At 43.1% G+C, this 142,270-nt stretch overlaps 7 protein-coding genes and 1 long non-coding RNA gene across 12 annotated transcripts in view; 3 read left to right on the top strand and 5 right to left on the bottom strand.

Annotated features, from left to right (window-relative positions):
- The window catches only part of RAB4A (RAB4A, member RAS oncogene family), a 14,980-nt gene extending 12,794 nt beyond the window's left edge, over positions 1 to 2,186 (top strand). The window contains exon 8 of the mRNA XM_081855903.1: positions 1 to 2,186. This exon is cut by the window's left edge and continues 1,794 nt beyond it. The gene's annotated coding sequence lies outside the window, so the exon portion shown is untranslated.
- Positions 2,187 to 5,807: 3,621 nt separating this feature from the next.
- On the bottom strand, positions 5,808 to 18,454 carry CCSAP (centriole, cilia and spindle associated protein). Of its 2 annotated transcripts, XR_014154962.1 has the most exons (4): positions 17,278 to 18,454; positions 12,807 to 13,093; positions 10,176 to 10,307; positions 8,941 to 9,069 (listed from the first exon to the last, which is right to left on the bottom strand). XR_014154962.1 is itself a non-coding variant. In XM_081855894.1 (3 exons), exons 1-3 carry the CDS (start codon positions 17,618 to 17,620, stop codon positions 8,896 to 8,898), a joined length of 804 nt encoding a protein of 267 aa, XP_081712020.1. In that variant the 5' UTR covers positions 17,621 to 18,402; the 3' UTR covers positions 5,808 to 8,895. The 2 variants fall into 2 exon arrangements, 1 of the variants encoding a protein (XP_081712020.1); XM_081855894.1 differs by lacking the exon at positions 10,176 to 10,307 and having other exon boundaries at positions 5,808 to 9,069; positions 17,278 to 18,402.
- A 12,375-nt stretch (positions 18,455 to 30,829) lies between these two features.
- Positions 30,830 to 36,788, bottom strand: ACTA1 (actin alpha 1, skeletal muscle). Its single transcript, XM_081855871.1, has 7 exons — positions 36,629 to 36,788; positions 34,595 to 34,735; positions 33,552 to 33,876; positions 32,757 to 32,918; positions 32,102 to 32,293; positions 31,797 to 31,978; positions 30,830 to 31,274 (listed from the first exon to the last, which is right to left on the bottom strand). Exons 2-7 carry the CDS (start codon positions 34,721 to 34,723, stop codon positions 31,131 to 31,133), a joined length of 1,134 nt encoding a protein of 377 aa, XP_081711997.1. The 5' UTR covers positions 34,724 to 34,735; positions 36,629 to 36,788; the 3' UTR covers positions 30,830 to 31,130.
- Positions 36,789 to 47,772: 10,984 nt separating this feature from the next.
- Positions 47,773 to 76,807, bottom strand: NUP133 (nucleoporin 133). Of its 2 annotated transcripts, none has more exons than XM_081855808.1 (26): positions 76,560 to 76,807; positions 75,505 to 75,623; positions 73,997 to 74,100; positions 72,864 to 72,971; positions 69,935 to 70,066; positions 69,506 to 69,676; positions 68,966 to 69,121; positions 68,817 to 68,887; positions 67,915 to 68,062; positions 67,363 to 67,507; positions 66,675 to 66,832; positions 66,405 to 66,496; positions 64,052 to 64,215; positions 63,846 to 63,937; positions 63,537 to 63,761; positions 62,838 to 62,960; positions 62,238 to 62,337; positions 60,683 to 60,925; positions 59,512 to 59,645; positions 58,822 to 58,980; positions 57,246 to 57,381; positions 56,211 to 56,329; positions 53,660 to 53,740; positions 52,459 to 52,523; positions 48,312 to 48,400; positions 47,773 to 48,005 (listed from the first exon to the last, which is right to left on the bottom strand). In XM_081855808.1, the coding sequence occupies exons 1-26, from the start codon at positions 76,730 to 76,732 to the stop codon at positions 47,869 to 47,871; spliced, it is 3,444 nt and encodes a 1,147-aa protein (XP_081711934.1). In that variant the 5' UTR covers positions 76,733 to 76,807; the 3' UTR covers positions 47,773 to 47,868. The 2 variants fall into 2 exon arrangements, with proteins under 2 accessions (XP_081711934.1, XP_081711935.1); XM_081855809.1 differs by having other exon boundaries at positions 63,846 to 63,934.
- Positions 76,808 to 81,556: 4,749 nt separating this feature from the next.
- ABCB10 (ATP binding cassette subfamily B member 10) lies at positions 81,557 to 95,472 on the bottom strand. Its single transcript, XM_081855842.1, has 13 exons — positions 94,844 to 95,472; positions 92,630 to 92,830; positions 91,575 to 91,777; positions 90,879 to 91,013; positions 89,487 to 89,633; positions 88,105 to 88,240; positions 87,173 to 87,268; positions 85,757 to 85,966; positions 85,299 to 85,378; positions 84,692 to 84,872; positions 83,549 to 83,592; positions 82,567 to 82,601; positions 81,557 to 81,925 (listed from the first exon to the last, which is right to left on the bottom strand). The coding sequence occupies exons 1-13, from the start codon at positions 95,199 to 95,201 to the stop codon at positions 81,664 to 81,666; spliced, it is 2,088 nt and encodes a 695-aa protein (XP_081711968.1). The 5' UTR covers positions 95,202 to 95,472; the 3' UTR covers positions 81,557 to 81,663.
- A 417-nt stretch (positions 95,473 to 95,889) lies between these two features.
- Positions 95,890 to 103,789, top strand: LOC309338577. The gene is made up of 3 exons (XR_014154967.1): positions 95,890 to 96,006; positions 102,332 to 102,446; positions 103,670 to 103,789. It is a non-coding gene; the product is annotated as an uncharacterized lncRNA (long non-coding RNA).
- TAF5L (TATA-box binding protein associated factor 5 like) lies at positions 102,515 to 114,881 on the bottom strand. 2 transcript variants are annotated; one of them, XM_081855858.1, is made up of 6 exons: positions 114,730 to 114,845; positions 113,258 to 113,365; positions 112,381 to 112,525; positions 109,102 to 109,206; positions 107,618 to 108,342; positions 102,515 to 104,471 (listed from the first exon to the last, which is right to left on the bottom strand). In XM_081855858.1, exons 3-6 carry the CDS (start codon positions 112,520 to 112,522, stop codon positions 103,671 to 103,673), a joined length of 1,773 nt encoding a protein of 590 aa, XP_081711984.1. In that variant the 5' UTR covers positions 112,523 to 112,525; positions 113,258 to 113,365; positions 114,730 to 114,845; the 3' UTR covers positions 102,515 to 103,670. The 2 variants fall into 2 exon arrangements, with proteins under 2 accessions (XP_081711984.1, XP_081711983.1); XM_081855857.1 differs by lacking the exon at positions 113,258 to 113,365 and having other exon boundaries at positions 114,730 to 114,881.
- Positions 114,882 to 115,133: 252 nt separating this feature from the next.
- On the top strand, positions 115,134 to 134,802 carry URB2 (URB2 ribosome biogenesis homolog). Of its 2 annotated transcripts, none has more exons than XM_081855803.1 (10): positions 115,134 to 115,240; positions 117,913 to 118,049; positions 119,361 to 119,537; positions 121,181 to 124,544; positions 125,566 to 125,726; positions 126,725 to 126,835; positions 128,207 to 128,440; positions 128,932 to 129,022; positions 129,781 to 129,920; positions 133,627 to 134,802. In XM_081855803.1, the coding sequence occupies exons 2-10, from the start codon at positions 117,924 to 117,926 to the stop codon at positions 133,822 to 133,824; spliced, it is 4,602 nt and encodes a 1,533-aa protein (XP_081711929.1). In that variant the 5' UTR covers positions 115,134 to 115,240; positions 117,913 to 117,923; the 3' UTR covers positions 133,825 to 134,802. The 2 variants fall into 2 exon arrangements, with proteins under 2 accessions (XP_081711929.1, XP_081711928.1); XM_081855802.1 differs by lacking the exon at positions 115,134 to 115,240 and adding an exon at positions 115,270 to 115,383.
- Positions 134,803 to 142,270: the final 7,468 nt, after the last annotated feature.

Here is a 142,270-nt window from a genome sequence, read left to right as displayed (position 1 = left end):
GCTCATCACACTGAATGACAAAAACTGAACAGGTCAGCAAAGTAAACTGAATGCCATAAGCCTAGATAAAAAGGTCAGCCTCCAGTGGCAGGGGTGCCAAGAGCAGGGCCCATGACTACAACTCTTAACTGATGGGCAAGTTCATCCAGGAACTGGCGGTCCTCCAGCTCTGCAGGCCTGTTGCTGCATTTCAGTAAATAAATAATGGTTGGGAGACAGCTCATGCATTTTAATCCAAGATGAAAAACACATTTTAATGTTGGCATTTGAGTACATTTTTCATTCTCCCCTCCCCTCTCCCCCCCACCATTCAGGGAAAGTAAAATGACACAGATTGCAAGCACGTTACTCATTAGCATACAAAATGGGCACTGTAATCCTTTGAGGTAAATGAGAACCTTTAACTTGAAGGGGTTGATTCATCAAAAAGTTAATTCCCAAAAATAAAGTAGACTGATGTAAACAAAATAACATGCTTCCATGCATTGTACTGGGGAAAAAGTTGATTTGAAGTCTAGTTAAACATCCACTCAAAGTAAAGAAAGTGATTAGCATGCAGTATCTATTAACGTATTTGGTTCACAGCATGGGTATAAGAGGTGCACTGCATGGATGTCTTATGGATGTTCAGACGTACTTTCAAAGAATATTATTTGGTGTGTGAGTGTTTTTTATTATGTACTTTTTCTAATGTTACATATATTAATGTCAACAATTCCAAAGAAGTTTAGTCAGTAAGTCCTAAAGTCCAACTTGTAACTTGTTCCTAGTCTTCTACATAATACTTGAAGCTCCCCTTTCTCCTCCCTCCCACCCACTACCCAGTAACTACTGTACTGCTGCCCTCTCTCAAACTGGAGGGAATAGCAGAAAAAAGGAGGTGCCATGCTACTATTAATTGTGAACCAATTAATGATGTAGTGAAAACTCAGGTATTTACTCCATAGGTTTTTGTACATCTTCCTGTTGCATTTAGTTCTTTCCCACAATCCCTTTTCATCTCCCACACATCTTTCATTTACATGGATCACCCTGGGCCAACCTGGTGCCTGACTGACATTTTGGACTAGGCCTTCCTAGGCCATCAGCCTCAACCAGCGGGACTTGTAGTCCAAAATATGTGTAAGGTGCCAAGTTAGCGTAGATGGATGTAAATGGTTGGTAGTTAGTACTACAGCACAAAAACTGGTCTCCCCCTATCGCTAGCCTCCTTTATAGTTGGTTGGGGAACTCAAGGCCTTGTGCCTTACTGTTTGTGTTTAGGTGTTTTGGGTTGTGTGTGTTCTGAGGGAGTTCTGTTTCCTCTACTTCCCTCCAGTGATCTGTTTTTTTGTTTTGTTTTTAACATCAATGCAAATGCAGGCACGATAAACTCTCTGTCTTGCTGTTTGTTTCCAGATTTAGCTAATAAATGTCACTTCACAAACTTGCTTATCTTTGATAAAGGGAAAAACAATTGGAACTTAAAATTTCTATGGGGCTAAAATTACCTTAGGCAGAACTGTACTGTGGCTTCAGTTCTAAATTAATATTTGTAAGCTCCTTTCTAAATTTTGTGTCTGCAAATTAGCATGAATGAGTTTTTGTTTTTGCAGAACATTTCATGAGAGTTCATACCTCCTGTGCCCACAGATTGCCCCCAACACTTCTTCCTGGTTGTTTCCCAAAACTGGGTTTATTTAAATATTAGAGCTAGGCTTTGCGAGGAGGAAAGTTGGTTCAGGAAATGATTAGAGACACCCAGGTCATTGATTGTTGTTTATAAAGGCTTGCCTCCACTATATTACTGTTTCTAAGGGATACATGGAGTTTGGAACCCCGTGTTTCCCTTGCAGTGTGTAGTGTCACACTTCAAGACTCTGAAAATTATAGCTGTACTCTTGTACACCCTTGTTAACATGAGTTGGAGGAACTGTAGTTCATGCAGTTGAAATGTGCTAGATTGCTACCTGTATTGGCTTGGTTCCACAAGTTGGAACTGCAGGAGCTTAAGGAGTATTATTACAGTTGAGCCTCAAGACAAATGCTCTTGGCATTTAATTGCTTCTAAAAATAAAAGTGCTTTTACACAGTGTTAGTATACATTAAACTTTAAATGCATGACTTCTATACTGTATAAAGAATTTACTATGCTGCTTAATGTCACCAGAGAAATGTTACTAAATAAAAGGTTTTATTTAAATGTATTTACTGTAGGTTTCTTTTCAATCATGGCAGGCTTGGGGAGGGTGTGGGTGGAAGGGGTGGAAAGCTGTGCTCCCTGGCTGATCAGCCTTTTCATGCATCCACCATTTCCTGCATTGTTAACATCTCCAATGTGCACTGTTGCATCTCTATGAAATCTCAATCCTGCCAAGGGTAGATGTTCAGAATTTTAACAGTATCAATAATCTTATTTATCTACATGCATTCAACACCCCCATACATTAAATGCTCAGAATCTTAATCATGACTTGCTAAAACAAAGTGGCATGATTGCCGTGGAAACAAGCACACAATTTTTAATGGATGGATAGATGTATGCTAGGTAGCTTATGTGATTTTAAATGGTTTCATGTGCAATGCCTGATTTTAAGCTTTGGTCTTACTTAGGTTATTTCTGGACAGTAATAATTGGATTTTCTATGTTTCTTACTGAATAATCCAGCAACCAACTGTCCAGTGCATGTTTCCTGTTAATATTACAAAGCTGACCCAGCTATATTCTATGGAGAACTGAAAAAATATCACCAGTTTCCCAAATTTTAATGTGTTCTTACCCGGCTTTTAGGTAATGAATACATTATGAGACGCCCGTTTATCATCTTGGGGAGAGAAGTAACATTAAAAATAAAATATTTATCTATTTTTTAGGAAACTTGAGTAGTTAAGGTGGGAAGGAAATTGTAACAATTGTGTACTGTAACCCAGGTCTTGTTATTTTTTCAAAGAAGTGTTGCCTCTCTCATAAAGTGCAGACCAAAAATCCATACCACCTCAAGTTTAGGACTCATCCACACACTTCCCTTTGACTTGTGATTTCTTCTGTTTAGCCCATGACATCCAGGCATGGATCAGAGAGGTCTTTCTTTTGTCCTGCCACTTTCCCAGAGAAAACCTGCTGTTTACTGCTCAATCGGAACAAACGCCAAGCCACAGAAAACCCAAATGGCGTTTGCTCTGCAGCAGTAAACATCAGGTTTTGCCTGGGAAAGCAGTGGAAGAAAAGAAAACTCTCTCGGACCAATGCCTAGAAGTCACAGACCAAACAGAAGGGTGAATAAGCCCTTAGTGTAAATGGTGTTCAAAGCTATTGTATCTACTTAGTAATAAGTTAGGATGCTAGACTTGGTGATTAATATATGGTCAGATCTTTCCACAGTGTTACATCAAGGCTACAGTTCTCTGCTCACTTAGGGGACAAAGCCTTGGTAACCACAAGGTGGGGGGCTTAACAGCCCCTATTGGGCATGTTTATTCAGACAGCTGGTATTCTATGCCAAAACAGAAAGTAAGAGTCTACTAACTTGATCACTTGTTTGAAGCAGTACTTGGATCATTCCCCTTAGTCCAATTTATCCTTAAGCTTTTCAAAACCCATAGACACGCTAAAAACCTCTTATTTACATGTAGTAATCATTTAAGCATTTCCCAGTATGTTTGGAGTTTCTTAGCCCATCCAATCTTTTACTGTTTTGCTGACTGGAAAGGGGCCTACCACTAAAGATAAAGGGTATGAGGGAGGTGTCTAGATTTCTAGTGTCACTCAGTTGTGTTTGAAAGCAGCTTAAAATTAGTGTCCATTAGTGGGGAATATTTTTCAACCCAATGGCCACATTCCAGTTTGCGCAACCTTTAAAGCCCATGCTGCAGTGGTAGATGGAGCCAGAGGCAAAAGTGGCCAGAGTCAATGTAACATTTGCCTTTGTACAGCAGGCTAGTTTCAACACACACAAAACCCGTATCACCCATCCAGACAAAACAAGAGAAATTAGTGGAATTTAAAAATACATTTCAGCCACACAAAATGACTTGTGGTTCCAGTGAGGGGTCTGGCCTGAGAAGAATTCTGAATGCCAGAGGGAGAGAGGCCTGGAGGGCCACATTCAACCCACAGGCCTGAGGTAAAACATAGCCTTATTCACCACAAATTTGACTAATCTTTTAAAGCCATCCAAGGTGGTGCATTTTGTGGGAATAAATACTATAGTTTTCTAAACCTATGGTGGAAGGTTCAGGAAAGGGCAGCCAAAGTGATCAAGGAAGGGTGCAACAATTCCCTTATGAAGAAAAGTTTTTGTGTTCCAAAAAGCCAATTGGGAGTTTTTAGCTTGCGAAAAGGGAAAGAGGAGACATGATGAATAAAATTATGCATGGTGCAGAGAGAAAAAAGATTGAGAGGCGGTTAATTTCTACACATTCTTATGCATCCCTCTCTATCTTACAGGCAACCAAGAGGGATTGTCAAAGTGGAAGGACACATTACAACCAGCCAAAAACTACTCAAGGAGGGTGCAAGCAGGTCTGGTCAGAGGCCAAATAGTGTCCTTGGGGGCTGTATTTGGGCTGTAGGTCAGAGGTTCCCTATTCCTGCTATGGTCTTTTGCAGTTACTAGCCTTAAGGTGGCAACCCACTGAGAGGACTCAGAGGCACGAGGCCCCTAAAACTTACATAAGAGTCATAAGACTTATTTCACCATTATCAAGAAAGCGCAACAACTGCTTTTTCAAAATGTTTTTCCCCCAAATTGATTTTATTCACATGTACAAAGTCATGGCAGGTACAATTAAATATAAATAACACAATAACATTAGAAAAAAACCACACTATTTAAAAACACATTCTAAGTCACATATTGCTTCGAGCTTATTTTTCCCCAAGCTTTTATCTAAAGTGATTTCAGTGCTCACAAAAGCTAAGTGTGGCAGCTTCCCTGTACCTTTAACTTTACATTATAGGAACTACATACAGGAACAGAGTCAAGAGTTTATAGCCCCGACCTGTTCAAGTATCTGGGCCTTAAACAGTCGCGCTCAAAACACTGCCATGCTTGGTCTGGTTACTCGCACTTTATGGCTTTAGGCTATATGTTGCTCTTTGTATTACACCAGCATTTTGGTACTCCTAGCCTGTCACAAACCAACATATTTCAAAGAGGCAGGAGTATGCAAACATAAACTAGTAGATAGTTTATGCTTCAGGTGATGCTGCCTCCCACATCAAGAAGGTAACTTTCTCATCTAGAAGCCATATTTAATGCCAATCTGGTATAGATAGTTTTCAGTAGGCTAAAATGCGAGTGGTCTCAATTGCTTATATTCCCGTCTGCCCTGGCAGCTCAAGCAGGGGAGACACATTTCAAAGGTGGGAGAAGACCCTGAGGGAAGTTGAGCCAGAGCCATTTTCCCATCAAGCAACAGGTCTAGCACTACAGCTACCATTGTGCCAACCACAGAAGCTTCAAAAGGCAGGGAGGATGTGGGACCCTCACCAAATTTGGTCAATTCTAGGGAAAGTCTAATCCCAGGGCTGAATAAGCATTCTGCTCCATGCTTACAGAAGACATAGCTGCCAGTAATAGTGAAGGAGGGCTCAGCACAAGATGCCTGAGGGTAAACAGTAAAAAAGAAAAGAAAAAGCATAACCATGATATTTAAAAATAGAGAAGTTGCTAACAATATCTTGTTGAAGTTACTGGATAGTGATGCAAGAAACGTGGTGGTACAAATATACACAAAAGCATACCTTTTTTTGCACAATGTCACACCATAAACATGTTTCACAAAAGTAGATGTCTAATTGGAACAGTAGATACTTTCCCCTCCCCCTGTGCTGGAACAATGAGTGTCATTTGTGCATTTCAGTTTCATGCATTTGGTAGTGATACTATGCCAGTTTTGTGAAGACAGATGGACCATAAATAGGACTTTTCTCAAGTTCTAACAAGGAAAGAGAGGTCTTTCTCGTGACAATGTCCCTATTTTAAAATTAAAAGCAAAACCATTATTTATACCCAGAATACTGGAACAGCTCAGAATTTGTCGTCCCACCACCACCAATTCCAGCTTTAGTAAACACATCTGTAAATAAGCTTCTTTATTTACTAGTGCGGATGGTAGTTTTGCCATTTCCTGCCAACTTTAGCCCTCTTCAGGTAGGACTATCTGAAAATATAATCAAGAAAGGGGGGGACCTGCATGGAGGCTCCTTGAGTGATGCAGAATCTTGTTAAACCTGGATTCTAAAATGCACAGGAAATATTCACCCGTAGAAGCAGGCTCCTCGCTTTGCACACCTGCCCTTCAATTTACAGAGGGAGACAGAGACAGGGCGGCACTCACATGCTATATTTATGGATTTTTATCACAGCTGACCAGGGCTTTTGTCAGGAAATGCACCTGCAATCCTTTGCTCATTTGCCTGGAAGTGTCATTGAACTCTATGAGACTTCTGAGTAGACACATTTAGGATTGCAATCCAAGAGACTCCATGTCTAACACCACATTAATGCCCAGTTGAGGGGGGGGGAGGGGATTGCTTAAAGTTAAGATAAAAACCACTCTACACAGAGAAGCAAGCAGATGCTCCATGTTCAACAGCGATATGCACACACCCCATTTGCAAATTACCAGAATTAAAAGTGACCTAAGCCACCCAACACATCCTTGTGGAAGACTGAAAACCCAGACTTTTAGTATCCTTGTTTCAACAGTGTCTTCAAAATTTCCAACGTCCATCCATGTGTCAGTTAGCTTACAAGAAGTTTAGCTGAACACATTCTGGGAAGTTAAAAGATGGCAACATTAACAGCCCTTTAAAAAAAGAATCCAAAATATTTTCAAAAAGCTGCCAGTTGTTTAAGAAAAGTGGTCTTTAGGACACAAGAAAAAAAGTCCTTCATGTATCCCTTGGAAGCAGGACAGGAGTCAATATTGTATAACAAAGATAGAGAAATGTATTATGTTAAAGCCATGTACAATTGAAGTCCTTTAATTTTGTAAAGTGAAGATAAGGGATTAAATTAAAAAAAGACTGAAGGAAACACAGTTCCAACCACAGGCCTACAGATGGAAAGAAAGCAGAACTCAAAAGAGCCAAAAGCCACCTGCAGCAACCATGGAAGAGGGAACTCAACACTGAGTAACCACAGAGTTTCTGGGGAGAGTACCTGATGTAGCCTTTGGAATGAAAGGCTACCAATAACTGTTTCCCAAAATTTGAGTTATTTAAGTCTTAATGATTGAGACTAATGCCAGCTGCATAAAACCACCCCTACATGAATGGAGCCAACATAATTTGAAATACAATCAAATCTTGGTTGTCAAATGTAATCCATTCCGGAAGCCCATTTCACTTCCGAAATGTTCGACAAACAAGGCGCAGCTTCCGATTTGTTGCAACAGCTTCTTGCACTCAAGCGGAAGCCACATCAGACATTTGGCTTCCGAAAAACATTCGAAAACCGGAGCATTTACTTCCGGGTTTTTGGCGTTTGGTAGCCGAAACATTAAAAAACATGGCCGTTTGAGAACCAAGGTTTCACTATATAAGGAGATTATTTTAAGCAGCTTATTAGCCACCAGTTTGGTGTTTGATACACACACAAAAATGGAAGGTAGTCTCACAATATGCGATACAAACTTTAAACTGTAACAGATTTGTTACATTCTCATAATTGCCAATGGCTTCATCCTCTGAATTACACAAATCAACTTTTTTTGGTGGTCGGATGGGATAAGGGGCATGTCATACACTTGAGAAGTATAGCAAAATTTGCCTGAGTCCTAAACATGCCTCTGGAATGTACACTAACTTGGTCTGGTAGGTTCAATTCAAGAGTGAAATAGTCGTAACATTTCACTTATGCAGAAGCTCACCTAACAAAACTCTTTACAAAGCATATTTAATCCACCCAAATAAAGCATTAAAAAAAATATACATCCCAGTTCACTGTCACCAAGTCCATGTTACTTACTGCAAAGTACTGATAACTAATAGTTAATGATTGTCTACACCTGCCATTTGGTATCACAGGCTCATGATAGCAAATTTAAAAAGCTAAAAACATAAACACATCGCATTACTAATCAATTGCACCAAAATTTCCAGTTCCAGATGGTCACAAAACCTAAAACTGGAATGTAAACCTGAACAAGTCACTATATATTTACCAAAAGTTGGGAAGAGCTTTCAGAATTCTAAAAATGGAGCATTTCCAATTATACAATCTTCTACACATCTGGCTGCAAGAGCCTGCACATCTGGCCTGCACAGCAAGATAGGTAGATAACAGTCCCCTGTTTTTGTAGTCACTGGATTGAATCCACAGAGGGCAGAAAGTCTGCATTTGGCTCACTAGGTCTCAAGTTGTACAGGTCTGAGGAAAATCATAGCAACTTAACTAGAATCACATGAAAATACAATGGCACCTACAAATAATTTTTAGAGACCTGATTTGTAAAGCCTTATGGCTCCCCTATAGGGAAAGGTTTTGAGTTCTATGCAACATCAGGGCAAGAAATTTCCCATGGATTACGGTCCATATGTTTTAATGATTAAGGAGGGACTAAATAATTGTCAAAATAACCCTTCTGGGTCTTTCATTTTAAAAAGTTCATTCTACAACATTCCATACCTTTTCTGCTCAAGGTCAACAGAAAGATCTCTTAATATTGTTCTTTTTTAAAAAAAAATCTGTAAAGAAGCTATACTGCTAAGCATAGTTCCCACCAGTATGGAATCAATTATTCCCTCTCCTGCAGGGATAAGTAGCCAAAATATAAACAAGTATATCAAACTGCTGGAAAATCCTTTTGTTAAAAATCTTGCATAAGTAGTTTGGAATTATTCACCCGTTGCTTTCGTACACTATTTCTGAATTTTTTTTAAAAAAACAGGTCCAGGCAAATGTTGAATCACCGTGCTCGTGCTGAGTAGCACCTCATGTATTCCGTCATCCAGGGGTTGTCTGGTGCAGCAGATTTTGCTCTCCAGCCTTGTTCTACTTCCACTGAATGAATCCGCCTCTGAGACAGCTTCTTTTTTTCCACTTGCCTTCTGTTCTTTGCTCTCAGTGCAGACTCGTGGATCTAACAAGAGATATTTAAGTGTTAGATGATTCTTGGTGGCCATCTATGCCTGTGAGAAACTTACAAGCAGGATTTGAGCTCAAGAGCAGTCTCCCCTCCTGCAGTTTCAAGCAACTAGCATCCAGAATCCCAAAACTTTGTCTAGTTACCCTATTTGATATGCCAGTTATTATCTTGCTACAGTCATACTTTGGTTCTCAAATTTAATCCGTTATGGGAGTCCGTGTGACTCCCAAAACGGTTTGAAAACCAAGGCACGGCCAGGTTTTGGCACCAGGCAAAAACCATTTAAATTTTAACTAAACGGAGACTGATATTTACTGCGGCTTTTAAGGTTTATTGTGGCTTTCCATATGCTACCACTGTTCTGCTATTTACCATTTCCATTTTTAAACTATTGGATAGTATCTATTCTTGCTTTCATTTGTAAGCCACTTGGGAAAAGTTCATCAAACTGAAAAGTCATGTGCACACTAAGTAAAATAAAAAACAAGCTAATTAGCTGTGCACATCCAATACTGAATCACCAACTTTTCAAAGGTGAGTGAATATGCATGGCATTGGGTTAGGGTTATGAAGCACAAATGCAATAAGCTCAGCTGCTAACCTGAGAGGCTGAAGGATTTAGCCATCCACTAACCTGCAGACGTTGTACAAAGGCATGTTAGGCTGTGTACAGATATGTTAGCCATCCAATCATAAATATGTGTAGGCTCTACTATAAACACCATTTTTTTTCTATTCAGTAGCAAATGCCAGTATCTGTTGGGACTTTAGTAATTCACTCTTAATGACAAACGTCCATTTAAAACAAGCTTAGATTTATTGATTTCAATGCACTAAGCTAGACTAAATCGAGATATGCAAATTTAACCAGTACGTGCTGTATTATTTTACACACACACACACACACACACAAAAAAAATAGCTCCCTTTCTTGTATTTCTTCCATACTGCTGTCAGAAGTACATTAATATGCTTTATGCTGAATCTTAACATTTCACAGATCAGCAACACTTTTGCAAGAACTTACAGCTTCCCAAAGTCATTCAAGTACCAGGAGCCTATGATGGTGTCATCAGTACTTTCAACCTTTTATGCCATACCTAAACTTGAGCTCACTCTGCCTTGAGACACTTGATGCTAACTGCCTGCTGTTTTACAAAGATTATTCTCTCTCATATCCTGACAGGGGGTAGGCAACCGTTCTAGCATCGGGAATTCCCTCCACAGCAGCACTGAAACGGCAGCCAGAAACAAACAAAAGCTTTGCATTAAATTAGAGTTAGCAAATATTGTTCCAATATAATCTGTAAACAAGGCGGAAGAAGATTCCGCTTCATAACTACAGCGTAGGATGTCAGTGACAATGTCACGGCCCATTACCATCAACCAAGGAATATAATTGCAGAAGATCCATGGCCGACATTCCATTCACAAGGTCCAGTAGGTGTCTCAGTACAATAGGGCAACTTACTATGGGGGAATATGAAGGTGCCTGTATGTGGCAAATGGATTCCTACAGGCTCTTCCCCCACTCATTTATTCCAAGCTTTGAACATGTTGACATCAGATACTACCCCTTTCCCTTCCATTTTCACACACCCACACTAGTCAATTGAAGCTGAAGCCATGAAAACACATAGGTTGTTTTCAGTTCTTGAGTCTGGGGAGATTGTTTCTTCTGGATAGGGCTGCACTCCCCTGAAAGGAGTAGGTCCATAGCTTAGGGATGCTCCTGGACCCAACATTGTCACTGGAGGATCAGGCAGCCTTGGTGACTATTTTTGAAAGACTGCCTCCTTCCCTGCAGACCCCCTCAGGTGTTAGGATCAGCAGAGGGGGCTCTCTGGGGATCACCACGCTGGAAGTTTAAGGTGGTGGCAGCCTAGGAGAGTGCCTTCTCTGGGGCAGCCCCTAAGCTGTGGAATTCCCTCCCCACAGAGGTGGGCCTGACACCTTCATTGTGTAATTTTTGTCATATGCTGAAGACACATCTCTTCATCGTGGCTTTTGATACCTGATATATAGAAGGACCCACCCTATACTCTTGCTTGTACAGTGGTACCTCGGGTTACATACGCTTCAGGTTACATACACTTCAGGTTACAGACTCCGCTAACCCAGAAATAGTACCTCGGGTTAAGAACTTTGCTACAGGATGAGAACAGAAATTGTGCTCTGGCGGCGCGGCAGCAGCAGGAGGCCCCATTAACTAAAGTGGTGCTTCAGGTTAAGAACAGTTTCAGGTTAAGAATGGACCTCCGGAACGAATTAAGTACTTAACCTGAGGTACCACTGTAGTGTGCTTAAACTATTTTTAATATTCTGTTTTTTCATTGTTGTAATCCCCCCCCCCCCGGGACCTCATAGTGAAGGGCAGGTAAGAAATCGAAGATGGGGTTGTAGCCAACTAATTCACTGTACATGCGGAATAGCTTCTGTGAGCACAGCTGAGCATTCCTCTCCTTTCTGCCCTCAAATCTGCTCTGAATGGTTAGAGAAAAACCCAGAGCAGATTTGGAGAACACACAGAGGGAGGGAAAGTTCCACTCTGCTCGCAGAAGTCATTCCACGCATATAATAACTTAGCTGGATACAATCCAAACAGCAATACATCCACTGGAAAACACCCAAAGCAACTGCTTCATGGCAAGGCCACTCCCATATCCAGTTCAGAGTATTGCTACTGACCATGGAAGAAACGGCCTTGGATCCAGCTATGGAAAACAACACAAAATACACAAGGAGGGCAGGCAACTAACAAAAACAAAAAAGGATGCTGCACTACTGCCTACTCTCAAGCAAGTACCTCGGGTTACATATGCTTCAGGTTACATGTGCTTCAGGTTACACACTCCGCTAACCCAGAAATAGTGCTTCAGGTTAAGAACTTTGCTTCAGGGTGAGAACAGAAATCGGGCTCCGGCAGCAGGAGGAGGCCCCATTAGCTAAAGTGGTGCTTCAGGTTAAGAACAGTTTCAGGTTAAGAACGGACCTCCGGAACGAATTAAGTACTTAACCCGAGGTACCACTGTAAGTGCATAGGCATAATAAATGGGTCTAAAAACCAGGCAAGGCCAGCCGAGCCACACAGGCAAACTGGGCACCCCTAAGAGTTGTTCATTTCAGCTGTGTAAGTTACAGAGAGAGAAATCCCGCACTTTTGGAGGAGTTGGCAAAGGGGCCGCTTTGCAGCTGATGGGTTCAACAATATTCCCTGCCTTTGGGGATGCACAGTCAAAAGTCTGCTGGTATCTGTTGGCTGCCCATAGCACAGGCACAGTAGCAGAAGGGCAGGAAGTTAAGACAACATTAGCCCACTTAACTACAGTTGTATATCTAGTTACGAACTTAATTTGTTCCGGAGGTCCGTTCTTAACCTGAAACTGTTCTTAGCTAGAGGCATGCTTTCGCTGATGGGGCCTCTTGCTGCCGGCACACGATTTCCATTCTCATCCTGGGGCAAAGTTCTTAACTCAAGGTAACTCTTCCAGGTTAGTGGAGTTTGTAACCTGAGACGTTTGTAACTCGAGGTACCACTGTATAGCATATTAAATGTCAGTAGTTATTTTGCCCAGCATAGGATGACAAAGAATGAGGAAACAGCAACATCCTAATTCACCGTGGGCAGCACACAAACCTGGGCTGACCTTACAAGTGTGAAGGAAGGAGTCAGGCAGGAGGGCAAGGACTTAGACAAACAACCCATAAGTATATATTTCAAGTTGCCTTACTTCATTCACAGAAGCGGATGCACAGACATTGTGTGTTTTCTGGCTCCCAGTATCAGTCTGTTTTTCTCCCCAGCCATACAAGGCAAAGGGGTGTTTCAACCCCTTTGCCGCATGTATCCTTTGAGGACTCTTCACCCGTCTTCTGTCACCCCGGCTGCCCAAAGCACCACGACTCGAAGGCTGCCCTTGGGGGCAACTTGCTGACCCGCCAGCTCCTTTGGGGGCAGCCTTTTTGCCTCCACTCTCAGCTTCGGTTTTCTCCTCGGTTTTCTCTTGGTCTTCATCCTCTGGGAGAAAAGAAGGAGGGTTAGGTTTAGCCTGCCCACCTCCCAGGGCCGGCTCACCCGAGAGGCACGCTAAAGCAGCTGCCATGGGTGCCCCACCCACTGCCACCGGACACGACAAATTAACGGAGGCAAAGGCTGTTCATGTCTACCAGTCATGACAGCTAAGTTCTACCTCCACTGCTGGGAGGCAGAACGCCTATGCATGCTAGTTGCTGGGGAATACAAGCTGGGAGACCATTGTTGCACTGATTGGACACTGTGAGAGGAAGATGCTGGACTAGATGAGCCACTGGCCTAATCTAGCAGGGCTCATCTTATGCAAACCAATGCAGACTGGTAGTGCACCATAACTCCTTTGATTTGTCCACGCTGTAGGTAAAACTTCCCTACAAGGAAGTTTGCCTGACACCTTCATTATACACCTTTAGGCGCCAGGCAAAAACATTCCTTTTTAACCAGGCCTTTGGTTGATCTGATTTACATCCTATGCCCTTTTAAAATGTGTTCTTTTGGGGAGGGGCTATGGGGTTGTTGCTTTTATTTTTATTATGTATTTTGTGGTTTTATATCTTGATTTTATTCTGTGAACCGCCATGAGACCCCCAGGTATAGGGTGGCATATAAATTAAATAGATAAATAAATAAATAACTCTTGCTTGGTGCACACAAGAGTCAGCAATGCAAAGTAGGAAAAAGAGCCCTCCATTACTAAGGTTTCCAATCAGACAGTAGATACAGCAACAGTGGACAGGTGTCAGTGATCAGAGCTGCATAGTATTACCAGAAGGTGCAATGCCTTCTCCTATACAAGAGGCCAGATCAAAGGCATCTATGGAGCCTGTGCTGTTAAAAAGCACAACTCCCATCACCTAGCATGTAATAGTCCCTGCTCTTGTTAGTTCCTTATTTTTAGCTGGAGAACGAAAGCTTATGCAATTTTAAAGATGCAAGACGCCATGGCAACAACTTACATAAGCAGCTATGAATCCGTGTGAGAATCACTGACAACTAAAGAACTCTCTGCAAATGCTGAACACACTGTGCGTGCACACACACACACACACACACACACACACAGTGTTCTTGCACATCATTACTCTTGCTTGTCAAGGCATGATACCAATTTTCGTCATATAATGGGAAGTAACGGAGGAAAAGAGATCAGTGTCAAAAATAAAAACCAACCTTCTATAGAGGAAATGTCTTTGCCTCCAAGGTACCAGTGTGTCATTAGAAGACTAGGTTATCTACGCTAGTGTCACATTTGTGACAATGCTTTTAAGTTCCAGATAAATACTGTCCAGGAAGCACAGCACAGAGAAAACTCCATGCTGTCATTCGTATTAAGGTTTGATTATCTTAGCAAACCTGAAGTATTGCAAATTTGTATAGGGGTACTTGCATGGAGTTATCCTGCCAACCATTGCTGTATCTGCTGATAGTATATTCCACATATAAGTCATGCACATTTGTTTCAGTTTGCAGGTGGTATCTGCCCACATTTGATATCATGAGCATTCGAAAATCCATTTAAAAAATTTGATCCCAGCTGTCAGCAAGGTAACATTCCTAGGCTCAACCAATGTCATAGGACACTTCACAAATTTATGTTTTTAAAAGGTTTAGTGGAGAGGGGGAAAAAGACTATGTGTGACACACCAAACTTCCATTTGTGTATACATAAATTGTGCAGGTACAATCAAGCAGACTGCATGAGTTGCTGTTCCCCTGTTATGAATGCACTTAATGGCCAATCTGAGTTTGCTGCTGTGTAGTGTGTAAAACATCTCCTAATTAAGCGTATTCTGAGAACTAGGGCACAGTCTATATAGAGAAGCACATTAATTTCCCTGGAGGACCCTGAATGCGGTTTGTGGCAGCTGGTAAGGAGGACAGAGTTGGGGGAGGCCAACAAATTCACCTGCATATTCCTCCCTAGTAGCCTTACCGACTTGGAGACCCAGGAGTTTTGACAGGACTGGGAGAGAAACACTAGCAGGGCCTTATTGCCAACCTCTTTTTCTTTTGTGCTTTTTTTTCCCAACCACTGTTGCTTCCATGGTCAAGTAGGAGGGGTTTCTTGGTGTAGATCCTTGTGAGCAACAATTTATACCACTCAGGCCCATGGGTGTAGCCAGGATTTATGTTGGGTGGGGGCAGAACCTCAATTACTTAACTACTGTATTCTTATTGATTTCCTTGATGGGGGGCACCTGCCCCCCTGGCTACACCCATGCTCAGGGTGAGAGCCTGGATGAGATGGAAGCTGTTCAAAATCTACGAAGTGAGTCTGTTGGCACAGAGTGGAGCCTTCTTTGTATGAGAGATAGTGGGAAGCAAGTGGATTACCTCAGCATCTCCACCAGAAATGAAAAATAGGGTGGGAATTGTTGGTTTGAATGTCTTTTTTTTTACCTAGGGATTTGGTTAAACTGGAAAGTTTAATGTTTGTCATTATAGCATTGTTGCTTCCCTTACGAAAGAATTGTTAATTTGTTGTTTGTTGGACCTGTTTATATTAGTTTGTAATGGTTTTATTACTTTGATCCTTATTATGGGATTGAAAATATTCAGTGATGAGTAGGCTATAAATACTGTAACTAAATAAAGAAGCTACTTTTACTTTCTGTTAAATCAGAAAAAAACCAAAGGAATTTCAGAGTGTTTTTTAGGGTTATTCTATTCAGAATACTACTGAGTTGAGTGTATTCTCAGTACTGTGCTGGTATTTCAGTTTGGGCCTTTGGTGAGGTCATTCCAAAAAGCTTATAAGAGATCAAGACACTTTGGGGATGAAATCAAAGCTGCATTCACCAAAGCTGGCTCCACTGATGCCAACAGCAGCACTCAAGAAGTGTTGTCAGGTATGCAGATCTAACCCTTCACTCGTAGTAAGATCTTTAAGCTTTGTCTCAGTTTTTCGGAAAACAGATTCTAGAGTCTGCAAGTAAACCCAGAGGAAACAGGTTCATTTTTATCTGTGTGCCTAAGATTTCCATGGTCTTAAAGCAATCCTAATTCTGTGCAGAACAGGGCATCATGCTATTACCACCCAAGAGCGGCTGGAAGAATGGCATCATCCTTACGGCAAGTGTGGAGAACCTTTGGTCCTCCAGGTGTTGCTGAACTACAACTCCCACCAACCCCAGCAAGCATAGTCAATGCCAGGGGATGAAGGAGCTGTAGTTCAGGAACACCTGGAGGGCCAAAAGTTCCCCACACCTGCCTTATGGGGTAGCATAATTTCTGCACTGCTCTCTAGATGTTGTTGGCATCCATCTGCTCTCTAGATAGATATTATTTATCATAAGGCTGTGAATTTAAGTCACAAAGCAGGAGTCGCACCATCCTTAGTAAGTCCGAGATGGGGAACCTGTAGCCCCATCCTGATTTCTGTCCTACAACTCACATCATCCCTGTTCGAGCTGGTCCTCCATTGGCCAAAAAGCCCCAGGCCTATCTCTGACCCTACACGAATAAATTTCAAAAGAAAGCCTTAATGCAAGTGGGCATGGCCTATTTTCCTGCCAGCAAAGCGCAAAGCTGGAGAGAAATAATCGTCCCTTTCCATTTGGTCAAAGATGGGTTTCCAAAATGCCGCTGTTACGTCAGCGGAGGCTCCGGTAGCAAGCGAGGAAAGTGCCTCCCGAGGGCGAAAGCGCTTCTCGGCGGGGACGATCCAGCCGGAGATCTCTCGCCCCCGGAAGGACCCGGGTGGGCGCCGGAGGGGCCGAGTATTGGCAGCAACCACGTCCGTGCCCCTCGATGGCGCCGCCTTCGCCCGTTCCCCAACAGACGCGTAAGGAGGAGCCGCGAAGCCACTCGGCGGCAAGAGGCCGCAGCGCCTGCACGGTCCTGGCACCCTCCATTTCCCGATGCGTGCGGAGGGGAGGGCGGCTTCAAGAGCCAAGCCGGACGCGGAGCCCCAGCTGTTAAGATTTATTTCAAACCCAGGAAAGCCGCTCTCTCCTCCGCGCGCCCCCCGCTCCGCATTTACATCCAGCGGCAGCTCCATTGCAGAGCAGGGACATCCGGCCACTGCAGCTCCCTCCCTCCTTCCCCAGCGACTCATCTCTGCAGCCGCGGCTCCCAGCGCCCCCCTCCGCCCGCCTTCCCGGAGAATGGCTCAAGGTCATTCCGGCAGGCCGTCCTCTTCCTCTCCCCTCGGCGGCGGAGGAACATACCCGACCCGCGCAAGGGCTCCTCGGGGCAGGATCTGTCGGCGTCCCCCGCTGCTGCCGCCGCCCCGCCCAGGCCAGATTCGCCAGGCGCCGCTGCTTCTTCTCCTTGCTGGCCACCCGGCGGGCTGGACGTGCCCGGGGGCGACGGGGAGCCGCCGCTGCCGCCGCCGCTCTGGCTGCTGTCCTGCTCCCAGCCGTCCCAAAACCAGGGCCGGTGCGCCTGCTCCAAAAGGCGCCGGCTCAGGCGGTAGCGCAGCAGCTCCTGGTAGCAGGGGCCGCACGCCTCCCACTTGGGCTCCTTGAAGCGCTTCATGTACTCGCTCTTCACGCACCGAGAAGGCACCATCGCGCCGCGCCGTCCAGCCGGGGGGGCGGAGGGTCGCCCTGCTCAAGCAGCGAATCGGCCGCCTGCCCGACGGAGCCCTCCTCGCCCCACCCTCCCGCTGGAACGTTCAAACACAAACAGCGACGTTCCGCAACCGCCTCCGCGCGCTTCAGCCAATCGGCGCGCGAGGAGGAGGGCGTCCTGCGCGACGTCACGAGCGAGCCTTCGAGGCTCCGGGTAAACATTCGAAGGAGGTCCCTCGCCGGCGAGCCCGAGGGGACGTCTTGATCCTAACGGGTGGGGAGGCTGGGGAGAAGCGCCAGGAAGCCTCGGGCTCCGGCTGTCCTTGTCCCTGGAGGCGGGAGTGGACTCGGGATTTTCTCTGAACCTGCCCGGTTGTTGGTTTTCGTCTCTGCAGTGGTGTTAGTCACCAAGTTTTAGTCACCCACCAACGCAGCTGCTGCTATAAAAAAAAAAGTACCCCAGGTGGGCATCGCACGTGATCGCAGACGCTGCGGACCACCTAAGGCTTGCTCGCCTGTGCCTGACGCTTTGCTGGAGAGCTGTGGTTGAATCGGTCAATTTAACCAAATTCAGGGTTACGTTGCGCAAACCTTTGAAATCTAGCTTCTTGAGAGTTACACGGCCCGAGAAAGTGTCGCTTTGAGGAGTTAAAGGGGGCACTCAGTGTAGGTTCATTTAAGGAAGTCCGATCGGTGGGGAGGAGACGAGCCTTTTCTGTGGTGACCCCCAACGCTGCGCCCCTTGGGGAGCTAAATAATTGGGGAGCTAATTAATTACGGTAATTAAATCTTGTGCCCTTCGAATCTGTCTTCCTAGATTTCTTAAAACAAATCAACACCCTGAGGCATGATCCAACCAGAACGGAGCAAGTCTACAGTCAATTTTTCACATTTTAGTTAACAATTTGCATTCTGCTTAATCACAGTCATATCTTAGCAGTGTGCATGAAAGCAATTAAGCACATTTCCAGCTAAGATTTAAAAAATACTTAATTTTGGTGCTCCTCAGTGTTCTCAAGGGTAACGTGAAAAGATTGTATCTTTTTAAAGGGGGAGAGCACTGTTGTGCTCAGGTGCCGAATTTAGGATTTTAAAGGGCATTTGGTAGGCAACCCCTGCCAATGCAGCCAGAAGTGGCAGCAGCTTCCAACAAGATCTCAGCAGCTTCCAACGAGATCTCACTAGATTTTTGTTTCTTTGTTTTCTTTCTTTCTATTATGTTTGCACATTTTTTGTTACCAAATCAGGGTTGGCATACATCCGGATTTTTCCAGACATATACGGAATACCACAGTTGGTAGCACTGTCCGGGCAGAAATCAGGAAAATGTCCTGGAAAATCTGGATGTATGGCAATCAAAAAAAGGCATTTTTCCCCTTCAATTTGGACCAACAAGCTGAACAGTTTTGGGCAAAATTAAAAAAAGTTCAACCCTAAATAAATCAATAACAAATTTAAAATTTAAATAAACAAACAAAAGAGCAAAGGAAAGGCAATAAAGGACAAATAGAGGCAAATGCAGTTCCACCTACTTAGATCTGCCTGCAACTGAGAATGAAGATAAGGACCTATGACTAGCAACTAAAATGAATGAAATACACTAACATACTAGCAATCCAGGTGAACTTCATCAACCACAAATGAACATAAACATAACTTAAATTTGAGCATTTCATTTAGCTCAATTGGAGGCGGGTTACATTCAGGGTTTTTTTAAAAAATAAACACAGAATAAATAAAAATAAATAACAACCAAAATTATTATTAACCACCATCAGTATAAGGACAGACATTTGAAAAGATTAGGACACAACCATTTTTTCCTCCGGGGATACTGCAAAAGAGATGAATGGAAAATCATGTCTTCATGAAACGTGACTTCTTTACCGATGGGAGGTGGTGAAATCTTGTCATGTATTATTATAGGCTCTCTGGCTTTCTGTAGGCAAAAAGACCCCAGGAATTTTTGTGCGGCGTTCAAGGACAGGTTTCCCAGACAGAAGTGTTTTTGCATCATCTCCATCTCCCAGGGCGAATAGAGTAGCTGTAGCCAAGTTCATTTCCAAATCTGCCCACTTGAGGTCTCCTTGAGACTTTAGTATTTATTTCCTTCCCATAATGACTTCTCCATTAAAGACAGTATAGTGTTGCCTGGTGGTTGGCATTACAAAACAACCGTGAGCTGGAGGTATCTGTTTTTTCTCTCCGCAGTTTATGAACTGACTCACTTAGCCAAAGTCAACAGTTACTCAGTTACTCAAAACATTAACTGTGCCAAGATACTTCTGCGTGAATGGCATTATGAAGCAATTAGAATATAATAAAAAACCGTGTTTGCTGAAGCAGACATTTCAGTTGTTCGTTTACCAAGGGGTGCACTGTGCCACTCAACTCATTTTAAGCAGGGCTGGCCCAACTGTTACGCAGAGTGAAGCAGCCACTTCACTGTCTTGAAAGGGCAACAAACTATTTGCTATTTAGTTTATTGCTGTTGTATTTTGATGGCCAGGGGCAGTGTGTGTGTGTGTGTGTGTGTGTGGAGGGAGAAGAGCTTCTCTGTCTCAGGTGCCAAAATACATAGGAACATAGGAAGATGTCTTCTACTGAATCAGACTGTTGGTCCATCTTGTTCAGTATTGTTTACACTGACTGGCAGTGACTCTCCAGGGTTGGAGGCAGGAGTCTCTCCCAGTGCTACCTGGAGATGTCTGGGATTGAACCTGGGACCTTCTGCATGCAAGACAGATGCTCTGCCACTGAGCTGTGGCCCTTCCCTGTCAAGAATAACTCAACTGGCCTTGAGAGCTATGCAGCTGAAATTGGAGTGGGCGAGGTCTCTGATTCTTGCTGTACTGTACTTTAGACAGTCAAATGGAGACTGTTCCTGGGGAACCTGCGGCCCTCCAGAATAAAACCTTGTCAGTGTTTCAATACCAGGAAAATATGTTTTGTTTCCCCAGGAAATTGTGCAGCATCAGTGATATTGTTAAATCTGGTACAGTGGTACCTCGGTTCTTGAACGGCTTAGTTGTCAAACAAATTGGCTCTCGAACGCCGCAAAACTGGAAGTGAGTGTTCCAGTTTGCGAAAGTTTTTTGGAAGCTGAACGTCTGACACGGCTTCCACAGCTTCTGATTGAGTGCTGGAAGCTCCTGCAGCCTATCAGAAGCCACACCTTGGTTTTTGAACAGGTTTTGGGAGTCGAACGGACTCACTGAATGGATTAAGTTCAAGAACCAAAGTACCACTGTGTGTGTGTGTGTGTGTGTGTGTGTGTGTGTGTGTGTGTAGTGACTTAGGAGCCCTGCTGGATGAGGCCAGAGGCCCATCTAGGCCAGCACTCTGCTGTAACAGCAGCCAACCAGATGCTGGTGGGAAATCTTCAAGCAGGACCTGAGCCCAACAGCACTCTCCCCACTTGTGATTTGCAGGATACTGCTTCTGACAGTGGAGACAGAACACAACCATCATGGTCAGTAGCCATTAATATCATCATCCTTCATGAATTTGCCTCATCCTGTTTTAAGGTGCAGTGGGATTTAAGTTAGTGGCAGCAAAGCTGTGCCATTAACTCAAATGGGATATAGTTCTGATTAGCTTTAGCTGAATAACAACTAATGTTTCGGCACTTTTCTTAAAATCTTCACTCCCCCCAACTCCCACCTAGTAACCCAGTTATGAATAAGTGTTGAATTATATGAGTTTTTACAACTTATTTACCGTAAATACTCCTAAAGTTGAACAGCATCCATAACCAGACTTGTTGGGGCAAAATCACATCAGGGTAATATTATAGCTCGTATTAGAATAATATGCTTGAGTATGTGTCAAGGATGAGCCCAAGATAGCTGTTAGAGGTGAACCTAGGAATTGACCAGAACCTGGGAGACTTGGTTGCTCAGGCAAAGTTGCGGACCAATTAGAAAGCCTTTTATAGCCCTTTCTATGCAGGAAGACCCAGTGGAATTCCTGGTCAACACCAATAACAGAATGAAATAATGCACTCCTGAGGTGATGCAATGGATGTTACCACTTCAGGCTGGAGGTGAGTCCCACATTTCTGAAGGCTCCTTTATCTGTTTGCTTGTTTGTTTTTAAAAATTGTTCCCTACAAATGGAAGACTTTCAAAGTTCAGATCAGGCTTTTCCCCTGCTAGGCTGCTTTTGTTTCTGTTTTACAGCACCCCCCCCCCAGTCCACTCTGTTTTGAATCATGTGCAAAGTAATTGTAAGAATGATCATAGCCTCGCAAAGAAGCAACAGCAAAAAGTGGAAGGCAAAGAACTCTTAGAGACACAAGTTAAGGTCCATTCCTTCCCCTCCCCAACTATGGCAGTTTGTTAGACCCCTAGAGCCAAACACCCCACCTCCTAGGGGAAATCATTCTGCAGGAGAAAATAAGCTCAGAGATCGTATTTCTCAGAGTCACACATTTCTTGGAAGGCTCAGTTAGCCATGTTAAGATTATATATTTGCCTGTGCTACCTTGCAGTCATTACCCACACTGCCTGTTTGCAATCCTCCGGGATAGGAGATGACAACAGCTGGGCGGTGTGCTGCGTCACGTGGGAGGGAGGGAGGGAGGCGTGCAAATTTATGTGTCAGTGTGATTTTGCCAGCCGTAGGCTATGTCTCTGCCAGCGTCAGAAAGGGAAGGATGGTTGGCCTAAAATAGGGACTGCTGAACGACCTGTTTGAAATATGTCCCAAGAGGGACAACAGATTGGCTTTATTTAGGCAATGGGGGGGGGTAGCATCCAAAGGATGTTTGGTACACCCAAGTACCTTGGTTTACGAATTTAATCCGTTCCTGAAGTCCACTCTTAAACCAAATCCGTTCTTAAACAGAGGCACGCTTTCCCTAATGAGGCCTCCCCGCTGCCAGTGCCCTTCCACCATTCAGCTTCCATTCATAGACTGAGGTAAAGTTTGCTGACCGGAACACTACTTCCGGTTTTGCGGAGTTCGTAAACCGAATAGTTCGTAAACAGGACTGTTCGTAAACCGAGGTACCACTGCACTATTAAACTTGAATGTTCAATTGATTTCAAAGGAAATATAATGTGCCACCTGTCTAAACCAGTGCTGTTCTAAGAACAGTCCTACGCAAAACCTTGAGTTCTGTCTGGATCATCTGCAGATGACCAACTGTTAGGCCCTGAAATTGTGTCCAACCCCTCTGGTGAAAATTGGAGCCCCCTCCCCTTGTATTTTTACCCTATCTACTTTGGATATCTTTTCCACAAGCAGATGATTGGGGACAGAATGCTCAATGGGCATAGAATGCTGATGGTCTGTTGCAGGGTATGTGAAGGGTTAAAAACTGGGAGGGAAGAGGTGGAATGGAAGGGGTGGAACCTTGAACAGAAGAGTTCAACACTGCAAAACATTGTTGCAGCTCCCACTTGTACTATGACAACTAGGAATAAAAGTGTTAGCGGGGTTCATAGTTTCTGTAGCAGGCCACTCTGCATTACTGTTGTCCCTGAATTGCCCCTTGTCTCTGAATTTCTCCACTGAAATGGAGTTCAAACAATATGGATCATTTTCTCCCTGTCTATTGTTGTTTCATCATAGTGCCCTTTTGGTCAGTATCAAGAACAGCTTATTTACTAGGGATCCTTCCAAATGAATATGTATTGTGGGTTCAGTACTGCTTCTGTTTTCTCCAGCATCTATGGGACTTTATTTGCATCAAAATGCCAGTATATATATATTTTCATCAGTTAATCAGGATGTGCACAGTCTGTGGAAAAGCTGGTAAGTTTTTATTTTTGTTTTTGTTTTTAAAGGCTGTTGCCAATGACCTGAGTATGATATCTGAATGACCTGTTGGCAGTTTTGGGCATCAGTCTGAAAGCACCCTGTCTAACGTGAATGAACTCAATAAAAACAGAGTATGGTTTCTAAATATAGCAACCATTTGTGTGTATTCTTTGCTCCGAAGGAAAGAGTAATCTCCTCTTTCAAGTAAATTCCTGGAATGGATTATAAAAAGGCATAGAATACCTTGGTATAACAATAGCATGCAGCCTGCCAGTTGAGATTTTACCCGGCCTCTGGTGGAGATCTGCGCTTACGGATGCTTGAGATAGAAATACCAGAAGTAAACATTTCATTCCCCTCCTAGGGCAACATTTAATGAGTAACAAAGAGTAACAAAGACCTCTGTCCAGCTCAGAAGGTGACACTCAATCATAACAGGGTTTATAAACGGAATAAATGGATTTACATACTTTGTTTTGTTCACCCTTGTCCTGAGTTCCATAACAACATTCCATAAGATAATTGTTTGTAATTTCCTCAAGTTATCTGGAATTTAGGGAACTTGATTGCCCTTCAACTTGTAACAGGGGACTCCTTTAAAAAAACAACAACATTTATATCCCATATTTCCTCCAGGGAGGCATACTTAATTCTCTCACTATCCATTTTTTTTATCCTCACAACAACTGTTTGAGGTAGCTTAGGCTGAAAGACAGTGACTACCCCAAAATCACCCAGCAAGCTCCAGGGCCAAGTGCAGACCTGAACCCGAGTCTCCCAACCTAGTCCAATGACTACACCCAATTAGCATCACATCCAAGCCCTGGCCGGACAATACAAGCATTCCCCAAGTGGCCATGTTTGTAGGTGTGCCAGTGAAGAAGCATGCAGTCCAGCAGGTGCAACTGAGGATCACTCAAATGGTCGCAAAGAACGCTGGAGCATAATTCTGGGATTGCATAGCACACTGTTGTGGCCTAGCAAAAGGGCCTTAGGGTACCTTTATGGGCAGTCCCAATCCCAGCTTCATGGCTTCACTCCACTTGTCCTCCAACATTCTGATCACCATACCCATTTCCTTTCTGGTGACCGTGATGTCAGTTGAACCCAAGGATCCTACCACCAGCACCTGCTTTCCTCTCCATTCCGGTACAACTTGAAAGCAGAGGTTCTTATTTATTTAAGAAGGCTGGACCAGGTGGGCCATTGGCCTGATGCAGCAAGCTCTTCTTATTAATGTGACTATGGCCCGTAAGGTCTTCTGCCATAAGCCAAAACTTCAAACCCTCGGAAGTGTAGAGTCAGAAAAAGCAGGTGCTGCCGCAGTTAAAAGGAACATGGATCACTCTTTGGAGTTAGGTCATCCCTGCCCTTTTCCAGCATAGGCAACCTCGCAGTCTGGTTCTTTTTGGTCTGTATAACATGCAGCCATTCATCAGCGATGACCACAAATGTGGCACATCTGTTCCCTTCTGGGCTTGCGGCCTCAGTGCTCTGTAATGCTAAATGGCATCCCCCACTCAGCGTCTCTGTCTGATCAGCTGTCACGTATGGGACACCCCCCTATGAAGCTCACTCTGTATTCCCAAAATAGAAAAGCGCTAATGGTAGCTCACAGTGAAGACAGATTCCCAGTAAATGTTCCCATTGTATTCCTTCACCTGGTGTCCAGCCCCCTTCTAGCTATGGCCACCACCCCAATTTATCTTGGAGGTGGGGCTTGATGATGATAAAAACAACCTTTGCTGTTGTTAATCCAAGTGGAGTGGCTGAAATGTTGTTTTGTTACTGGGAAGAGTGCAAACCTTTCAGCTTCATGGGTTAGGCACCTCAAACAGCAATGTACACTCTTCTGATATAACTCCGCCAGGGCTAAAACTGGCAACTGAATCAAACAAGTATACATCATCAGGCATTAGCAATGGCACATACCTGCTTTCTTCCTTGCCTTGCATGAACATGTACACAGACTCTTTGGTTCGGCCAATACATTTTTCTGCCCCAAGTAGCTGCATCAGATGAACTAACATATTGTTATAAATGTGGGTGGTTGGGCTGTATGCCTGAACCCCCTACAAATTCCTGGATCCAGCACAGATTCAATTCTTGGAATAGCCCGGTTAGCTTCCTGATGAGTTAATGGCCTTAGCATGGTTAACAAAGGTACCTAAGAAACAAAGGATGTAGCCAGAAGACAAATGCTCCCCTCCTCCCCCAAAACTTGCTGGTACTTAGAAAGACAAAGGGCAGAGTTAAGGTGTGTGAGCTAGAAGCTAGAAGCAAAGGTGCAGGCTGGGAAGCCAGAGCGAGAGACAGAGCCATGCCTGATTTCTGCTTGAATCCAAGGTTGTAGCTATGGGAGAAGCAAGGCCATCTTGGGGTGTTAATGCCGTGAGCCCCTCCATTGTAGGCTCAAGTTGTATATGTGTGTAAATAAACCATATATCATAAAGACACCACAGTCTCCGCTGCCCCTCATTCCAAAAGAAACACAAATTCTTGATAAGCGCCTGGAACCCTTGAAATAGTGCCCCAGTTGGAAACAGGGGTGGTGTACAAAATTATCATCTAGTTTGGCCCTGAAAGAGCAATCTACTATGAAGGCTAATGTCCTAGCATAAGGCAAATATCTTGGCTACTATATTTAAACTACTCTGAAATAAAAGTTTTGAGGCTGCCTCTATAACCTACAGAGCCTTATGGTAATCCAGTATGGACTGCAATGTTGCCAAAGGTCTTCATGTAACGGAGAACTTCTGGTAATCCTCAGGTATCTTTTTTTGTTGTTGAAAGGTTTCAAGCCACAGAAACGTTCTCAACACTTAGATTCTCATCAACACAGTAACAGCTTGGTGGTCGCCCCAGGAGGGGGAAGTGATTTTCATATAGAATTCCCTTGTGCAAAGAAGACTTGAGACCTCCAGCTAAACAGTGGCCCAGCAGAAAGTTCAGGAGCTTAGAGCCTTTGTATGTGGTAAATTCCTTTTTATTCAAGCTAATATCCCAGAAGAGCCTTAGATTTCAACTTACGGCCTATTGGTTTCCATAGAGGCTGTTTCCCTATCCTGGAGACTCAGGCTGCATATACGCACTATAACTTTAAAGCACATTCAAGAAACATTCCTCCCCTGCAAAGAATTCTGGGCACTGTAGCTTATTCCCCGTAGAGCTACAATTCCCAGCAACCCTTAACAAACTGCCTTGGCAAACAAGAGAGGAGTGTGCCCAGTGCCCAGAATTCTCTGAGGTGGGCAGTGTGTTTCAACTAGACTTTAAAGGTATAGGGCCAGATTCGGCTACTCAGTTCCGTTAGTGAATGTTAGCCCAAGGACTGTTCCTAGCACAATGGAGCTTCCCCTTACTCTCCTCTCCCAGTGCAGCCACACGCACGCCCCCCCATCTGCTCTGGAAGGTTGTGGGAACCCCCAGAACAGCGTGGAAGAGAGAGGAAAGGGGAGATCGTTTTGCCAGTCAAGCAGAATTCTTATGTTGACAGAACGATCTCCTTAGTGCTATGCTGAATTCATCCGTAGTGCGTACACTTGCTCAGCGTGGGCGCTGGTTTGTTTCTAAATGGATCTTGTAACAGGCGATGCGATTTGCTCCTCCTGGTCCTGATGAAGCCAACTCTGATCATTTCAATTGGAGGTGTCAGAAGCTGAACTCAGGGCCTTCTGAATGCAAGTAGGTCCTTCTGCCACTGACCTGTGCACCCTCCATAAATGTTGCACGCAGTGGAAGCTGATCCGTTCAGCCTCAGGCAACCCCAAACCGCCTGCCTTCTTACACACAACCGGTCCAAGGGGTGGCTCCTTCTTAGTCTCCAGATTTTCCTTGCAGAACACAGCAGGGAGGAGCATGGGGACAAAAAACCCCCACCAAGAACTACTTTGCTTGCCTGTCCTTGGCTCTGGCTCCAGCCACTGTTAGCCTTCCATGCTACCATCCCAATAACCACCACCAGTGCTTTTTTCTGGGGGATGCAGTACTGGCACCTCCCCCCCCCCCCAGAAGCAAAGCGCTGGTTAAAAGTCTGGCACTCACTGTAACAACTTCATGGTGAGTACCAGCACCGTTTTTTTTTCCAAGAAGAAAGGCACTGGGCTGAAGGCACCTTCCATCCTTTCCATATATATATCCCTTCAACCAGCAATGCCCTCCAGACTCAGGAAGGGTGATAGGAATAGCAGGGAGATTATGAAGTTCTATGGTCCACCAATAAGCACAGGTTGACTTCAAGGAAGTCTGGGGCCACAAGAAAGGGGTAAGCCAAACTGAGAGGGGCAAGCAGGGTCTGATTCTGAAGACATTGCTCCCTGAAATAGGATGGATTTACACGTGCGCTGGATGTACGGCAACTATCCGGATAATGTGAAGATTTGCACAATGAAATTTTGAAAGCAGGCGGCAGGCAAGCAAGAACCTCCTGGGCAGCTTTCCTTGGGAGCTGCATTTTATGGTCTGCAAGCCAGGCCTCTCTATTTTTAAAAGCCCTGCCGCCTTGCTATATCTGACTTGTGAAATAAGCATTCCGCATGTTGACGGGAAGCCGGTGGCATATATTTGCAAAGCACTCTTGGAATACTTTAGAGAAGAGCCCTGTGGTCTGCAGGAGGGTTTCTCCTGCGTGTTCCAAAGATCCCAGAAGCAGGGCTGCCCCTGTTCTGTGGAATAGCAGGCCTGTCAACATACAACAGGTGCCCACTCTCTGCACATCCCCAGAAACAAATGAAAACATTTCTGTTTTTTGTTCCAAGCTGGATAAATAGGTCTTCACCAAGTTCAGCCTGTAAATTCTCTGAAGCCTAGGAAGAGACATTTGGCGCTCATATCAGCCCTGTGATATAGGAGAATGGGACACCCTAGTAAAACTCAGAAATAGTAGGAATAGTAACAGCAGTCATTATCGTTATATTTGTATAGAGCTTTCAAGTGTTCAAAGCACTTCCCATGCATTTTCTTCTTGCAATCCTTACAATTGCCCTGTATTATTGTGAAGCACCAAATTCCTCAGTTCTGTTCCCTTCCAGTTTGCCAAGGTCAGCTTGTCTGACGTACGTGTTGCCCGGTTAATAGAATCACATTCCATTATCTGTCACCGGCATCGGTTTACACTGTATGTTGCTTCCCAAGAATGCACAAACTTTTCCCCCAGCTGTGACCCTCCCCCTCCCAAATGTTCCCCTCTGACGCAACTGGGCTTGAAAACAGCCTCCCGTTGAAGCCACCAGGAGTTTTTCTTTTTTCATTCTATTTTCAGCACTGGAGGGTTCCTCTTGAGCTCCACTCCCCCATTAAAATTCCTGCTGGCTCCAATGGGAAGCTGTTGTTTAAGCTAAATTGCCACGGGTTGGGGAAAGTAGGTCAGATGAGGAGGACCCATGGGCTAGATCTACTTATTTCACACCCACCCCAAGAATAAAGGACGCAAGTCACTGGGAACATCTCCTGCATGGGTTTCAATGGAGGGGCTTTGCAGGGGTTTGGAACAGATGACACTTTGGGTCCCTTCCAACTCTCTACAATTCTATGAACTGCAGAAGAGGTCGGCTTTTGTTCTTGTTTCTTGCTCCCGAGGTTCTGTGTGGGGCTTGTACGGGAGGAATCCCGTCCAGCTTCTGCAACTGCTCCCACTGTTGCTGAAAAGAGAGCAAAAGGCGCACAGCCTTGCGAAAGTATCACCTTTCCCACCCTGTGTCATCGAGACATCTGTCGTTTGCAGCATTTCCAGCAAGGCATCTGAGAAAGCTGGCTTGATTCATTACCAAGCCTGATGATCTGAGCTTGTTTTACTGAATGTGTCCTTGTGTTAGTCTCCTCTGGCAAGGGGCCTCTGGTCTGCACCTGCTCTCTGCTTTTGACATACAGTGGGGCTAAGCTGCCAGGGATCCCATCACCATGCAAGGACTGCCCACTTGCCCTGGAAGGAAGATGGGAGCGGGATTTCTGCGAAGGCTCCGCAAGTCTGGTTGCTGCCACCTGGGCTCAGTCCATCTTTGTGCTTCCCTGTGGATGCTTCAAAGCCTGTTTTACCTGCTTGGAAGATGTTGAAGGTAGTGGTGGGCCCCAGCCATCTATGGATGGTCAGTCACAGATCCATGTGTGGGATGTGATTTGGGAAGCCAAGACAGGTTTAGATTATACCAGGCTTTGCCAAGAGGGGTGTGTGTGCAAGAGCGAGGTAGGTGGATGGGTGAGATGAAAAGGTACAAAGGACAGGCAAGTTTGCGCTGCCTCGGGGAGGATGGAAATGCTTCTAAGAATCCAGAGAATGGGAATGATGGAAATGGAGGGCTGGGCTGTCAGGTCAGGAAGGAGTTTCCCTTTAGTAAAGCCCAAAGTGCAAGTGATTTCTGTTTTAAACTCCTTTAGACTGCAGGTCTTCCAAACAGGAAATGGTTTTATGATACCACACTGTAACCTGCTCTGAGCCCTTGGGATGTGGCAGGCTTTTGGCTGAAGTAAAATGGACCAGATGACCTTCAGACTCTTTCCAACTGAGTGGTAGCCCAGAAAACATTAGTGAGAATCTAATGCAATTCCTTTAGAGGGAATGGTAAAGAAAAGAACAGCTGGGAGCTGCAAGTCCCTTTGCACACCAAGTGTGCTGTGCTAATCTGTCCTGCCCTCCGAGGTATTTTAGGTCCTTGGCTCAGTTAGGTTTGACACCCAGTAATTGAAGGAGCCATAGCTGAGTGGCACAGCACATGTTTTGCATATGTAATATCTCAGGTTTAATTCCAGGCATCTCTAGCTAAAGGATCTCGCATAGCAGGACTCTTGGACAGATCTTTGGTGGAAACTCTCCAGCAATACAGATAGGCAAGAATATGGGCCATTAGTCTGAATTAGTAATAAGGCAGTTGTGGATATCCTTAAACAGTGCCTCTGAATTCTGCAGGAAAACAACTTTTATCTTGTTATGGAGTTCGTACAATGCAAGGAAACAACTGGGTCTGTTATGAATGTTATGCATCTTTGTAAAACTTGATTGTGAGGACAGAAACTAGGTTTCTTTAGAAACACAAGAATGCAACTGAAATTATTTTTCTTATTTAGAAAGAATTTCCTCTTTCCATCAACACTCCCGAGAGCCAGTGTGGTACAGACTGAGAGCATGAGATTTGAATATTAATTAAAATCCCTGCTTAGCTATCACTGGGTGACCTGGGGTTAATCACTCAGTCTGACCAAGCCATCTGTAATAGTAGCTCTGTGTATATTTTAAGCATACCCTCTTCACAGAAACTGTGTGTGTGGATTTCTGGAAATCAAAGTCTCTTTATAGAATCCCAAATCATTATCATATGGGTTCCCTTTTTAAAGCACCTCCCCATCCCATTTATGTATTGCAACTACTTGAAAGAAAAAAAAGCCAGAAGGCTTGAAATAGCACAACCCACAGCATTTGAGAGCAATAAATCACACAAAGCCAGCTGCATTGGGGCATGACAGAATGACTGATGATTTAATGCTTCTTGAAGTATTTTTTTGTTTTTGGTTTCCTTCCACAGGGCTTGGTTTGAAAAATAACAAAATGAGGTAAAATAAATTAATTTTATGTACACTTTACATACACTCAGTGTCACATGGCGTCTGCAGCAACAGCAACAAAGACATTGTTACAAAATAGAACGTTGAGGTGGCTGTTGCAGGTGTTCAACAGCCTGCAACTCACAATGTCGTCATCCTGAGAGTAGTAACCAAGTAATAATAATGATCCTTTTTTTTTGTAAACATGTTTAGAAGCATTTACGGTGGACAATGGATGGGCCGGCTTCATCGTATTCCTGTTTTGTGATCCACATCTGTTGGAAGGTGGACAGGGAAGCCAGGATGGAGCCACCGATCCAGACGGAGTACTTACGCTCAGGTGGGGCAATGATCTGCAAGAAGAAAAGGAATGATTCAGTTGGCAAGTGGGGGGAGGGCGGGGGAGATACAGGAGTCCCTAGATAATGACAGAAGAACTCTGCAAAAGGTGTCCTAGACAGCAGCATCCTTTATAAGCAGTGGCACCACCTCCCACCATTTGGGTACTGGGAAAAGGTCTACACCTGAAGTTATACAGGAATACTAATCCAGTCCTCATACAATAAGGCATGGCCCTCCACATTCCCAGATGTAGCTCCTAGCAACACCTCTAATACTGTGTTAAAAACCCAGTTACTTAGGTGGCATTGTTTGTATTGTAATGATTGTACAAGCAGAGAACAGGGTGAGCCATGTAAGAGTGGCCCTCTCAAGGTGATTAAATTCTGTTCTCCTATTTCTCATGTTCTTGCATGGAGATGCCTTCGAAAGCACTATGATCAAAAGCATGCAATTGCCCTAAGCATTAGGTCTCCCTCTCCTGTATGCCTAATGCATACGAGTTGTGATTCAGTAATGCATGGAATTAAGCCCACCTTGATCTTCATTGTGCTGGGAGCCAGAGCGGTGATTTCCTTCTGCATGCGGTCAGCAATACCGGGATACATGGTGGTACCACCAGACATGACATTGTTGGCGTACAGGTCCTTTCTGATGTCAATATCGCACTTCATGATGCTGTTGTAGGTTGTCTCATGAATACCAGCAGATTCCATACCTGGTGGCATAGGGAAGGTGAAGGAACAGAAAAGTGAAGGAAGCCACTCGCACCACAGGCACACAAAGAATTCTTCATAGAAGAGAGGTCAGTGGCGAGGACACTCAACAGAGAGATACATACCAATGAAAGATGGCTGGAAAAGGGTTTCTGGGCAACGGAAACGTTCATTGCCAATGGTGATGACCTGCCCATCAGGCAATTCATAGCTCTTTTCCAGGGAGGAGGAGGAGGCAGCGGTAGCCATCTCATTCTCAAAGTCCAGAGCCACGTAGCACAGCTTTTCCTTGATGTCACGGACAATCTCACGCTCAGCTAGCAAGAGAGAAGAGAAAGAATTTAGCAGCCTGCCAAAGGAGAATCCCGCCCAGGAGGGGAGAACAGCCAATAGGCACATAATAAAATTACGGGCACAGCACCTTGTACATCAAACTGAAGCTCAGTTTTCAAACATTTAAAAATCTGCCACAAGAGGGAGAACGTGGGCTAGAAAGTCTAGCCTACACTTTTTATGAATGAGGCCAATAACATGAGATGGGCTGGCTGTGGATTTTAAAGCCTGGCATCAGAGCCTGGCATCAGCCTCCATGCTCATCCTCTACTTGATGACCAGAAGCAAAGCTCGGCTTCCTAGAAATTACTCAAAGGCCTCTGCTAGTGTATTAAGGAGCCGAGGGCCTGTCGGAGCAAAGGGCATTGATGGTTCTAAATCAGGGTGAGGAGGTGTAAGTCAAACGCTGGCGCAAAGGCTGAGGGCTGGAGAGGCTGCGCTCCTTACCGGTGGTGACAAAAGAGTAGCCTCTCTCAGTCAGGATCTTCATCAGGTAGTCAGTGAGGTCCCGGCCAGCCAGGTCCAAACGCATGATGGCATGGGGCAGAGCATAACCCTCATAGATGGGCACGTTGTGGGTGACACCATCGCCGGAGTCCAGCACAATACCTATGGAAACAAGAAATGGGTGTGAAAGTTAGCAAAGGAGGCTGTAACACCTGCTTGCTGCGTCAGGTTGATACGGGACACACAGGCAAGGGAGGAATGGGACCTTGCTGACATCTAGATGAGAGATTGCCAGGCATCACAGGCAGTGCTAGCAGACAAGTGTTCTCCCTCCTTAGTGGGCATCCTAGCTAATGGCTAGGTGTGTAGGGGGCCTCCATCACTGAACTGTTCATGCCAGTGGCTAGTTTCTTCCTTTTCTTGACGGTCTTAGTGCCAGTAAAGGCATGTAGGAGACTCAGCAGCAGACTACTGTAGCAGCAGACTACTGTACAATGACTGTTATCCTGATGCCAGTCTATGTAAGAACATCAAGAGAGCTCTGCTGGATGAGGCCAAAGGCCCATCTGGTCCAGCATCTTGTTCTCACAGATGATACTAACCGAGAAGAGCCAGTGGCCTGATTCAGCACAAGGCAGTCTCCTGTGTACCTAAACCCACATCAGTGACTGGGCACTCCCTATCGTAGTTGGACTACAAGTAGCTGTCTCTCTCTCTCTCGTCCTCTGCTTGCACTAGCAGTGTTCCCTGGACACCCTTCCTTTTCTCTTCTCCATTTCTGGTCCTGTCACTCACCAGTGGTACGGCCAGAAGCGTAGAGGGACAGCACAGCCTGGATAGCCACATACATGGCAGGGACGTTGAAGGTCTCAAACATGATTTGGGTCATCTTTTCACGGTTGGCCTTGGGGTTGAGGGGGGCCTCAGTGAGCAGGGTGGGGTGCTCCTCAGGGGCCACACGGAGCTCATTGTAGAAGGTGTGATGCCAGATCTTCTCCATGTCATCCCAGTTGGTGATGATGCCATGCTCAATGGGGTACTTCAGGGTCAGGATACCTCTCTTGCTCTGAGCTTCATCCCCTACGTAGGAGTCTTTTTGACCCATACCCACCATGACACCCTAGGAAGGAAGTGGGAAAAGCTCTCAGCATCTTCTTAGGGCTGAGGAAGTGGATCATGACAACCTAATTGCTGTCCTCTACACTAAGCAAAGAGCTATAAGCTATTCCTACCAAGGCCCTAAGACCTTTCCTTCACAACAGAGAATAAAGTACAAGGTGCAGGAAGGAAACACCCAGCAGCAGCTGTATAGAATATATTTAGGGGACCAACAAACAAAACTCTATCCTTTTCTTAGGAAAATAGGGAACATTGTAACAGACTGCTAAGAACAGCTGATTTCCCCTTAATGTATTCCTATTCTGTTTCAGAGATAGTATAAGCTCATAGGCTATGATGGACACACCCCACATTTCAAATAAAAAATGCTTACTAGGGCAATCATTTTGTTGATATCCCTATTTCAAAAGACTTATGCCCCTGGGAAGTCCATAAACTGAATGCCACAGCTCTATTGACGTTTGTATTCTGTAGAATTCTGTGGTACATACACCCAAGTAAGAATTAACAGAATTGTAGACTTAATCTTTCTAATCCTAGGAAGTCCAATTGGGAGTGGGGGAAAGAAAAGAGAAATGCTGTGGCCCATCTCACATATATATTATTTCCTCAGTCCCACTCAGGGTCCAGGAGAATGGGAATTTTTCTAACAGTTGTCGCCATGTCTCAACCTGCCTATAGCTGGAGAGGGGCATGGCTGGCAGAAGAGGCTAAGATACCTGATGACGTGGGCGGCCAACAATGGAGGGGAACACAGCCCTGGGGGCATCATCCCCGGCGAAGCCAGCCTTCACCAGGCCGGAGCCGTTGTCGCATACGAGCGCGGTGGTCTCATCCTCATCACACATGGTGTCGGCTTTCTAGAGATGAAGCAGAAGCAAGAAGAGTTCACAAGAGGCAACCAGGCAGCAGGCATCCACTCACAAAAGCTTAGCGGCTACAGGCAGAATTCTTATCTATGGAAGTCTGACAGGGGGGTTTCCCCCATGGTGGGGGAGTATAGGCCATCAATCTGGAGAAAGCAGTTCTTACGCTGGCCACAAAGTAGATTATTTTCTGTTCCCCTTACTTTATTGTTACCTGCTTACTTTATTGTTAATAAAGATCTGCAAACTAAAACACCAAGTAACAGCTGAATCTTCAGCACAGTTAGATGAACTTATTGGGGTCGAGATACTGAATCACATTTACCTAGGATGAAGTCCCATTTGTCTCCAGTGACTTCCAGAGTAATAGGTTAGGCTTTACAATGCAACCCAACACATTTTGAAGAAGGAAGCTCTACTGAATTCAGTGGTACTTGGTCTATAGTAAATGTGGTTAGGGTTGGAGCTGTACACTTTGAAAAATCAAATTTAAATCAAACTCCCTCTTAAAACATGTGCAGGCCACCCACTTCTAGATCCCCATATTAAGATGCTAATATACAAGGTATTATGCTCTTGTACCTGGAATTAGAAGTATGCTGAAGAGCTTTAGCAAAGGCATCACCCCCAAACTTTTGACACATGTCTAAAGTGACTAGCACTTTCAGAGAGTGACAAAGTTGAATAAGGTTGGTCCATTTTACATCTCAATGGAGATAACCCAAACCTTGTCACACAATCTGAACAGCACGACACAGCGTGCAACAGCTCACAAAATAGGGGATATTTTCCCTTGTGGAATATACGGTTTGCAAGGAAAAGCTTGAAGGCTTGCTTCCTTGAGAAACCTTCTGGGCATACCTGTACTTCCAGGCAGCACTAACCACTCTGAGCTATAGTGCTGCAAATGATGGATTGTCCTTTGTCCTGGGGACAAGGGGACCCCTGACTTTCTTCAGGACTAGCTACACCCTACAGAATGCGGGTTGGTGTAACAGAGGCTTCCAACTGGGTGAGCCCTTTCTCTGTGTATGAAACCTTCAGGAATTAGGGAAGCAAAGGATTAAAAAAGAATAACCCAGAATCATCCTTCAAATAAAACGGTTCCTGTCCTTTGTAGCTCAACACCCTGTGCCTAACACTCAGTAAAATTACCATTCATTCAGTAATATAAAACACGGTAATAAAAGGGCTGGATCCTTCAAAGCCAAGGCAATGCCTTCTAATTTAATGATAAATACCAATGGAACCAGTTATGTTCCAAGTGAGAAGTGGATTTGTTCATCCCAGGCAATTTATAACTTGGCAGCTGTCAGTTCTAGCCTCCCCTCTCCTTCAGAGTGCCCTCCAAGTGCCAGCAGCGACTTGTTGAAAGTCACAAGAGTTCCGTGGGTGGCAGAGTCAAACCCTGAGCCCGCATCTCAGAGATCCTTGCCGTGGGACTCTGCAGACTACGGATAATTCCATTTTACAATATGAGCGTGTGTGTCAGAATCTTCACAAGTCTCAGTAGCAGCCTAAGCCAAGTGAGAGATTATGCATAAATTGAAAGCTTGCTCCCGGGTTGGTTTAAACTAAGGCTGGATGCAGGCAGGATCTCTTTTATAATTTAATGTAAAAAAACTTTTTTTTTTTTTAAATAGCAGTGGCAATTGAAGAACGCCAGGCGGAGAAGGCTGGATGCAGCTGTTTTCTGCTCCCTGTTGCCCATTTCTGCTTTGCACCGGAGAGGAGCTGGAAGGCTTCCTCCTTTCCGGGCTGGCTTTGCGATGTCTCCACCTTCCCTCTCCCGGGTATCCCCGGGGCCGCGTGGCTGGGAGTTCCCCCCGCATCATGTGGTCCTGCCCGGATCCATCCCCCTTGCCCGCCCGCCCGCCCGCTCCTCACCTTCGGGTTGGTTCCTGGCTCTTAGCTCCGGTTGCTGCTTCTCCCAGCTCTTACAGCTCGGTGGGCTTGCGAGGAAGCCCGGTGGGTTTTATATAGGCTCCCGGCCGGGCTCTTCCCTCCCTTGCCGCCGACCCACAGGAATGTCTCCATATTTGGGTGTCGGGCACCGAGCGAGCCCGGGCGGCCTGGCCGGAGCCCCCCAGGCCCCTTGCGCTGCCGCGGGGCTGCCCAAAGAAGGAGCGCCTGGCCCGCGCCCAGGTAACACGGGCCGGGCCGTATAAGGAGTGTCTGCCGGCCGGGACCTCCTCCGCCCCCCGGGCCAGGAGGGCTCCTGTCCCAAATAGTCCCCCGAGCCGCCATGCCCTGAAAGGAGAAAGAAGCCCCCGGCTCGGGGAGGGGGGTGCCCGGGCAGGCAGGCCCCGGGACGGAGGGGAGGAAGGAAGGAAAATGGGGAGGAAGGAAGCGGCCCGGGGCTGAGGGCGGGAGGGGAGGCGAGGCTGCGGCCTACGCGCCTGCCCAGCCCGCCGCGTTTCCCTCTCGGCCGCGCCGGGAAGGAGCTGGCCAGCAGCGGCTCTGGGACCCCCCTCGCTCAGCCTCGTCCCGCCTGCGGAGCGGGAAGGGGAATTGGCCAGCAAACAGGCCTCCTTTGTTCAATAGGCTTTACTCCCAGGTAAGTCAGGGCGGGCCAGGACTCGGAGCAGGGCCGCCTTAGCTGTTCAGGGAGCCCAAGATAGGTTTGGACCCGTGCTAAACTCAAGTACTTTTTACTGTAAGGGTGTTCGCAGTTGCATTCAATGAGTGTGTAACCTGCATACAGAAACAGTTGTACCGACTTCTTCACGTGTACATTCTTTCACATACGCTTGTACCTGTGTTTGGTGCAAGGTGTGAACAAGGTTGGCGTCAACCTGTGCATGCTTACTGGGAAGGAACTCATTCCCTGGTTAGTGTGGTAGGATTACAGCCTTAAGGAGCGTAACTTTGGTTTTTTCGTTTTCTTAAATCCGGGCGCTAACACATCTCTCCTGTCTGAAACCACATAAACAAGCACACCCTTTTTTCTCAGACTAATGCTACTTTTTAGAGCTCTTGTATCATATCCCTTCATTCAGGATCAATTATTGTGGTCTAGGGCTCATTCATAAGATCACACGCTTTTGTTGTGGGTTAATTTTAATCCGATGTAGGGCACATTTCATGAACTCGCATTCTTCCAGTATAGGATTCTAAGATCACATTGGGAACAGGAATGGAAACAAATGGGTTTATTTTACAGGAAAGTGTTTAAAATTGGATTAGGACACATACAGAAAATCTCTTTTGATCTGTCCTGTCTACCCCAGAATTACTGTACCTCTTGTGTTTGCAGTGGCAAACAATGCCACGTTACTAACAAAGACATCAGATGGATGTTTTTTACTGAAATCAGTGATTTGCTTCTAAGTATTAGGATCAGGGAGGTATCACAGGAAAAGCATATTAATTAGCAGGCTGGTTCAAGGTGTTAATCAGTTGCTAAAGCTCAGCATAGTTGGACCACATTCACAAAATACAATATACAGTATACATTGAAGGGAACAAGTTTAAAACCATTTTATAACTCTATCCTCACTGGACTGTGTGGATATTGAAATGTGATCTTTCACTGCAAGTTTTGTATAGATTGCCATGTCTAATCTGTACTAATTAACAGTTTATTAAACTCCAGCTGTATGAACTAAATCAATATTTACCAATGTTTACATATGAAGAACAGTTTTACATGAGGAATTAGGATGTGCCCTAGACAATCATGGCTGAACTGGGCTGATAACCTAGGCCTCTCCCTTCTGGCTGGCAACACCAGTTCTCAAGATATATGCCAGTTAAATGGGGCTGTCAGGTAGACTGGAGCGCAGTGAAGTCTATTTCCATGCAAGATTGTATGAGAAAGGCTTATTGAAAGCCTTGTACAAGATCAGCTCTGAAACATATCAGGAGAGACGTCAAAGGAATTTGTTATTGGGGTAGGGGAGCTTCTAACCTTTTTCTCTACAATTCAAGATGCTGTGCAAAATCAGTTTTATATATAGAGGATGATAAATATCTAAGGGTCTGGCTAGCTGCCAGACTACACTGAACAGTTACCATACACCATGGGCCCTGCCGCACTTTAGGCTATTTATACCGCTTGGGTACACTGACTTAAAAAAAAAATCTAAAGAGATTCATATCTAGTTATGGTCATGGAGGTGGTTAATGGCAGTTTTGGGATTGGAGAAAGGGTGGAAGTCCAGTCCCCTTTAGGATGAGCCAGGGCACCAGCCAGTTATGGAGAGGACTGGACTGAACAGATACCTTAGGAGGACAGTACAAACACCCTGCCAGAAGTAAGAGGAAGTAACAGCTATACTTGCAGCCCTTCGAATAGACGCTGATTATTTTCAAGAACTTTGCAGGCAGGATTGAACCAACTCAATACTGTAACTTTAAATTATGTAAAAATAAATGTATTTGTCTAATTTATCCAGGTCTTGCTAACCATGGGGATATTACAATCATCACCAGCATTTATTTGTCACTTTCTACACAAAGAGTGACTCAAAGCAACAGGATTAACAAACTTTTTAAAAAACAAATACATCAAGAAATTGCAACAAAAGTGCACATTTTATGTAAAAAGTATTCATTCAACAATACTGCTGGGACAAAGCCTACCCTGCCAAATAAAACCCCTAAATTAGACTCTAGTATGATCCTATTTAACAACTTAAAAGCCTAGGTGAACAACAATGCTTTGCCTAGCTTCTGAAAATTGACAATGACAGTGCCAGACATGTTTCCCTGGAAAACACATTCTACAAATGGCGACAACACTGGACAAGCCCATTCTTTTTAAATAATTTTAATTGAGTTTTGCTTTACATACATACACAGAAAAATTCTTGCCTTGCCACCTACCACACCTCTTGTGGTAGGGGAGAGGTTGGGCACACAGAGAGGGACCTCTGATGGTATTAGCAGGATCTGGGTAGGTTCCGATGGAGAGATGCAGTCCTTAAGATATTGGGGTCCCAAACTGACAGCCAATGCAGTTGGACTAGAACTGTGTTGTATGCTTTGACCACCTGGTTCCAGTCAACAATTGGCTGCTGAATTCTGCACTAGCTGTAGTTTCTGAACGCTTTTCAAAGGAAGCCCCAAGTGTAACGTGTTGCAGCAATCAGAGGTTTGCTGAGAGTGTAAGAGCATCTGTATAGCAGAGGTTGGCAGGTTGTAGGCAACAAGTGAAATGCAATAAGGAACACTGAAGCCTAGTCCCCTGCCTCCATTGCAACTACTAAGCTCCCCCTGCAGCACATCCAGTTGGAGATTTCACCAGCCGTTGTGCAGGTGCCTGTTTAAACTTGTTTTCACAATCATAAAGACTCACTAGGAAAATGGTATGGAATCATAGGCTTTTAGAGTTGTAAGGCACCTTAGAGATCTTATAGTCCTACTGCCTGCTCAATGCAATCTTGCAACTGCAGTATCCCTACACACCACAGTAGGCTAGTCTACACACAAACAAACAAACAAACAAACAAACAAACAAACAAACAAACACACACACCTCTGTTCTCCATGCAGGCAAGTAAAAGGTGTTATTGGAGTTCAAGGCAAAAACACTTGAGGGTGCCAAACAGGGACAGAGTCTTAGTGGGGAGGGCATTGGGGGGGGGAGACCAGATAGAGAAACTTGGAGGGCTGTATTGGGACCCTGTCCCTGCAGTCCCCCACCCCAATATGTTTTTTTTAATAAAAAAAATAATATTTATTGGCAGTTTATAAAGATTACAAAAGAGAAGGAAAAAAAATTTAAACAATACAATACAATATAAAAACAATAACACCGCACAACCCAAACCCTAAAACCCAATATGAAAGATTTAAAGACACCATAATTTCACATTGAAATTATGCCATGGCCTAATTTCATATGTGCACATTGCATAGTTAGTTGTGCTTGTGTTAGTAGTAATTCAGGATTTCCCATGTGTCTTTTAGAACAGAAATGCACATATATATACTTTTGCATTTTCAAAGTGAAGGACGTACGGGACTTTGGACCTTCATCCCCTTCAACCTTACTGAAGACATTCATTCTCTATAAAAAACCCAACACTTTATTTGTAGTTCCGGTTAGAAAGTGAGGCCATCTGTGTCCCATATAATACCCCAAACTGCTTTAAACAACAATATACACTAATTAGGTTGGATTATGTATCTGAATTGCATTCCACTGTGATGCTATGATCCACTGCACTTCAGTTGTGTTAATCTGTATGTAAAATAGACACTTATTTCTAAATGTTCACATCTGGAAACGTTTAAATAGGGTTGTATCCTACAAAGTCTTTTTGCTGGTGCTGGAACTTCCACTTGTGTAACAGACTTCCTCCCTCCAATCCCCGTGTGCTTCCCAAATCTGTTTTGGGGAGTTCCCTTGATCCTATGGAGCATATTAGAGTGCACAGTGAGAGAAGAGGGAGGGAAATCGGGGGACTTCCGGGTTGGCGCCATCGCCGAATGGTGGACTCCCTCCTGGAGGGAGCCTGCTCGGCAGGGGCTGGGTCCTACCGCGCCGGCGACGCAGGGACCCTCAAAAACCATGGGCGCTGAAACCCATGGACATGGTGACTCGGCTGGCACCTTTTGCGCCCCCCCGACCCGCGAAGGAGCCTTTTTAAAGGCTGCGGAACGGGTGACAGGGGGGGTGGTGGTGCTTTGAGTCCTCCGCTTCCCCTGCCAAGCGAAGCCGCATGCCATTCGACGGAGAGCGCTGACTTCTTCTATTGAAAATTTGGACTTAAAAGAATAACCCGTGAGTAATTGGAACCTGGACTAAAAAGGGGGATAATTTTTTTTAAAAAAAATTCGGAGCGAACGGGGGAGGCGCAAAAAGGAAGTCAGCCCCCCCCCCCCGTCGTAGAGGAGTTAAAGTAAAGGATTTGACAACTAAGATCGAGCGCAACCCTATTTTGACAAAGTTACTAACTTCGCGATGGAAAATTATAAGACTGAGCTGGAGGAGAAAAGTGGAATTGAATTAAAAAGCAACCCCCCCCCCCCCCGGAATCCAGGGAGCGATTTGTGAGAGCACCGGGAGAAGAGAAAGAGAGGTTTTGACAGCTGTCAAAGAGCTGTCAAAGCGGAAGAACAAAAAAGAGAACTTTGTTACGAGGACTTTGCCGGTTACATTTGTTATAAATTGGATATAAATTGTTTAAAACAAGGAATAACAAGTTATTTTGACTGGTGGGCGTGATTTGGAAGGGAATTCAGTTATTGCAATCCACCTAGAGGAGCTGAGGGATATTACAAGTATTGTTGGCTTGGAACTTGAATAGAATTTTTTATCTCCTGGGAAACTGCAGAAATGGAACACTATTTTGTCTACAGAGGTCTACACACTAAAGGAGACAATAGATTTATCTATTGAAGAATGGAAGGGACTTGGCATAATGTTTTGTTCCTGGATAACAGAGCCTCTGCAGAGGAATTAGAAGCTTTTGGAATTAGAACATTTGTGCAGGAGAGCAGGAAAAACAAAAAGAAAAAAAAAAGGAGGAGAGAGACCAACAAGAACAACAAGAACAACAAGAATTGGACAAAGTTGGAAGTGGGAACATTTGGGACATCCAGATTTGAAAGGTCTAAAGAAATAAAATTGGAGCTTTTACTCCTAAATATAAAAATCTGGATGGAAGAAATGGGCCTTTTTGAGATAGACTCCTTCCAAGATTGGACATTCGAAATTAAAGATGACTGGTAAAGGACTATGGCCTAGATAGATGTGGGAGCTCCAGGAAGACATCAGACGTTGAAGAACATTGGGAACGCAACCGGGAAAGGGGGGAGGGAAATTTGGAATCCAAAGGGCGTAAAATTATATTTGATTATCTTAATTATATTTTATAATTTTATTTTAATTAATTATATCTGATTATTTTAATCTGTATTGTATATTAAAGGAGGGAACGCACGGAAGGGAACAGGTCGATTTTAGGGGATGGGAAAATATCATTCCAGAACATGATTTTTGGAAGCATCTATATCTCGAGAGTAGGGAATAGGTGATAAGACCTGCAGCAATCACATAGTCTGTGTGTCATCCAATATATATATCTACAGTGCCATCCAATATATATATCTACTCAGAATATGCAGGTTTTGGTGTCCTCGGGTGTCTTCCCGTGTAAAAGTTGGGGTGTCTAGGCGACGTTTCGACGAGGTCTCACTCGTCATCTTCAGGCTGGTGCTTTCGGCTTCTTGTTACTGGAACAGAGCAGGATCTCAGTGTTTGAGTTCCTATAAATACTGTAGAGGGGGTGTGGTGTATAGCCTCCAATGTTCTGGGCAGAGAGGAAGTTCCCAGGCTAGTGTGCCTTTTCTTCTTTTGTTCCTTAATTACTTGAGAGATATCTTGAGTGATTTCTTGAGTGATATCCTGAGTACCACTTAGGTGGGTCATTAGGTGTGGATTAGTTGTTAAAGTCTTTGTGTCTTGACCTCTTGAACTTTGTGAAGAGTTTTCCTGAGAAGATGGCTGTACTGTACTTAGTTGTGCTCTGGCTTGGCTTCGTGTATAGGGGCGAGCTGTGGTTTTGTGGCTTGTGTCAGCCAGATCTGTGTAGGGATTGCAGGGGGGTGCAGCATCCGGAGGTGCCACCATGGATTGGCTACTGGATGGTGTCTGTAATTCATCTGTGGAGAGGGTCTGGGTTTGGGTCTGGTGTGGTTGATTGGTGTTGGCGTTCTGTGTGCCTCTGGATCTGTTGTCAGTTTTTGTGGGGAGGGCTAATTTCCAGATGTCTGGCAAGCGGGATGTGTCGTCACGCTTGTTCATGTTGTGAGGGTGTTTCTCTATCTCGATGGCTTCCATGATTATTCTCTTGTGGTGATGTTCCGTGTTAAAGAGCAATTTCTACTCAGAATATTTTTATACCCACTGAATTAAATGGGATCTATTCTCTAGAGAGTGGGTATAAAACTGCAGCCTGGTGGAACTCTTTACTGTATGTTTTGATATAGTTATTTGAAACATCCCAACCAGCATTCTGTGCAAACTTACTTTATATTAACAGCATTAATGCGAATCTCACAAGAAACCTCTAAATTTCAGTTGTTAAGTGATTATAGTTACCTTGTTCTGAGCGTATCTAGTCTTACAAGTTTGTCATAATACATGTCAGTGCATGCATGCTCAAACTTCAAGCAGACACATTTGGGCAGCTCAAACTGGTGCATTATTAATTTCTACAGAACTATGCTTGAGAGCGGCTTGTGCATTGGTTCATATGCTGCCTCCTCTTCTACTCTGCTGGACATGTGGATGTATGGTGCAGGGGTGACCGAAAGCTAAGTTTGGGGTGCACAATGCCAATTTTGTTCATTTATGCATGTTTTGGGTGTTCTTGGCAACACCTGCAAGTGTCTTGCACCCAGAGCACACTGCTGAGGTGTCTTACAGATGCAACTCCCCTGGAGTTTTGGATTTATGATGTGGGATGGCCCAAGTTTATCATGAGGCATAAATCCCCTGTTTTGTATTGAATTCTAATCTTAAGATTGTAAACTTGCAGGGAGGTTCTCAGTTCTATATTCTATACAGCCTCTTATTACGCCCCCCCCCCCAGCACTTAAGAATGAATGAACATGTGGAGCCTGCAACAAGTGGAATCTGTTGCAGTGGAAAGTGTTGCTGTCTAGGGTTCCAGCCGTGCCTTCTTCTCAGACACCCCATTCCCTGTCCCATTCATTTCCCACAAGTCAGCCAGCATCCTGTGGCTACTGTCCATGCTCAGAGCTGTATTGAGTCCCATTTTTATATTTTGGCAAGCCATGGGATTTCCCCAAGCTGGCTGATGCCTTTCTTCAGCATGGGTGATGACAAACTTGACATGAGCCAACAGTGTGACGCGGCAGCTATAAAAGCCAATGCAATTCTGGGCTGCATCAGTAGGAGTATAGCATCTAGATCAAGGGAAGTAATAGTGCCACTGTATTCTGCTCTGGTCAGACCTCACCTGGAGTACTGTGTCCAGTTCTGGGCACCACAGTTCAAGAAGGACACTGACAAACTGGAACATGTCCAGAGGAGGGCAACCAAAATGGTCAAAGGCCTGGAAACGATGCCTTATGAGGAACGGCTAAGGGAGCTGGGCATGTTTAGCCTGGAGAAGAGGAGGTTACGGGGTGATATGATAGCCATGTTCAAATATATAAAAGGATGTCACATAGAGGAGGGAGAAAGGTTGTTTTCTGCTGCTCCAGAGAAGCGGACATGGAGCAATGGTTCCAAACTACAAGAAAAAAGATTCCACCTAAACATTAGGAGGAACTTCCTGACAGTGAGAGCTGTTCGACAGTGGAATTTGCTGCCAAGAAGTGTGGTGGAGTCTCCTTCTTTGGAGGTCTTTAAGCAGAGGCTTGACGACCATATGTCAGGAGTACTCTGATGGCGTTTCCTGCTTGGCAGGGGGTTGGACTCGATGGCCCTTGTGGTCTCTTCCAACTCTATGATTCTATGATTCTATGATTTTACTGGACAGGGATCCACACTCAGAAAATGAGGTTGCTATTAACATACAGGATTACAGGCAACCTCCCATTTACACACCTTCAATATGTGCACAGCTGTGCATGTGTGTATTGGACTGAACCTGGAAGTGACCATAAAAATCACAAAAAGGGATGGGGGCAGAATGGGGTGTTTGCAGGCTTTTCTGATGGCATTTCAAATATACACTATTTCACTTAAACGTGTGGTGCCTTGGAACATAACCCTTGTATAAATGGGGAGTTGCCTGTATTATAATTTGTTACCTGCACTCATATTGTTAACGTTGATCATACCAACCAAGCTACAGAACATAAAAGCAGACTTTGTGATCTTCAGAGTTATGCAAACTTCTGACACAATGTTGCCTTATGATGCATGTCCTTTTACAAATATCCATGCCAACAGTATATAAACTAAATGCAAAAAATGACTAAACATCAGTTTTTCTGCTCTCTCCAAGCAAGTGGTCATTTCCGTTGTAAACATTCTTAGGGATTAGGATGTAGGAAGGTAGGCATGAAGGATTAAACTAATATTTTGTTAGTACTCAGCTATAACAGAGACAAGGCAGGTCAAATTCCAGCAACGAGAGCTGGTGTAAGAGTAAAGCCGATCTCCATAGGAGAAATTGCTGTATGTTCTCAAGTCTATCTAGATGAAAGTAACAACTTTACACCCTTGCCTCTTGCTTTAAATCATAGGATGTTTTCAGAAGAGTCATTTGTAAGGTGCAGCATTAAAACAAACCGCCACGTTTGATAGTTATCTCACATACTAATCCAACTTTTCCACTCCGCTAAAGAACTTATCGATTGAAACATCCTGTAGAAATGAATTTCCCCAATTCAGTAGAGCTAATCAGTAATAATGTGCTGCAAATGTTGCCCTTTTTTGTAATATCAGTGGATTGACATTGAAGAAATACATATAATCTCCAGTAAAAGGAATTCATATTATTGTTAAATCTTCCAAAGGTATTCTGTGGGTATATTCAGATGACCCATTTTATCATCACATAGTGACTTCTTGCAATTGCCATTCACTAGATTCATGCTTACAGAGGCCAAACTCTCAAACAAAATCCACTCCCTAGCCCTGCGGTCTTTAAGCAAGGTGACTCCCCCCTGAGTATCAACATCAACAGGTCATTGTACAGTGATGCACTAAAACATAATGGAATTACTCTTCCTGATTTCACACTTGTGAAGACTGTAACCCTATGCACACCTTCATGGGAGTAAGCTCATGTGAGACTTGCTTTTGAGTAAATTTGCAGAGGATGGGGCTGTATATCTCTTACGAAAACTCTATGAACAACATACTCTCACCAAATGTATTTTGGTCAACAAACAGTGACATGGGATGGGGGAACCTCCAATTGACTCCGAGGTCTTCAGACAGCAGTAACAGAATTTCCAGCAGATGAGGGTTAAGCAGCACTCGCCAGTGTTAAATACAACAAAGCAAGCTAAGTGGATTTTAGAGACAACAGGAGGGAAATTCTAGCAGAACCTTCAGTCCATATTACTAGACACAAAGCCAAGCAGTAAAGTCTAGGCAGAGAAATGGCTTCATTTTATCACTATCCATTTTAAGTCATATTTTTAACTCCATTATTCTCTAGATAATACCCAAGATACGCTGCTTAATTCTTGCTATCAAGTACAGTGAGCCCCTCTTTGCTATGCAGAACTTTGGATCTATTTCCAGTGGTGCTAATGCATATCTTTTCTACATTGGTTTGAACATGTCCAGATAAGTCTATTTTTCCGAACACATTCAGCTCCTCCACTCTTAGCGCCGTATTAGCACAGCAAGAAGGGAAGCCATGGAATGATAGCAGGGCTTTTAAAACTAGAAATTGGACTCTCTTCAACTGATTTAACTTATGACCTTCTCAGCTGTTGGATCAAGTTCTTCTAATAGGCATTTAGCCAAGGCATAAAGTAAAATGTGTGGGGAGGCAAGTTGCTTTGCAGTCAATCTGTGCATGCTTAGCAGTCTGTAAGAAAGATTCTCCGTGACATTTGTCAGATTAAAGCCACTAAGACTAATAAAGTTAGCTATCTACTCTTTTAAGCATTAGAATGTATAAATTCTGTGGATTGTACAGCAACCCAGCAACTCAAAACAGCCTGGTATAAAACAGAGAAGAGACACTTCCAAGAGAGGCAGGCAGAGAACAGCTTTCTAGTCTTCATGCCATTACCTAGATGGTAGTAGACCGTGATACCGCAATGTGGTGAGCACCAAAACTTTCATTCTTTATGTATAAAATATCTGTGGACCTGCAGTGTGTTTGTAACTGAATAAAAAGCATTCTTCAGGATAAGATTGAAAATGGGATGGATTATATTCATTTACTTACAGAAGCAGAGCACAAGTCAAAAGCTGGATTACTGAAGCAAGAGGATATGTCTGTTCCAAACCATGTTTTAAAGCTTGAGAGTGCACAGAACAGTATTCTTAAGCTTTGTAAGTTTTTGTCTTTGTCAGATGGAAAGGCTACCAAACCTTCTAGATACTCAATGAATTCTTTACCATTTTAAAGACGGACATGTTCTTAGTTAACATAAAGATTTTATTGCAAAAAAATTTAAAAAGTGTACAAAAAGTTCATTCTTTAGAAATGGTCTTTCTAAAATTCAGAATTCTCTCAGGTCTGCCTATAGACATAAAGTTCGTAATTTGCTTTAAGTACAAATTCTAAGTATGGTTTGCATGTTAAGTGTTCAAGTTCATCTGCTTGCATTAAGTCTTTTACCCCAGGTAGATATTCGCTGAGCTGAATTCCTAAAACAGAAAGAAGTTATTAGCTACTGTAAACTGCAAACGTTGAGTGATCATTGAAATGCGTACCTACATTTCAGAATAACTTGTCTAGGCCCGGGGTACAGTGATAATTTTTCAAAGCACTATCATTAATGGGTAAGTTTTATTTTCAAACGACATTTGGCAAATCCCTTCTGCCCTTAGCAAACCATGCCTTATTTTCAATTTTGCCTACTAATGATATTAACGCCATTTGATGTAAATATATGTAAAGCAGAGAACTCACAAAAACCTATTTCTGAGCATATTTCACACAATAATATCTACCTTCTTTGAACAGCTTTTGTAGAATTTTCACAAATATGCTGTCTTTAGATGCTTCAATTGGATCATCTTTGCCTTCTGAACTACACCAACTGTAACCAAAAAATAAAAGTTAGTACAAATAGAATATATATTTTAAAAAACAAATATATACAGTATTAAATCAGAATCCCCAGTGTCACTTTGTGTGTATTTTGATTATTTGTGTATCCTTTACTCAATTTCACATCTTTCAAGGCCGTACAGTATTAAGAATGCTAAAATGTATACGCTACTTGACAAAGATTAAAGTAAAAAATAATTATATGTGCCTCACTATGGATATATATATATATTTTTACAACTAATAAGCTACACTTCCAAACACTGCAGGATATATACATAGAAGTGTTAATACTGGGCTGTCCCCTGTAGTGGGATTAGCAAACAATTTTTCAGAGTGACCTATGCCACAGAAAGAGACTTATCAAGTATTAGAAATGGTGTGCAACCAGCTTTTTATTTCAATATACCTTCCGATTCGGTGTTGTTGCATTATGCAAACAGCATCCATGCTCCAAAACATTGTCAACGGAGGAAATGTCCTATTAGCACATTAACTCAACTATCAGCCTTAATTTGCCCTATAAGCAGGTTTTCAGAAGTGTCTCATTTGCTGGATGCTGGACCAAGAGAACTCTGAAATCATGTTTAGAGTTCCATTTCAATACAATCAATAAATCCATTTCGTATGTCTTTCAGTAATGCATTTTTTAAAGCATTGTCAAAACCTTTGCATAAAGAAGACCTTCCTTAATTTCCCTTGCCACTACCATTTACTTTAAGAATTTCCTAGGAAGGTGAAAATGGATGCGTTAAACAACTATGCATGCTGGGAAAAGGATCTATTTCCCTACAACTTCCTTTGCATTTCTATTCGCTACTTCACCTTCGTCAGGAGGGCACAAAATGTAAGAGAGAAACACAGTCCACTACCATATAAGGAAGTCACCAAGTGTTCCCCACAAGCCTCAGGGTACTACCCAAGAATTCAGTTGCCATATATAGCTATGAAGCAGGGATGCATAAAGGATTATGCACAATTATGCACATTCCTGAAGAACAGGTAGTTCAAAGTGTCCAATGCAATGATTTGAAGATGCATCAAAACTCAAGATGACATATTCTCATGAATAAGGATTATTCTTGCATAGCTATTTTATCTAAAGCTCAATCAATTGGGCATATCTATTGAAATGCTAAACATGCTATTCAAATGAAGATCAGTTTCCAACAAATGTTTCGGCTGCCAACTTGGATATCAAACCTTGACAGATTTATATTTAACTTTGTTCGCTCAGAGTTTATATACTATTTGTGCATAGTGATCCCTGTTCAGTGAATCCTTAAATTGTTCTTAGTATAGTAGGAGAAATAATTAACTCCAAAATCCTAAACATTCCATGAAGCTAGAGAGGGCTGACTTCTGAGTAAACCTGCACAGAAACCCGCTGGGCTTCAAAGGGGTTCACAGATTTCTTTAGTGTTCAGAATAAGTGTACCTCAGATATTCACTCAAATGTCTGAAGGTAGAAACAGCAGCTCAGTCTTGCAAGGACTTAGGGATTTAGCCCTAAGCAAGTTTGAAACACAGTGTTGATTTATTCCATCATTATGCTTTAAAGACTGAGTATTGTTTTAGAAGCTGACTAGGTTTTTGAAAATTAAAAGGTGGGATATGGGGGTTTTCATTTGTCATAGGGGCTGTCTGGAACAACCTGCAAACAGGCATGTTCTAAACACCACCTGACACAAATACAAAAAAACACACCTTCAACTATCTCTTGATTTAGAGCCAATAACATTTGGTTCAAATGCTATTGTAACTGCAGGCAATTCCTTAAATGGAACATGTAGAATAGGCCACACACAGCCTCCTGGGGCACACTCTTTGGTCCACTGGCCTCTCCTCCCATGCCCTGCCCACATTGCAGCGCCATTTCCCCACTACTTGGTTGTTTCTGCCAACCAGCTAAGTAGTGAGGTGTGACAGGTCATGAAACCCAAGTTCTCACCCCTGGTGCCCAAGTGATCAGTGACGGCTGAGTTGCAGGAAAGGGGGGGAACTGCTGCAGAGGCCTGCTGCTGAGGGAGAAATAAATCTCTCTCTCTACCGGAAGCCTGCTGTATTTCCATGTTGTGCCCTTAGAGAAAGACGCCTATTTTGAAGCATGTAGTATGGAACACAAGCAAGCTGTCAATGGAGAAAGATATTTGGCCCCGCCCACTACTGGCCTGTGGTTCCTCCAGATTCCCCCATGATTATCATCAATCATCTGAAGTGTAAAAGAAATGTACCACTGCTGTGCCGTTGGCCAGAGAACAAAAAAAAAGCTGGCTTGGCATAATAGTTAAGAGATTCTAGTTGCCCACAGTTCAAGTCTCATCCCTGCCAAAACCTGTTGGGTATCCTTAGGTAATCTTAATTTAGCCCCCCATCTGTAACAGGAGGGGAATTATTAGCTTCTCTGAGGGCTACCGAGGATGACCAGGTTCACACATCATATTAAACTATGGTTTACTGTGAATGTGTAGTGTGCACTTGCATACTACTGAAGTTGCAGTCTTTCTGCTTCCTGCTAGGAAACAAACTATGGCCTGGCTTGTCACCTTGTCCAAACCCAGGCTGATGGTTTGTTCACCCCAACCAACCAGGAGTAGTAAAACGTAAGGACAAAATTTGTTTGGAGAGACACAAATCATGAGCCTACGCAGACAACCTATTATGGATGTGTTTTCAATAGAGAACAGTTCTGTCTAAAGTGCATCTTCCCCATAGCTTATACAACCTACTACAGTGGTACCTCAGGTTAAGTACTTAATTCATTCTGGAGGTCCGTTCTTAACCTGAAACTGTTCTTAACCTGAAGCACCACATTAGTTAATGGGGCTTCCTGCTGCTGCCGCACCACCGGAGCACGATTTCTGTTCTCATCCTGAAGCAAAGTTCTTAACCTGAAGCACGATTTCTGGGTTAGCGGAGTCTGTAACCTGAAGCATATGTAACCCGAGGTACCACTGTAGTATAATTTGAGAGGCACCACACCCCATATTAACTTGCCAGTTCTTTATCATCATTTGCCAAGACCCTTTGACATGCACCTCCTCAATTAGACATCAGATCATCATCAAGGGACAGTCTCAAAATTCTTTGCAGTGATGCCCTGGTTGTGGAATGCTCTCCCTTAAGAATTTTGCCTGGCACCCACACTGCTATGATTTACTGATTTAACCAATAATATTGTAGTCACTTAAAAGTTTTATCTGCTATCTTGTTTTTGCACTTTAAAAAATATTTTATACTGTACACCAGGGGTGGGCAGAAGGTAGACCAGAATTTTCTGGTAGATCTCTGGGTGATCTGCAATAGATCAGCAAGGATTTTTGACTCCAACCTGTTTAACAATAACACAACAAAATAACCCCCCCCCGGGGGGGGGAGACTTGGTAACTAGGAATAGATTTTTGTATGGAAAGATTGTGAGCTCAGCCTCACTTCTAATACTCAAATCCCTGTCCTCAACAGCTGCTTAGAGGCAATGTGTTCTTCAATTCTAAGCTCATGTCTTTTACACCTTGTTCCGGTCGGTGGATCTCAGGGTTCCAGTAACACACAAAGTAGATCCTGCAAGCCTCAAGTCTGCCCTCCCCTGCTGTACAACACCCTGAAATCTGATATGATGAAGTGTGACATAAATATGTTTCGAAGAAAATATTCAATCTGGTACAAGCAGCTGGGAAAACTACAAATTTTAACAGAATATTAAGTGTACTAACAAGTTTTTATACAATGGCTACAGAAAAAAGGGAGAGATAGGAAGAAGGACCACTTAATCAGCTCTTCTATTTGAGTTCTATTTTTCTCCTCTCCCTAATTGTTTCCATTCAAGCTGGTTTGATTGTTATAAAATAGTTGTTGTAAATTAAAGACCTGAGTTTGCTTATTTTCCCCTTCCTCTGTCATCACATTTTCCTTTTGTGTTATGTCTTTTAGACTGTAAGCCTACATGTAGGACCTGTCTTTGTTATTGAGTTTATGTGAGCTGCATTCTTTACAGCCAAAAAGTGGGGACAAAAATGCTTTAAACAAACAAATAAATAGCTTGCTTACCTATCTCTTAAAAGAGCTTTGCAAAGTATTTTAAGTTTAAGATCATTTATGTCCACTTCCTCATCCTTCATTGAAAGGAAAAAAAGAAAGAAAATAAATATTAAATTGCATTGGAGATTTTAGAGAAACACACATTATGCATTGTGATTATATCCAAATTCAATAGTTCACAAGCTAAAAACATGACCAGAAGTAAGAAAGAGGGACAATTTTCAAGGGTATGGGCCAGAAAATAGCTTTTTGAAGTATGTCTGAAAATGGATTATGAGTTGATGGGGAAAGAAGGGGAATCTACATTAAAAAGACTTCATTTATGCCTTTTATTTATTAAAATATGCATTTTATTCCAGCATAGCCAAGCATATAGAGACTTTGCACAAGAGTCTCTTAAGAACAAGAATAAAAAACGTTTTTCCTCTTGACCACAGACAGAAATACCAGACTGGGAAAACTGTGGCAGGATGAAGAGGGCAAGCAAGAAGATGCAAAGCCATGTGCTTTCTAAACAAGAACAGATCAGAAAGAACAATGGGACCTTCAGAGAGGTTCTCAGTTTTGCATGACCCACAATGTCCATACAGTTATGTAATCATACATGTAAGCTCCTTTAAGGTGATCAGTATATTATTGTGCTTAGGGAAATGAGCAGACCTGGTCTGATGCCACAGAATGTGACCCAGAGCACTTAACAGTTTGCAGTTCAGTTTTTGTGAGAGGGAAAGTGTCAATTTGGCTGGGATCAAGTGATACAGAATGGGTCAGAAATATTTTAATAGAAATATTAATAAAATAAAACCTAACACAGGGGCAGGCGGAGGACTGAGAAGAGGTCCTGGGACATTGCTATATCATGAATCTAGATCCCGACAAGGATACCAGTTGGGGTAGCGACATCAATAACTAAAAAGAAGGTGGGTGGGAAATGATCAATTTCCCATTCTGATATGAACTGATATTTGACTGATGGCATCACTAAAACTGAGTCACAGTCTTCAGTTTCAGTTTTAATGTTTTCACAGGTTTAGCCCTCCATTATTGTTTTAAAAGATGGCCAATAAGTCACGCAGTTGGTATTAGATGGGACTTGAGTATTTGGTAGCTGAGAAATAAGAGGTTATGTTTGTTTATTTTTTTACAGATGGGGGAGGGGACTGAAAAACATCCTGGTTCAGAGATCACCAAAACTCATTCATTTTCATACCTCATCAATATACTCCAGCAGATCGAGTGCCTTCTTGAAGTCATATTCATTAGCCCTTCTGTTCTCAGGGGATATGTACAACTATTGCATGAAAGATGGAAGGACAACATTATTTTTAGACTCCAAAACAGTGTAACTGATCTTGTTAAGAACTCCTTGTGGGAAGACCACCCTGGATTCTAACTCATGTGACTGTTGACTGAAATATGCCTTCATTCAGCTATAGGCATTTTTATAGTAAGGAAAAGAGTCGGGGTTTTAAAAAGGCATTCCTCCAATATTACAATGGAAAGATTACACTGCCTATAAGGTTGCTATATGATAGGCTCAAATTTACAAACCATTTAAGGCTTTGGCATTCCTAGCCTATTGTGGTAGGAACATAGTTCCACAAATAAGTACTCTGTTATAGAACAGCTCAGTGGCAAAGCATCTGTTTGGGCTGCAGGAGGCTCAAGGTCCAGTCCCAGCATTTCCAGGCAGGGCTGGGAAAGACTTCTGTCTGAAAGCAACACTGAGCTAGATGGAGCAAGGGTCTAATTCAGTACAAGACAGCTTCCTATGTGCAAAAAATAAAAATAAAAAATCATCTGCAATATTCTGGAAAGATAAATACCTCCAAAGGACACATGCATATTTACTTTAATAGAGTAAGCCCTCAACTGACATGGTGGTTACATTCTGGGGATCACACCTAAAGCCAAAATTGCTTATAATCACAAAACAATGGGTGCAATGGTGGGTGGGATTGCCAAAGACTCCCCCGCCCCCCATCCCCTTTCTATTTATTTTTATTATTTGCCAAGAACATAAAGCTGGATGCACACAAGCTAAATGTCTGTAAGTTGTGGGACTGTTTGAATTAAGATCCAAAAGTATGGTTGCAGTCACACAAGTTAAGCTATGGTTCAGCACAATGAGCAGCTTTGTTCAGATTATAGCTGCTTCTTTTAAAAAAAATAAAAAAATCCTAAACTTGAATGACACCAGGGTCAGAAAGGAAAGGCCTTGCTGATAGAAGAAATTAAAAGCAGGGTCTGGCAGTGATCCAGGCTGGAAGATTATTAGGGGGCATCAGAGCTGCCTGGCTTTAGCACAGCTGTTAAAGAAACCCCTCCCCCCTTTCTGCTTACAGAGACTTCTTCTGTAATACCATTGTAATGCCTAAACACAAAAACATTTGGACCCCTGTTTGCCTCCCAGGATGGACTTCGAAGAATGCAGAGGCAGAAAAGGAAAAAAGCCCTTATATATGTAATGCTTTTACTAGGGGTTTTCATTCATAAAAACATGCACACAATTTGCCACACCTGTCTATCCTTCTGGTTTCCTTCATTCAAAGGACGAAAAAGTGTATTTACCTAGAAACTGTTTATAAGCTTAGCTCAATGGTGTCCCAATCTCCGACTATTTTCAAGAAAGTGTAAGTGGATTTGTTGAACATTCCTAGTCACAGATCTTGCCACAAAGCAAGCACAGATTAGTGCTCTAATAACCCATAAACTGTGTGTATAATCAAAACCCACTGCATAAGGCATCTGGATATGGTGGCAGAGGACAACGTCTATGGAAGAGTACAGCCAACTCATCTGAAACAGGATACGTTCCTGGTATTTGAGGCACAAAATAATTTAACCCAAACACCACCATTCATCCAAGGAGCTGAGAGCATTATACATGGTTTGCTCCCCATTTTATCACAGCAAACCTATGAGGTATGTTTGCACTGAAGATTAACTCTTTTGACTCAAACTGCACAGCAGACTCCCTGCCAAAATTTCCTGAATTTGTTTTGATTGCATTGGCAAGGTCACTAAGATTTGTAATACAAAGCAGTCAGGACAGACTCGGGGCAGCTTCATTGGGTTGTATCCAAGTGACTCTGTGGCAGCAGAAAGCACTTCTACTCAAGCAAGGCAGGGCACTCGGTATCTATCACACAAATTTTCTAGCCATCCCTCCTTTCCTGGGGTGTGGAAGTTCCAGCACACGGGCCAATCTGGGCCTACCAGGGGGTCCAATTTGAGCCAAGAGCACAATTTCTCCAAACCATGCCCATCAACTGCCATCACTGGTGATGTCAGGTGATAGACAGGACCTTCTTGGACAGCCCACCTCCACTGATTCCTTCAATCTCTAAAAAAAGCTCAGCCTTGAGCAGGCAGTGAAAGCTCCAGACAAGTTTTTTTCCTTCACTGCTGCACAATGGAGCAGTCCCTGCCAGAGCTGGGCCCCCTGTCTGCTTTATGGAGACATCGGCTCTGAAAGACTGCTCCATCACACAGCGATGAAGAAAGACTGCTGCAAAGAGCACACTAAGCACAAGTGATTTTGACCGGTGAGCGTGGCAATTCACCCGTCAATTGTGATGCCACAGTGAGGCCATGGGGCTACCGAGTTGTCTGCTGGGGTCAGGGGATCAAGGCATGACCCATTTTCATCCAGTCATTTTACCCAATATTATTCAGGAACACAAAACCACATTAGAGAAGAGTCTTTCGACAGAGTAGCTCAGAAATTCAATACCGGTAGGACACTTAATAGTACATACCTCAATCAGCTGTGGAGCACTTAACACTGGCATTTCATTGAGATTAATTTTTTTCTCATCCAGCAGCTGCTCAGGTAGAGTCTCTTGGTGTAGCAGAAAACGCTCTTGTTCAGTAATTTCTTGTATACATGAAATAAAAAGCATAGTACAAATGACTATAATTCCAGAGTAAAAAGAAAGTATTATTTACCTAATTATGAATATTCCATCACGCTCAAGGTTTTCAGTGAGCCTGAAGACCAGTAACTCTACCTCCACCTGTAACCTGCCAGTATGTTTAGTAGCCAGACAGACCACTTGCTACAAATTCCCTTCACTTCTTGGCAAACAACTGGATGGCTGGTTGGAGGGAGGATTTTGACAAGAAGCTTTTATTTTCTGGCCTCTAGCATAGAACATAAAGGCCACCACCACCACCCCTAAAAGTGGTGGGAAGTCTACCTACAAGATCCCAAGGGAGGAAATTCTGTCCATGTATTCAGAAAGACTTGTAAATGACAGCCCTTGCCATGTGCTACCTCCCAAGTTATTGATAATCATGTTGAAAGCAGGCAGCAAAAATGACACGTTTTCATGATAGCGGACTGCCCCCCCCCCCCATTTCTGCACCAAAGTTCTATGGAAAATTCCTTAATATCCTAGTGATCATTCTCAATGTTGTTTAAAAAGCAAATATACACATTATAGTTACATTACAAGGTGGTGTCATCTACTAGCTAAGCATCATCACCCACTGAATTAACCCCTTACTTCAAGTGTTGCACACCTTACTGGAGCAACATCAGAAAGATGGAAAACTTTTACATTCCAACCACAACAGTAATTGTTCATAGATACCTGTATTAATTTGTTGTGTGTGGCAGCCAAGAATTTCAGTGGGGAACTGACAAACTGCTTTGGAAACTAAAGCTCTGTCATTGGTGTCTCAACCACCATATTGCTGGGATCACAACTGACCTTGTACATCTAATAAATTAAGGGGTATCTTCATATAAAGAAAACTTACTTTAAACTTTACAATGGAAAAAATAGTACCTTCAATTTTCTCATTCTGCATCACTTCTGATACATCAGAAGCCAGTAGAGACAGTTTACACAGGCCAAGAAGAGTTTTCTTCTTTGCAAAGTACCGAGTTTCTGTATTTGCTAAATTCTGCAGTGTTCGGTTAGCCTAACATTGACAAAAAATACTTTTAATATTTCAAGTGATGTAAAGCTCAACATGTAAGTTTATTTACACACACACACATAACAGGGACATTAGTAATTTGCATGATGATTATATATTGTTATTATTTCATAAACATGTTCAAATTCTGATATGGCCAAGAAGAATTTTCTTCTACAGTGAACAATTTTATATAACTCTGAGAATAACAACATGCAAAAGGCAAGATAGGGAAGATGTTAAACAGCTGCACTAGAGGACACACGTTAAAAGTCACTGAAAATAGAAATGGTATCAAAGCAAGTCTATTATGAAGAAATGGTATTTTAGGAATACATTGATTTCAGGTAAATATTTCTATTATGTTTCTTCAAACAAAGCTCTAAAGAGAATTCACACCCCAGTATTGTGAATGGTGGTGACCATTTTAGGCACATCCAATTGACACGCAATCACCAATGTGTGAGTCCTTTTGGACCAGGAAGAAGGCAGAAAGGGGGTGTAATGGGGCAGGTTGATGCTCATTCCACTGGCTCTCATGGGGGCCAGGAGTAGAAACCCTGTACGAAATGGTCGCCTCCTGAAATTATAATGCTAAGAAAGAAGAGAAACTCACTAAAATAGTGACTGGATCTACCAGAATAAGAAAAAGGAAAAGAGGAAAGATATTACAAAAACAGTTGCTTGCTAAAATATCTGATTTTATAACTTGTCCAGTATTTAGGCTGGGAAGCTTTTTTTTTAAAAAAAGTTAAGTTATATTTTGCACTTTTTAACAAATAAAACAAAACAAAGACATTCATTTGTCTAACTTGGACCCAACAGCTTAATATTTACAAAGCTATCAGAATAACCTCAGTGAAGAAAGAAAACTACAGAATGCTAGGTCAATTAAGTTCTAGAAATATTTGATGAGATTACAAATTACCTCTGTGTCAAGATTTCAAAGAACAGAATTGCCTCCTATGCATATTATTTTTACTTTACATGGGGTAAGAGCCAGAGATACACAGGAACAGAATAAAACTCTGATACCAGTGTTGTTCTACAAACTGTTGTGGAAAAACTATTGGAAAACTCAGCACAACACAGCAGAAGGCAAAAGGATATGCAATGCATTGTGCTAGCACACATTGTGGGAAGCGGTGCAGGTCTTCATACGAGATGCTGAACAAAGCTATGCACTATCAGAGGCACACTGCTGAATTTCAGTTTTCTTTTGTTGTGCATGTAACTTGCGCCAAGTCAGGAAAAGCTGTTCTGCTTGCAGAATCCCACTAAAATGGTAGGTGCAAATACACAGAGGTCTCCACTTGTTCCTTAGATTAACAAAGTGGGGTACCTGTGTACAGTCAGTCACATTCTCTAGCTCTGCAAGGGGTCTCTACCGAGGACAGAGCAACTACCCATTACAAATACTTTGCTTTTTGTATAAAGCCTTACCTTTTCAAAATCATTGCTGTTGATGTCGTGTAGCCAGCTGAGTTGCTCATGAGCTTGTAAGAAGCTGGCCAACTGGCCATGCTGAGCAATGGGCTGTGATAACAGCTTTCCCCGTTTTCCTTTTTCCAAATACCAACGGAAGAGGAAATCTGAAAAATTCTAAAAGTAGCAAGAATGTGGTCAAGCTTGCAAGACTGCAACTTGTGTTAAAAATAATAATAATCTCAAAATGTAAACATTTTTACCAAATGGGACAAGTTTTAACATTCCAGCATAGAAAAGATTTATAAAAGTTCTATCACTTGTTTCTCACATCAGTGAAGAAATAGCTGTTTACAGTGGGGTCCCCTTCACCATTCCATATACCAAAGTTGACCAGATTGACAGATGAAACTCACTGCAACACATAAGTCATGGAGCACCCAGAGTTCTGTTCTCCAACAACTCAATTCTCCCCTAGCATCTGTTGCCTGATGCAGCCACCTAATGGCTAAGCTTGGTTATTTTCTCTGTAACTTATGAGGCTCTTGGATAGTCACTATCTGTATGTGTAATAAGATAGCTGCTTAACAGAGAAAGAAATCTGCACTGACATAATTCTGAAAAATAACCCGACAGCAAGTCTGAGGTTTCTCCTACAATATACACTTACTTAACAGCCTGTTGTTTGGAGTAAATAAAGAACATTACCTGATCAGCAAACTGTGTCATGTAACGTTGCAATCTGGTCTGGTTATCAGTCTGCTCACATAATTGTACCAATATGTCAAAGTCACAGTATTTTTCTGCTAGAGCGGCAGCCAGCTGGTACTGTCCAAGAGAAACTGAACAAAAACAAACAAGGAAAAACGCCCACAATAAAAACATGGCCATTTTGTGAAGACTTTTTTTTTTTAAAAAAAAAAGATAAATGAGTGTGGCTTTCAAGGGCATTTTGCCTCTAGATAATTGTTTTCAAAAACTATAAAGAAGTTAGAGCAATTTGCAAAGGGTATACTCCACATGCCATTAGAAAGATCATAGGCTCTATATTATTAAGTTGAAAGACTATGCTACATCAAAGAGTCAGTGGGGGGACAATTTGATTCAACCAATAGGATTTGGTTCCTGTGAGTGAAGGTGGGTACTGCATTCTCCCCAGCAACAAATAATGGAGTAGTAGGACAGTACAATTTTTCTCCTACAGAAGAGCTTTGAACCACCAGGGACCACCGTGTTGCCCGCTGTGTTTCCCACCTGCATGGATGAAGGATCGAGTCCTCAGTAAGCAGAGCTTGCTGCTGGAGAATGGCTGGGAAGCAAGCCTGCAGTTAGACAAAACACACCATTTCTCCTGCCTGCAGTGGAGCCTGATAAGACAGACAAGGAACAACCTGGGGAGACACAGCTGTTGGCAGGGGGGCTTCAAAGTTCCTTATAACTGAGGAGTAAGGGAAAAGTTAATGTTAGGGCAGAGGGGGCCTGACTGTAATTCCTATCAAGCCAAACTCTAGCATGGAGAAGGTGCCAGGGAGGAACTCCTAAGCAAAGGATTAGGTTCTGACAATAATACAAGAACACGTTCGTTCGTTAATAATTCCTTGCAAATTATCTTCCCCTTAAGAAAAAGCAACTCAACATTGCCTAGAATCGAAAAACTAAGAACCAAACTGCACAATGTGAAATGTTGTTGAAATATTCTAATCCATTTTTGATTTGACATTACAAGTCTAAAAAGAAAACTCTGCTCTGAAAGCTAAAAATAGGCAAACATTATTGAAAAGAAGAAAAGAAAGGAGAAGAGCATTTCCTTCTTCCCCTGCTTTCCTATACCCATGGCAGAGACTTAAATGGGACCCTGTATAATAACCGCAGCACTTACGTAGTGGTGACAACAGTTCAGATCTTTTCTGCATGTATTCCATTTCCAGACTGTTATAGCGTTCTTGGTACTCTGGCCGGTCCACAGATTTAAGCTGAGAAACATAACCATCCAGAAAGCAATCTAGAAGTGCCACCAGCTGTTCTGTCACTATGCTACGAAGCTTACTATTAACCTGAGGATAGACCTTCTTCAGAATGATTTCATGTTGCTGTATTATAGTCGTTCGCACACCAACGGATGCTTGAGAAGACAGGAAAATGAAATATTAAGGCATTATTATATTTGGCATATGGAATTTGAAAAATGACATATGATAGTATACCAAGGGGAAATTAGACACAAGAGGCCGTTAAAAAGTAAACGTATCTACTTTCCATAGCAAAGCAGCAACCCCCAGCCTAAGTCTTTTAGTGGAACAGCAGCACTGCACAGCAGAAAAAGAAAAGCGTCCACATTAACAATCCTAGCAGAGCCAAGGCTATGGCTGAGAAGAAAAGACAACTGCTTGAGCTCAGTGTCAAGTATGCCCTCATGCCTACCTTTCCCCTCATGAAATAATCTGAAAACTTTTGAAACAATAGGATAAAATCCTGTTCTTTACACCAAAACCTAATACACAGGCTTCTTTCCTTTACAGCTTTAAAACCATGGTTTCTAAAAGTCTCTCAGGGTCACTGCCTGCATTACAAAATTCTACATGGAAGGGATTTTCAAGCAAAATGTTACAGCCATCCGGTACATAGATTTACTTGACGATACATGTGCACATGCATTGGAAAGCATTTGTTATAACTTCCATGTAGGCTCTTAATTCTATGATGCGCAAAACAACTTAAAAGCACAAGGGAATGTATCAGATATTTCCCCTGCAAAGCCACCTGTACTGTGATGTTGCTTGCAATTTTTACGAAAGTGTAGATTTCAAGTTATTGCAGGCAGGAATGTAAGTCTATAATAAGCTTAGGGCTTGTTCACAGGAACAAGTGTTGTACCGAGTAGGAGAGAGACTGTGCCTCAGGTTAACTCAGCTTTCATCTGTCCTTTCCTGTCTGATCTCTCCAGGAAGAAAACAAGGTGCAAATTTAAATTGTGGCTGAGAAATCACATTTATTTCGAAATGCCATTAAAAAATAATAATCACAATTTAATTCAAGTAAGTTTTGACATCAGTTTCCAGGGCAACCATCTTAAAAGTTAACAGCACTACTAGCCTCCTAATGTTATCTGCACCAGTAAATAAATGCTTATGTTTGAATGCACAGACAGCAGTAATGGCCTTACATAAGCCATAATGATGATAAGCAGGCAAGCATGTTAGCCCAGACATTCAGGATGAGGATATAATAAACAGAAATATTTAAACACTAAAAATGTAACATTTATGTTCAAGAAAACCAGTGAGGTATTTATGAAACATGGCACTATTGAGTTAGAAATTTAAGAGCAAGGGCAACAATTTGAAAGGCTAATAAAGTACTCTTCAGTGGATTTTATGTAGAAAGAGCAATACTGTGTTACAAAACCATTTATATAAGATTTTCTCTATTCTCACCTGTCCATGGAACATATTCTGGTTCCATTTCGGGAGGCTCTCTTATTTTATATAAAGCAGCTTTGGACTGGCGGTCTTGGATAGCAGCTTGCAGCATATCCTAGAGAATATTGACACAGAAAACATAGGACGTTACCAAACATAGGATTTTGGGGGAGTGTCATCTAGATATTAGCACTCATCATTTTTTAGTATTATTACATTTTACATTTCTGTATCCTGTATTATGAGTCCAAGTCACACTGTATCTTCCCCTCCTTTATTCTGGGTAGTTTCCAACAGGTAGTGAGAATAACCAGTTATTTTACTGCTACTGCAATTTTCTGTTTTCTTCTGATGGGAAGAGATTTTGGGAAATCAACAATATTCATTTTCGTTCATTTTCGTTTTACTGCATGTGATCTAAAACTGTCCAACCTCCCACTTCTTATTAAAACTCTAAATTAATGTATGATCCTCTTTTCAAATTTAATTTATTGGAACTGGAAGGATTTAAGCTATGAAATCAAATGGGGCTTTAAAACATTTAGCTGGGTGCATTACGTCCAGTTTCCTAGGTCGTGGACTTTTTACCGTTACTTAATTTTTGAAATGTAATACCTTTATGATATTGTTTACATTGACGACTATTTCAGACCATTCCTCAGATTGAACTGACATATCCTTCAAGACTTGCTTCTCTTTTTCCAGTAAGCATTCAAAAATGGTATCTATCTGTGACACCTGAAAAACAGAAAAGAAGAAGGAACACTGACAATTAACACTGCTGATCAGGTATAAAAGCAATGATTCAGCCTGATATTTTATGCACTGAGCAGTTTAAGTGTTTCACTTAGCACGTTAAAAGCACATTCATACACCCAACCAAACACCCTGATGCTGAAGGCTGGGGATACGATGATCTACTAGCTACCATAGGAAGCTACCACAGGCACTAGAAGTGCTAGCCTGGAGCTGGAAAAACAAAACCTCTCCTCCTGCCATGTGTGAGCAGCAAGGCTTCAGGTGTGGTGGTAGAGCATCTCCTCTCAGCTGGGAGCTTAGATTGCTCCGCGAATCTCATAAATGGCTTTTCTGCCATTTAATTTTCATTCTTAGAATGGATCTATAAGCATGGGAGATTTTCATTAGGCACTTTCCTAAAGGGAAAAGTATTCATGTTCCCACCCCCATCCCAAAGTATGGATCTAAAAGAAGAAATATAGAATGTTACATGGATTCTCATGCATTTTATTAGGAAATGCTATTCACACAGAAAACGATAGATGTGGTTGTAGATAAATTATTTCTTTATATCACCTCTCTGAAGAAAACATCTGCAGGAGTTAGACTTGACGGAACGTCGTCTTCTCTTTTCATCAAAGCAGTCTCTATTGCAGCATTGACCACATCTGGCAATCTGTAGTGATGGTTCTTGAGAGCAATAGCTGCCGCTAACTTTTCTGCATGTTCACATAGTAACCACCGAGTTGCCATTGGTATGCCCCGTACTGGGAAATTGCCCAGGCGACCAAATAGACCCACCTTGGATAGAGAGAATTGTACATAAAAATACTCTTGTGCCACATCCTATATTGCCACATTTACACAAGAACATTAGGTACCTACCTGACGAAGAAAGTCAATGAACAGAGAATGGGCCTTTGTCTTATTTTCCAGCTGATGAAGAAGAATGATGGAAGAATTTGGAAAACTAGCTGCTTTAGTACAAAAAAAGTGACAAGGAAAGGGGTTTAAAAGTTAGTATAACTTACAGTCTTACTTTCTTAAGGCTGTACAGTCAGAATGTCCATTTTACACATGAGACTTCTCACCTTCAGGTACTGATTCAGCCCATCGTGGGTCAGATGTAGGATAATCATCCACCAAATTCTCACTAATTTGAAACACAGCTCTGTCTAGGTCTGCATCAGGGTATGCATCTCCATGCTGTGGAAAGAGCTCAGCAACGATGATTTGTGCACCTTTCATATTGTTACTGAAATGAAGGGAAACACTTGGTGAGTTGACTCTTAGAATGGAACACTGGTCCTGACTGGGAATGTTGCTTTTAACTGCATATCTGAGGGTGTCCAAGTGGGTCATAATCCCTCCAACTGCTTGGAAGACAGGAAGCTTGTGATTGCATCCCTCCTGCCCATATTCAAGAAAGCCCCTTCTGCTTGCCCTTCATTTCTGTTGCCCTTCATTACTGTACGACGACATCAGGAATCAGGAAGAACATCCATAAAAGGACTGGGGCTGGGGAGGGGCAGAAGGAAACATAGCCAAGGCTAGCTGTGTGTGCACTGAAACTGGATGCTCAAGACCAAAAAAACCTCCAGGTGATTGGTATGTGCAGACAGCTAAGTGGGTGGCATTGGCACCTGCTAATGCTCAACTGGAAGCCACATTCATAATAAAGACCATGGTTCTGAGCTATCTTGGGCATGGGATGTGAGTCAAGTGGAATGCATCAAAACTGCTGTCTTGTGGGTGTGATCAGGTGGCTGCATGGTGAAATGGGAGCATGTGCCGCAGCACTCATCTTCCCCAAAGCAGCTACTACTGATGCAAGCAGGTCTGAGTTGTATGAAACGGTGTACAAAAGTGCTTGCTGAGGACCATGCAGCCACTTCTGGTGGGAAACCTGCCCTCAGGAGAACGCTCTGTTCAGTTTTCAAACAATTAGCTAGAGGTGGGTCAGGTCTGGCTGCAACAGGGGTCTCTGTGTGAGTAGGTCTGGCTTGAGTGGCAGGAACTACGGTGGATACTCTACCAGCTACAGAATTTTGGAAAACCAAGACTGGCTGTGCCAGCAGAGAGCCACTGGGACTACCTAAACCCTGTCCAACTGAATTTTGTGAACAACGTGTGACAGTAGGGGAGTTGGAGGGTATGATGTTATGAGGGCATTCACAGCTTTTGCCCTCTGGATCAGGAACCTTTTGACGTATCTCTTGGTCTGGTGGCTGGTCTCTAAGGCAAAGGGGTAATCTATCATGCTGCCAACTTTGCACAGGCTGAGGGTAGGGTACATGCAATAGTGTTCTTCTATGAAAGTGCTTACTAGTGAGCTAATAGGGTCAGGAGATTCCTTTGCAGCTGGTGCTGAGAAATCACAGAATCTGGGGTGGACTGACTTTAAAAAAACACACACACACACACACACACACAACTTCTGGGTTTCACTTAAAGGATGGCCCTCAAGAGCAGGAGAGGGTCCTAGAGACTCTTAAAACTGCTTATTGGGAACTAGCTCTTTAGCTGTATCTGCCACAACAGCCTCTTCGATCTTGAGGACAAATGCAGCTTCCAACACAAAACAGGAAAAACTGCTGAGCAGGGCACTAGATGAGAGGTACCTAAGAACAATCAACTGGATCCACAGCAGCAGGTTGTAGATGCTGATGCTATATTCAAAATATTGCCTCTTTCTTCAAGTTCTCTAAGTATTTCATGGTTCTCTTCTGCCCTCTGGGGGACCACATCTGGTACTGCAGAACTACTGTGGGAGAATGATGTTGACATCAGATGGGGAACAGGCAGAAGCTGCCATAGGTGATGTAAGGAGCGGAGCTGTGACTGTCTTTACTGGAGGGGTGCATGAAAGGAGATTAACCCCAGTCACAGCTTCAGCTGGTAGTGCTCTATCTGCTTCCTGTGAACTTGTGCCGTGATGGAAGAGGAGGACGGTGGTGTAATTTGTCTCGTGGTTGAAGCAGGGGTGGGCAGTAATCATCTAACCACCGTGATATGCTTAATGCTGGGAGGTGGTTTTAAAGGAGAAGATTAGCACACTGAAGGAGGAACAAATGGATTCTGCTCCAAATGAAGGAAGACAAGAAACAAATTGAAGGGCCAGCAAAGGGAGAGGGCTTACAAGCAACAGGAGGGATTATAGACTACTTGGACAGAAAGGGGCACAAGATATTCTGATAGTCTGCAGAACCCAATTGTTTGTTATCTGATAGAACATAAAGCCATCTATTTTTACAGATTTTGGAAGTGCACAAATGGCTGCAGGGAAGAGAGGAAGAAAACCCAGGGCATACCTATTTGTATTATGTTGGCTTTCATCCTCTATAAAAGGTAATGCTAAATGTTAATATTTCTCTTCAGTTTTACAAACCCACAATGCTCCCAGAATGAAATATACTGTATATTAAACATGACATAATTTTATACCTGCAAAACTGTAAGAAAGCAGATTTTAACATTTTGGTCTTATCCTCTTGCGCTATAATATCCATCCTGGAAGCAGCATCAAATGCAATGCTCTAAAATAAAATTGAAAAAGAGAGAAAAATGTAAAGGGAGGAATAATGCTTCCACAAAAATGTAGTTTGAAATGGTAAAAATGCTAACTTTGGAATAACTAAATTATCTAAGAAAATGCAGTACAGGTATATACATCTTTACTGTTAAGACAATTAAGACAATGCTTTCCCTCCTTACCTCATCATTTGTCTCAGCTACAGAGGAGGCTAAAGAATCCTCAATATCTTCAGGAAGCACAGTAATGTTTTCCCTGGAATGTATGGCCACGAGCCCACTTTTTCTAGTGAAAAAAATTGGAAGTCCAGCACAGGAACCTGCTCCTAAAATTCTATCACCTAAGGTAGGAAATAAACACAACACAATACAACTTCAACATCATTAATGAATGTCAAACTGTGGGCTTAAGTTTGATTTGCTAAGCTATGTTATAAGCACAAGTTAAAAGGCTGTAAGGCCTGGTTTTCAGAGTTATCAAGCGAAAAAGTAACAAGACAGAGTTTATTATAAAGTTCCTATGCCTACAATAATAACTCTACATAACACAATAGGGATTGTTCTTAAATCTAAGATTTCACTGTTAGGCCCGTAACTGCTTAAGTCATTGAGACTTCAATTCTATACACACTTACCTGGAAGTAAGGCCAATTGATCTCAATGGGACTTACTTCTGAGTAGACATGTATAGGATTGTACTGTGAGTCAATGGCAAGATGGATAATCACTGCTCTATCTATACCACTGCTATACCTATGACCATTTCCATAAAAAGTAAATACAGTAAGTTTTAAAAGCATAATTGTTCTGGAGAGACCCTATAAACACCCTCATTGGCTTATTAAGAGCTCCGGCTTCTTTAGGTTCTTACCTTGAATACTGAATATCATTTTCTCCTGGGGCAAAGAAATTCTTCCTGTTCCTGTTGAGCAAGCAAATACCTCCTCTTCTGTGTAAAGACAGGCAGCATGGCTGGAGAAATTTGGGACTACTAAACGACACATCAGTTCTTCAGGCTGAAATATGTTGCATTAAGGGTTAACACCGACATTTATAAAAGCATATTACCCTCAACCTGTTAGCATGACACCTATGCGTTTGTATGAAGCCTAACGGCTTGATCCCAAAGGGCCAGGGAAAACAGGCTGAAAGTGACACATTTAAGGTTGGTATTGCCAACTCCACATAGTTTTCCATAATAGTATAATATGTTTAGGTTGATATCCAGCTCTAGGCTGCTAACCTAAGTGTTCATGTATAAAATAAATGGTGATTGTTGTTGTTGTTATTTTATACCCCCCTTTCCCCCCTTAATGCAACAGGTGAACACAGTCAGCATGATGTATTTCCAACAGTGTGTTTAGGATCAAGAGCTAATAGCTAATAAGGCACAAAAACCCCTGTAATGCATAAGGTCAATTACCTGAAACGGTGGATTATACTGGGTGACTTCCACAATAACATTATCACATGTGGGGTAACCATTATCCTCTACTGTTATTAAAGTATAGTAGATGAGGCATGGACTGTCACCAAGATGCCAGGCTGCAGCTAAAATCACCAATCCATCACTATTTATTGGAAGACAAAAGAGATAAGCATTTGCCTTGCAAAACTGTGATCAGAAATACCAAGAAGCAAAACAAAGTTTACTAATTACCGTATTTTTCGCCCTATAGGACGCACTCCCCCCCCTCCAAAAATGAACGGGAAATGTGTGTGCGTCCTATGGGGCGAATGCAGGCTTTCGCTGAAGTGACCCCTCTCGCCCTCCAGGCTTCAGGAAGCTATCCACAAGCCATGGGAGAGCTGCACGACTTCACGCAGCTCTCCCACGGCTTGTGGAGAACTGCCTGTTCTGGGGGCTGGGAATAATTTTTTTCTTTATTTCCCCCCCAAAAAACTAGGTGCGCCCTATGGACCGAAAAATACAGTATCTGAAATCATTCACTTTGCTTTTCTTAGAAAATAGTATCTTAAGAATATGTACACATGCATCTTTTTACATGCTGCATGTAAGCAAATTCATTACATTTATATGCTAAGCCTTTGCATATCCCTTGGCTTTTGAAGGGAGGAGAAACCACAGAATTTCACAGAAGATCCCTGATTAAATTACAAAAATTGGCATCTTATTCTGGGTGGAGAACTTCTAAAACAAGGAAAACTCATGCTAGTAGACTTAAAAACCAAGAAGAAATTAAGTATTTTCTAAAGTGTCAATTCTCGTAACAGTTCTGCAGCTTGAAATAACGGACCTTGACACAAAAGGACAATGTATACGCTAGTTCATAATAGGTTCCTCACTTTCTCATAAGAACTCACCGATTTTGCTGCAAATCCAAATACTGCACATTGACATCTCCTTTAATTTCTTCATAGTTGCTTTCAGAACCCTGTGCAAATAATAGTTATTAAATATGCTAGCAAGAAAGCAAACACTTGTTTTACATTCCAAATGTACTGCCTCTTACCCATATTGATTCCATGATGTTTTCTTTAAGTATTCTGTTTACATCCCAGCTGACAACTTGACGCTCTGTAGTATCATCTATTTCCCATTTGTAAAGATTTAAGCTGGTCAAAGCATAAAAACGTGAACCGTTTTTGTCCCAAAGAACACTAGAAAGCTGCATTAAACATAAATTATAGGGGTTTAGTGTTTGATACAATAAAGTTCTCTATTTAAAGTTTTAAAGAATAAAACAGAACTGTTTAACGCCACATCTCAAAAACTAAAAACAAGTTTCTCTGTGCTTTGCTGAGATTGGTCAGATTGGCTTTAGTGTTTCACAAATGTGAGAATTTCAAGCTAGATCAAAAACCAGTTCTGGAAGACACAAGCGCTAACTGATAAGACTAAAGTCCATCAGTATCATGGTCAGATATTGGATACTTTTTGTAATTCTATTACTTTTTAAAGCTGATGTTGTAAGATGCTTCCCTCATATGAAAGAAACTAAAAAATCCAAATACAGCATCATAATTAAGTTTAAACTATTTTAAAGACTTACTGCTACATCATTGCTGGGAGACAAGATTCCCAGCAGAGAAGAAACTCTTCGGCCTATTCCAGAAAACATGCCTTGTCCTTGTGGTAGGCCATGCTGATAAATCTTGCCACTACTGTCTGGTGTCAGTCGAATAAAATGGCTCCTTGAAGATGATAAAATAAAGCTTCCACCCTAAAAGAAAAGAAACCCCAATTTAATCCGGCCAGCTTTTTGTTGCTACTGCATTATTATTCAGTTTTTAAAAAGAGAATACAGACTTGCTAATCCAACTCAGAGCAACATTTTATTCTGTTTTACAAATACACTGTGAGAAAAAAAGCATTTCATCACTTATGGACAATGGTCAGTGACAGGACGCAATCCAGATTTCCCAGAATTGTTAACAAATACCCCATAAAATATATGCTCACACTTAAGTTTCTATTTTACCTTTACAGCTGTTAGAAAACTGCAGAGAGCGCCTCCAAAGTCTGTATGGGTCTCAGTAAAAGAGCTTTCATGCACAAAGCTGGGCCAATAGCGTATTAATCCTTCACAGGTGGCAACCATGATTGACAGAGACTTGCAAACACAGCAAATAAAAAAATGATTAAGTATTTATTCAGAATCTGAGCAACATATTTACACCAGTTTCAAGCTTCTCATGTCATGGTTTCTAGACAAGCAGCTCTTGAAACTAATTGTGTGAAGGAACAAAAACTCATTTGTGAAGTTGTTGAAGAATGTAAAGTTATTTTAAGCTTTTTAAAAATCTGTAGTGCAGTGTGCTGTAAGATAAACAGGCTGATACAATTTATGCAGTACAAGCTACAGGCTAATTTTCTATTTATTCATTCATAAGTAAATTGTAAACAAGACCCATTTGTAAAAGTAATACTATCAGCTCTAGCAAACTGAACATTGGATTACTCCAGTTATGTCGGTTTTCTGGAAATACTGAATTAAAAACTTTCTTCAGCAAATTCGAAAAAGGAACACGACAAGGCTGCCCTATTTCCCCTTTGCTATTTATTTCGGTTCTGGAGGTGCTCTTGAACATGATTAGAGGGGACCGGTTGGTGGAAGGAATTCAGGTCGGAGCGAAACAATATAAACTTAAAGCTTTTGCAGATGACCTAGTTTTGACCCTGCAGGAGCCAGAATCTAGTACGAAAAGAGTATTACAATTGATTCAAGAGTTTGGTCGGGTGGCGGGATTTAAATTAAACAAACAGAAAACCAAGGTATTGGAAAAAAATTTGACAGATACAGAGTCAGAACGGTTTCAGAGAGAGACAGAATTAAATGTGGTTAAAAAAGTAAAGTACCTAGGGGTAAACATAACAGCAAAAAATCTGAGTCTATTTAAGGACAACTATGAAAAATGTTGGTCTGAAATCAAGAGAGACTTAGACAGTTGGACAAAATTGAAACTTTCTTTGTTAGGCCGAATTGCTGCTATCAAGATGAATGTATTGCCAAAAATGTTGTTTTTGTTCCAAACACTACAGATTGTGGACAAGACGGAGTGCTTCCGGAAGTGGCAGAGAGACATCTCTAAGTTTGTCTGGCAGGGCAAAAAGCCCAGAATTAAGTTTAAGATATTAACTGATGCGAAAGAAAGAGGGGGCTTTGCCCTGCCAGACCTAAAGTTGTACTATGAGGCCGCAGCTTTCTGCTGGCTAAAAGATTGGCTACTTCTCATGACACTGATGTACTGGATCTGGAAGGCTTTAACAATGCTTTTGGTTGGCATGCATACTTATGGTATGACAAGGTTAAGATCAATAAGGCCTTTAAGAACCATATTGTCAGGAAAGCAGTGTTTAATGTCTGGACAAAATATAAAGACTTATTGGAAAACAAAACTCCAAGGTGGCTTTCACCTCTGGAAGCTAAGGCCCGAAAAAGACCCAATATGGAGGCCAAATGGCCAAAATATTGGGAAATACTAGAAAAAGATGGAGACAATTGGAAATTGCAGAGTTTGGAGAAAATGAAGGATAAAGTGCGAGACTGGTTACACTACGCTCAGATTAAAGAAGTCTTTAAAAATGACAAAAAGCTAGGGTTCCAGGTGGAGAAATCGAAATTGGAAACAGAACTGTTAGAACCTAAGACTAAGGTACTTTCAAGAATGTATAACTTGCTGTTAAAATGGAACACACAAGATGAAATGGTTAAATCGGCTATGATAAAGTGGGCACAGGATATTGGGTATAATATCATGTTTGAGGACTGGGAAAGGTTGTGGACCACTGGGTTGAACTTCACTGCATGTCATGCTCTGAAGGAAAATGTAATGAAAATGATATATAGATGGTACATGACCCCAGTTAAACTTGCCAAAATATACCATTTGTCTGATAACAAATGCTGGAAATGTAAAGGAAATGAAGGAACATTCTTTCACCTCTGGTGGACGTGCCCTAGAGTGAAGGCTTTCTGGGAAATGATATATAATGAGTTGAAAAAGGTATTTAAGTATACCTTCCCTAAGAAACCAGAGGCCTTCCTCCTGGGTATTGTCGGCCAGAGGGTGATAAAGAAGGACAGAACTTTTTTCCTGTATGCAACAACGGCAGCAAGGATACTCATCGCTAAGCATTGGAAAACTCAAGATCTACCCACACTGGAAGAATGGCAGATGCAACTGATAGACTATATGGAACTGGCTGAGATGACCGGCAGAATCCGAGACCTGGGAGAGGAGAAGGTTGAAGAAGACTGGAAGAAATTTAAGATTTATTTACAAAAATACTGTAATTTGGCTGAATGTTAAGAAGGATGCTAGATCATAAATAATTGAGCACCACTAAATTAGATGGAATTAGGATGATAAGTGAGATTGAGGAAAATATAAATCTTTTGGAGAATTATTAGATTATATTTAAATGAGCGGGACATAAGAACGCAAACAAGATGATAAATTGCTGGTAAAAATTTACAATGATGTAAGTGGGAGCGGGAGACGTGAGGGAGTCCAAAGAAGCTATGAAACTATGTTATGATACATGTTATATTGTTTTTTTTTTTTTTTTTGCATTTGTATTTAAAAATCTTAATAAATATTTTTTTTTTAAAAAAACTTTCTTCAGCAAATTAGTCTAATTTGCATAGGAATTTTTTCACTTTGCATTGCATGCCTAAGACAATAATTTAATTTACCGTGTTCATTTTACTTGTATTTCATTTTTTTAAGCTTTTTAAAAAAGCTTGAAACTGCAAAGTTTGCCAAATATTGTACTTGAAATTGGCATCCATTGATTGTTGCAAATGAACTTAAAATATGCTCCACATCACTTGTGATCCTGTAACAAAAGCTGTGATTCATTACTCTCCTAAATGATATTCCCAAAATAAATGTTAAGTTTCTCACCTGTAAAGAAGGTGCTTCACCAGAGGCATTAAGAGACGATATTGCCACTAAGCTTGAATTCCACAGATAGTCGCTAGGTGGTAACTGAAGTTCCTTACATGCAGACAACTGCAAAACACACACATCATTTTATGATGCTTCCTTTATGAGTTTCTTGAACAAAATGAAGTACAGTGGTGCCTCGCAAGACGGAAAACTCGCTAGACGAAAGAGTTTTCCGTTTTGGAGGTGCTTCGCAAAACGAATTTCCTATGGGCTTGCTTCGCAAGACGAAAATGTCTTGAGAGTTCCTGCGGGGTTTTTTTTTCCTCCCCCCCTCCCTTTTCCTAAGCCGCTAAGCCGCTTATCCGCTAAAAGCTGCTAAACCGTCAATGGGCTTGCTTCGCAAGACGAAAAAACCGCCAGACGAAGAGAATCGCGGAACGGATTCTTTTCGTCTTGCGAGGCACCACTGTAGTCTATATTATCAGTTCAGTGTCTACTAAAGGCACTTTGGAAACAGCAATGGTGCAGAAGTAACAGGAAGTGGAAATTTCTGCCACAGCTGAAATGCAGTTTTTGCATTCATGAGCTAGCACAAATGTTCTGTTTTGGATGCAATGGAAAAGCATGTGAAAAAGAAGCCACGTGCTTTGTACTTTCTCCTGCATCACCAACACATCAAAGTTGCACTAAGGCCTAGTTTTCGTATACAGCATATGAGATGGCATATGAAATGTAGATTTGACTGTACTCATGGGTAAATGGTTGAAAGCAGGAAATATCACCACTAGAATATATTGCTAGTTTCTGACAAAACATTAGGGCTCCAATCCTAACCACACTTACCTGGAAACTCCACTGAACTCAAAACAGTCTTTTGAGGCTACTTAAAGACTCAGTGAGACAACAGAAAATAGGAAACTTATTAAGGTGAACACTAGTTTTTACTTTAGCAGAGATACCAACTCATGTAAGGTCTTAACTTTTTGCAGAGAGGACTTTAAATGTGGCAACACAGAAGTACCCTAAGTTGATGAGGCTCATAGCAATGTCACTGTTTTGAGGTTGCTCATTTGCTACGACACTTTATTTTGAAGATGTACATTACAACAAAAACCTACAATTCTATATTTGACATACTATTATCTTACCTTAGCAACCGGAGATTGGCCAATCTTCCAAATAATCAGTCTGTCTCTGTAGACTAGCCAAGCCCATCCACTTTCATCTAGATGCACATTCAAATGGTCCTCAGCTACAAGAATGAACAAAGTTTTAAATTTATCATACCTGAGGCATAGCAGAATAAGATATCCAAGTGTATATTTGAAGCCCTATACATTTTATTGAATGGCACCTACTTTACCCAGTGTTGTTTGGGGACGTAGCCCACTTAAAACCATTACCATTATGATGACTTGCTAGAACAGGTCCTTTACAGTTTGTGGGTAACGTTAAATAAAAAGCAACAATGCACATGTATTTAGGTGATTTTTACCCCACCTTTTGCAAAACAGTTCCAAAGAACTTTACCATAAACACTAATAATAAGTAAAAAAACCCTCAGCATATAAAACAATAAACAAAGCTAATAAAATCAGCAGCTGAAATAAAAATAAAACAGCTGATTTTCAGTTTTCCAGCTCAATGAATGCTTCCTCTCACACATCACCTGGGTTTCTGTTCCATCCCCACAGTCAACTTGCATTTCATGGCCATTGAGCAGTTCCCACTGAGTTCTTTTTGGGGTTTCCCCCCTTTCTTTCTAAATTTTTAATACCTACAAACCTCAGGGTTTCCCTGAGTTTGTTCTTCCATTATGTGTGGGTGATGCCATTTTGGCAACAGAAGCAACAGTTTTCACAGCCTGAAAGTCAGAATTAGAGGGGTTGATGATGACTGTGTACCAGATAAATATGCCTGGGAAGGGAGTTCCATGACTTGGACATCACCACACTGGGGTGTGGCGAGGACCCTTTTCTTGGGTGGCCTAAACTTTAAAATAGGGGCATCTGAATAGAGACTTATGTGAAAGATCTTAACTGTGTGGGAGAAGTTATTAGTCTGACTATACAGACCATTTAGGGGTTCGATGGTCAAAACCAGACACTGAATTTAGCCTGGAATCACACTGGCAATCAGTGAAGATCTTCCAACATTGGTGTATTATGGTCATGGTAGTCAGTCAGTTACCACTCCGGCAATTGTATTCTGAACCCATTGCTTCTGGATGTTTTTAAAAGGCAGCCCCATGTTCAGTGCATTACATTACATTAACCTGCCATAGATGTTATCAGAACATGGACAACTTTGGACAGACTATTTCTCTCCAGGCAGAGTGAAGCTTGCACAATGACTGAAGCTGGAAAAGGCATGACATATTTCTGAAGCCATCTGCACAATGATGGATCTAAGAACACCCTCAAACTTTGATTCCCACCCCCTTAAGTGGGAATGTAAACCTATCTAAGGCAAGCTAAATTTCACATCTTTGGTTTGTTAAGCCATTACCCCATACCATCAATTCCTTGTCTGGAATAAGCAATATCTCATGTATGAGTACAAGCGCTAATTTGCATATTTATATTTCAAACTTAACTGCATGCTGACTGAAACATTTATCTAGTCTAAGAACAGTAGAAGGAATTAAACTACTTACCATCAGCCATTCTCAATGCCTCCATAACCTTTACTGGCAGAGGTGAACCAAAGCTTTTCACATCATAGTTGATGGTTTCACTTCCTGATGGATGATGTACAACTTTTGTGGGTGTCCCTCTAAGCAAAAAGATGTATGTAATGTCATAAACATTTCCAATATTTCAGTTTCAATTGAGTAAATTGCCTTATTCCAGTACCATGTTATATTTTTCATTTTCTTGTAATTGTTTGAACAAATGTGTACCTTTTTAAAGCTAGTCAACCAAATGTTTCTTCAGTTTATAGAAGCTTTCACATTTTACTTCACTTCTGCATTGTTTCTGTTGTGCAAGGGAGTGGTGCCTGCTGCCTTGAAAGAGATGGTGGCGCAACCACTCCTAAAGAAACTGGCCTCGGACCCCTTGGATTGGAATAACTACTAAACAGTCATCACAGCTGGCTCCTTGGGGCATATGATGTAGAAAGATGTGGTGGCGCACCTGCAGGCATTCTTGGATGACAGATTATTTAGATCCATTCCAATCTGTTTCCAGGCATGGTCATGACACAAGAGTTGGCCTTGGTTACAACCCCCCCCCCATAGATATCCTTCACAGAGAGTGGAACAGCAACTACTTTCTGGACCATGAATAGAATTGGGAGAGGGCTTTTCAGCTCTCTGGCAGTTACGGTAGGGTGTACTGCAGTTTATCCCCAATGCAATTTAATAAAGGGCAGTTATATGACACTTGAGCATTCGTCTTGCTTCCATCCCAATTTGTTTATATCTCTTCCCATCAAGTCATTTGTTCATCCCATAATTTGCAGTGAATTTCCTCTTCACTGGTACAAAGTCAAGTTCTTTTTTAACAGTGGATTTGCTGCCCTAGGGCGACACAGCCTTTTATTCCACCTCCAGCTCAGCAAACATAGTCCCGGGATGCGCTTAAATCCCTCCCACAAAACAGCGAGGCGCCCTTCAAGAGGAAAAGCAACGCGCGAGACGGGCAGCCAATGTCCTGACCAGGGAAGGGAAGGCTCCCTACCGCGGCCGGGCCCGGCCTCCTCACTCACCGCGCAGACAGAGAACTGACGCTCCTCCTGGCCACCGGCGAGAATAAAGCCGGGGAACTGAGGGACGAGGTCGCGAAGGCCTGCTGGCCCTTCCGGCTTCCACTCCGGAGGCCTCTCCGGCCCGACCCGCCGCCCGCCGCCGTGTGAGGCGAGCCGGGGGTTGAAGGGAACATCGCGAGCTCAGCAAGAAGAGCCCGAAGGCTTCGCAAAACACAGCGGCTGCGGCAGCGCTCAGGGAACTCGCGCGCTGCCGGCGCCCCCGTTTGACTTGGCTTGCTGGCGCGTCGGATTTGCGTCATCCATGCCCCCACAACGAAGGGGATTGGCTGAAGAGCCCTTTTTTTTCTTCGCGTCCTGATTGGCTCAGAAAGGCGGGAAGTTCCGTTATTTACGTATGGGAGAAAGCGGAGGGAGGAATCACGTGGGTAGTATGAAAAGCGTTTATTCGCGGGTGGGGACTCGAGAATATTTTTAAACGCCCGTTCTCTCAGTGCTGTGCTTATCACTTTATTTAAAAGTTTTATGCCCCACATCTTCATTCTAAGACTTAAGTTTGCATGGCAAGTAGCAAGGCAAATCAGAGGAATGTGGGTGCATTTAGCGGGTGGGGGTTGAAAAGGGTAATTTTAAACTATTTTAGCATTTTTACTTGTGTATGTTTTATAGTTATGATCCCCCCCCCTTGATTTTACCGTATTTATTTTACAATCAAGCCTTGTACAGAATTTATTAAATAAATAAATAATAAGGAAAAGTTAAAAGATTGCAGAAGAGGGAAGACAAAAGAATCAAGGAAGAAGGGGTGAAGAAAAGTTGGTGGCTTAGAGAGAGGTAGCAGATTCACTCTAGAAGAGCATTGTAAGGGCCTGTGCTAGTGCCTCTGTGTTTTCTTTTTAAAATAAAAGCCCTCCTAATTTGACATTCTGGATAAAAGTACAAATTATGGAAGACATTGTGATGTTACCAAAAAAATGGCATTTCTCTATTGGGTTCACTCCCGTGGTTGTATCACATCCTGTACCCTGTAATGTCATAAACTGGGTTTGCTTAATGGAAGAAAGTTAAGTGATGTGGAGCTGGGGTGGAGCCACACAAATCTTTGGCAGCCCCTTGGAAATGTATAGTTCTGCCCTGAGAGGAGGATATAAATAAGCAATAAAAATAATGATCCAAAAATGCATGGTATCATTAAAAAGAAAGGTAAGTTACATAAAACCACAGCTCATGGTTTATCAATGTATTTTAATCCATAACAGAAAATATGACAAGCAGATAGTGTTGAAAAATAAATATCAAAGAATGTAGAAAAAAACTTTTTTTTACTTGAAGTCAGGTATACAGAAGATAGACAAACATGTTTTAGACTCTAAACTGTCAAATGCTTTACTTAATTATAAAACTGTTACATCCAGAGACCCCTGAATTACAGATAGTAATAGCTATATAGTTGTTTCCAGTTCTAGGAGGCTGTGCTCTTGTGCTCCGTTGTTAAAACTTGCATGAAATGAACTTCAAAGTTACAAAGCTAGTAAGCAACATCATACAATGCACACTACTCCTAAGGACATTTGAAGGTAAACCATTTAGAAGTTGGTGTAGTCATTATGAAACATTGCAGCAGCCTATGTTCAGTAGCTTGTCATTTAGATCCCCCCGATTTCGAATATAGTAATAATAGTAAGATTTTGTAATAATTTATAGTTTGCTGATTTGAAATTGACAGCATTATTCGCTCCTTGCAGTATTTCAATTTGTGAGAATTAATTGTTATTTATATGCCAATGTAGTAAAGACATTGTGAGACTTCTATGTTGTCCTAATAAGCACTGTTGGATTTTATAGTGTTATTTGCAAACTGCAATATAAAATCATCTCAAGAACTCAAATACAGAAAAAGGTCAGGGCTTGTCTCAGAGATGCCTGTGCAAATGCATGTTATGTGAAGTACTTTGATCAATATGTATCCATGTTCAAAAGCAGATAACCATGGCTTCTAAATATGGTTTTATTTCCCCATTCCTTTCACATAGGCCAAAATGCTTCTAGATCATATCATTTTCCTATTACAGACAGTAGAAGGCACTGTACGTTTGTACAGTACACACATGTGAAAAACTTAGACAGTCAGACACTGCTGTAGATGACAATCCCAACTAATGGGTTATAACAAAATTAACCCACAGCAAGTGTGTGGCACAGGCCCTGGAGAAGTGCTGTTCTGAGGGAATAATGTTTCTAATAAAGCTGCATAAAGTGCAAAAATATATGGAGATGGAAACTTTTATAGGTGCTGAGCTAGTCCTGGGTGCTTCCTTATTTCCCCTACCATGTCTGTTCCCAACATGGAAATGAAATGGCATCTGTTTAATATAGAAAGGACTTAGATTTTCAACTTGCTTTGTTCATATGTACAGTTCTGAGAGGTCCACCTCGGATGAAAGAAGAAAATGGACTGAGTGAGGACATGAAGTAGCTGCATAGTTCTCAACTCTGAACATTTCCTGCCTTGGACACTAGGTGACAATGAACTCATGTGATGACTTGACATCCATCTAAATCAGTGGTCAGCAAACTTTTCCAGCAGGGGGCCAATCCACTGTCCCTCAGAACTTGTGGGGGGCCGAACTATATTTTTTTTGGGGGGGGATTAATGAATTCCTATGCCCCACAAATGACCCAGAGATGCATTTTAAATAAAAGCAAACATTCTACTCATGTAAAAACACCAGGCAGGCCCCACACATAACCCAGAGATGCATTTTAAATAAAAGGACACATTCTACTCATATAAAAACACGCTGATTCCCAGACCGTCTGTGGGCCGTTTGCCTACCCATGATCTAAATCACCTTTCAGGTGAGACCAACAATTTGGTTCCCGTAAGAATTTTTGAAACGAACAAGACGATTGCTATGAAAAAGAAGCAAACCATTACTGTAGTATCAGTAAGAATGGGGACAATATTTGGCATGAAAGCTGGACACAGAGCTCACTTAGCAGCAGTTAAAAGAAAAGCATTGCAACATGGTAACCTGTAGCATTAAATCCATGAGAAATTATTGAAAAACTTCCCTGTTGTCATGTTACAGATGTATGTTACGAAATGCTCTAACAAGAATAAATAAATCTCTCATCTTGAAGAAGCTTTAAAATATTGTGTAGCTGATCAGAAAGGCAGCAGTTCCAAATACATTTACTTACAAGCTATTCTACAAAGCTGCAGTGGAATTCACTTTCAGTATTACGTAGAACTTTGTCAAAGGCTCTTACATTAGACTAAAGGTTTGTTAAAAATGCTCCTTTTCAAAAGTTGAAATATGCAGCAATGCATTAAGTTCTAAACCAAGAAGTGAGTTAACTGACAGTTCAATTATGTTTCACCAGTGTGTGATGTATACAGTTTTATGTAATCTGATAAAATTTGCAAAGTTAGAAAAAGGACTGTTTACTAGTATTTTAATAATGTTGTTGTTGTTTAGTCGTTTAGTCATGTCCGACTCTTTGTGACCCCATGGACCAGAGCACGCCAGGCACTCCTGTCTATTTTAATAATAAATACAGTTAGAAATCAAAGAAGTCAATTCCTATGCTTTTGTTTATTTTTTTGTAGTTTTTAGAATGCATAGTATTATTACGGTAATTTTGTTCTCTTTACTTTGACAATCTAAGGCTGCAAGCCTAATCCCATTTACCTGGGAATAAGCCCCATGGAATTCAATAAGGTTTACAACCGAGTAAATATAGTTTTCCTCATGAAAGTTTCCAATATTTAACACACACCTAAGCATAAACATGTTTGCTAAGTTATACCCATTTTATATTTCATGACATATTTCCAGTTTTGGTTCAACATAATAGATGGTGGGTAATAGTAAAGTGGCTATGACTGCAATCCCATGCACAGTAAACTGGTTTTATTTATTTATACAGTTTTATTCTGTGTGACTTAAACATATCTTTATAAACATATGAACAAATGAAGCTGCCTTATATGAAATGAGCCTACATTAAGATACTTTTGGGCCAAGTGAATACTCTTCCCACCCCGGACTTTTTTTGGTGCCAGGTGAATGCTTTCCTGCCCTGGACTATTTTGAATGTTTTTTTAATGGGGGTGGGGCACTTTGGAACAGATAATGTACACTGGGTTTTAAAAGCGGCTTGTTCTGCTTTTTAAGCAAGTGACAGAATGATTTTTAGAGTGCAATCCTAAAGTGGAGGAGAGATTACAAAGGCAGTTTAAATTGTCATCCAATGTCTGACAGAGGCTAATCAGTTACTAGCCTCAGGATTTAATTAAAAAAATATTATCCAATTGGGAAGAGTGAAAATTTTAGATACACTCAAGAACATGTCTAAATCCTGTCAGGGCAAATATTCTAAAAAAAACAACAACAACACTTGAACAGGTTAGGATGGAATTTCTGCCTTCCCCATTTTGTTGGGCTTTTGACCCCTATCAGTTCTAGCCAGGATGACCAATGGCTAGGGATGACAGGAATTTTAGTCCAACAACATGGAAAGCCACAATTCCCCCATTTCTGTCATAGGTTTCTGTCTTCCAGCCCAACTAGTAGCAGCTTTTCTATCATTCCCCCTTCAGCTTCCTGTGCTACATCTTATGCTGTACCAGAGGGTTCTCCAACTCCCCGGAACAAATTTGGAGGATGCAAGGGTCAATGGTGGGAACAGGGAACTGGTGAAACTTTCCCTCTGCTCTGATCCACTTTGTTCAATGAATGGATCTCTGTTTCCAACCCCATAACTTTAAAAAAAATTAGAACTAAATGTTGTTTTAATTTCCAACAATGGAAAAATCTGTGTGCTGCCATAACTTAAAAGCAATGAACATCCATATGATAGTCATCAATCAAAATACAAAGAATTTACAACCTGAAAACAGCTCAGTACTGTATTGGGTATCTTCAGAATATAGTTAGTAGTTCTGAATAAAAAGTTTAGCACAATCAAGTTTTAAAATATTTGAAACACGCTGAAAATATATATATAACATTTATTGTACATAAACTGAAACATAATTTAAAATTCTTGGAAATGTGATACATTTCGATACTCTTTCATAATTTTAAAAAATATTTTTCTTTCAGGATTTCACATTTAATGCAAAACTTTCAGGAGACTGGATAAAAGACTGTTTCTTCATTAGTTTGCTGAAAAGTCCATCTGGGTTTGCAAGCAGTGTTTCGTGCTTTCCACACTCAATAATTCTACCTTGGTCAAGAACTGCAACAGAATTAGCATTCTGAATGGTGGACAGACGATGAGCAATAATGAGGACAGTTCTCCCTTCCATGAGCCGATCTAGTGCTTCTTGGACAAGATATTCATTTTCAGCATCCAAAGCACTAATTCAGGAATAGATTGAAGGAAAAAGATGTGATATATTCCCCCACTACACTCTGAGAGCTATTACTTTAGTACAGACTAGTTTTCTAACCAGCTTGCTTTCATTTCATTTAAAAATCTGCCACAAATACACTTAAAATATTGTTATTTCACAATGTCCACATTCTGTGGACAAAATAATATCCCATTATTTATTGGAAAAGATAATCTTAACCCATTTTGTCTTCAGCAACACAAAGCACCTTTTGACAGATCAGGTCCTACTGAAATTTAATTAAATGTGTTCATTTTTAATCAAATTTATTTTTAATCAAGTTTCAAAATGCAAGGAGCACATCCGAATGGGAGCTTCCCAGTAGGAGAGAAGGAAGTGTCCCAGAAAGAAAGACAGCTCCTCTCATTGTACAAATGAGCACAGCTTATCCTGCGCTGATTTTTGTGATCTCCTGGCCTGGACTTGCTGAAGCATTCCACAGATGTGGTCAGAAACTGTTGGAAACATCAAGTCATAGTTCCTTCCAAACTGCTTGGAGGAAAAATACATGGCCTGCTCTGGCATAAGGTGAGTAGTATAGAAGTATTAAAAGGTCAGTAGTAGAGAAGAAATGATCACTTCTGGGGGGGGAAATGTTTTACTCACCTTGTTGCTTCATCAAGAAGAAGAATTTTTGGATTCTACAGAACAAAATGAACTTGGTTTTACTTTGACAGTTTTTTTAGTTGAAGGTTGCGTTAATGTACATACAATGGAAAAATAACTGGAACATTAGGGAGAATACTTCAGATCTCTCTTCCTCTATACAAGTGGAAAGCAACTATGAGGTCACCTTTATTAACAATGAACTTATCACTGGTTTCTGGTGGAATTGCTACATAAGCATAGATATGAAGCAGCTAAGTTTGCTGCTTCAATTACATGAAGAATATATGGAAGAAGCAAACACATTCAGAAGAGCAGCATGCCAATGTCATTCTTTGCAAAAATTTGAAATTCCTTGGAGAGCTGACATAAACAATACATATTTACGTATAAGGATGAACTGGAGTAAACATGGTAGCTTTTAATATGCACTACTAGATTATTAAGATTCCTCTAAAGCACAATTGCAAAAATGGCAATGTATTAGTACTCAGTACTAAAACAACAAAAATGTTTTATCACATACTAGAAAAAAAAGATTCTCCTGTAAAAGTCCTTTTCTCAAACTTTTTATTATTTTTATGTAGGGACTGGAGTTTGTATCTAACTAAATTAAGAGCTATTACCAACAAACAGGAAGGCATTTTACATTATTCTAAAGTAACCTGCAAGCTAACCCTCTTAAAGTGCTAAGCAAAGGTACTACACCTTTGACACCCTAATCAAAATTACTATCTTCCCAGAGAGAAAATGCTGCTCCTGGAAGAGCAATCTATTCCAGACAAACCTATAAAGCAGGTTTCAGATGGAAAAGTAGCGCCGGACAATTTGGCTCTATAGTAAGCATCATATAATTCCACAACTGTAACACATTTCCTATTCCTACTACCTCAGTTAAGAAAAGTCTATTTGACACATAGGTTTTCGCTTGTTCTTCTTTCAAGATATGGATATGAGAAAAGCCAATTGGTTTCTGTCTTACCTTGAGAAGAGCTCGAGCAATTGCAATCCGTTGCTTCTGCCCACCTGTTAAAAAATGTAACATTAAAATATATATTTTTTCTGTTTTTTTCTCTTTATGAAAATTCTTAGTTAAACGCAGGAGGATTAATTGCTCTCCACTAATTCCGCAAGAAGAACTACATTTTAAAGCTTTCCGGAGGAGTAGCTGTATGAGTGAGTTGCAGCAAAAACAACAGTCTTGTGACACCTTAGAGCAGGGGTCAGCAAACTTTTTCAGCAGGTGGCCGGTCCACTGTCCCTCAGCCCTTGTGGGGGCTCAGACTATATTTTGAAGGGGGGGGGGAATGAACGAATTCCACAAATAGCCCAGAGATGCATTTTAAATAAAAGCACACGTTCTACTCATGTAAAAACAGGCTGATTCCCAGACCACCCGTGGGCCGGATTTAGAAGGCGATTGGGTCAGATCCGGCCCCTGGGCCTTAGGTTGCCTACCCATGCCTTACAGCAGTGATGGCCAAACTTGGCCCTCCAGCTGTTTTGGGACTACAGTTCCCATCATACCTCACCACTGGTCCTGTTAGCTAGGGATGATTGGAGTTGTAGTTCCAAAACAGCTGGAGGGCCAAGTTTGGCCATCACTGCCTTAGAGATTAACAAATTTATAAAAGCATAAGTTTTGGGGACTAGGGTTCACTTCATCATTTAATGTAAATGAATCGTAGAATCATAGAGTTGGAAGGGACCCTGGGGATCATCTAGTCCAACCCCCTGCTTTGAAGAAAACATGCAACTGTCCTTTAAGGGGATTGAACCTGTAACCTTGGCACTATCAGCACTATGCTCTAACCAACTAAGCTATCCTGCTGTAAGAATAATTTGTTTCTTTGTTTATAATATAGTGCTGTCCTAAGTTGCAGGTTGGATAAAGGGAGACTTGTAAACAGTCAGGTCAGAGAGAAATAGAATGCATAAAGTACAGACAGTGGCCTTGTTTGTCACGCTAAGCCAGATTATCAGTCAGTGCAAATGTGTAAGCGTGTGGACCCATGTAGAGGAGATCATGTCCTCTTTGCTCCTCCCTGGGATATTAACAAAATTAAAATTATATTTTAAAAGCACATATATTACACAATGCATTTTGAAAAGTTCAAAGTCATACCTGAAAGAAGAACACCTTTCTCCCCCACTAACGTGTGGAATCCATTTGGAAAGTTTTGGATAAAACTAGCAGCATTTGCTATCTCAGCAACTCTCTCAATTTCTTCAGTAGTTACTGTAGAAGGGTCCTCTGCACCATAGGCAATGTTTTCAGCAATAGAGCATGAGAAAAGAACTGGTTCCTAACGTGTAAAATACAACATTATTATATGAGATTTTTTTTATATCCGAAGTCTTAATATTTGCTACCAATTGCAGTGGTTAAACATTTTGTGCAGCAGTGCATCTATTCCCTCTATAGGAATATAGAAGGACGTATTCCTATATTCTATAGCAGTGTTTCCCAACCTTGGGCCTCCAGATGTTTTTGGACTACAACTCCCATCATCCCTAGCTAGCAAGACCAGTGGTCAGGGATGATGGGAATTGTAGTTCAAAAACAGCTGGAGGCCCAAGGTTGGGAAACACTGTTCTATAGGAATATAGAAGGAAGTGCTCTCAAACTTTTGTCCAAAGCTTAAAATGGAGCATTGCAACAAGAATCTACCTTTCACAAGGAGTGCAACAATTAGGATAAATATACAAAGAATCAGTGCTTCTCTTCTTACCTGACTTACTGTTCCGATTCTATTCCTGAACCAGAGTGGATTTAACTGACGAACATCAACACCATCGACAGTGATGCTTCCTTGAACAAGAGATGGTTGTTAGATAATATTCTAGGAACAGAGGGAGAAATAGGAGGCTCAGGAGAATGAGAAATAATAGCAGAGAGAATGCTTAAGTGCCACAGAAGTGAAGTGCCACAGAGGTTACTGTATGCATGGTCTTCTTGGCAATTGTATTCTGACTGGAACTGTCTCTTCCTGTCACCTACTAAAATCACATTTATTTGCCTATGCTTTGGAAGTCTTGGATAAGGTTGCTCTGGATCTTAATAATTTGTAATAGTCTGAAGACCCAGGAGGCCGCCACCTTGCTGAAGCAAAGCAAACTCTGCACATTGTATTCTGAATGCAAAACTGCATCCAACACAATTGCTGACCTAGTACACCCTCATTCTTACCTGAGATTGGATCATAAAGCCTTAGCAGGAGAGAGACAACAGTTGATTTGCCAGAGCCACTTGGGCCGACCAATGCCATCACAGAGCCCGATGGGATGCTAAGGGTAAAGTCCTGAAAAACCAATGCTTCTGGACGAGCTGGATATGCAAACTGGATATTTCTGAACTCCAGAGCACCTTTGAAAGCATCCTGGTTTAATACCATTCCCTCTAAAAAATATATAAAAATTTAAAATTGCAGTAATATAAACACATTTATGACAGAAGAGGAACCCAAAATTTGTCCAAGTAAGATGCAGCTATGTGTATTACATTCAGTCGCGCCATCAAAAAAATCAAAATAAGGGGCACAGGTTATCTACTGTGATTCTTCTTAGAGTTCTACAGATTTGCTCATTTTAAAATGTTATCTATAAGGCAACCTGGACCAGTCTGATCAGAGGAATTGTGCACGAGCCTTAGCTGTGTTCTTTCTGGGAATTAAGTACCTTAGCATTTGCACATTCTGAAAATCCCCAGTGGCTTATTTTGCTTATGGCCTAGCTGGACTAGGTAGTTAATCCCACTTTCTCCCAAGGGAATAGCAGCACCAATAACAGCACCAAAGACAGAGAATGGGTCAATCAATAGGGACAGAAGAGCTGGGCTGATATGTTTGGTTCATTCTTCTCATATATTTGGAGGGATGAGAGACAATATACACATAAGGCATGGGTGGGGAAAATGCCTTCAACTTTTGTGTGTGGGTGGCTTCCCTTACTATAAACACAACATAGCTAAGGATTTTCTGTTTTTTTACCTTTTTGAAAAGGGTCTCACTGATCACAGTTGGCAAGACTTTTGCATGTTTTCCTATAGTATATCCTCTTCCCATCTGTGCCAGATCCCTATGGAAACACATAGTGTTGTTTTTATGGGGATGTGGCACAGGCAGGAAGAGAAAACATGGCTAGAAAATTTAGGAGTTTTGCAGGCTGCAGTCAGAAGCCAGTAAGGCTTTTTTTTAAAGTGTGAAACACAGAAGACAAACCACAGACACCTTGTCTTAGAGTAAGGAAAACTCACACATATTAATACATTTGCAGGAATTGCTCTTGCCTCTCCCTGAAAGCAACTGAAAACCCACCCTTTTTTTAGAGGTGGGGTTCAAATAGCTCTGAAAAAATGTGGAGGGAATTTCAGTCCCCCACTAAATGGAACAAACACACCAAGGGAAAAAGGAGCATACAGAGTCAGGCTAGAGGTAATCAGCAACATCCCTGGGCAAGTCACAGAATTATAGAGTTGCAAGAGACCCGCGGGTCATCTATATATATGCCTGAAAACCAGCCCTGATGGGAACTTCAGCTGTAAGATGGTGTTCCGGGTTAGAGAGCTCACACCACAGCTTAAACATTTATGAAACAGAGAACCTACCATTAAAAGGAAGTTGTGGCTTTCGATCCATAAGTTCCCACAGACGCCCTCCTGCACCTAATCCTTTCATAAGCTCAGAATAGAAAGAGCTTAAACCTAAACAAGAAAAAGTATTGTTATGTACAAACAGGAACATGTAGGACAGGTAGTTTGTCTTGAAATAGAGTGGCATAACCTCCATGCCTAAATCCTTATTCTAACTGCTTCATGGCTGCTCAGCCTGAAAAACAAGTTTTGCATGTTTGACAGAATAAACTCTGCCAACCTGCTTCTAAACAGGAGATTTTAAATAGCTAGCATGTACAGTACACTTAAATAAAATTGAAATCTTAAGACTAGGGTGTTTTTGGCAGAGAGCAGTCATTCTGCGAGGGCACTGCCTTTCCCTGTCTTTTGAATATGGTACACCAGCACTGGAAAACTATTTTTTCCTTTTAAGTAAAGTATACTTTAAAGAATACTTTAAAGGACTTTTCAAAAGAATCACCCTGCTGGATCAGGCCGAGCGTCCATCTAGCAGGATGTGAGAGCAATTCTTGCTATTCCCCAACAGTTGGTGTTTCGTAACATACTCTGTCTGATCATGGAGGTTGCATATAGTTAACATGACTAGTAGTCCTTGACAGACACATTCTCCATGGATTTGTCTCAACTGGTGGCCATGACCATGTTTTGTGGCAGCAAAATTCCATAAATTACTTGTGTGTTATGGAAATAAGTGCTTTCCTTTGTCTTTCTTGAATTTCCTGCCAATAAGTTCCATTGGATAACCCCAAGTTCTGGTATGGTGAGGGATAAACACTATTCTTTACCCACTTCCTTAACACCATGAATGATTTTATAAACACTTATCATGTCTCTACTTCTAAACTGAAGCTTGCCTATAATATTTCTAACTCATTATTTTTAAGCATATATTTTATGATCCATACCTCCAATGCTTATGCCAACCCAGAAGGCGTACATTAAGAAAGAAGACAGTTCACCAATAGTCATGTGGGCACTGCCCATCAGTAATCCTCCTTTGTACAGAACAGAGAGCACAATCAAATTCCCAGATAGCCCAGTCTGAAAAAGAAAAAGTAACGTATCTTCCAAGATAATCCAAACCTTCATAGCGGCATCTTCTAATATTCTCTCATGTTTGAGAACATATATCTAAAATCTTAAAATAAAGTCATTTACTGTATTTTTTTTGGGGGGGAAGCATCCTCGGTACCCATATTGCCAAAATTAAAAAAGTGAAGACATAAATTCTTTCATCACATTCTTCTAAGAGAATCAACTGGACACACAACATTCAGTACAGCATTCAGTACATGAAGTCTATTACGTTTGGAGTGCATCTTTAGGACTGCAACTATTATCTTCAGTACTTCCAAACTTTTCAGAAGGTCTCCAAAGAAAGCCAAATAAATATTAACTTTGAGCCAAAGGAGCCCCTGCGCTCCCAGAAGGCGATTCCACTCATGCAAAGGATTCCCTGTTTCCCCCCGCTGCAGTGCTATGTCTATTATTCTTGAAGTTGTCTGGACTTGTTGCAGGAAGAGTTTGGTGAGAAGGACCACAGATCAGTGGCAGAGCATCTACCTTGCACAGAGAAGGTCTAACATGTCTCCTGACATGCCTCAGAAAAGCTCCTGCCTGAAATCCTGGAGCTGCTGCCAGTCAGTGCAGGAAGCACAGAGTTAGATGGACCAATTGTCTGGCTCACAAGGCAGCTTCTTATGATCCAATCCATTGCCTGCTTGCTCTACCCACCCTGGGACTACGTCTTCTCTTATCAGATAGGAAAACATAACCCATGTAAATGTCTTCAACCAATTTTCTTAGGAAATACTGTATATCTGTAGTCCCTGTTTACATTACACGAACAAGGAAGCTCACGACAGGCAGAAAGGTAGTTTAAAGCGGAAATGCTGCCATACTCATGCAGCATATATCCTGAATTTCCACTGAATGAGCTCTGATATCCACCCCCCCCCCCGGTTCCTATTAAAATCAGGGTAGATTGGAAATCCTCTAGAGCAGCTAGTGGCAGAGGTCTCCAAAAAGTGCCTTGGTCACAGTTAATGCTAACAAGGAAAGCTTCTGCAAACAGAACAGAACAAAACAAAAAAGTGACACATGGGCTGAGGTGCAACTCCCAGCTACACGTGCAAATAATTTTCTCTATGGGTGTTGTGATACGCTATTTACAGATGGAAAATCCGAGAATGAAGGTGCCTATATCAAGTAGCAGTGTAAATATTCAAGAGAAACCCAGAGACATTACAGAAACATTGTGGATTCCTCACCTTCTTCATATACTTACTGCTCCAAAGAATCCTGCCCGAGCTAACGCTTCCTTTTTGGCTAGCTGTAACACATGGTCAACTTTGCTCCTGTATTTCTCCATTTCTTTCAATTCTTGCCCAAAAGCTCGAACTGTTCTCAAATTTCCAATCCGTTCTTCTGCTAACTGCAGTTAACATTTAAAATATATAGAGCATTTAAAATATATAATCCAGGAGGCTTGAATTTCAGGTGCCCCCAACCAAAATAATAGTAAAAGTGATCCCTCTAATTCCGTGGTTCCCAACAGGAGCTACACGCCCCACAGGGGGGCAATTTGATTTTTAAGGGGGGCAATTCAATAATGAGTTATTAACAGTGAATGACCTTTTAGACTTCCTCCACATAAAAAGAAATTCACTTTTTGAATAATAAGAATTATATGTCGGGGGGGGGGTGTCCACCAGGATTTTAGAGATGCTTAGGTGGGGCATGGCCAAAAAAAGGTTGGGAACCATTGCTTTAATTGCTTTTAAGTACTAGACTAAGGTACTAGACATATGCCAGAAGCATTTAGCATGTGATACCATGGTTTAAAAAAGACATACCTGAACTTTTGCCCCTTTGTGTTCCTGTGTAAAAGGGAGCTGGAACACGATCTAAGGCTAAGCCCCAGTACCATATGGGGCTTGGGAAAAAGCACTGTAGCACAGGCCACAGAGGGCAGTTATACATTGGCCTAGTTCATATTAAGCTATAGTTTAAAATAGGTTAAGAAGAACAAGTAGTGAGCTGATGCCCCCTGCTCAATAGTGTCTGCTTTGCTCCTCCCCTGCTTCTGGCTTTGCCATCCCACAAGGGAAGCAAACCAGAGGCTGGTTTTGCATTATGTGTGAACCAGCACTGATAAGTTTCTCCCCAAACAAGCCACAGGTATAGGTGTCAAATGAGCCAAGCAGGCACTACTGAGCAGTATTTACCAGCATGCTGCTTGTTTTTATTAAGCCATCCTTTATTTTCAACTATAGTTTAACATGGCATCTGAAACAGGCCAACAACACAAGCTCAGTGCAGATCCAGCCACACAAAATGCTGATGCAGGCCTTCATTTGCTTAACCTTGTTGTTAAGAGACAATATACACAGACCCTACCATGACACCCACAAAGAAACGTTACATAGAAAACTGTTGTATACCATAATAAGAAAAAAGGACTTCACTCTCAGTTGAAAGGGGGAATAGAAAGCTTGCAACATCTCTGTTGCTTCATCTTCCACAATCCATGCCTGATGTTACCTCATTTTCCTTAACTGAACCTTTATCAGGAGACAGCTGAGAACGAGTGGGAAATGGCTGAATAATGGCAAAGTTCAGAGTGATATAACCTCAACACTGACTTTCAGTATTTTTATTTTAACATGTCGTAACTGACCTGTGTTGATTCTGCAAGGGAATCCTGTGTCATTCTAGTCAGTTTTCGTAAATATCTTCCGTAAATAACAGCCACAAAAGCCAGAGGTGGCACGACACTCAGAACAAATGTGGCAAGTTTGGGAGACACAAAAAACTAGAAGGAAAAGAAGTAACCTTGAATCAATATTTTAGTACAATTAAATAGGCTGCTAGAGCTATAAATTAAAGACATGTTAACACAATGAGATTTCCTTTAAACATTTTGCTCCCCCCATTTCACTGCACTCTACTACAGCAACAGATGAATTCTGTCCACTCCAAAAAGAAATATAGATTATTCACAAGCAAGATGGGGAACAACTGAAGGGAAATATTTCAATCCCTGCTGTTCAGGGATACATTTGGAGCCGTACTGAACTGTTATCACTCACTACAGGCAAATGACTCAAACCCCACTCAAGTTGCATGATCCATTTGCATCACAAGTCACAATAGAAGGTAGAATTACCTAACAAACAAACAAAAAAATATCACCAGATATATTTAAAGGCATTATTAGTACAGTGTATGTGTCCTGTATCAAATAAAACAGCTTCACAGGTGGACTCCTGATCTTTGCAACCTCATCCTAAACACACTGAGCCGGCAGAATACACACAGAGAGAGAGACAGAGAAATAAACGGAGAGACAGAGAAAGAAACAAGAGGCACATACCATCATCCCAACTGCAACTGAAGCCTGAGCACCAGCTCTTAGCCCATCAGAAAGGTTTTCGGTGACTGAACGACCCAAGAGTGCAGTGTCTGAAGATAAGCGATTAATCAGCTCTCCAGTGCTGGTTTTGTCAAAAAAAGCTACTTCTTGTTTCAAGAGAGAGGAAAACATTGTTGCTCTCAGCCGTTTCACAATTCTTTGTCCTAGGAGGGTCAAGAAGTATGACAATTCACTGAAAAGATTTCACATATAAAAAAACAAATTAGCAACTTCACTAATTGCAAGTCATTTTGCAGCAGATCTTGTATAATGAGGAGAAAATGTGCTTGGACAGATTTGTGTGCTTGTGTGTGTGCATATAGGGAGAAGGGAGGATATGGGTTGTATTGTTTGCTATTGTTAAATATTTGGATCAAAAATTAATATTCAATTAGAAGATGAAGTAGTTTTTGCATAACTTAGGAAAAGAAGCTTATATTTAGGCAGGGAAAGGCAATTCATACTATTACAATGTTCTAAAGAAATTTAATTGTGCATTTCAGAGTACTGTACATTGTGAAATGCAAAGGCAGTTCTACTGAAATCTCCAAAACCTATACTGTAGTTGGGTTGGGCAAAACCTTTATTGGCACCAACAGAAAGACCGTGGATTCATCAATGGCCCTGCTCTGCTTCCACCTTACAATGCCCTGTTTGGGGGCCTTACATTGGCTGCTTCCAAACCGCCAATCCTTTGGGCTGGCTTGGACGAACCCAGGGGAGAGAGACCTCCGACTGTTCCTAACCCCTTCCAGTGGAGGATAGCAGGTTTCCAGATTGGATGCTGTCCAACAGCTGTTTTCATACCCTGGAGCATATACATTTTCAGTTTGTATAATAGGAAAGGAACCCAGAGACCAAAGGGTGGGGAATCTGTGGCCCTCCAAATGTTTCTGGCTTACAACTTCCACCATCCCTAACCATTGGCTTTTAAATATGCAACTATTATTCTGGAGCTTCTTTCAGCCACTTGTTCCATTTACCAGAAGATCATTTTAGGTATTCATTCCCATTACCTGCAATCTGCATGAGGTAGACACGGATTGCATTGGCAGCAGCACCACATAAAAATATTCCACTCAGCAAGGCACAGAGGTTGGTTAGGTTGTCAGCAAGTTCACCAGTGGGATTTGTGTAGATGACATCAATTACTTTCCCCAAGAAAAAAGGGGCAGACATTGTGATGACACTGGAAACTGTCAGAAAGCCAACAGCGGCTAGGGGAAAATATAAGCTGTTTAATAAATGGGAAAAAATGATGCAAGGATTATAAAATTAACATTTTATAAAATACTTCAGCTTCTTATATTTTAGCAGTCTAACTGGAGAATTCAGACCAACTGCTCATCTAATCTAGCATCCTGTCCTCACAGTAGCCAACCAAAATGCCTGTGGGAAACCTGAGCACAAGAGCCCTACCATCTCCTGGACTTTCCAGAAACTGGTACTCAGAAGCATTCTGTCCACAATAAACATGGATACTTTGTGAAATACTTATATGAGACATCAGCTTAACATCAGGTGCATTTCACAGTGCCTAATTTAAAGGGAATCTGTATAGCAGATATAAATTAAGATAAAGTGGCCTTTGAAAGGGTTTCCTCATAGTTAACCCTGATGGACCATAGCCAATCCAGGATAACATGTAACAACATGTCACTGCATGATATAATCACTCAGGCTACACAGTATTATGTTGCACTGACACTCATGGCCAGACTTTGGTAATATGGCACCCTTAGAAAGGACATTTTTCACCCCCTCAGCTTTGCGTAAAGGTAAAGGGACCCCTGACCATTAGGTCCAGTCGTGACCGACTTGGGGGTTGTAGCGCTCATATTGCTTTATTGGCCGAGGGAGCCATTGTACAGCTTCCAGGTCATGTGGCCAGCATGACTAAGCCACTTCTGGAGAACCAGAGCAGCACATGGAAACACCGTTTACCTTCCCACCGGAGCGGTACCTATTAATCTACTTGCAGTTTGATGTGCTTTCGAACTGCTAGGTTGGCAGGAGCAGGGACCGAGCAACAGGAGCTCACCCCATCACGGGGAGTCGAACTGCCGACCTTCTGATCAGCAAGTCCTAGGCTCTGTGGTTTAACCCACAGCGCCACCTGCGTCCCCTAGCTTTGAGTAGGTACCCGTATACATATAGGTTGTTGTTGTTGTTGTTGCTGTTGTTGCTATTGTTCCCCCTCGGCTTGGCACCCTATGCTGGGGAACTGCCCGCACCACCCTAAATCCAGTGCTGCTCACACTGAAGGTGGGGAGAGGCAATACAATGTCGCTGCCTAGACAACAGGGCCAACATTCTCTGCCTTCCTACAGCATATTGCAGAGTACATAGCCCACTTGTAATGCATGGCAAAACTTCTGCATTGATCCAATTTTTGTAGCATGCACTTTTGCATCACCACTTGGAACAGAATATGGACACACAGAAGTATGTTCCACTAAAAGTAATGCAGTATTCAGATGTTCATCCCGTGGCACGCTATACTTTTAAAGCATCTTCAGAACACATTCTTTCCCTCAAGGAATACTGAGCACTGTAGTTTACCCCTCACAGAATTCCCCGCCTCCCTTTGCAAAGCGTCCCAAACTACAGCATCTGGAACCTCTGAGGAACAGACCGTGCTTTGCATGCGCTCTAAAGGCATCATGCATATGCAGCCATGGTGGAAGAAAGAGAATGAGGACAGCTCACTGTTGTAGGATGGCCAGCTAATATAGAAAGTGGATCGACCCAGCTTCCTGCATTTCTGGACTCTCCCTGGGCTAGAGGGGCTGTCACGATGCGCTCCTGCACGTCAAAATTTACCACCACATCCTTGTGGATGTGTCAGAAAGGGAAAGAGAACAAAACTGTAGGACCTGTGGAGTGGGGGAAGAAAGATTAAGCTCCAGAAGTCCGGCGTTTGGGAGAGAGAAAAAGCTGCATAGAGTCAGTTCTTTATAGTGGGCATTTGTGGGGTGGAGCAAAGGTGCAACCAGGGGGTAGAAGAGAACGACCTCATGGGGGGGGGGAGCATTTTCTCAACTCTCAGCCATTTAGTGGGTGGAGGCCAATGAAGTGGGAGAAAAAGAGAAAGCAGAGAGAAAAGCCAACGAAGCCTGGCAGGGCATGGTAGTAGCACGGAGCGCCCTTGGCGCCTCAGAGCCCTCCGGGAGGCCAGCAGGGAGACGGTCCCGGGGCGGCAGAGGAGGAGGAGGAGGAGGAGGAGGTACCTGTCAGTCTCCAGCGCTCGGGATATGCCAAGGCCAGGAGTCTCTTGGCGTCCGAGACCTCGGCGGCGGGCCCGGCAGCCGGGGGGTCGCCCGCCTTCTTCCGCGAGGTCCCCGCCGAGGCCGCCCACGAGGCCGCGGCGGAGCGGGGAGCGGAGCGCAGGGAGCCGAGCGAAGGAACAGCAGCGTCCCGCCACCTGCCCGCCGAGGGCGACGCGGCCCACCCGCCGCCGCCGCCGCCACCACCGGCCGCCGCTGTGCCTCTGAGAGGAGCCGGAGTCCAGGGCCAGCAGTGCAGGCGCCGGCGCCGCTGCTGGCGCCACAGCAGCAGCAGAGGGAGGCGGGGAAGCAAGCCTGCCATGGAGCAAATGGCCGGTGGCCGCGCGGAGGTGGCGGCTGCTTGCTGCTGCTGCTTCCTTACTGCGGCGCCCGGCGGGAGACAGCAAAGCGGCGCCTCCTCACAGGCTGCGCCGCCGGCGCTGCCCCATAGAGCGCGGCCCGCCTAAACGGGGCCCAGCCCGGCCCCTCCTGCTTCTGCTGGGCGCTGATAAGGCCCTCAGCTGAGGCGGCCTCCCACCATCCCCAGCCGGCAGAAGCGACCCGCCCGAGCGAGCGCGGCGTCCGGCGGCGCCCTCTACCGCTCGCGGCCCGGACCAGGGCGTAGAGGCCGCTGCCGCTGCCCGTCCAGCCTGTGCCGGGAAGACAGGGAGCCTCCCTGAGAAGCCCGCCTCCCGCGCCCCATGATCACCACGCTGATAACGAAAACGAGAAAACAACAACACCCTATCACTCTGCCCGGTTTTCAGTTAAGGTTCCTGAAACACGCTATGTGACTCCCCCCCCCCAAAAAAAAAGCTTATTGGAACATGTGCAGGGTGCTGCTCTCCCCGGAACTACACTAAACCAGGTTTTGGACTTGTCACTGCAAGCCTATGTACACTTGGGAGTGAGAGAATCCAGGGAATAAAACTGATCTGCACTTTTATTTATTTTTTACACACACCTAATTTGAGGAGGAGGGGAGGGTTTATTGGTTTGTTATTTTTTCTTCTTGGTTTTATTACGTATTTTGTGTTCCTATCTCTACTTTCCAGTGAACCCGGAAAGCATTCAGTACATGGGTTGTAAAAGCCAAGGAGTTTCCAGTCACTGTGTACAACTTCCAGGTAAGTCTGTGTCTAAGGTGAGGTTCCTTTTTAGAAATGTCCTGTCATTTTGGCTCAGATCTTCAACTCAGCCATATGGCTCTTGGGCCAACCACTACTACTACTAAGCCTACCCTACTTGGTGGGTTTGTTGTGAAAACACCAAGCAGGTGCATAAGTACCATGCTTATCCATGTATGCTGCCTTGAATTCCTTGCAGAAAAAGCGAGATATAAATGTGGTAAATAAAGTTATCTCTATTTGGTACAGTGGTACCTCGGTTCTTGAATGTAATCTGTTCCGGAAGACCATTCGAGTTCCAAAACATTCAAGAACTGAAAACTCAATGCGGAAGCCTCTGTTCAACTGAGAAAATTGAAAAACATGCAGCGGAAGCTGTTTGACTTCCAAGGCGAGTTGAAAAACAGAAGCATTTATTTCTGGGTTTTCGGCATTTGGGTTACGAAACATTTGTCAACAGAGACATTCAAGAACCGAGGTACCACTGTATGTAACTTGTTCAGTGTTCTGATGCCTGCAACCTAAGAACTGGCTGATTAATTCAGATCAATACAGAAGATTCATAGAATTGTAAAGTTGGAAGGGACCCTGAGGGCCTTGTAGTCCAACACCCTGCAATGAAGGAATCTCAACTAAAGCATCCACAGCAGATGACCATCCAACCCCTACTTAAACACCTCCAAAGAAGGAGAGTATCACCTTCTGGGGGAGTCGGTTCCACTGTCAAACAGCTCTTACAGTCATAAAATTCTTCCTGATGTTTAGTCAGAATCTCCTTTCTTGTAACCTGAATCCATTGGTTCGGGTCCTAAACTCTAGAGCAGGAGAAAACAAGCTTGCTCCATCTTCCATGAGACAGCCCTTTAGATATTTGAAGATGGCTACTGTATCTCCTCTCAGTCTCTTCTTATCCAGGCCCTTATTCAGTTCTTCCTCAGTTCAGTACTTAAGGCTGGCGAGTCACATAAATTTAATTGCCATTTTGACAGTCCATTTTTATCCATGTTTATTGGGAAGCAAGGTATGCAGAGGATTGCAGCCCTCAGAGTACAAGAGCCTCCTGTCAAAGTATGAAATGGGCATCTGGGCCCACTTCTGAACCTAAAGCCTTGGGCAGGTTTCACCAACCTGGTCCCCTCCAGATGTTTTGGACTACAGTACAACTCCTCAGTTCCGGCCAGCCCCTAGGCAATTTAAAAGATGGAAATTGTAATTAAAGAGAAGCATACAGCAGGCTCAAGTTAACCTTCATGCCCTGCTTTTGTGAACTTTTCAGAAACATCTGTCTAGTTACTGTTAGAAACAGGATGCTAACTAAATGGCCGCTCTGTTCGAGACAGCTGGGCTGTCATATTTTGAAGATTTTATACAGCCTCTGTTTTAGGCTAGCCCCTCCTTTCTAAAACTCCCTGTCTTCTCTGATCTCTACCAGCAAGTTCCCAGAACGAACTTTTCTAAGGCTATGTCTTGGTGCTATTAGGATAAGAAAGGATTTCCAGTGTATAAACTGGGTTCATTGTAGAGAGGACAATAATTAATTTTCAAAGAGAAATAGAGAACCACAGAGCCTAACTTTATATAAAAATAAAAAAAGATTGCATTCCTTGCATGCACCATTATTTATTTCTGATAAATACTGTACTAGTGTTAAGCAGCATTGTCCTTTTTTGTGGGGGGAGGCAGAAGGCGTGATTATTTCAAAACACTGCAGCAAAGGTGCACTTCTAATCCTGCCTGTTTTCTATGAATTTTATATATGTTCCTCTGTATGCCTGCACCACTCTCATTCCATGCATGGAAAATTCATTCAACTAGAATCAGGAAACAGAAATGCTCTTAGAGCCTTTACCCCTTGTTAGTGCATTTTTGTGTGTGCTCCCCCCTTTGGAAGAGTAAGATGCAGCCAACTGATAATTCAAATAAAGAAATCACAACCCTGTTGAAGCTGGAAATGGGAGGTCTTAATTCAAAGCATCTGGACAGGAAGGGACAAACCAAAAATCTGGCACATTTCCCTTTTCTTTCTGAAATATTGCCAATATCATAGCAATAAAGAGTAAGGCCTGTGGAAGAAAGCACTAGATTAGGCTCCACTGATTAAAAATCCCCCACTAGTCTGTTATAATTGAGATATATCTTTGAATACAATTCTAGCAGCTTTTCCCTTCTATGGTTTTAAGGATATTTTCTGGACTCCGTAAATTATTTCAATATGCTGTTTGTCTTCTGAGCATATATGGGGTTCCCTCCAAGGAGAACAGGTCTTTCAAAACGGAGGTCCTGCTGACATTCTCCTTTGTGAAGAGAATCATGTAGCAACAACCAGTCCTTTTGCCCCTAAAAAATGTTTAGGGGTACTCTCATTTTGACTAAAGAAAATGCCCATTTTATAGTTCAGATCAGGAAACATAAAAGCAGTAAATGGACAAAAGTACAAAGATTCACAAAATGTTTAGGGGTATGCGTACCCCTGCATTCCCCCAGAAAAAATCACTGGCCACAGCCCATTTATGAAGCCCATCAGGGGGCTACTCAGTTGTGTCCATCATTTTTCAAAATGGGTTTTAAAAAACACGTTATCCTGCTAATTTGTTTTGCTGCATCAGCATTTATATGTGCCAACAAATCACTGTCTTCCATCTTAAGAGTAGTGCCAAAATTATGTTTGGACATAAGACATGTTCAAGCATGATGCCCCCATGCCAATAATAGCCAATGTGGGTAGAGATGAAGGAACTAGAGGTTTGCATGCCACAATATGCTTGGGGTCACCCTTGATAGAGTCTTGCTTCCAAAGCAAACAAAGCAGGTATCTTCAACCTTTTCGGATCCACGACCCACTTGAAACCCATATATTTGTACAATGGTAGGGCTCCAGTTGCAACCCACCTTAGGTCAAGCTGCAACCCACTAATGTGTTCTGACCCACCAGATGAAGACCAGTGTCATAGAGGACATTCTCCTGAAGGCGAATGTATGCTTTGGGAAGCCAGGAAGATTGTTGTTATGGCCTGGCTTGGCTTTCGTATTATCAGTGGTAACAGCACATACTGTCATTCTGAAAGCACAGTTGCATAACTCAGTACGCAACATGCATAATAAATCAAGCCCTATAAAAGCACATTTGCAATTAACAGCTTGACTTTCTGTTTTGGGGTATGTGTTGCACCTTCTAATCAGGAAAACTAGATGGCAAAGACTTGGCAGTGGCTGTAAAATTATGGTTGGTTAACAACCCTACTTTCAATCTACTGTAAGGACACCAACACCTCCCCACCCCCACCCCCCATATTGCAATTAAAAATTCTAGTGGTGTTTTTTTTTAATATAAACTCTACAATAAATTAAAACAGATAATGCAAAGATGCATGACTTACATAGTATTGAATGGAGTTTGGTCCCAAGGCTTGGTTGTTGTAAATTGGTACGAAGGTAATAAAATTGTGCAACTGTCAACCTATGCCAGCTACAACAGCAGATTTTGCAAGGCGTTAACTTGTGTATGTATAAAGCATAGTACGTTATACAGTGGTATCTCAGGTTAAGTACTTAATTTGTTCCGGAGGCCCGTACTTAACCTGTAACTGTTCTTAACCTGAAGCACCACTTTAGCTAATGGGGCCTCCTGCTGTTGCGGCGCTACCAGAGCATGATTTCTGTTCTCATCCTGAAGCAAAGTTCTTAACCTGAAGCACTATTTCTGGGTTAGTGGAGTCTGTAACCTGAAGCGTATGTAACCTGAAGCATATGTAACCCGAGGTACCACTGTACAGATTTAAGAACAGTTATAAAGCCCCTTAGCTTAGAATTGCTTTCTTCTTTTGCTTGAAAGTCTTAGGTAGACCACAGACTGTTCAGCACCTGAAAATGCCAGGTTTTCCCCTAATGGATCAACCAATACATAATTTTTTACATGTGATAACTAAAAGGGAAAGGAAATGAATTTCCTACCTATAAAGCCTATTGAAAAATGCTTACCTTGCTCCACAAATCTTTGCATGCAACCAAGGGATATGCATGTAGATCTCTATTCAAAACAGGTGAGCAGCATGACGGGAAATCATAATTGGCATAGACTTGGCTTAAACATTTCTTATCAGTATAAATATATTCAACCTCAACTACTGAGGAGTTTCTGTACCTGGAGGGCTATTAGTTGGTGAGTAAGCTGAGAGCCATTCCTACTATGTGTGGCTTCTATCCAAAAACATTTTTTTAATTGCAGCTGAAGAGTGGTCTGGTGGGACAGACCCTGGCAGAGATTATTTATGCATTTAATGTCACCATCACACAGGAGTTCCGTAATAGTACAGTTTTAGAGCTTGGCTCAGTACAAGCAATGTGACATCCAATACAATGGCAGCCATTTTATGTGCCTTTTAAAAAAAGCATTAGCAACCCAGCTGGTCAAATTAGGCCCTAAATAGAATCATAGAATCAGTTTGAGAATGTTTTCTCCAAGAAACAGAACATGAAGCTCAATATCCAAAAAAGGTGTATCTTGAATGTAACGAACATATAATATTTGTGTGTGAGAGAGAGGTGGGTGGGGAAGAAAATACAGTATTTTTCCGTGTATAAGATGCCACCATGTATAAGACGACCCCTATTTTTTGAGCCCAAAATTAAGAAATAAATATTTTAAACATTCCGTGTATAAGACGACCCCCAATTTTAAACTTAAAAATTTTGGGGGGAAATATAGTCTTATACATGGAAAAATACAGTACTTTATCAGTAGGTCGATACAAGATTGACTACCCAGAGAGACAATGCCCCTGTGGCTCAGGACAAATAGAAATGGTAGAGCAGGCATAGGCAACCTTGGCCCTCCAGATGTTTTGGGACTACAACTCCCATGACCCCTAGTTAACAGGACCAGTGGTCAGGGATGATGGGAATTGTAGTCTCAAACCATCTGGAGGGCCGAGTTTGCCTATGCCTGCGGTAGAGCATGTCCTTCTCCAGTGCCTGCATTACAGAGACATTCGTATTAGCCTGATTTCCCCACTACTTCGTAAGTACCCAAGGGCACACAGGACAGTTTATACCTCCCTGCTGCTCTCAGATACCCATCTTGCTACAACATACGATGTTGCACAGCAGCACTCAAAATTTGTCGGATGACCTGTGCCACAAACCAGATTTAATGAACATATAGAGTGCTCTGTAGATTGATTGTCTTTTATATATCAACCTTTTATGCTCCTTTTATTTATTTATATCAACCTTTTATGCTCCTCCACACCCACCCAATGCTCCTATTCCTTCTTTTAGACTCTTTTAAATTCTTATAGCTTTTTATATTTACCTTCTGTTTTAATACCTTTTAGCTTTCCAAAACACTTTTCAGATTTTAAATGACTGTATTCCACCCTTTTATGCTGGTCTATGACTATGTATTGTTCTGAAAATTTTTTAACATAATTTGGAGGGCATTACTGAAGATGGCCTCCCTCCCCTTTCTGTTGACAGAAGCCTGCTGTTAGAGGAGCAGCAGTTGGATACAACCTAGTAACTTTTGCATGATCCCTTCTATTAGGAATAATGTGATGCAATTTATATTGTTGTTTCTTTTCTTAAAGCCAACAACCAAAGAAATTATTTTTAAAATGTTAGTAGTAGTAGCGGCTTGCAAGATTTGAACCGGCTTGCTTCTCAGTGCCAAACAGGAAAGCAAAGACCAACATACTGCTAACCAACCTTACTGTTAAGAGCTGGGTGATCTGCTATGGTTGAGACCTGGGTAATTCTTATCCCTGCTATGGCACTCTGACCTCCCCATTCCATGTGCCACAAAAAGGAAGACTGCTCCCCATACCAAGTGGGGTGGGTGTGCCTGGAAATAGAGGGGCCACAGCTTGGATTAGGCCTGTGTGTTTGCCCACCACCAAGTTAAAAGGTTGTGTTTTATCAGGTTTCCACTTCTGGTTTCCCCCCACATTTTAACAGTAAGTATTTTTCCCCCCTGTGGTGCTGCAATTTAAAATTCTTGTAAACTGCCCTGAGTAGGGCATAGGCACTAGAAAGGTGGTACATAAATGTTTATATAAGAAAATACAGTAAATGCAGACCACTTGATCAAAATTTGATTTAGAACAGAAACACTCTGGGCTGTTTATGTAAGAAAATATAATAAATGTAGACCATTTGGTCAAAATTTGATTTTGAACACTCTAGGCTGAAATTTTAACTCAAGTACCTATTTTTTTGGTGTCCACTGAGAACTTGGTTTTAACATTCTAAGAAAGGGGACTGAATGTCTGGCTCTAACACATTCATGTGTTAAGAGTACCACTTACCTGCTATTTACATTATGCTTGAGCCCGTAGACAGACACTGCTTCTGTAAAAACTCAGGGGACTGAGAACATCTGTATCATGCACCTGCAGGACAGCTCACCTGCCTGGCTCATGCAGCAGACAGCTGCAACCCACAAGGTAAAAACTTTTTATCTGTTTATGGAAGTCTAAAGCCCATTCAGATCCACGCAGAGATAATAAACCTCTTTAAACTAAATGCTTTAATAGAAAAAAACAAAAATACAAAATCTCTTTCCGGAAAGCAGAAATATTCAGTCTTCTTAGAATGACAAAATTTAAGAGTATGCTTTCTCCAACCCCAGGTTTTGCATGCTCACACACTTGTATGAAAACTTCATGAAACAACTTAATAGTTCAGTAATCAGTGGAAAACATTGGAAGTTGGCAAAGCTGCATCTTCTCACGATTAATAATTTAGTAATACTATTTTTTTCACATCGTCTGCACACCTTTGCCCATATTTATCTGCAGAAAGTATTTTTGGTGAGGTGAAATGTGTCCCTTTCTATTAGGAGTCCAAACATGCTACTATAAAGTCAGCCATATTTTGCTAGTTCTTTTCGGAAGGCAAGCTAGTAGTTATCACCCCAGCCATCTAGTATTGTGAATCATCATCACAGTACAACCAGATTTGGGGGGGAAACCCACAAATTTCTGATGAAGAAAGAGCTAAAAACATTATATCTAATGGAAGATACCGAATCCAAATTGCATCTTTTTGCAGCCACTGTCACATTCAAATCACGTTTTTATAATTCAACGATAAAAATAAAAATACTATGCCTTTTATATTAGCAAGCTGGAAACCTGCCTCAATGTTATTTTAAACATTATTGTAATGTTACTTATGTTTGGGAGCAACCCTATAACAAAATACATTTTTCTTTCCAAGATGATGGCAAAGATTCTTGTGCCACAGAAACTTCGGTGGGTAAGTAGGTGGAGCTGAATAGCTAAAAGACAGACATATAAACTCCCGGTAACAGTTAAGCAGGACATGCCCATTAATTGCAAAACATTCAAGTCAATGATCTGAGTTGCTTGGACTGAGTTTTGGCTATCCCTTCAGAAAAATATTATGTGTAGTTGGTTCCCACCCACCCCCAATAGCTTCCTGCCCTCGCAGTGAAGTTCTCCTGTTGTTCTCCCTTTCCTATCTTTTTTTTTTTTTCAACAATACAAGACATCTTCAAGTACAGTATTTCCATCATTCTGGACATGTCCACCAATGGGAAAGAAAACATTTTTTTTCACAGTCAATTATATATAATCTTAGTTTATAATAGACTCTGGATTTCAACAACACACCCATTTTTTTTTGTTTTTCTTTTTAAAAAAAGGTTAATGTTCCTGATTCTCTTGTGCAATTCCAGTCACTAAAAGGAGGTTACAGGCCATGAACTGTACACTCAGTACATTATTTATCTGTCCAGTATATACACCAACCAGTTCACTGGAAGAACCATCGATGGGAGCATTGCAGTAAGTGTTTCGAATATCCCAAACCCGAACAGAATTATCCATTGATGCAGAAGCAATCAAGCTACTGTCCGGACTGAAAGTAAGGCTGGTGATATTATCCGTGTGCCCTCTTAGTTCTTTGTAAAGCGTGCCAGATGCCAGGTCCCACAACTTTAACCGTTGGTCTTCACCTGCTGAAGCCAAATACTTACCATTTGGAGAAAACGCAAGCGACAACACAGGGCCCCGGTGACCTGTAAACAGGCGCACTGTGTTTCCTTGCTGTGTGCTCCAGAGACGCACTGTTTTATCTGTGGATCCTGTTGCCAAGTAGTTAGAATTGGGGTGAAACTTAATGCAGTCCACGTCTGCCAAATGGCCTGCATATATCCTCAGTGGGTACGTCCGATCAAATGACCAGAGTCTTCCTGTGCGGTCATGGGAGCCGCTAGCAAAGTACAAGCTACAAGGACTAATGTCCAGATCCCACACAGGGTAGGCGTGCCCTTGGTACAATACAGTGTTTGTGAAACATCCAAGGTCCCAGTATCTGATGGATGTGTCTTCGGAACATGACAGCAGTCCTGAACTGTCCGACAGAAACCTTGTGCTATACACTGGTCCGCAGTGCCCTCTTAGTATCTTCATTTCTGTTCCCACGTTATTATCATCATCTTCACCCTGCAAGGAGGAATAAAGTAGTCAAGTCTGTCCATCTGTCCAGAAGACATATTGGTGAACATTTGAGATCTACACTCAAAAGCAGCAATAAGAACATACAAGTCAACGGAGGGAAAATTTCTGGGACCCCCAAGGCTTCATCAGCTTTAAGGGCAGCAGCAAACTATAGAATAGGAAACAAATTGGAATTGCAATATTTAGATGTTTAGGACTACCTATTTACCCAAGACGGTAAATATTCTATTGCAAGTAATGAAGGGCAAGCTTACTGCAAGATGGTATAGACGGCAAAAGATACCAGTTAAAATTAACAGCAGTGCAAATCAGTGCCACTAAAATTGGTGGATTGTAGACTGGTGCCACTCTGTGAACCATTGGCTGCTGGTCCCTGCCAACTCTGCCATGACCCACCATCTTAGTAGTTGCTTTTATAACAAAACTAACAAAAGTGGCAAATTTTCTGGGACTGCTCTACACTGTTCCCAGTCTGCAGAAAAGAAGGAACAGGACCAGATAAGACCCAATTCATATTTTAATGGACAATGGAAGGCTTGCAGTCCTGCTTATTATACAAGCAGTCTAGGATCTGAAACCTCCCTTTAGGTATTAATGGGGTCCCCAACCCCGTGAACAACTGCAGAAGCACCTAAAATCAGTGGTTATAGTAGTTTTACCACCAGCGCTGTTGCTCTAAAAATGTTTTTAAAACTTTTCTAAGAAACATCTCAGATTGCTGCAGCCTTCTTACTCCATCCACAAAAGCTGCAGCTGGTATTCACTGAGAACTGTGTACAAAAAGCAGTAAGCAACTAATATTCTGCTTCTGGATTAGATTTGCAGCTGGATGAATAGGCATTAAATTACATTCAGAATGGCAATAGGTTTGAGTCCCATATCTTTGCCAGTAGATTCAGGCTGGAAATACTATAGCAGAAAAATGTTATTTACTTAACGTTTCTGCAGTTTCATCTTTTCAGAATAAGATTTGTAAGTAGTGCAAGCACCAGCTAACCAAAGCTTTGCAGCAGTCAGGGTGAAATAAAATATCCCTTTACTTTCAGTGATTTTTCAAAACAGCAGATACTGTACAACTGGTGGAAAAACTACATATCACCAAATAGTGCAACTGTCTTCTATAGTTACTGTGGCTCAGTTATTTTTCTTAGCTTCAGAGTTAATGGTTTAAATTTATAATACTATTGTTAGTTATTTTATAGTGCTGTATCATTTAAAAATTAGAAAGGTGCAAGATGATTAGAAGAAGAGTTTGGATTTGATATCCCGCTTTATCACTACCCAAAGGAGTCTCAAAGCGGCTAACATTCTCCTTTCCCTTCCTCCCCCACAACAAACACTCTGTGAGATGAGTGGGGCTGAGAGACTTCAGAGAAGTGTGACTGGCCCAAGGTCACCCAGCAGCTGCATGTGGAGGAGCGGAGATGCGAACCCGGTTCCCCAGATTACGAGTCTACCGCTCTTAACCACTACACTACACTATGGTAAAGTCTTAACTTGACTGCAGGCACTGCATTCTAATTATAATTTTAGAAATGTACTCCTTACTGATCAAAAGGAAAAACACACTCTCTCTCTCTCTCACACACACACACAAAATCCCTATTCAAACTAGGTTGCAAAAACAACTTTTCTGAGTGCAAACAACCGTGCAGAAACACATCACAGCGACCCAGAAGTGGCCAGAAAAGAGGATGGAGTGGGGTGTAGCGGACTTATGCGTGCTCCGCTATTGCACATGATGACTTGGAATGCAATCCCTGTGCTAACTGGGGGTTGCCTGTACTGTACTACAGAATATGAACACGTTGTTATACCAACTGGAAGCCCAGTAGCATATAATATTTGGGAGGGTTTCTCAGGGGCCACAGAATCGTATAGATTTTTGACTCCAGCAGTGGACTGAGGGACCTACTCTTGGAGAGAGAAATCTAACTGAACAAGCCTCCTACCTCTGCTTGCATTAAGCGCCCCCCCCCCCCCGTTTTTTATGTTGAAACAGCACACAGACATGCTGGTAGAAGATGTGAACCTATAACCCAGAGCGGATGAGGAAACCCAGTCAGATGGGCGGGGTATAAATATTATTATTATTATTATTATTATTATTATTATTATTATTATTGGATCCAAAGCCCTTCTATTCTGCTAACATGTTCCAAGAAGGGAGGAAAATTGGGGGTTGTACCCAAAGCTAGTCATCCTCAGAGCAGAACCACTGAAATTAATGGACACTGCCAACATAGGTCTATTAACGGCAATGCATCTACAGTGAGTAGAATTTACTTGCCCTTTGTCCATGCAGTGGTCGTCTCCAAACTATGGCTGACCCACACTTTCCCCTTCCATAGATTTGTAGCTTTGAAAATCCAAATGCTACATCAATTGCACAGCGAATCTCTGGCTTTAGGGAGGAGAAACTGTAGGACAGCAGCAGTTGGAGAAAACAGTAATGACAGCATACACAAGGGGTTCACCATCTGCATTAAGCCAAGGTATCGAGTGAGCCACAGTTCACATTCCTCTGCCTGGGAGCAATGGGAGAGAACTGTTTTTTTAAAAAATAACAACAACAAATGGCTATAGAAAGACAAAGGTAAAAAACCGGGCCACTCCACCTTTTGACCTGCTGGCAGGAAACAGAAAAATGTGGTTTATCCCTGCCCTATCACTTACAGCATCCATTAGCTATCGTTAGAGGCTTATATGCACTTACATACAGTTTTCTCCTTGCCTCATGCAGTTTGAACCCCATGATTACACACCTTGGAAGTCAGGGTGCATTAAGGATGAAGCAGCTGTCCATAGGAAGGTCCTGGAAATTCCTAGCAAAGCTGTAAATACGTGTTCATTCTAATGGTAAGAAGCAACGAAGAGCTGATCTGTTACATTGCAACCAGCACAACAAAGAATAGCGACTAACCCTTGCCTGAATCTTTACCCAGCAAAAGTTGTTGCTCCTTATCACTTTCACCTAGCAGTTACAGCTGATGGGCAGAAGGAGGTGGTGTTTTTTTTTCCCTGGCTGGAGGCTACAGCAAGCTTTGAGGATCTCTCATGTAAAAAAATCATTGTAATAAGAACATAAACCAACTCCACCCAAACGTATACTGATAGCAAGTTACTCTGACCTCCTCATCCAAGATATCACAAGCCAGGTGGATTCGGGAGACGTCTACCAGATGGGGCTCAGATTTCAGCTTCTTGGACCGCAAGCTCCACAGCTTTACACAGGAATTGTCAAAGCCAGCTGCAAGCAGCTTGCTATCTGGCGAGATCTCTGCAGTGTTCAGCAACTGTTCAGTGTTATAGAACGCATAGAAACATATGGTGGTGAGCGAGGGCGGTCCATCTTTGACTCTTTTAATGCTATCCTGCAGGATGTCCAAGGCTGCCTCGTTTTGCAGGATGGAAGCAGGCATGTCGGTGGGCTCCAGGCCATTGCTCTCGCTGCGTGAAGAGCCGCCACTACCATACAGCTGGTAGTCCATCCTCTTGGCTGGCTGCACATCTAAGTGAATGTGCAAGGAGAGGACTTTGCAAAGAGCATTGTTATCATCACTCTGGAGGTAGCGAAGGAGGAAGTTGTAGCTGTCTTCTTGAAGGCGGATGACGTATTTGTTGTCTAGAAATGCCCGGAGCTGGAAGTTGGATAGGATGTCTTGCATGGTTAGTGTGGTCTGTAGCTGCTCAATGATCTCTTTTTGGCTGGCATTCTGCAAGAACATCCCATGAAAGCGACTATAGAAGCTGTCCACTGTGCTCTTTAGGCCATTTTGGACCATGTTAAGATGGAGGTAGACAAAGAGGGGATACAGAAGAGGCATCACTTCATGGCTGTGCTGGGAATCTGAATCTAAACATACACACATAAAGAGAGAGAAAGAGGGTTCACTTTCTCAGCAGATATTTTTATGAAAGCAAGATAAAACATATTCTAAAGGCACTTGTGGCTTCTCTTTCTGTGTTTTAAAAATGCACATCACATGCCATTCAGTGCAATTTTCACCTCATCAAAGGATATCCAGCTGCTCTGAAAGTCCTAAAAACCCGCATTTGATTTGCTAAGCCACACTTCATTTTTAATTAGGAATGGGGCTCTCCATCAAAGAAGAGCTTTAGAATGCAACTAGCCCATTTCTGTTAATGCATCATTTAGGAACACACATATTTAGGGACATGGTGTTGACCTGGGAGTGGAGGAAAATACAGAAACTAGAAGTTTGGGAAGTACCATAACATGCTATGCTCTCTCTCCTTTTTTTGTGTACTGGTTTGCTTGTTTTCTGCCTTTGGCCAAAGTGAATCCCAATGGTAATTTCAAGAGTACATCTGAATATATTATTCCATGTCATATGTAAAACTACCATACCCCATTCGGCCACCTTCCTGGAACCATTTTCTGACTCTATTCAGGAATAACCATCAGGGCCAGCATAACCCATTCATGAGAGTGAACTTGAGGCACTATATTTACAAAATGGGAGCCTCTCTCCCATTGTTACATGCACCAAGGATGCAGAATTTGTAGCTTCACGACTGATGACGCAAAAGCCATTTGAAAAGACCCAGTGAGGGTCAGGGGAGATATGGCACATATGTTTATGAAACTCACCTGTAAGAAAGTTGCGTAATCGCCCAAACTGTACTTCATATTGTTGTGGCTCTGCTAGGCAGGGTGCAGCAGAGATAATGTTGGCACTACCTGATTCAGACTGAACTAAGGGAACAAACAAAGCTTTTTAAAAATAGTTTCTATAAAGCACTGGAAGCTGCAACACAACACACCCTTGTTCTTACATTGAAACACACAATTGACAGATAAGTTTTTAAAAAGTGCCAAATCAACAACATCATTAGAGCAAACAAAATGTTTGTGCTAGATGATCAAAAGTAATCCTACACTTGCTGCACATATATTAACTTTTACATTCAAGACAAGATTTGTGAAGTCACTGAAGCAGTCTAGTACTGCTTGCCTCCCTCTCTCCCATAGACATCTTGATGGCCAGTGTGAGAACAGAATGCTGGACTAGATGGGTTATTGGTTTTATCGAGCAGGCTTTTATTATGTTAAGTATTATTCCTCCATCAGTAAATAATGGAGATGAACCACTTGTTCTTCTCAATACCACAAGCAATAGGGCTACAGCTGCTCAAATATTTTATGCTTGTGACAAAGGCATTTCTAGACAAATATCTTCCCTTTTAAATCACACATGGGAAATGGGGATACAAGTGAATATGTTGCCATTCTACTTGCATTTTGCTGTGACAGGAGTGAATTCATTACCTGTAGGTGAAATCACAAACCAATGCCACAGAGATTTTGTATCACCTGACATCACTTCAAAAAACACTTTATTTCAGACTTTGTTCACTTGTAAGTCCAGCGAAGAGAAGGTTTTTGATTATGGAGAAATCAAACATACAAAGCCACTGACTGGCATGAATCAGACCTTCCTACTCTTAAAAAAATAAATAAATCCAGCACAGAATACTTCTCATAATTGTGATGTTTTCCCCACACTTGCACCTTTTTTCAGTGTATTCAAGTTCTCAGCAATCGCAGACCAGCACCACCGCAAGTCACTTAAGCTTTAGAGGTCTGGAGTGGTTATTGATTTCACTGTTAAGTCATAAGCATTCTAGGGATCTAAAGGATTCTGAAGCGAACTTTTGAGGCAAAGCTACTTAAAAGCTGGCAAGAATGGAAAAGACTCAAAGCATATTACCAGTGAGCCTGCTACAAGTAACTTGGCACTACATTTTAGAATCTGAGAATTTTATTCATTAAATCAGTTAGTATTTTACAATTCGCATCAATATAGCCAACATTTTGCATGGCCTGACGGAATTTACCTTGTAAGTAAAATAATAAATGAGATTTAAAAGACTGTCTTAGTTTTAAAAACTCATTCTTTCATGAGTTAAAACAGAGAGAGACAGCCCCTCCTCCTAGAGGTAAATACAGTGGTACCTCTAGATGGTGTGTGTATTTTTCAGGATGTGAATGCAGCAAACCTGGAAGTATTTTTCTGGGTTTCGCCATGCGCACATGTGCAGAAGTGCTCTACGCGCCATGCACACGCGCAGAAGTGACACCCCCGGTTGTGAATTCCTCTGGATGCGGCTGGACCTGCGGAACGGATCCCATTCGCAACTGGAGGTACCACTGTATTCAATAATTTGCTAGAAACAAGGTAATAAGTAACTTTGTCCATGTGATCAGAATTATCCAACTGTCTACGTACTTCTTTTTTAGCTGAAGTTAGGTCTTTTGCTTCTATATCACCCACATTCCTTTTTCATCTATCCCTTTAATTTCCCTCATGAATACAAAAATTCAGTGGAGAACATGGGGCCTTCCACATGCTACTGAACTACAACCCCCATGATCCCCGATGTTGGGACACATTGGCTAGGGCTGATGGGAGCTGGAATCCCATTTGGAGGGTCACAGGCTCCTCACCCCTGCATTAATGCTTCTGTATTTGTTACAGTTTTGGCCTAAGACCTGGAAAACAAATGCAAATAAAGTGCATCAAAAGCTGGTTCTGGAACTTAACCATAGAACATGATTTGGTGCAAGAAGGTAGCATTCATATAGCTCCCACTCTTTGCCACAATTCTGTAATATTTAGGTGAATATAGGCCTATTAATGAAGCAATCTTTGTGTGTGTGTTAAACAAGAAACAATTGTCCTTATTTGACCCTCTGATTTGTACCAAATCCTCAAATTGCTTCAAGAAAAACAGTGTCCAGATTTACAGTTTTTGCGATTTATTTCTCAAGATGCAAAGGAAACAAATGAAGTAAATGGGTTTTCTGGATGAACACATATGCTAATAGTGATTCCAAAGGCACATGCCCAAGCCTCATGTGATGTAGAGGCAGCTGGTTGGGCATTTCTTTCATGGAAACATAATACACAGTTCAGCATAACTCCCAAGGAGGAAGCAGTATGAGAACCTACTTCTATAGAATGTCAGAATCCTGAATTACCAGACCAACAGTGCAATCATATGCTGGTCTGCTCAGAAGTTCTATGGAACATGGTTATAGAATTGCAGCCTTAGCGCTTTAATGTTACATTCTGTGTGGGCAATTGTGCTTTGAGGTATTAGGTACTTCTAAAGTTATTTGTATTAAATATAAATTCTAAACAGTTCAGTTATGTCTCTGTGGGTCTCCCCTGAATTGATTAACTTTAACTGGGCTTTCAATTAGTCGAAAAACCCCGCTAAAAATAACACATTGCTCTGATGCTTATTGTAAAACATCTAGAACCACAAAAAAGTGTCAGGGCTGTAGAGTTCTATATATAAAAGTTGAATTCATTATTTAGCAGTTATATTCTCGTCTTGGCAGAGATGAGCTAGAGAATGTCTAAATCATTAGCTTCATCTCAGTGAAAAGGCCGTTCTCCTTAAAAACCCCAAATTTACTTATTTTAACATAATTTGTCTGTTAAAAACATTTCCCAAACATATTTGGCAGCCAAATCATTTCAAAATATTTGGAAATGGCAGCATTCCTGCTGTACATTTCATTTTGATTTGTCTTATTTGGTAAATTGCCAGATCACCTCCTTGCTTGCTTATTTATTTGCTTCCCAGCCTTTGGACACAAGTGGGTGTTACAGTATCATGAAGTCATTCATGCTTCAGTCTGTCCCCAATTGATTGCTTAGAAGTTTCACTCTTTAGTAACTAGAGATTTGCACTTTACTATAAACCAGAAGTAGCCAGCAGGGTGCCTGACCAATGTTGGACTACAGCTCTGCCAACAAGGACAAATTTTAAGGATGATAGGTTTGTCATCCAATAATATCTCGAGGTCACCATGTTGGCGACACCTGCAATAAACTCATTAAGAAACTTTAGTTGGTACCTGTTAGATTAGCTGCCATTTCCTCTGCTGTCTGGCATAAGCGAAGCCCTTGTTTCAGAGGACCTTCCGAGTCTACATACTGCCTGCGTTTGAGGTAGCAGGAAGCTGCCATCTGAATCTGTTCTGTGCGTACACGTTTCATGACCTCCAAAAGAAAAGGAAGCACATTTCTTAAAACATGATTGTTGAATGAGAAACCTGTGGGAAACTGACACTCATTACGCATTCCAAAAGCTGATACAGTAGAAAATGCACACCTTACTTATTCAATGAAATATCAGCTTACCACTCAGATCATAAAGCATCAAAGCACAGAAGTTTGCAAGGACTGAGGTTCTTTTAGGATTGCAGAGGTGAAAATGGTGCATATTTCACTAGTGGCAACTTCAGGGTTCTAATGGCTGCTGTTCTCCTTCACTTTTTCTATTTTTATTCCCAAGCACAACAGGAGTGTTTTTAAATATTTTACACTTAAGCCCACTGGAGAGGCACTACGCCATCCTGCATAGAACCCTATGAGTGATTAGTGTACTGCAGTTAATAATCAAATGTGATTTTATAAAATTCTACTCTTAACTCTTAATACTATTTTCTCTGTCAAACATATGAAAAATCAAAAATTAGTTTCAGTTTTGTTTCACTTTTACTAGTTAGCTGTCAAAGGTCAGCTTGCTTAAAGTTTTCTATTTCCAGATCATTATTTTATTTGACACTCTGCCCCACCTTTATACCTAATAGTGCATAACAGCAGTCATTCCTGTTGAATGGAATATTAGTGTAGAACCTTAACTTTTGCCTCAAGCATGGTAGAAAGGCACAGAGTAAAAGTCAAAAAAGTGTGTAAGTGAAATAGAAAAGCATTCTGGGTGTTTGTTACCTGCTAAAATCTCTCCTCACTCACAGTAATTTATTACATGCATATCTTGCATTTTCTTTAGGAAGATCAAGGCAGCATCCCATCGAAGCACAACAGACCCAAACCTGCCTAATTTCAGAAAGGCATCTGAATTACATATGTACATTTGGACCATTGGGAGCAAATCTGATTTCAAGTAATAGCTCGTAAAATATTGTTGAAGAAAGCTGAAGTTCCAGTGAAATAACTTACAGTAGAATTCGTCTTTTTTTCTTTTTTTTTACTACTACTAGTTGACCTTCCTAATGTATTTTAAAAGCATCACCATTATGAGGTTCCTTGAAGCTTTTTATGCAAAATCAATTAAGGTAGTAGCATCTGCAGAGTTCTGATGTTCACTTTGGTTCCACACAAATGATTAACTACTCTACAAACTGTATTACTTATGGGGGGACAGGGGAGAAGAAACCCCATGATAGGTATAATTATGCCTTCAACACTCCCCTACAAAGGCAAAAGAGATTTTAGTCTGAATTTGCAATAATTAAGAAAATACAGTCTATTCCCTTTGAGGATTGTGAAAAATACATGCAATTTTGGAAATGTAAAACAAAAATCTTTGTCCACCAAAGTGTGTATATGCAACCAAGTGAGTTATAATTCTCCAATTACTACCAGAGACAAGTCAGCAATGAGTGACATTCTCCTTCAGAGATATAGTATAATACCAGCTGTATTTTTAAAATGATGTTTCAATTGTGCACTTTCAAAGGTGGCACAACATTTGCTCATACAGTATACCATAGTTGCTATAACCACTGCCGATAATTGCTGTAGTACATAGCTATTTCATTTGTAAACTTTGCATGGAAAGGATGGATATATCTTGCTTATCCAGCCTGGTGAAAAATTCTGGAGAACTTGAAAGCTTGTAACATTTGGGATTTCTTTTTCTTTTTTTTAAATTCTCATGGACCAAACTACCTTGTGTATTAGCCTGTATAGCACTGATATCCAATCGATGCCACAACGGTGAAGCAAACTAAAACTATTCAGAGTAACTCAGTGCAGGACGCCTCACTCTAAAACGGACCCACGCGTTTCAAGAACTCGAAGTCCCCCTTCGCTCCAAACTTTACCCCATCCAGGCTGCATTTGGCCCCCCCAACCCCGCTCTTCCCATTTCTGCCGGGGGGGAGAAGGCAGGCGAATGGGAAGCTGTGAAGGAAGGATGCACCGAGGCAGATGGAGCCTAAGGTCTTCCTGCCGGCAGCTGTATGGGAAAGGCAGAAGCGGCGTGGGGATGGGGGTGGAGAGGAGAGAAGACGCTGCCGCCGCCGCCTCCACCCAGGGAGGGCCCTTCCGCGCGCCACACTTGGCGTAGCCCGTCCTGCCGCTCCACCCGCCCGGGAAAAGGAGCCGCCGCTGTTTGTTGCTGCATGCCGGGGAAGTGGGGCCGGTGGCCGGGGGGGGGGGTTGAAAGAAGCACTCACTGAAGCATCGCAGGCAGAGGAAGAGAGAGAGAGGCGCTGCGTATGCGCGCGCGCGTGCCTGTGCGTTTGAGCGGCTCCCAGTGCAGGCACGAGACGGAATTCCTGGGCTCGCGCCGTCAGTCACTTGCTCCCAGTGGCGCGAGACGCCGCCGCCGCTGCCGCTGGTGCGGACCCCGGCGCGCGCGCCTGCAGCACCTCCTCGCTGCTGGGTCTTCCGCCAAGGAGGCTGCCTTGGGCGTCCCGGGCCGCTAGCGCTGGGGTTGCTCCTGTTATTGCCGCCGCCGCCGCCGCTGCTCCTGCTGCTGCCGCCGCGGCTCGAAGGAGCCGCTCCATGACTGACGGCACTGACACAGAGAAGGAGGAGAGCGGGGCCGGGGGAGGAAGGCGAACGCGCAGGCGCGGCCTGCCAGCCAATGGGGAGGCTGGCCCTGTCGGCGCTCGGCTAGTTACGCCTGCGGAGCTCTTTTCGCTCTCGCTCTCTGGCTCCTGCAACTCGCTGGTTCGGGGAAAGGTGACGCCGAAGGAGGAGGAGTGGGGGGGGGGGGAGTCTGAGGATGTGCCGGAAGAAGCAGCACGTGCGCGGAGGGACCGGGAGAGGGGGCGGGGCCAGGGCGAGAGCGTGGCGTTGCGCTTGAGAAGCGTCGCCATCGGCGCGTAAGTCCGGGGTGAGGGGGAGTTTTTCGTCCGCGTGGTGCCTTTCGGCGCAAGATAATAATAATAATAATAATAAATTTTATTTATATCCCGCCCTCCCCAGCCGAAGCCGGGCTCAGGGCGGCTAACAACAATCAACAATCAAACCATCAGATATTCACACATTCTAAAAATATTACATTATAAAAATCAATTAAAATCAAATTAATGGCAACTAATTAAGCAAGATTCTAAGCAGGTTGCCAGAGGAGGGAGTCAGGCTGCGCCCTGACCAAAGGCCTGGTGGAACAACTCTGTCTTGCAGGCCCTGCGGAAGGATGTCAGGTCCCGCAGGGCCCTAGTCTCTTGTGACAGAGCATTCCACCAGATTGGAGCCGCAGCCGAGAAGGCCCTGGCTCTAGTTGAGGCCAGCCTAACCTCTCTGAGGCCTGGGACCTTGAGGATGTTATTATTTGCAGACCGTAGGTTTCTCTGTGGGGCATACCAGGAGAGGCGGTCCCATAGGTACGAGGGTCCTAGGCCGTATAGGGCTTTAAAGGTTAAAACCAGCACCTTAAACCTGATCCTGTACTCCACCGGGAGCCAGTGCAGCTGGTATAGAACCGGTTGAATGTGATCTCGCAGCGAAGACCCCATAAGGAGTCTCGCCGCGGCATTCTGCACCCGCTGGAGTTTCTGGGTCAGTCTTAAGGGCAGCCCCACGTAGAGCGAGTTACAATAATCCAGTCTGGAGGTGACCGTCGCATGGATCACAGTGGCTAGGTCAGGGCGAGAGAGATAAGGGGCCAACTGCTTAGCTTGGCGGAGATGAAAAAATGCCGCCTTTGTTATAGCTGTAATCTGCGCCTCCATAGAGAGGGAGGTATCGAAGATTACACCCAAACTCTTAACGGACGGTGCTGGCACTAATTGCACCCCCGCAAGAGATGGGAGTTGCCCCCTCAATCCCATATCATCCCGCCCCAGCCAGAGGACCTCTGTCTTCGAAGGATTTAACTTCAACCGGCTCCCACGTAACCATCCAGCCACAGCTTCCAGGCATCTCGCCAGTGTATCGGGGGCCGAGTCAGGATGGCCATCCATCAACAGATAGAGTTGGGTGTCATCGGCATACTGATGGCAACCCAGCCCAAAACTCCGGACAAGCTGGGCGAGGGGGCGCATAAAGATGTTAAAAAGCATCGGGGAGAGAATCGCACCCTGAGGCACTCCACACACCAAGGAGTGGCGCGATGACAATTCCCCCCCGAGCGCCACCCTCTGTCCCCGACCAGAGAGAAACGAGCGCAGCCATTGGAGGACTGTGCCCTGGATTCCCACGTCGGCAAGGCGGTGGTCCAGGAGTTCGTGATCGACCATGTCGAAGGCTGCTGACAGATCTAGAAGAATCAGCAGCCCCGACCCGCCTCGATCCAGCTGCCTACGGAGATCATCTGTTAGGGCGACCAGAGCCGTCTCGGTCCCATGACCAGCACGGAAGCCGGACTGGAATGGATCCAGAGCAGATGTTTCATCCAGAAACCTACCAAGCTGTTCAGCAACCGCTCTCTCAATCACCTTACCCAGGAATGGAAGATTCGAGACCGGGCGGTAATTGGATAGATCTAAGGGATCTAATGATGTTTTCTTTAAGAGCGGACGCACCACTGCCTCCTTCAGTTCCCCTGGGAATATCCCGGTGCCAAGGGACAAATTGATGATATCCCCCAGGGGGGGCCGTCTGAGCCAACCGGGACGAGAGGGCGCGATCCTCTGCGTGCGTTGTTGCTGTGGCTGTTTAAATAAGCAATTCTCATTGAGTTCAGTTTAGTGAGACACTTTTTTTTTTGCTGCTACTGCTACTCTTATTTTTAAAAGGAGAAGGTGGGGGCAAGCGAAGAGAGGAGGTACAGACCAGATCGCAAGTGAAATATCTTTCATATACCGAGACTATCCTGAATGGGCTTCACTGTTAAGAAAGCGTGCGACCTTAATAGCACGTGTGGCACTTGGTTGTGAGGGATCTGTGTCAAAGTATTTAGGATCTTTTTTTTAACGAGAGGTGCCAATTTTTCAAGTTTCCCTGGAAGTCCTGTCATTGCCTGCATGAAAGATTTTTCATACGGTACGGGCAGGATGTGGTTTCTTGGTGGTGAGGGCTGGATCTGCATTGAAGTCCGGATGTCAATGGTGACCCTTTTGTAGTTGCTCCTTGAGAACCATAAGCAACCCATAACCTGTTCGGAGTGTTGCTTCTGTGATCCTGGGGAATGAAAGGCAATCTTGCTAGCAGTTGCTATGTTTGGGGAAGGTGTTGCGGTTAGTGACATCTAAGCGAGGCCACCTAAGTGAGGGCTGCAACGTGAAATAGGAACTTCCTGGTTCACAGCTCACACTCTTAACCCTACGTTAGCTCTTTCTTCATTGATGGCACAAACCAGGATGGATACAGAGGAAGTGCACTTGCATAAAATAATAAATTGTGAACTAGTAGCGCAGTTAATGCATACTTCAAGTGTTTCTTCTCAAAATCTTTTTATTTTATTTTAGATACTATCTTCATGGCTGCAATTTACTCTGGCATTCACCTGAAGCTAAAAAGTGCAAAGACATCATGGGAGGACAAACTCAAGTTGGCTCAGTTTGCATGGATTTCTCATCAGTGCTTTCTTCCAAACAAAGAACAAGTAATGTGTTTTCATAAATGTACCCCCCCCCACACAAAAATGATGTTCAAATTAATTTTGTATATAGAATGCCTTGGTTCAACACAGATAATGTTATTCAAGCCATTTTTTCATATCTAGCTAATACCCATCTCTAACTGGAAGTGGCAGGGAATACTTTGGTATTTCATTTTGTTCAATTTTTCATAAAAGGCTGCTGTTGTTATTTGTTTATTTATTACCTTTACCCTATGCAGGTGGCGCTGTGGGTTGAAACCACAGAGCCTAGGACTTGCCGATCAGAACGTCGGCGGTTCAAATCCCTGCGACAGGGTGAGCTGCTGTTGCTCGGTCCCAGATCCTGCCAACCTAGCAGTTTGAAAACACGTCAAAGTGCAAGTAGATAAATAGGCAAGGTAAACGGCGTTTCCGTGTGCTGCTCTGGTTCGCCAGAAGCGGCTTAGTCATGCTGGCCACATGACCCGGAAGCTGTACGCCGGCTCCCTTGGCCAAAAAAGCGAGATGAGCGCCGCAACCCCAGATTCAGCCACGACTGGACCTAATGGTCAGGGGACCCTTTACTTTCACCCTAAGGTTCAGGGCAGGTTAGAACATTAAAAACAGTTTAAACAGCTTACAATCATACAAATAAGATTTATTACAAGAATGCCATCTTTGGTACGTTACTGTAAATATGTTTATTCTCTCAAGGAAATCTGGGTTTCAGTAAATATTTAACACCTAGTTTTTCTAGCAACTGTACTGTCTTGCCTTTCCAAATAATGTTACTTACACGTCACGATGGGGGTACATTCTACATTAGGATTTCCAGAGTATTAGCACACCTTGATTGCTATTTTATTTCCTAAAAGCCCCAGTCTAGGCATCCTTCTGATCTCAGTGGGAGAGTTAAGCTCGTGCTCAATTCTCTTGCACTGAAACCAGTGGGACTTGAAAAGAACTTTACTGCTCCTGAATAGTGCTTTGAGACATCAAAATCCATGAACCCTCAGAGTTTATACCATGAGTCATTGCGCAAGCAGAAGTTGCTGCTCAGTCATTGCTGACAGGACTCGTTAAGTGAATCCTGCCCATAGTTCTGGAGCATATGCAGAATTCCAGCTGAACTTGAACTTCTTGTTAGCACTCTTGGAATCTTCCATGAAACTCCAGAGTAGCTTACACATGGTTTCTAGGCATTTTTTTTCATCTGGACAGTGCATTGTGTGTCTTCACGCTCCTTCTTTCCTCCCTCCCTCCACCTCCACCCCCTTTATCATTAAAAGATGCAGAATGGCTATTATTAGTGTATAAATATATTTGTGAACACAGGTATTGCTGGATTGGGTGTGCCATACCCTGGTTTCCTGTTCCAACAAGAAACTTGAATTGCCCAATGATATTGTTGAGAAGCTTTGGACGTACCTGGACAACATCCTTCATAGCAGGAAGCTGCAGAGTCTCTTCAAGGATGGAAAGACAATCACCCTACGTTTTTCAATTGCACAGGTAACTTGATGTGTAGATATGTTCAGGACAGTATGACCCTGTTTATCAGTGGGTAGTGTATAGTCCACGCTGGGCCTTTCTGACTGTCCCACCTCTTCCATCATAAGTTCCTCTCTAATTTTCTATGGTAACCTCCACTAACTGTTGGCAGCTGTTGCTCACCCTGACTGCCGTATTCCTCTAACATTGCAAATGTGCCTGCTGCCATATTTATATGTATTGGCTCCAGCTTGTATGTATATATAATCCTCATGTGCGTGCGAGAAACTTGGTGTGGCTTCCAGTGAGGTCACAACTGCTTTGTTCCTCCCTGCTCTTTTAAAATCCTGTTTTGTGACAGGGCTTAGGACTTGCCGATCAGAAGGTTGGCGGTTCAAATTCCTGCGACGGGGTGAGCTCCCGTTGCTCGGTCCCTGCTCCTGCCAACCTAGCAGTTCGAAAGCATGTCAAAGTGCAAGTAGATAGGTACCACTCCAACGGGAAGGTAAACGGCGTTTCTGTGCGCTGCTCTGGTTCGCCAGAAGCAGCTTAGTCATGCTGGCCACATGACACAACACGGAAGCTGTATGCTTGTATGCCCTTGGCCAAGAAAGCGAGATGAGCGCTGCAACCCCAGAGTCGGTCACGACTGGACCTAATGGTCAGGGGTCCCTTTACCTTTACCTTTAAGACAAGGTTTGACCTAGCATGTTGTGTCTCCTTATGAACCACAAGCTGTAACCCAAGATTCAACCTTACCTTCATGTGTAAACAAGGCCATCTTGTGTATGTTTATTCAGAAGCAAATCCCACTGAATACACTGGGATTCAACTCCCAATACAATAGGGTTTAACTCCCAATAACTGGTTTTATGATTATAACTGTATAACAGATAGTTTTAGACTGTAGCCCTAACTTATCTTTGGAGTAAGCCCCAGGGAAGTCAATAGGACTAGCTACTGACTAGGTTAGCACTGTGCTGTCAGTCTTTTATTGCCCAATAAATTCTGCAATCATTCAGGAAAATTAGCTCTGTAATTTTTTGAGAACATACTGCTTTGAACAATTTAGAACAAGCACATTTAGGGCATTAAAATATAGAACGTTTATAAGAACAAAATATTTTCTGGTCACTTTTGAAGAACCTAATCTAAAAGGTCACTGAAACAGGATATGGTGCAGAACAGCCTAGATGATGTTTAGAAAAGAGAATTTTTTCGTTCTGCAGAAGCACAATGCAGCTTTTAGAGTCAGTGTCACATATGACTTTTAGAAAGACTGCATACTATGGTATCCCCCTCATCCACATGTTAGGGGTCTTTAGTTTGGCTGTCAGCAGGTCCTGACCCCACTTTCATCAGGATCTAAGCTCTAGACTTACAAGGAGCCTCAGTGGATTATTTGTCTTAGGGACAACAATATTTTTGTTGGAAGGGAGAACAATACCGATGGCAGAGAGAAAGAGGCAAAGAATAATAATAGGTGATTTATTACATGATACATAAGCTGCAGTAAATACCTGTAACTCTAACCAAACATCATGTAAGAAGACACTAGATGGAGAGCTTCTGACCTTAAGCTCCCCTAGTTATTGACCATTAGAGTATCATTTCCATGTAGAAGATTGACCGTGAATTGTCTTTGCTTCCTGTTTAATCTCCAGGTCATGAATGAAAAGCTTTCCACCTCTTATGCCCAAAAAACCTTGAAGGACGTTGGCACTGTGCTAAGTTGCTGTAGAGGCATCCTGTCTGTGCCCCCTCTCTCGATAGTTTACACTGCAAAATTTGAGCTCCTGGTGGACCTTCTGAGCAAGTTGTCCTGTCTGGCGTGTTGGCAGTTGTCATCGGAAGAGGCTGTGTCACCCCAGTTGCTCGAAGTCCTCCAGCTGACCTTCCAGCAGTACCTCCTGATTCAGAGGCAGCAGGCCAATGCGAACCGCGTATTTGGGCAAGTGACTAAGCAGCTGCTTCAGCCGTGCCTGCTCCTGAGGCATCTGCTCACTAGCGGGGCATGGACGCAGGCGGAAGACGGCCATCTGCGTCAGCATCAGAGCAAGGAGATCCGGAACAGCATAGAAGCCCTGCTGGCGGCTGGTATTTTCCGGCCAGAACTCTTGGCGTCTTACAGTGAAGAGTTGCTGCCAGAGAAGGAGCCTCACGCCATAAGAAAAGGGGGTTTGAAACATCTCCTGCTGCCGGCCAGCACAATCCAGGCTAGATTAGAAGATGCTAGTTTTTGTCCTCCGGCTCTTCATGGGAAAGTGGTAGCAAACTCTGTACCTCTCCTCTTTAAGCTGTTCCTAGAATCCTACAATAAGGCTGAAAACCACCTTGTCTGCTTCCACATGCTCACCAGGCTTTATCGCTGTCTAAGGATTTCCAGGCTTCAAGAGGATCTTTGGAACAGCCAGTTTTCTCCGTCAGAATGGACCTCGGAGCTCCTGGCCATGGAGCAGCTTTTGAACTCGGTGCTGAGCAACGGCATCTATAACGTTGCCGCGGATAGGATTCGGCACAAGGAAGTGCAGTTTCGCTTTTACCGCCAGCTGGCACAGATTCTGGTGAGTCATTCCCAGCCTGCCATCCCTGCCTGGTTCAGGTGTCTCAAGGCCTTGATCTCCTTAAATCATTTGATTATGGAGCCTGATTTGGACGACTTGGTGGCCTCTGCTTGGATTGATGCAGAGGTCTCTGAGCTGCGTACAAAAAAGGCTCAGGAGACACTTGTGGCGACTCTCTTCCACACTTACGCCAAGCTGCGCCAGTTCCAAAAGCTCTTTGAAGAGGTTCTGTCTGTCATCTGCCGTCCTGCTGCAGAGGAGCTGAGGCTCCCGGTTCTTCCTGCAGGCATCCGGGCCAAGCTCTGCGAGTGCCTCCTCGATCTGCCACCCAATCAGATCCTGGACATTGTGGCACTCATACTGGAGAAGTGCCAGACTTTCCTTATACCTGATGTCAGAGGAGACTCTGACGTGGCCTCGAAGCTCCAGTCCATTAGCTCATTGCTGCACTCTGTTCTGTTCCATATGAGGAGCTTAGATGATTCCACCCCGTTGCCTGTTGTGCGTCGGACTCAGACTCTGATGGAGACGATGCAGAGGGAGGTGATCCGAGCTTTGTTTGACCTGCTGACAGATTGCCAGGCAGAAGAAACAGAGCTGGAGCTTTGGGTAGAGAAAGTTGGTGGCTCTGCTCTCCTCCTTGCTTGCACTTGGGTAGCGGTCAATACTCTTTTCAGTTTAAATTGCCCAAAGTATGCCTCCCCGGTAGGCAAAACAACCTTGGCTCTTACTGATTCCACCGTAGGCAACTGGGACTTCTCGGCTGTCCTCCCTGGTTTGGATACGCAGTGCTGGGAGAAGATCACAAAGCTCTTAAGCTGTTCCTGCTCAGGGAGCAGATACTGTACAGAATGGCTGGTGCTTCAGAAAATGAAGATGATGCTGATGCAATCCAGCTCTCAGACAGAGGCATCCCACCAGGCTTTGCAGTGTGCTGGAGCTTTCATCCTTCAGTCTGGAAGATGGTGCACGAATGGAGAAGAGTCAGAGCCCTGGGATGGCAATGCAGGCGCAATAACTAGCCTCACTTACCCTACCGCTCATTGGCACCTTGTAGTCTCCAACCTTCCCATCCTGGCCCCCTATCTATCCATGAGTGATACATGGTACGTTGCAGGTGTGCTTCTGAAAACACTGTTGGCAAACCAGACACAGGCAGCCCCTGATGGTGACGGCAGCTCCTTAATCACCGTTGGAAAGGTGTCTACAGATTTGCTGCATAGTCCTCTTCTTCCAGAACTGCGGGCAATACACTCCTCTTTCCTAAGCCACATAGTCCAGCACTGTGCGAGCATCGTTGCCAACCAGTCTCTTCAACAGCTGTCTGCAGAAGATGTGCCATGGTGTGAGTTTGACCCTTCTGGTCGCGGTGCCAGCACAGGGCCTAGCAGCGAACCTTCCATGTGCTGGACAGCAATGGAGAAAGCTGCTCAGGTTATACTATCATCAGCAAAGGGCAGGGATTATGTGACCTTGGAAGAAGAGCACCTCAATAGGCTTTTGGGTTTGCTGGATATAATTTCGGCGTTGAATCTGGACAGCCTCTTTCCTCTGGGCCACACGCGGTGCTTCCTTTTGCTGTTATCTTTGGCTGCCAACACCAAGCCAAGTGTTGCTTGCAGCGAGGCCTTGTCTCTGAAGTTCAGGACAACCTGCTACCGTCTCCTGGCCTGCCTGCAGACGGGCAGGAACGCAAATTCCTCCTTCAAGGTCCTGCATGCCAGCGATGTTCTTGAAGCCGCCCTCTCCTCTGCATTTGCAGCGTGCAAGACTTCGGCCGGCGTTTCAGCAGCTGCTCCGTGGGATGAATTTCTGTGTGGGATCCAGGTCTTTTTGGAGCACTACCTTCAGTTCACTCTCGAGAGGCGGCAAAGTGTGAAGCTGAACCTGGAAAAGTTCATGTCGTTCCTAGCCACTTGCAAGCCGTGTGCAGCCAGCAGCGAACATGCTGAGAGTTGGAGCCCTGCTGCTGACCAGCTCCTCTTGGTGGCAGTAACAGCACAGTGTCAAGTTCTAACTTTGCACCTCCAGCACCTCCAGCAGCAGGGGAACCATCAGGCTTCAGGAACACTGCCTGTTTTGCTGGAACAGGCAGTGCTGCAGACGGGAGCAACCATCCAGCTCTGCCTTAGAAATCACACAAAAGGCCAGCCGTTGCCTTTGGTGTTCCTGCCCTGCATTACTACCCTTCTGAAAGCAGATTCTTTCCTTGCGCAGTCGGTGACGGGGGAGAATGCGCAAAAAAGCCCCGTGCAGCCGAGCAAATGCCAGCAGCTGTCTCACCGCGAATTGTACCAACGTTTCTACATTCAGCTCTTGAGAGAACTTGACTTGGCTGGCGGCAACGTCCAGTTCCTTCGCTCCGCGCTGCAGTTCCTAACTGCCTTCTGTTCCATGCCAGAACTGTATCCTGCACAAGCAACTTCCATTGCTGCATTTCACTCCATCGGAAAACTACTTGCAGGTAACAACTGGTTATCCCTCCTACTCTCTCAACCCTTTGTTACACATGGAAGCCTTAAGGGAGTCTGTGAGTTACAATGTTGGTACAGACATCCAGCTCAGGGATGGGGAACCTTGAGCCTTCCAAAAGTAGATGGACTACAGCTCCCCTCAGCTCCAGCCACGGTGGCTTACAGTCAGTAATGATGGGAGTCATAGTCCAGCAGCATCGAAGGGCCACAGGCTCCCTACCTGGCTGATAGCTGCTGCTTAATAGCACAGCCTTACTTGCTGTTGTGCATTGTACCACCCACCCTGTCCTATAGCCACTTCACTCTGCAAGATCCCATCTCTTTGTTGTACTAGGCAAGGAAAATCATGATGATGTTCCCTTAGAGAGTTCAGAATCAAGGTCGTGTGTGAGGAGAAGGCCGGGCCACCCGTTCTTCTCCTTAGCCTCAGGCCTTTGAAAGGAATCCCTATCCACATAAGAAGCACTTATTCTCTTTGATAGAAGCTTGTGGTGATGAAAGAAACAAAGAAAAGGCTAAGGAGCAAACCCTACACAAATAGTGGAGTCCCTAAGATGGTTGGATGGTGCCTTGTACTGCTCCTTCCAGCAGCTCCTGCAACCAAGCTGGTGCCAAATGTATTGTTCTGCTTTCCTTTGGACCGTATCAGTGAGGCTGAGGGGAGTCTTGCCATCTGAGCAGCCCAGGACCTCCATATACACTGCCCAGGCTTGCATCCCAGAGAGATCATTTTGGTGCTGCTAATGTAGCAAAAACAATGCGGGAGGCAGCAGTTACGGGTCTCTGCAGCCACAGCAGGTACAGTGATTCTCCAGCAGTTTCATTTCACCCTCAGAGAGGCACTCCATTGTCTCTCAAGACAGATGGATGCCAAGAACTTCAGCAGAAGTTCAGAAAAGCATTACAATTCATGCAAACCCATTTTGTGAATTGTTCTTAAAATGATTCAGAACCCAGCAGCCTCCAGCGGGCCTGGAGTTTGGATGATAGTGTTGTCTTTCATTATTGCAGGTCCTGGAGTCACCGTCCAAGTGATTCGAGATCTGGAAGTGCAGCTGACAGAACTGATGGCCCAGCTGGTGGAGAATTGTACCCCTGACGACTTTTGTGCCATGTTGAGGGTGGTGCTTGAGGGATTAGATGTTCGCAATATTTGGAAACAAAATCATGAAGTAGGGGGAAATGATTTACTTCTCTTTTAAACTTCTCATATGCATCACAACTGTTCGTTGTCCATTACATAGCAACCATATGACAGCAAGCACTTTTTTTTACTACTCTTATGTGGAAAGGAGGTATCAGAATGTGTAGCATTGTTTGGGCATCTTGGGCTGGCTTCTACAGAATCAAACTATTTAATCTCAGGATGAGGAACAGCCTCTGGTCTTACAGATATTGTTGCTCTCCTCTAACTTCCCTTGGTATTGGGGATGATAGCAATTGTAGTTCATAAACATCTGGCGGGCCAATTTCTGATTTAACCGATGTTGCCTATTCTGTGTGGCACTGGCTCTCCCAAGATCTCAGGTTGAGATCTTTCCTCAGATCTACTGCCTGATGTTTGCTTTCTCTGGAGATGCTGGAAATTGAAGCTGGGACCTGCTGAGGACGACATGTATGTTCTGCCCATTGAGTTACGGCCCTTTCCCAAAAGTGCTTTAGCCTTTCATTTGTAAATACTGTAAATGGGGAATTGGACCTCTAGTACAGATTCTACTCTGTTTACGTGCTAATATCTCAACTCTTGAAATGCTTGTCCTTGCATTACTAAAACCACATGCACAAAAAAAGTATTGGGAGAGTTGGGGGTAACCTGTGGGGGTTGCAGAAATAAACATATATTTAGGGAAAGGAATAATGCCCTAAAAGAGCCCAGTAAGGACAGCGTTCAGTGGCCACAGAAGGAAAAGCCTGAAAACCAGTGTATCTGTGTGGAGAAAGATAGGGGGAAATGGAAATGGAAAAAGGAGGTCTGAGGAAGAGACACATTAAAAAATATTTTACATGTCTAGAAAAAAATGTATAACGCAGAGTCTGAGCTCATATTTTGATGGACTTAAATTTTATTCATTTCCATGGAACTGTGATTATACCTAACTTTCCCGGGGCTGCACCCTTTCACCTTCACGTCTCCTGTTTGAAATGCAATGTTTGTTTTTATTTTGTGCAGGAAGCATTGTCGGCTGTTACTCTAGTCAAAGTGCTGCTTGGCTGCCCTTTAAGCAGAGAGAAAGAGAAAGCGTTCTGGTTTTCCAGTCCCCGGATAATCACTGCTTTAGTTGTGAGTATCTCTGCAGCCAGAACTGTGGTGCTTCGGAGCCTATCTGTGCTACTGACACTAATGCACTCCCCACATGCCTTTTATTCCCAAGGAGTGTGTGGTGGGGAGCTGGTGTTGTTGATCGGACTCCAACTCCCATCGTTGGCCAAGCTGGCTGGGGCTGATGGGAGCTGGAGTTCGGCAGTGTCTGGAGCCAACAGGTTCCCCACCCCGACGTGTACATGAGTAGATGGAAAGTGAGGAGCTACACTTGTTGGGGCCATGCCCTTTCCAAGCTTTAGTTTTGCAACATGGCTAGGATTTCTACTCTTCTGCATGGGAGTGATAGCACTCCACCTCCAAAGAATCATAAAGGGAGGGGGGAATTGTTTCTCCAAATGGGGTCTGGATGAGTGTTCCAGACCTAGGGTTACACAGTGGGAGAATATGAAGCCGCTCCGGACATTGGAGTGTGTTAAAGTAGCACTAAGGGGACGTTCTGTCAGCTCAATGATTTCTCCTTGTGCAAAGGAATCTTCACCCCCTCTCCCCACACAACTCTCCGACTCAACCCTCAAGAGCATAGCAGATTTGGGCACAGGGTAGGATACGTGTCAAGGGAGGAGGAGAGGGGCGGAATTATATTGTGTATGCAATGAATATATATATGAATTGATGAAGCAGTTGCAATTCCAGCAGAAAATAGTAACCCTCCTCCTTTTCACTTAAAAAAATAAAAAATCAAATGGTTCAAGTGCCCCAACTAAGATACCATAACAGGGGAGTGCATAGCCATCAGTAACATAAACCAAAAATGGAAAAAGTTAAGTATTTACAAAGTGGTACAGAGGGGAGGGGAATTGCTGGCCACATCAGAGTCGTTCAATAGGTTCCTGTGATGCAAGTACAAATAGAAGTTGCAGGAGCAATAAAATGTCCCTTCTGGGGAAACATCATCTTTCCGAATTTCAGAACATCACTCATCCAGCGCTAGGGAGATGTAGTATCCCAGCAGGTGATGTGCAGCCTTGAGACGTTTGGTGTGTGTGTGTGTGCATGTGCATGTGCAGAAAACAGAGTTACCTCTATTGAGCTAGAAAGAAATGGTAGCACAGAAGGGCCGTCGATTTCTGCCTATATTGCTTGGTACGTCCTTCTGCCGTAAATACATAAACTTTTACAAAGCCAGATTCCGGGTGTCTTGGATACAGAACTATGGATCTGCATTCACGTACCAGTGTTACTCCTGTTGGAGAAAACCACGTGTGCCTCCGGAAGCTCTGCTTCATTGTTTGATGGCAGCAGAAGCTTGCCAGGAAAGGACACGGTAGAGAAACAGGGGCACACATCCTTTCCTACAGCTGCTGCTTCTTTCCTTCCTTTTTGACTCAGATGCAAATGAAAGAGGCATCTCAAGATCCAAAGCGCATACCCATCCTCGCTGTACCTATACTGGAGGCAGTGGCAGCCCTCCTAAGGCAAGGAGAAGGGGTTCTCTCCAACCCACATCATGTCACCCTGGTGTTCAATATTCTTCTGACTGTCCCTCTCGACCAAAGGGAGTATGGGAACATCTTCCTGGGAATTCACGAGGTTCTCTTTTCCATCCTGCAGTGTCATCCTAAGGTAACGAAGGGGGCAGAGTTCGTATGTTAATTTTCATGTGTTTTTATCCTTTTTCCTAAGGTCTAGAAGTTGCCGGGCAACAACTCCCATCATTATGATTTTATTTATTAATTCCATTTCTAGCCCCCCTTTTCCCATAAGGAGATCAAAGTGGCATGCATAGCATTCGTCCCCATTTTATCCTCGCAACCACCTACAAGGTAGCTTCGCCTAAGAGAGTGTGATTAGTCCCAGGTCACCCCTTGAGCTTTGTGACCGGCTTGTGTATTGAGAAGGACAGATGGAGGGATGTTGCATCCAGAACTGGATTGTGAGTTTTAGACCCCATTAAATATTTTTATGGTTGATTTTCTAGTAGCTTGCCACCCACCCTGTGATCATATTGCGATGGAAGGGTGGGAGATAAATTTAGCAAATAAATCTGTTTTGAAGTTAAAACACGGATTGCCTTTTGTTCCATTGCTTCAGTGTTGTATTTAATTGGTTTGCAGGTGATGCTCAAAGCAGCTCCATCTTTCTTGAACAGTTTCCATAGACTGGTTATTTCAGTTATGCACGAGGGGAAACAGAAAGGAGACAAAGGTCTGGTATTTTATTTGTATCCCATTCTATTCCTATCCTGTGATCTTGTCCTGTGTGTAAAACGCTTTTGCATAGTGGAGCCAGCTACATCTTGCAAGATTTGAAGTTTAGCAACACAAACTGGAAAATGTTTATTCCAAAATATGTCTCATTTTTGCTCAGTAGGGCTTACATCCTAAAAGTGTGCATCCTAAATTAACTAGTGTCATGCAGTGGCTTTGTGTGATAGTGCTTATTTATGGAAAGGTGAATGATATTCGGTAGTGGGTGGAGGCAGTGATCACACCAAGAACCAGTAAGACCTCACTCCTTGGGGTAGAAGCCTGTCCCAACCACCACAACATAGAGAGAAGGGGTGGTACATTAACCTTTGTCTCTGGTCTCCCAGTGGCTTCTCCTGATTGGTTAATCACCTTCCATTGGAAGAAAGCTTGCCTGCCCGTGTATGGGACTGTAGCCGAAGTCCTTCCATGAACATGCAAGGTCATGTTTCTTTCTATTCTCCTTCACAGCACTAAAATTTGCCCTGCACACGTCAGGAGGGAGTTCCTGTTACACAGTCTCATTGTTTTCATATGCATACTTTCTATTCAGCCCCTTATTTCCCTCATTTTGTTAACAGTTTATTACAGGCTTCAGAAACGGTTGTGTTTGGTTGATTTTTTATTTGTTCCCGTATTTCACAGGGGGGTGGGTGGGTGGGAGAATCATTAAAGGATTAAAAAATAAAACTCTGACTTTAAACTTTGCTTTCCAAGGGATCACAGATGAATTTGAAGTTATACTGAAGTGTGCCCACTTGGTGGAGCGGATGTATACTTACATTGCTGCAAAAACAGAAGAATTCACTGTGTTATCTTCCTTCATTGTGGCCCAGTATGTAATTGAACTGCAGAAGGTAATAATCAGCTATTTACTATTTATTTGTAAGAATGGAAAAGAGAAGAGTATAATGATTATGTTCCTTGTGCATCAAACATCATAAATAGATTGCAAAAAGATTCTGGAGCTTTAAGAGATGCTTGCTATTAAGGTAGGTTTTTATTAGAATTTGGAAACTAGCCACCAGCCATGACGGCTGCCTAGTACCACCGCTAATGGAGGTGGCCTATGCTCAGGGCTTGCCACCATGAGAACAGGATGATGGGATAGATGGGCCTTTGGCCTGATCCATCAGGACCTTTTCTTATGTTCTTAAACCTCAGTTTAAAGTAGGGTTTCTGATTCTGGTTTGGAGGTGAACTATGGTGTGCAGTTACCATAGTTTGACTGGTTCAGGAGCCTTGGCAAAGTGTGCTTACAGCAAACCCAGACAGTGCAGGGAAGGGAATCGGGACCCTGCAAGGCTGAAGCCTGTTCCTGACATTGGAAGCTTTGTCTTTGTTGCTGATAGACTAGCTGTTTTTTGGGGTCTGCTTCTCGGCAGGTGCTCTGTTGTCTTTCTTTCTCTGCCTTCACCCCCTCTCACTCACTCACTCAATCAATACAGTGGTGCCTCGCAAGACGAAAAGAATCCGTTCCGCGAGTCTCTTCGTCTAGCGGTTTTTTCGTCTTGCGAAGCAAGCCCATTAGCGGCTTAGCGGATTAGCGCTGTTAAGCGGCTTAGTGGCTTTTAGCGGCTTAGCGGATAAGCGGCTTAGAAAAAGGGGGGGGGAAGGGGGGGAAAGTCGGAAAAACTCGCAAGACATTCTCGTCTTGCGAAGCAAGCCCATAGGGAAATTCGTCTTGCGAAGCACCTCCAAAATGGAAAACCCTTTCGTCTAGCGGGTTTTTCGTCTTGCGAGGCATTCGCCTTGCGGGGCACCACTGTACATACATACATACATACATACATACCCCGCCTATCTAGCTGGGTTTCCCAAGCCACTCTGAGCGACTGACAGCAGAATATTAAAAACATGATAAAACATCAAACATTAAAAAACTTCCCTATACAGGGCTGCCTTCAGATGCCTTCTAAAAGTCGGATAGTTGTTTATTTCCTTGACGTTTGATGGGAAGGCGTTCCACGGGGCGGGCGCCACTACCGAGAAGGCCCTCTGGCGGTTCCCTGTAACTTTGCTTCTCGCAGGGAGGGAACCGCCAGAAGGCCCTCGGAGCTGGACCATGTGGGTGGAGACACTCCTTCAGTTATACTGGGCCAAGGCCATTTAGGGCTTAAAGGTCAGCACCAACACTTTAAATTGTGCTTGGAAACGTACCAGGAGCCAGTGTAGGTTTTTCAGGACTGGTGTTATATGGTCACGGCAGCCACTCCCAGTCACCAGTCTAGCTGCTGCATTCTGGATTAGTTGTAGTTTCCGGGTCACCTTCAAAGGTAGAGCACATTGCAGTATTCCAAGCAACTACAAAAAAACCCCGTCCCTTTTAACATACAGTTCATTAACCAGGTGTTTCATCCCTAGTTGACATACTAATTTGAGCACCCATTTTTCCAGTTCAGGGAATAAGTGAAGGAGGATTCTGAACTTTGTGTGGAAGCAAGCTCTTCCCCCCAGTTCCCCCTCCCCCATGTATTTTTATTTAAAATATTTCTATACTGCTCTTATCAAATGTTGCCAGGATGGTCCACAGCAATGCAACAAAATTCTATTGAAAATACTATAATATACATCAGAATCCATGGAACACAATCCATGAATAGCACTTAGGCTCAGCATTCATAACCTGCTAGCATCTGGGTGAGCTGAAATGCCTTTCGCAACCATCGGAAGAAGATGGCACTTGCTTTATTCCAGACAGGAGTTAGTTCCGCAATTTGGGTGCCATAGTGGAAAAGGCTGTCCCTCTGGGTTGCGTCGGGACAGACCTCAGCAAGTCGTGGTGCAACAAGGTGAGCGTAACTAAAAGTTCTTGGCATACAGGCAGGTCTCTGTTGGAAAAGGAGTTCCTTCAGATATCAAAGTCCCAAGGGCTCCATGCATCAACAGAAGAACCTTAGATCTGCCTCAGCAGCAAATTGGCAGCCCGTGCAGGTTTTGTCCCCCCCCCCAAAAAAAGCATGTCACATGCTCATCTTAGGTTGCCCTGCTCAGCAACCTCACCACTAGCCGCAGCTCCTGAAACAGTTTGATGTGCAGCCCCCACCCCCATGGAGCACATTGTAATCATTTATTCGATTTCTTTCTTGTCGTTCACCATAAAGTCCAAGGGCGGTGACAGCAATTTAAAATACAGTCTGCTCTGCGAATGTTTAGCATCAGCATGGCAGCATTCTGCAGTTTTTCCAGCTTTAGGGGGAGCTTTTTCAGGAGGATGTCGTACTTCAGGTGCAAAATAAAGGCCAGTTGTTGGCTGCTGGAACCCCATTAAACAGGTACATATAAAGATGAACGGTTTTTCTTGGTAATAATGATTCCCCAGCCATCTCGGATGATGCGTGTTGGTCATTTTGTTCTTCGAAGGCAGCTTCCACTTCTGCAGCACTGCTGAAGCTGCATGAACTGTCACAGCGATTAGAAGTTCACTTCATTAGGAAAGAGTTTATTACTTGCCTGGGGAAGAGAAGGGAAGCCTGGATTTTAATGACAGCCTCTAGTTTAATTTCCATTATTCTAGGAACTTAGTGCGACAGGTCTGGAAGCATGAAGCTAATTTGGGCTTTTGGTGCATGGAGGGAGGAAAGGAGAGGATCTCTCTGTGGCAGAAAATAGCACAATCTCCCCTTGGGGCTAGAAATCTTGGCAGCTAGATGCTTCCAGGCTGACATTTGAGTGCAGAGATTGTGCCAGTTGTGGGGAAGGCTGGAAGGGAACAGCCAGCGCTCAGGTGTGGAAGATTTTTATAGCCAGTTCTGATGATTGACAGGCTTAGAAGTGCTTAAGAGGATAATAGATAATGAGTGCATATCCTGCCTGAGGAGGTGACAGTGGAAGAAAAGTGTGTTCGTGTGTGTTTATGTGCATCATCACTTTCAGGGCTAGAAACGTCATAAAGCAAAGCTGGTTTAATGAAGTGAATGGTTTCTTCTGCATCTACTGTCTTCTCTATAAAGGACGGCCGTGTTCTCAATTTTTGTTCTATTATTCGTTACATACTGATGAACTGCATGTTTTGGATATATTATCTTGAATTTGAAGGATGATTTCAAAAACAATATACCACTGAGTGAAACCGACATCATGGCCTGCTCCTCATACCAGTCCTGGGCGATATATTGATATATCACCCAGGCCTATTGCTCAGGAGCTGCCCCAACTGGCTGTGACTTTGCAGCTCACCTGGCCTGCTGCCACTGTAGTTCACAGCGCCACCTGTTGTCAGCTAAGCAAACTGCTACATGACAGCGGCCTTAGGGAAGTATATCATAGGAGAGGTACGTGCTAGGTTGCCCTGTAACAAAGTTGTCAGGGTGGCTTACAATAAGGAATAAAAGCAAATTTAAATTCAATGGCAAGAACACATGCAACAATAAAAGTGTACTACATTTTAGTGTTGAGATTTTTCAGTTTTTCAGCAGGTCTTACAAAATTTCAGGTTGTGTTTTTGTACATCAGGTAACCTGCTGGACAGATAATAAGCTACTGTATTGCCTCAGAGATTTTACTTATGAGTGTTGTGTGTGTTTAATAACACGTTTTAATGAGTCATTGTGTTCCCTCTAGGTGACTTTGCACCCAGCTGTAAAGAAACATCTAACTGAGGGGATTTATCACATCCTAGATCTTTGTGTGGAGCGTGATATCAAGTTCTTAAATGCGTCCTTACCAGTGGGAGTGAGAGAAGTTTTCAAGGAACTGTATCACGATTATTCTCACTACCACAAAGCTCTAAAGCAAGGGGATGAAAAGTACACAGCATGAGCTACCCATTGTCTACCTGCTGCTTTGAAATCTCACAGAGGACTGTCTTTCAAGGTGTTCAGCACTTGCTGTTCTTAAGGTTCTAGAGGCTGTGTTCATCTGGACAGGTGCCCATAGCAACTTCTGCGTAGGTGACTGACAGATGTATGCTTTCTTAATGATTGCAAGCATGTTTTGAAGAAGAAATTGATTACACGGTAAAGAGATGCTGGAGTCAGAACCTTCAAGAGACAATGCAGTCTTCTTTTGTTGTAGGCAATAGGTATTCATGTAGAACAACACGTGGAAATAAATCATGTTTTTTGTTTATATGTTTTTAATATTGAGACCAAGAAAACCACTCCCCGCATTGTGCTGTAATTGTGAGAGCTTGTTAATTAATTAATTGATTGATTAATTAAATTAATTAATTAATAAACCTAATAATTCTTTCTTTTTTAAAAAATTAAGAGTTGTGTGTCTTCATTACACTTGACACTGGTCTTAATATTTCTGATGTTATATGCTGTCTATGTGCAATTCTGCCACTGGCCTGTAGTGAGCAGCAGTTGTTCTCTGATAAACAGGACTCTCAGACTGGTGTGCTACCCAGGGAGCATAGCTCTGTGGTGGCTGCACCTTCAGAAACTCCCAGGTAGGAAAGTCACCTTTCTTAGCTTTTCAGCATATCCCTCAGCATTCATGATTCATGATGTTTCTACACAGCTCCACAGTCTAACCATCTGTGCATACCAGAGATACTAATCTTCTTCATGCTTCCATATCTGATTATTCTTGGATAGGACATGAGTCAAGAATGCTTGGATTTAACAAAGGCTTGCCCCCTCCTTCAGCATTTGAGTCATCACCTCAATGTATAAACAAATCAGAGAACTGACGTGAGTCAGGAGGCTGCTGTCCCACCAGCATAACACACCCCAAGGGTTCAAGGAAAAAGGGCAGCTGAAGGAGAAATAAATATAGTCTTACACAGTGTAACATCTCAAGGCAAATATATTTGTTGTTGTTTAGTCGTGTCCAACTCTTCATGACCCCATGGACCAGAGCACGCCAGGCACTCCTGTCTTCCACTGCCTCCCACAGTTTGGTCAAACTCTGGTAGCTTCAAGAACACTGTCCAACCATCTCATCCTCTGTCGTCCCCTTCTCCTTGTGCCCTCAATCTTCCCCAACATCAGGCTATTTTCCAGGGAGTCTTCTCTTCTCATGAGGTGGCCAAAGTATTGGAGCCTCAGCTTCAGGATATGTCCTTCCAGTGAGCACTCAGGGCTGATTTCCTTAAGCATGGATACGTTTGATCTTCTTGCAGTCCATGGGACTCTCAAGAGTCTCCTCTAGCACCATAATTCAAAAGCATCAATTCTTTGGCGATCAGCTCTCACTGCCTTGCCATGGCGATGGGGCTTGAATAACTCAGAGAAGCTATGAGCTATGCTGTGCAGGGCCACCCAAGATGGACAGGTCATAGTGGAGAGTTTTGACCAAACGTGATCTACTTGGAGCAGGAACCAGCAAGCCACTCCAGTATCCCTGCCAAGAAAACTCCATGGACAAAGACAAGAGGCAAATATATACCAACAATTAATTTATCTTGGAACTGTTTTTGTGGTCTTCCACTTTCTCTATGGCCCACTCTACGCTTGCAGCAAAACAAAGATATCAAATCACAAAGTGCTAGAGTGGACTGCATAACTGCAGGCTGAAGGTGAAAAGAATGCCATTTTTTATTTTTAAAAAAATGTTTTACCCTATTTATCTTCTAGATAAAACCAAGAAAAGCTAGCACATTAGAAAGGGTGGTTCTTACCTTCTTGTTGGGACCTTTTCAGATGGAATTGTTGGCATCAGTCCTGTCTCAGGAGACAACAGAATAGTGTGCCTTCGGGGGTAAATTCTAACAGTTGGAGAGTTACAGGGCCTGCTGTGGCTACAGAGATTAATGCGGGAGAGACAAATTTTGTTGCAGTTGGGGCAGATGAAGGTGTCTGGTTTTGCTGCTACGCGTCATCATGACGTTCCTTCTCTTTGCGCTTCTCCCAGCGGTCACTCCTCTGGTCACTGCTGTGGATACATGACCTCTCTTCCTCCAGGCACTGCTGTTGTCTGCAAGGGATTCCTATACAGCGGGGTTAATGCTGCTAGCCTTCATGTCATTTTTGCAGACATCTTTGTAAGAGTCGCTCTGCCAACAGGCCTGGTGCCTAAAGCCATCTCCCCTTAGAGCACATCCTTGGGGATCCTGCCATCTGTGGACATGACCCAAGCCAGTGCGTCTAGGCATCACTGAGATAGGAGTGCAAACATGCTGGGAATCTGGGCTTGGGAGAGCACATCTTTGTTTGAAACTGTCCTGCCATGCAATGCCCAAAATCTTCCTGATGCAGCGTATATGGAAGGCACTAAGGTGTCGTTTTTGGTGGTTGCAAGTTGCTCACGACTTGCTTGCATAAAGCAGTGTGCTCAATGCTCCAAGCCTGGTAGACTTTTATCTTGGCACTGATCATTAGCATCATGTTTTTCCGTACCCTTTTGGAGATGTGAGCCATTGTTGTAGCTGCCTTGCCAATACGCTTGTCCAGTTAATGGAGAAGTTGCTGGTTACGATGGAGCCCAGGTAGATAAAATCACATACCACTTCAAGCATGTGGTCACCAAGTGCTGATGCATAGAGTCAGGATGTCATCCTGGGTCAGGATGTTGGTCTTTGTCAGTCTGATGGGAAGGCCGAATTCCATGCAGGCTTGGGCAAAATGGCTGATGAGTCTTTGTGGAGCTTTCTTGGAGTGTGGTGTCGAGGCTGCGTCATCTGCAAAACAGCATCTCTTGGATAAGAACCTGCTGCGCTTGTCTTGCCATGGAGATGTGCCAAGTTGAACAGACCCTCATTGCTCCTTGAAGGCATGGAGAGCAACAGGAAGAAGAAGGTGCCAAATAGAGTTGGGGTGAGAACACAGCCCTGTTTCACACTGCTCTTTATAGGGGAGACATCTCAGGATGAACCATCATACTGGATGATGCTGTGCATGTTCTCATCTTGTGGGTACACAGGAGAGCACTCATTCATTCCAGTCCACTCTGAGCTTGTGTTATGGGCTACCTCATTGCAGTCTTTATCACGTTACTGTTTTTATTTTGGTGATGTTGTGCAATAGCAATATGGTTGGCTGGCTACCTTGAGGTGGCGTACAGGCACTTTAGCTGTTCTGTGATCAAATTCTGAGTCCTGTTGGCATCGACTTGTAGGGGAAATTAATTCCTACATCTTTGTGTGGGTAATGGAGAACTACAGAAGACTGGCAGAGGACCATAGAAGGGCTGTTCTAGGACAACACAGGGCAAATGGAAACAAAACACACACAGCTGATATTTCTTCTTCTGTAGAACCTTCATGTTGGGTGGCCTTTGCAATATAGCAATTTTATCACAAGAGGGAGCCATTGTCAAAAGTTCACTGTCCGGCTGCAGCCTTACAGCACCAAAGGACATTTCTTTTTTTTTTTTGTCCTTAAAAAAGCACACACACATTTGTTCTTAAAACATCAAGGGGCTGATGGATGACCTGATTTTGTTTAATCATTCCCTAAAATTCCAGCTGAATGACAATACCCATTTGAAGGGACCTTGAAAGGGTGTGTGTGTGATACATTTGATAAATCTGGCAAAACAGCCATGCTTTCCCTCCCGGATTTCAAATCATGTGAGCGGTGGCAGGCATGTGACTCTTTTAAGTGTTCAAGAATTCCTTTCACAGGCAGATTTCTTTGAAGTTGTGGTTAAGTTGCTCTGCGGAGAAAGGCAATTCCTTCTTCACTGAGAAGCAGTGGCTGGGAAATTGTGGCTATGAGCCTCAAGTATGAGCCAGAAAATCCCTGACTGAAACCTGGCCTGTGTCACAAGCTCACAAAGTGTCCTTAGGCAAGCTGCTGTTATCTTGGCCTCGTCTCCATATCAACAAGAAGAGGATAATGTTTTGGATTTTTAAAGTTTACAATCCACTTTTCTTTCAGTAAGGGCTAACAACATAAAAACAGAAAACAAGACTGCTTTGTCAAGGGGTTCTTCTCAGATTTCTGTGAGTAGGTCTGTCCCTTTGGGTTGCCATGAAGAACATTTTCACCCTTCATTAAACCCTTTTCTGCGCTTTTTCACACACCACTCTGTGAAAGGCTTCAAAACGCTTCACAGATTTTCGGGGGGGGGGGGGGGAGAAGAGGACTGCATCCTTGTAGGTGAGGGTCTAAACCACTGAGCCTCTTGGGCTTGCCAATCAGAAGGTTGGTGGTTCGAATCCCTGCAACAGGGTGAGCTCCTGTTGCTCTGTCCCAGCTCCTGCCAACCTAGCAGTTTGAAAGCACACCAGTGCAAGTAGATAAATAGGTACCACTGTGGCGGGAACGTAAACTATGTTTCCAGGTGCTCTGGTTTCCATCAGTGTTTTGTTGCTCCAGAAGTAGTTTAGTCATGCTGGCCACATGACCTGGAAAGCTGTCTGTGGACAAATGCCGGCTCCCTCGGCCTGAAAGCAAGATGAGAGCTGCAACCCCATAGTTGCCTTTGACTGGGGTCCTTTACCTTTTCCTTTACCTAGGTGAGGGGGCTGGACCAATTCCCATAATAACCCAGTGATTCTATGCAGTTGATTAGTTGGGCAGGATGTGGATAGTGGCATGCATCTGAACAGAGATCCTCTTGGAAGTCATACAAGTGCCTGGCATCTGGAGCCTTGTGTTCTTAACACACAATGCTGTAGGCCAAGGTCACCAACCCTTTTCTAGTGCATGGGCACATTTGGAAACTGGAGAAACTGTTGTGGGCACCACACATACATACACTGCACAACCAAGCACATGTGACAACCTATTCTACTGGGTACACTAACATGCTGTGTCTGTGGGCATCATGTTGTCCATGCTGTATGTGGTGACAATTGTGGTGGTTTCCCCAACTACAGCCACTTTCCCCCAGTCCCTAAATAAATGGAGTGAGGAGAAGTGGGTTGGACTTGGAGAAAATGGTTATAAGACCATGAGTACTCCTTTCCAAGCATAATTCTAGTTAGTCAACACCTCTTGAATTCTGCAGTTTTGACTGCCTGCGTTGCCTGTTGAGCTAGGCTAGCCTTGATGAAGAGGGCTGCTTTGGCAATTTAGCCTGCAGCCACAGGGACCCAATCAAGAGAAGGCTCACAGTACAGGCAAAAGGTTTTTTAACATAAAACCCCTCTCACACAACCAGCATGCTGGGTTCTTGATCTCCTCGCTGGCTACGTTTAACACCAAAGCCAAAGCAGCACTTAAGGGCAAAGCTACATGACCCACAACATCTTGTGTTGTTTAGTGGATTGCAGATTCCTTCCCTGTAGCACTGATGGGGGTGTGTGTGGCCTTTTTAGGTCCACAAGAGAGCAGACGGAGGGAGAAGAAAGGGACCTTTTCCATGTTGTCAGTGTGTGTTGACTCCTTATACAGCCAGCCCTGGAGTGAGAAAGGCAACGTGAGATGGGTTTTGCGAGGGAGTTTTCAAGTGACATGTGTGAGTGGTTACCCATTTTGGATTCTTATACCCAGATGAACAGTGGGTGTTCCATGGGCAAGGAAGCAGAGAAAAACAAGCCACTTGAACCGGAAAAATACAAAACAAATCCATGGCACAGCTGCTCAGCAAGAAAAATATAGGGAGCCCAGGCTCATTTGAGACCCCATCTGCACTATACTACTACTACTACTACTAATAATTTTATTTGTATCCCACCCTCCATGGCCGAGGCTGGGCTCAGAGCGGCTAACATCATAAAAACAACACAATATGCATAAAAACAGACATCAATTAATTAAAATAAGTCTTAAAATTAATTCAGACAAGTTAAAATCTGGGCAGGTGGCAGTATCACGCCTCTTTAAATGGTCATGATTTCTCCCAAAGAATCATAGGAACTGTAGTTTGTTATGGGTGCCAAGAGTTGCTAGGAGACCTATATTCCCCTTTAAATGTATAGCGCAGATGGGACCTGACTGGAGCCGTCCGTATTGTTTTATGACTGTGCAAACAGAATTTGCAGATAATGGCCAATGCTGAGTTTAGGCAAGCAGCTGACTTCCAAATCATATGAACTAGAGAAATCTATTTATTTGCCTACTATGCCCATTGGGGATGGGTTTCACCTACGGAGTGGAGTGAAATTTGTCTGATCTGGTATACCGCTGTTATGCACAAGGTGCAGGTATACGTAACCAAATGTAGGTATCAAATGCACTTGCACAAAATTCTGGGCCAATTCAAAGTGCTGTTTTCTGAGAGCAACACTGGATGGGTTCCTGAAGATTATCATCCCAAGCACCCATCATACCAAACTGACATCTTAAGGGGGAGATTCATGCAACCACCATTTTGTTTTTATCTGTAAGATGGCAATTTGGTATTTGTTTTATTAAGGCTCTAGGATCTGTGCACTGAAGCACTCAAAGGGCTCGTTCCTGACCTGCCTGTACAGTATTTGTTTTGTTTTGTTGAATTTATATACTGTGGTACCTCGGGTTAAGTACTTAATTTGTTCCGGAGGTCTGTTCTTAACCTGAAGCACCACCTTAGCTAATGGGGCCTGCTACTGCTGCTGCGCTGCCGGAGCACGATTTCTGTTCTCATCCTGAAGCAAAGTTCTTAACCCGAGGTACTATTTCTGGGTTAGCAGAGTCTGTAACCTGAAGCGTATGTAACCTGAAGCGTATGTAACGCGAGGTACCACTGTACTGCCCTATACCCAGAGATCTCAGGGCGGTTCACGGAACAAAACCAAAATATAAAACCACAAAATATATAATTAAAAGAAAAATAACAACCCAATAACAAAACAATTAAGATTATCCCAAAGCAGGTTGAGCATTTGTCCTTTAGACTTCACCTCTGTTGTGTAAGTTATATCCTGGGGAGACTGCTAGTCTCCATCTAGTTCAGCACTGCACCCTACAGTGGCTAGCCAGCCCCCTCTGAGGGTGCCTCAAGACCCCACCTATCCTGCCAAGCCACACCCACTGCATCTTCCCTTGGCTCCACCCACCCAAACCTCCTCTTGCTTGCTACATCCTGACTCAGGACGTAAGGTTCTGGGATTAAAAGTATCTGCATAATTCAGCCTTCCTGATCTTCCAGGGCTCTAAATTGTGCGGGGCACCTTCAGAAGCAGAGAAGGCTTCCTGCTGCAAAAGTTCACCTTCCCAACATATGGAGGGTGTCAGGGCAATGATGGTGAGCCATGGGGCAATGTGAAGAACGTCTGGTAGGGCTAGTAAGGTTACAGGCAGAAGGTAAATGAGCTAGAGCTTTCAGTGACTGTGCAGTGTTTGAACTACCAGAAACACTACTTTGTGAAATATGGGTGTAAATCACCAGGTTTTCATGGATGTACACACTTGTTCCACGGTACCTCTGTCCATTGCACTTGCATTGCTTTTACAGAGCTCCCCACACCCAGAGTGTTGGCAATGGCCAAGCAGGGGCCCCAGCACACATCCTTTCTCAAGTTTCCTACCTCACGTTTTCTCATTAAAATGCATTCATTGACTCCTTGCCCTCCTCGACATGTGCATTCATCTTCCCACTTACTTAAAGCTGCCTTAGCCTCTGGCTGAGGCCTTTCGAGAACGTGCAAGTGTTTCCAAGGGAGGACAGGTATGCAGATGAGAATAGCTATTAGCTAATTTCCATATGCTGACATTTTCAACTTTGGCAACTAATTATTTAATAGCCTAACGCAGAGAGAAGAAGATACAGTATGTGCCTCTCGGGGATGCATCTTAGGGAATAAGCACACAAGCGCACACACACGTGTGCGCGCACACACACGTGTGCGCGCACACACACACACAATGCCAATTGCATTGTGGTGAGCCATGCTGTAATGTCAGAGAGATTTTTAAAGCCCATTTGTTATCTTTCCCAGTTTTAAAACCAGTTCTTTTGCTGCTGCTTTGGGGCATATCAGGTCTTTACACCTCCGTCTATTTTTGGATCATGTCTGCACAAGGTATTTTTCTTGTCGCATGTGTGGGGTTTTTGTTTAGGCTTACTCTACAACCAGACACCAGCATGAGGCATGCAAAGGCTATTATGCAGTCTCCTAATAGAAGAGAACCATGTGGAGTCCGCAAAACCTCCATACCACTTTGCTCTGAAACAGCAGTCATCGTCTTTTGCCTACTCTGCTGCTTATTGACCATGATTCACAATCAGTTGGCGTCAGTTGCCTGGAAGATGTTCCACCTCACCTGCCAAGATAAACAGGTCCAGAAGCTTTGTGGGATTCCCCAGTAGATGCTGCTTGCTTTGGGAGAGGAAACGGCTTGAGGAAGGCAGACAGCACTGTCCATTTAGATCCCTCATCCAAAAGGAAATGTGCGGACGAAAACCACATAAAACATCTGCAGAAAGCAATAAAGAGAATGAACCCAGA

Source organism: Podarcis erhardii, assembly GCF_964252035.2.
Source record: "Podarcis erhardii genome assembly, chromosome: 3".
NCBI lineage: Eukaryota > Metazoa > Chordata > Lepidosauria > Squamata > Lacertidae > Podarcis > Podarcis erhardii.
Note: the sequence above shows the minus strand (reverse complement) of the source record. Positions and strands in the feature narration are given on the sequence as shown.

Coding starts and splice junctions, on each gene's coding strand:
- CCSAP (XM_081855894.1), bottom strand. CDS start 17,620: ATGGTGCCTTCTCGGTGCGTGAAGAGCGAGTACATGAAGCGCTTCAAG. Junction 13,094..17,277: donor GGAGCCCTTGCGCGGGTCGG/GTATGTTCCTCC, acceptor CTTTTCTCCCAG/AGGATGAAGACCAAGAGAAA. Junction 9,070..12,806: donor CATCCGCTTCTGTGAATGAA/GTAAGGCAACTT, acceptor ATCTCTTGTTAG/ATCCACGAGTCTGCACTGAG.
- ACTA1 (XM_081855871.1), bottom strand. CDS start 34,723: ATGTGTGATGAGGATGAGACCACCGCGCTCGTATGCGACAACGGCTCC. Junction 31,979..32,101: donor TTTCCAGCCATCTTTCATTG/GTATGTATCTCT, acceptor CTATGCCACCAG/GTATGGAATCTGCTGGTATT. Junction 31,275..31,796: donor CCAGCACAATGAAGATCAAG/GTGGGCTTAATT, acceptor TTCTTCTTGCAG/ATCATTGCCCCACCTGAGCG.
- NUP133 (XM_081855808.1), bottom strand. CDS start 76,732: ATGTTCCCTTCAACCCCCGGCTCGCCTCACACGGCGGCGGGCGGCGGG. Junction 68,063..68,816: donor TTGGATTTGCAGCAAAATCG/GTGAGTTCTTAT, acceptor TCCAATAAATAG/TGATGGATTGGTGATTTTAG. Junction 52,524..53,659: donor TGCTGGAGTATATTGATGAG/GTATGAAAATGA, acceptor CTTTCAATGAAG/GATGAGGAAGTGGACATAAA.
- ABCB10 (XM_081855842.1), bottom strand. CDS start 95,201: ATGGCAGGCTTGCTTCCCCGCCTCCCTCTGCTGCTGCTGTGGCGCCAG. Junction 91,014..91,574: donor CAGTTGCAGTTGGGATGATG/GTATGTGCCTCT, acceptor TTTTCCTTCTAG/TTTTTTGTGTCTCCCAAACT. Junction 85,379..85,756: donor GCTTTATGATCCAATCTCAG/GTAAGAATGAGG, acceptor CTCTTGTTCAAG/GAAGCATCACTGTCGATGGT.
- TAF5L (XM_081855857.1), bottom strand. CDS start 112,522: ATGAAACGTGTACGCACAGAACAGATTCAGATGGCAGCTTCCTGCTAC. Junction 109,207..112,380: donor AATGGCAGCTAATCTAACAG/GTACCAACTAAA, acceptor TTGTTCCCTTAG/TTCAGTCTGAATCAGGTAGT. Junction 108,343..109,101: donor ATTACGCAACTTTCTTACAG/GTGAGTTTCATA, acceptor GTGTATGTTTAG/ATTCAGATTCCCAGCACAGC.
- URB2 (XM_081855803.1), top strand. CDS start 117,924: ATGGCTGCAATTTACTCTGGCATTCACCTGAAGCTAAAAAGTGCAAAG. Junction 129,023..129,780: donor GAAACAGAAAGGAGACAAAG/GTCTGGTATTTT, acceptor TTGCTTTCCAAG/GGATCACAGATGAATTTGAA. Junction 129,921..133,626: donor ATGTAATTGAACTGCAGAAG/GTAATAATCAGC, acceptor TGTTCCCTCTAG/GTGACTTTGCACCCAGCTGT.